General features: G+C 49.0%; 7 protein-coding genes and 1 long non-coding RNA gene across 18 annotated transcripts in view; 5 read left to right on the forward strand and 3 right to left on the reverse strand.

Moving 5' to 3' along the window:
- Positions 1-15,128: 15,128 nt before the first annotated feature.
- On the forward strand, positions 15,129-23,220 carry ERCC1 (ERCC excision repair 1, endonuclease non-catalytic subunit). Of its 4 annotated transcripts, none has more exons than XM_020980119.2 (11): positions 15,130-15,267; positions 16,381-16,476; positions 17,784-17,878; positions 19,075-19,329; positions 19,408-19,511; positions 20,438-20,537; positions 22,110-22,186; positions 22,279-22,378; positions 22,482-22,553; positions 22,764-22,832; positions 23,113-23,220. In XM_020980119.2, exons 3-11 carry the CDS (start codon positions 17,798-17,800, stop codon positions 23,161-23,163), a joined length of 909 nt encoding a protein of 302 aa, XP_020835778.1. In that variant the 5' UTR covers positions 15,130-15,267; positions 16,381-16,476; positions 17,784-17,797; the 3' UTR covers positions 23,164-23,220. The 4 variants fall into 4 exon arrangements, with proteins under 4 accessions (XP_020835781.1, XP_020835778.1, XP_020835779.1 ...); XM_020980120.2 differs by lacking the exon at positions 15,130-15,267 and adding an exon at positions 15,281-15,369; XM_020980122.2 differs by lacking the exon at positions 16,381-16,476 and having other exon boundaries at positions 15,129-15,267.
- On the reverse strand, positions 23,060-26,165 carry POLR1G (RNA polymerase I subunit G). The gene is made up of 4 exons (XM_020980123.2): positions 26,074-26,165; positions 25,783-25,927; positions 24,343-24,931; positions 23,060-23,835 (listed from the first exon to the last, which is right to left on the reverse strand). Exons 1-4 carry the CDS (start codon positions 26,081-26,083, stop codon positions 23,350-23,352), a joined length of 1,230 nt encoding a protein of 409 aa, XP_020835782.1. The 5' UTR covers positions 26,084-26,165; the 3' UTR covers positions 23,060-23,349.
- Positions 26,166-26,415: 250 nt separating this feature from the next.
- On the forward strand, positions 26,416-40,990 carry PPP1R13L (protein phosphatase 1 regulatory subunit 13 like). Of its 6 annotated transcripts, none has more exons than XM_020980118.2 (14): positions 26,416-26,707; positions 27,543-27,669; positions 32,490-32,571; positions 32,663-32,811; positions 34,470-34,980; positions 35,160-35,261; positions 35,352-35,449; positions 35,665-36,115; positions 36,639-37,129; positions 38,889-39,020; positions 39,124-39,257; positions 39,526-39,692; positions 40,023-40,222; positions 40,481-40,990. In XM_020980118.2, the coding sequence occupies exons 3-14, from the start codon at positions 32,514-32,516 to the stop codon at positions 40,517-40,519; spliced, it is 2,532 nt and encodes an 843-aa protein (XP_020835777.1). In that variant the 5' UTR covers positions 26,416-26,707; positions 27,543-27,669; positions 32,490-32,513; the 3' UTR covers positions 40,520-40,990. The 6 variants fall into 6 exon arrangements, with proteins under 6 accessions (XP_020835777.1, XP_020835775.1, XP_078001996.1 ...); XM_020980117.2 differs by lacking the exons at positions 26,416-26,707; positions 27,543-27,669 and adding exons at positions 27,977-28,037; positions 31,177-31,398; XM_020980116.2 differs by lacking the exon at positions 27,543-27,669.
- A 1,708-nt stretch (positions 40,991-42,698) lies between these two features.
- ERCC2 (ERCC excision repair 2, TFIIH core complex helicase subunit) lies at positions 42,699-53,953 on the forward strand. 2 transcript variants are annotated; one of them, XM_020980134.2, is made up of 23 exons: positions 42,699-42,794; positions 44,186-44,285; positions 44,695-44,772; positions 44,903-44,965; positions 45,191-45,304; positions 45,844-45,960; positions 46,045-46,161; positions 46,482-46,605; positions 46,691-46,787; positions 47,526-47,659; positions 48,057-48,225; positions 48,593-48,711; positions 49,208-49,277; positions 49,372-49,441; positions 50,864-50,965; positions 51,240-51,303; positions 51,634-51,755; positions 51,870-51,962; positions 52,175-52,247; positions 52,508-52,578; positions 53,007-53,150; positions 53,247-53,390; positions 53,786-53,953. In XM_020980134.2, exons 1-23 carry the CDS (start codon positions 42,790-42,792, stop codon positions 53,876-53,878), a joined length of 2,283 nt encoding a protein of 760 aa, XP_020835793.1. In that variant the 5' UTR covers positions 42,699-42,789; the 3' UTR covers positions 53,879-53,953. The 2 variants fall into 2 exon arrangements, with proteins under 2 accessions (XP_020835793.1, XP_020835794.1); XM_020980135.2 differs by lacking the exon at positions 42,699-42,794 and adding an exon at positions 42,934-43,303.
- Positions 53,954-54,607: 654 nt separating this feature from the next.
- Positions 54,608-74,904, reverse strand: KLC3 (kinesin light chain 3). Its single transcript, XM_020980139.2, has 13 exons — positions 74,676-74,904; positions 65,406-65,674; positions 64,239-64,487; positions 63,326-63,386; positions 62,746-62,965; positions 62,344-62,431; positions 61,818-61,919; positions 61,068-61,241; positions 60,759-60,849; positions 60,633-60,673; positions 60,255-60,352; positions 56,059-56,122; positions 54,608-55,656 (listed from the first exon to the last, which is right to left on the reverse strand). Exons 2-13 carry the CDS (start codon positions 65,664-65,666, stop codon positions 55,576-55,578), a joined length of 1,530 nt encoding a protein of 509 aa, XP_020835798.1. The 5' UTR covers positions 65,667-65,674; positions 74,676-74,904; the 3' UTR covers positions 54,608-55,575.
- A 100-nt stretch (positions 74,905-75,004) lies between these two features.
- Positions 75,005-79,024, forward strand: LOC110203625 (uncharacterized). The gene is made up of 3 exons (XR_002323016.1): positions 75,005-75,286; positions 77,196-77,289; positions 78,837-79,024. It is a non-coding gene; the product is annotated as an uncharacterized LOC110203625 (long non-coding RNA).
- A 16,079-nt stretch (positions 79,025-95,103) lies between these two features.
- Positions 95,104-108,925, forward strand: CKM (creatine kinase, M-type). 2 transcript variants are annotated; one of them, XM_020980136.1, is made up of 8 exons: positions 95,104-95,206; positions 96,932-97,143; positions 101,995-102,149; positions 102,474-102,606; positions 102,850-103,021; positions 104,619-104,742; positions 107,478-107,667; positions 108,459-108,925. In XM_020980136.1, the coding sequence occupies exons 2-8, from the start codon at positions 96,951-96,953 to the stop codon at positions 108,635-108,637; spliced, it is 1,146 nt and encodes a 381-aa protein (XP_020835795.1). In that variant the 5' UTR covers positions 95,104-95,206; positions 96,932-96,950; the 3' UTR covers positions 108,638-108,925. The 2 variants fall into 2 exon arrangements, with proteins under 2 accessions (XP_020835795.1, XP_020835797.1); XM_020980138.2 differs by lacking the exon at positions 96,932-97,143 and having other exon boundaries at positions 95,150-95,206.
- Positions 108,926-132,094: 23,169 nt separating this feature from the next.
- The window catches only part of MARK4 (microtubule affinity regulating kinase 4), a 22,842-nt gene continuing 16,214 nt past the window's right edge, over positions 132,095-138,722 (reverse strand). The window contains 6 exon segments of the mRNA XM_020980130.2: positions 132,095-133,518; positions 133,520-133,709; positions 134,085-134,129; positions 136,316-136,588; positions 137,104-137,207; positions 137,771-137,988. Of these exon segments, the coding sequence (XP_020835789.1) occupies positions 133,372-133,518; positions 133,520-133,709; positions 134,085-134,129; positions 136,316-136,588; positions 137,104-137,207; positions 137,771-137,988 (977 nt within the window). The 3' untranslated portion in view covers positions 132,095-133,371.

Consider the following 138,722-nt stretch of genomic DNA (forward strand, 5'->3'; position numbering starts at 1 on the left):
TGACTTGCATTCTTATAAATTTGACTTAATTCTCTATATATGTTAGAAATGAGGGGCAGCTAGGTGGCACAGTGGATAGAGCACTGGCCCTGAAGTCAGGAGGCCCTAAGTTCAAATCCAGCCTCAGACCTAACACTAGCTGAGTGACCCTGGGCAAGTCACTTAACCCCAATTGCCTTACAAAAAAAAAAAAGATCTTATCAGAGACACTGCTTGTAAAAATTCTTTCCCAATTTTCTACTTGTCTTCTAATCTTGGTTTTTCAAATCTTGGAATTCAAATTTCTTTGAATTCTTTCTGTTGGCCATCCTTGAACTGGTCTGTGTCCCCTTGGTAAAACAATATGAAATCATGCAAAACCAGTGACAAAATTTGAGCTGGAGATTCCATTCTTGGGTTTATACCTAAAGATGTTATGAATAACTTTTGTCTTTTTATACTCCCAGAGTTTAATTCAGTGGGTGGCATATGGGCATTGACTAAATGCTGATTAAGCTGTAAAAAATATTTGTAAGAGTGAACTCCCAGCCTTTTCACAATTTGTTGGCTGAATTACCATATGGAAAGGCCAGGAATGTGACTAGGCTGGCAGAAAACAGCCCTCTGGGCTTAGCTTTGTCTTTGTTCCTTCCTTCCTCCCTCCAGAGAGAGTGAAAGGGAACCAGAATTGAGATATGGGAGCACCCTGGAAATCCAGAGCATTTTGGCAATAGATGAATAACCCTTAGATAGATGGTGTAAGCCCGGCCTTTGGAGATTAAGATGTGAAGGTATATGGAATGGTTACCATGAACTAGAGTGGAGTATTCCATGGAGGCCAAAGCCCAGTGACCTGAAGATCAGTTGAAAAAAAAAACACTTGGGCACCTAGGTAGCCTTGGATAGAGCACTGGCCTTGGAGTGAGGAGGACCTGAGTTCAAATGTGACCTCAGACACTTACTAGCTGTGTGACCCTGGGCAAGTCATTTAGCTCCAGTTGCCTCCAAAAAACACAGAAAAAAAATAGATGAAACTGGCCATGCTACCTACTTAAGTCAAAAGTATTTCAGTTCTTAAAAGCGGTTGGCATCTGGGGCAAAGTATCAATCAATTGAGAACATGCTGACGGATGTTTAATAACTGCCTCTCTGGACATACTTTTCATTTTAACCTGCATTGTTAACATGACAAATTATTATTCATCTGTGTCATGTGTAATCTGCTTCATGTAAAATAATATTAAACATCATTATTAACTATTAATATTATTTAATAATTATTTTTATTCTGGCTTCTTTTCCTTTCCTAAAAGTGTTAGTCATGCTTGAATTGGGTTTTGGCCCAGAGATCCCATTACTGGGTTTATACTAAGTGATTCTTATTGCTACTCTGAAAAAGCCCATGTTCATTTCTAGTGCTTTAAAAAGTACTTTGTTGTCCTTAAAGGCAGCTAGGTGGCACAGTGGACAGCGTACTGGGCGTGGGAGTTAGGAAGACTCATCTTTCTGAGTTCAAATCTGGCCTCAGACACTCACTAGCCATGTGACCCTGGGTGAGCCACTTTACCCTGTTTGCCTCAGTTTCCTCATCTGCAAAATGAGCTGGAGAAGGAAATGGCAAATCATGCCAGTATCTTTGCCAAGAAAACCCCAAATGGGATCACTAAGAGTCAGACACAAGTGATAATGACTGAACAATAAGGCTGTAATTATTAATAATTTTTCATCAGCATTATTTCTATATGCTTTATTAATCTCCATTGTTATTTCCTCTATCACTTTCTTTGGCCTAGACAATGAACAAAACAATGAGGCAAGGCCTGATTTGTAGCATTGTTAATGAGCTGGCTCCTGCACAGTCCTGCATCCTAACTAGTGCTTGAATGAGCACCTACTGTGTGCCAGGCATTGCACTAGGCATTGAAGATACAAATATAAGAGCTTACATTCTGAGGGGAAGAAATCAAGTATGTATATAAATATATGCAGAATACATATGTGCCAAATAAATATGCGAAGGGAAGTAGTGAGCCCGTGAGAGCCCAGTCCTTAGAATGTAAGCCATATGCTCTCCGCCTGCTGCCGGTCTATGCAGCGGCTTAGTGAGCCTGCATCTGGAAACAGGAGACAGTGGGGTCTTTTCTCTCCTTGATTTGCAGCACTTCTTAGACTGTGGGTCTCGACCCAAAAATCTAGCAACAGTAAAAGGTTGCTGACCATGCAATGACCAAAAATTAATTAAAAATCGAAACGAGTAATGAATCTGAGATGTTTCCGGCAGTGCTTGCCTGTGCTATAACTTGAAACTTCCCTGCAGCCTTGGTTCTGAACACAAAGCACGCACACTTTGCACCGCGCACACCTTCAGGCCACGCAATGCCAACTAACGCTGCTGATAATTCAAAAAGGTATCCAGAGTGGAAAAAGTTGAGAAGCCCTGATTTAGAGCTTATGTAGGTATCTTGATTATTTCTGACAAGGAAGAGCCTTTTCCTTGACTGCTAAACTGAAATTGAGCCCAAAAAGGGAAAACTGCTCTCTGGTACTTTTTTGAGGGAGAAGGAAGAAAAATTGCTGCAAGTAGCAGCAGCAGAACTGCCAATGGCCTGCTGCCTGCCAGAAAACTTAACTCTCCACCTGTCTGCCACATGGCTGTGAACGCATAGTATTTTGCATCTATTTCTGTTGGGTTTATTCTAGGTAAGTATCAGAGACAGAATGACACAAGGTTACAACTTTGTTGTCTTCTCAGTGTCTGAAGAATGGTGTAATGGGAGTATTGGCTAATGAGGGTCTGTTCCTTAGAACATACTTCGCATACTCTAAGGAGCAGGCCCCCATTGAAAATAGAAATATATTTTGTTGTTGTTCAGTTGTTTTCAGTCATGTCTGATTCTTTGTGACCCCATTTGGGGTTTTCTTGGCAGAATTACTGGAGTAGTTTGCCATTTCCTTCTCTAGCTCATTTTACAGATGAGGAAACTGAGGCAAATAGGGTGAAGTGACCTGCCCAGGGTCACATAGCTAGGCAGTGTCTGAGGCCAGATTTGAGCTCAAGTTTTCCTGACTCCAGGTCCGGTGCTCCATCAATTTCACCACCTAGCTGCCCTTGAGATATCTCTAGGACATCCAGTTTTAAGTGTCTGATTAGTGATATAGGACCAAAACTCAGGGGAGAGACTGGGGCTGGATACATCAACCTGTAAATAAACAGCCTAGAGATAATAATTAAACCCATGGGAGCTGATGAGGTCACCCACAGAGCATCGAAAGAGAAGGAGCAACTATGGCAAAGCCTTGGGGAGCACCCACAGTTAGGGGGCATGGTGTGGATAGGGAAGCTTGAAGAACCAGAGAGACAGGGACAAGGGCAATGTCACCAAAACCCAGAGAGGAGGCAGAATGCCGCAGGAGAGTGTGACCAACAGCAGAAAAGGCAGCAGAGGTCCAGAAGAATGAGCAATGGGAAAAGGACCATCAGCTCTGGCGATTCAGACATCATGGCGCCTTTGGAGACAACAGGTCTCGCTGAGTGATGCGCTTCGAAGCTAGATTTTGAGGAACTGAGGAATGAGAAGAGACAAAGTAGAGGCAATGAGAACAGAAAATGTTTTCAAGGAGTTTGGCTGAGAAAGAGAGGAGAGTTACAGGATTATAGCTTGAGGAGATGGGGGGCTTCTGGGTTTTTAAGGATGGTGGACACTTGGTATGTTTGAGGGCAGTAAGGAAGGAGCCATGTGGTAGGAGAGGCTAAGGATTCAAGAGGAAAGAGGGGATGATTGAGATTGCAATGCACTGGAAGAGACCCAAGGAGGTGGGCTTAAGTGCCACACAGGTAAAGGAGAAGGACCACCTCATTGTCAGAGAGTGGGGGAAGGAGAAGGGAGATTGGGAGGCTAATGTCTTCTTGGAGGTGAGAGGACTCTTGCTAAAGATTCTGAAGGGCAGAAAAGACTTGGTGGGGCAGTGTGAAAACCTCTATAAAATATCAAAGGCCCTGGTATGAGTTATGCCCCCATACACAGGCCTGGCCACAATGTCCCCTATATGCATCCACTCATCTCTCTCATAGTGTGTGTTTATGGAACAGTGCACTTAAGTTTTATTGATACTTTTCTTAATTTGCCATTCTTTGCTTTGAATTAACTGTACCTTTTGATCAACTTTTAAAAGTAAACTCACCCATGAGAGCTCATGGACTGTTTTGTGAGTAGATGAAGAACCTGAGCTTATACCTGAAAGTACCTGAAAACTGGGCTTGCCCACTCTAGCGCACCCACCTTGTGACTTGGAGGATTCCTTCTGTTGCTACAAGGAGGGGCTCATCCCAGGATCTCCATCTTGGATGCCTTAGGATTCCAAGATGAACTGAAGAAAAATGGGCATTTTTTCTTTTGTTTTCAGCTTGTTATTAGGTAGTTTTCTTAGGTGTTCCTTTAGAAGTCAGTTAGAACAGTTGCTGTAAGATAAATTGGCATGGTTGCGGGCTCACATACTTCTGTCTGTTGCGTTACCATTTCCATTCTGGGTATGGAAGCTGATGTAAGCAGCCTGAATCTTGAATCTGCACACTGATGGGCAGCAGTGAAATCTAGAGCCACTCAGAGGACTACTGGTTAACCAGTCAACAAACATTATTAAGGGCCTACTATGTGTCAGGCACTGAACAATAAGGATATTGAGAACATTCAAAGAGAGAATTTCTAAAGATGAATTGTAAGGATTGGCCCTGGAGGAAAAGACATCCATGTTGGGACAGGAGCAGCTAAAGGTGTAAATAAGCCTGTTCACTTCCTAATAAAATAAATTTCCCAAGCTAAGATACTCCTCATGTCTCCCTAAGGAAGAAACATCTGATATTTGGTGTGACTAAACAGTTGGTTTTTTTTTTTTGCAGTATTGGCAGGCAGCTAATACAGAAAAAAGTGTGGTGGGAGATGAGAGGGGTAGAGAGTTGTAGAGGGGCAACCTCTTATATGTGGATGGAATTCCAAGGCTAAGAATTCTAAAGTCACATGGTAGAAATGCTTGCAAATGCTGGAGAAGCTTGCAAATGTGGGAGAAGCATTTTGTGGAGGTAAGTCTGTGCACCCAATTTGTGCTAAGTTTTTCAGAGCCATCTGATGCAAAGGTGAGAAGCCTGCACGTTTCACATGTATGTGCAGTCTGCTATGGAGCCTGATGGTGAAAGGAGCGATAAAACCAGAGGAAGCAAGAGGATGTCAAGTGTATGAAGTTATGATATGTTATCAAGAATGGAGGTCATTTCCTCAATAGATAAGTGGTCAAATGAGGATATGAGCAAACAGTTCTCAAAAAAAAATGGCCATCTATTAACGGCCATTGGAAAGAACAATCCAAATCACTAATAATATGAGAAATTTAATTCAAAGTGACCTGGAGATTTCAACTCATTCCCAGGAAACTGACAAAGATGGGAACAGTCAATGTTGGAAGGCTCTAGGAAGATAGGAATGTATTGTTGCTGCCACTGAGTCATGTTTGACTCTTCATGACTCCATTGGGGGTTTTCTTGGCAAAGATACTGGTGTGGTTTGCCATTTCCTTCTCCAGCTCATTTTACAGATGAGGAAACTGAGGCAAACAGGGCTAAGTGACTTGCCCAGGGTCACACAACTAGTAAGTGTCTGAAGCCAGATCTGAACTCAGATCTTCCTGATTCTAGGTCTGGGACTCTATCCACTGGACCACCTAGCTGCCCTATTTGGTGGAGATGTGAATCAATAAAACTATTTTGGAGAACAATTTGGAATTATGCAAATAAAATGATTAAAATGTCTATGCCCTTCAACTCCGGGATTCCATTACTAGGTTTATCCCTCGAGCAGGTAAGTGACAAGAAGAAAATCCCCATATACAACAAAATATTTATAGCAGCACTTTTTGTGATAGCAAAGAACTGGAAACCAAGTCAATGCCCATTGATCCGGGAATAGCTAAACAAATTGTGGTACGTGAATGTAATGGAATATGACTGTGCTGTAAGAGATGATGTATGTGATGAATACAGAGAGGCATGGAAAGACTTACATGAAATAATGTAGAGCGAAGAAAACACTGTACCCACTGACTGCAACAATGGAAACGGAAAGAAGCAATACCACAGAACAACTGAAAGTGAATGTTGCCAAATGATCAAGAAGGAGCTTGTCCCCAGAGAAGAGATAGAGAAGACACCTCTTCCACTTCTTTGCAGACGTGGGAGGTTCATGGGTATGAAACGTTGAATGTGTTTTCAGACTTTTTCAATGAATTAATTGGGTTTGTGGATTTCCTCCCCTCTTCTTCACCTTTCTTCTTTAAGAAAATATCCTTTGTTTTATAGGCTAGCTTTCTGGGATGGGGGAGAGGGAGACATAAAGGAAGAAACTGAGGCAATATACAAATAAAATTGTAATATGATTTATTACATTTTTAAAAAAAGTACTAAGTCTATGTGCTATTGAATAACTAACTGGTATTGAGTAAGAACAGAAATCGCTAAATCATGAATGGTTGCTACAGAGAGTAAGTTCAAAAACAATTTCAGAGTGATCTGACTTGGGAAAATCCAACTATGGCTAGCTTCAGTACATCTTCTCACATGTACACCATAAGAGCAAATGACTGCCACTTGTCACCCAGTCTCAGAGGCAAGAGCTTATAGAAACTGTTGGAAATGGAATCACAGACAGAATCATTCCAACTGGAAAGAGAAAAGATCAGGGGATCAGAGGTCAGGGCAGGCTGATGCAAAGGGCACTACCAATAGAGTTAGCTTTGGCTCCAGAGGTAGACCAGATAGCCAGAATTATGTTGTCTTCATTTAAGAAGTGAATAGAAATTTGGTTCAATGAAAGCTGATGCTCTCAGAACTAACATTGGGAATCAGAATGGGGTCAGAGGCAGGAGGTTACCTCAGGTCCTAAAAATGCACAGGTTGTCTGTGGATCTTTTCCAACTGGCCTCATAGGACTTCATGCAGAAGGCAGTGACCACAAGTGGTCCTCAAAAATCCCCAATAGGTCTGAACTAGATCAAAATATAACCGGAAAATGTTTAACAAAATAAAATAAAAATACAATACAACATGGATAATGTTAATTTGTGATTTTCTAAGTCAAGATGCAGCATCAGGGATCCCATTTCTATTTGCAGAAATTTTACCAAAATTCTATTTGTATCCTCATCTGTAGAGTGTCCTGTTGTGCTGGACATTGGATGGCAAGGGGGTCCCAGTCATTCTGAGAGAGAGGTATTTAAGATAAAATAATAGAGAAATATAGAAAAATACCTTTCCAGCCTATGAAAGTGCTAATGCTCTGGTCTGAGTGATAAGCACTCTCTGTATTTGGGCTAAATCATAGTGAATCCATAGTTTGCTAAAGAAATTATTGGTGTCAGTAGTGAATGAATTAGTAAAGAAAAAAGCATCTATTAAGTGTTTGCTGTGTGCCAAGCACTGTGCTGTGTTCTGGACATACAAATACAGAAGTGAAAAAAGCCTCTGCCCTCAAGGAACTTATATTCTAATAGGCACAGACAATATGGACCATACAAATCAGAGAGTGATGAGCAGAGAGGACCATTTTAGACTGAAAAGTTACAGGGATGGTGAGTGAAGCTAGAGGGGAGTGGATCAGAACCCTCTTTCCAGAAACATACTTTGATTATGGTCCCTAAACTTCTTTGTGCAGGGCAGGGACAGGTAGTTCATTTGGGGTAGCAAGATATCTGGTGAGAAGATGGCTGGGAAGGAAAGTGAAGCATGCCCAGAGTAGGCTTAGATGCAGTGGGCCATGTGAGGCATTCGCCAATCAGGGCAACAGGGCCCCTGGAGAAGAGTTCTGGAGTTGAAAGGATTGCCTTCCAGGGTATGGGCTCTGGACCCTGCAAGTAAGGTATCGAGACTGTCGGTACTTTAGATCTGCTATGCCAGACTTGCAGAGTGTCTCTGCAGTTTTTGCAGCAAGTTTGCAGAATGCTGCAGGCAGTGAGCTTGGTTTTAATCCCTCACCAATCCTAACCATCCTTGTAGCCTGCAGAGAATCTTAAAGCAGGGGTCAGCAAAGACCATCACAGGAGCCTTAGTTCCTTCAGAACTCAGAAGGGGAACCAGACGACCTTGACTGTGGTAACTCTGCAATGCTTGGAGAATGGAAGGACCGGATGAGAGAGAAGGTCACAGGGAGGATAGGTCTACTATTCTTGTGAGTATAGGAAGTGCCCAAGGAGCAGCCCCCTCCCAAATCTACCTCACTGACTCCTGGCCTTTTTAGAAGTCCCAGAAGACTCCTCTACTTGTTGTAGAAGTCCAGAAAACATCTGAAAGGTTTAGCCAATGGTACCACCTAGTCCAGAAGTCCATTTGCAATGCTTATAGTGGTGGTACAGAAGAAGACTTGGGTAATCAGGTTACGGACAGACTATAAGACTTTGAACAAGAAAACTAAGGGGATCAGTGCCATGCCATAAACATGCTCTCAGCTGTTTTCTAGGCAACCCATGGTTTTCAATGGAAGCAGAGGAAGACAAAGAAATAATGGATTTCTTCTGCTCGGCTGGATTTTACCAGCATGATCACATGCCCTACAACATTTCAGGGATACCTCTGACACTCACACCCAGTCAATGGGAAGAGGCTGTTTCTGCCCATGTGGTAGGGACACATGGAATGTCATCTCCCAGAAGCAGATCTCTGCTGTTTCTCACATAGGTGCCTCCATCTTGAGTGATCTGGTCATGCACAGAACTCCGGTGTAGAAAACAATGGTATGTATTTGTAATGGGATATTTTTGTTCCATGAAAAATGATGGAGGCAGTTTCAGAGCACGTGGAGAACTCTTCGAGGTGATGCTGAGGGATGTGAACAGAAAAAGAACAATTTATAGCGTGACAATGTAGAGAAAAACCAGCTTTGAAAGACTTCTGAGGCTGATTGATAAGATGATAAATGGTGAGTGCAGAGGACTGAAGATGAAGCACCGCCCCCACCCCACCCCCTTGTTCTGCCATGCCCTGCCTGCCAGACAGGGGACAGACTTAAAACCCAGAATGAGACCTACAGTTCTGGATGTCGCTGACGCAGGGGTTAGTTTTACTGGAATGTGTGCGTTTGACACAAAGACTTTATTTTTATTTTATTGTTTATTGTTTAGTGGGTTTGGAGGGGAAGTGAGAGGCACAGATAAAAAATCAAGATTGGTAGAGGTAGATAGCTGGGCTAGAAGCAGGTTAGTTGAAAAAGAACCCGTTTTCCAGATACTCTGTCAAGTATGTGGGTCACATGGTATTTCAGCAAGGGGTAAACCCTGACCTGGAGAAGACAGCAGTGCCCACCAGCTGGCCAGGACCACCCAGGGAACCTTGGAAAAATTAAAGGTTTTCCATAGATTAGGGGGATGGTCAAATAAATTGTGGTAGCTGAATGTAATGGAACATTACTGGGCGTTAGGAAATGACAAAGCTTGGAAAGACTTATGTGAGGTCAATAGATCAAGGAAAACAGGATGACCAAGACTTCTTATTGTTCAGTCACGTCCGACTCTTCCATACCCCGTGGACCAAGCCTGTCAGTACTGACCATGGGGTTTTCTAGGCAGAGATACTGGAGGGGTTTGCCATTTCCTTCTCCAGTTCATTTTACAGATGAAGAAAGTGAGGCAAACAGGGTGAAGTGACTTCCCCAGGGTCACACAGCTAGTAAGTGTCTGAGGCTGGATTTGAACTCTATCCACTGAGCCACCTAGCTACTTCCACCCAATAACTACAGTCACGTAAACGGGAAGACCAAAGCACCACCACAAAGCACTCAAAACTGAATGTTGCATTTCCTTGCACCCCTCCCCCCACTGCTTTGCAGAGGTGGGGGGTCCGTAGGTGCAGAAGACTGTACGTATTTTTGGATTCCATTTTATGTATTGACTGGCTTTACTAGTTGCTTTGTCTCCAACTTTTTTCTTACTTTCTGTAAAAATAATTCTTTGTACCTGGGGCATGGGCAGCACATGCCAGTAGTCCTTGCCACGGAGGAAGGGAAGACGAAGGGACCTCTGGGCTAAAGTGGGCTGTCAATTTCATGTCCATGAGAAGTCTGGCTTCAATACCGTGAGCCACCAGCAGGGGGCGAAGGCAGGCAGGACTCAGCACGTGGCCTAAGAGAGAACTAGCCCAGATCAGACTCAGAGCTGATCAAGCCTCTGGTACTGACCCGAGGGGGAAAAGCTCTGGGATGCGCCCCTTCACCTCCAGGCTTGGCAATAGGGAGACCCAGTGAAAATAAAGGAGAAGAGAAAGGAAGTAAAGAGAAGAGAAAAGAACAATTTTTTTTTTTGTTATACTGAATGATTCTTTGGGAGGGGGAAAGGGAGGGGACCCACAAAATAGCAGATTGATGGCAAGCTATATTCAAAATAATGTATAGAGAAATGGTTCTGGGGGCAGCTAGACCACACAATAGATAGAGCACTGGCCCTGGAGTTAGGAGTACCTGTGTTCCAATCCAGCCTCAGATTCTTTCCAGCTGTGTGACCCTGGGCAAGTCACTTAACCCCAACAGACACACACACACACACACACACACACACACACACACACACACACACACACACACACACACACAGAGAGAGAGAGAGAGAGAGAGAGAGAGAGAGAGAAGAGAGAATTAGTTCTAGAATCAGGAAGACCTGAATTTAAATCCAGCCTCAGGCACTTAGTAGGTGTGTGACCTTACACAAGTTTCCTTAATCATAAGATGGAGAAGAGGATAAAATCAGTCGTTTCTTTTTCTTAAGGCAATTGGAGTTACATGACTTGCCCAGGGTCACACAGCTAGTAAGTGTCTAGTCTTTGGTATGGGGCTAGATTTGAACTCAGGTCCTCCTCACTTCAGGGCCTGTGCTCTATCCACTGGGCCACCTAGCTACCCCTAAAATCAGTTGTTTGTAAAGCACTAGATAAACATCAGTTATTATTAACTAGTAATAATGCGTGTGAATTGGAAATGTAGTAAGGAGCCAGGTTGGGAAGGACTTTAAAAGCTAAAGAGGATTTTCCATTTGATCCTGGAGGGACCAATGGAGTTTATTGCACAGGGGGATGAAATGGTCAGTGTCTAGAAAGTCACTTTGATAGCTAAGTCCAGGATGGTTTGGAGGGGGATAGCCTTGAAGCAGGCAGACCTGTCACTGGCTATTGCAATAGTCCAGGTGTAAGGGCATGAGGGATGCACCAGGGTGGGGGCAGGGTCAGAGGAGAGAAGGGGGCATATTCGAGAGATGCTGTAAAGGTGAAATCAGAAGATTTTGGCAACAGATTGGATATGAGGGGTGAGAGATAGTTAGGAGTTTAGGCTGCCAGCCTGGGAGACCAGAAGGATGGTGGTACCTGGACAGTAATAAGGAAGTTTAGAAATGAGGATCCGGAAGGCGGGGTGTGTGTGTGTGTGAGATATTGAGTTCAGTTTTGGACATGCTGAGTTTAAATTGCCTATAGGACATCTGTTTCAAGTTGGAAACTAGAGCCAGGAGATCAGCAGAGAGGTTAAGACTGGATAAGTAGATCTGAGAATCAGCATAGAGACAATAATCGAATCTATGGGAGCTGACAAGATCACTAAGTAAAGTGATACAGAGGGTGAAGAGCACGGGGTCCCACACAGGGTTTCCCCAGTGGATGTGGCCTGGATAAAGATCTGGCAAAAGACTCAGAGAGGTGGAAGGAGAACCAGGAGAGAGAGAGTGGTGTCCCCAAAATGTAGGAAGAAGAGAAGGTCAACATATGTACAAAAATATTCGTAGCAGCTCTTTTTGTGGTGGCAAAGAATTGGAAATTTAGGGGATGCCCATCAAGTGGGGAATAGCTGAACAAGTTGTGGTATATGTATGTAATGAAATACTATTGTGCTGTAAGAAATGAGCAGGCAGACTTCAGAAAAGCCTGGAAAGACTTGTATGGTCTGATGAAGTAAGCAGAACCAGGAGAACGTTGTACACAGTAACAGCCACATTGTGTGATGACTAATATTGATAGACTGAGCCCTTCTCAGCAATGCAAGGATCTAAGACCTCTCCAAAGGTCTCATGATGGAAAATGCTATCCACAAAGAAGAAAGAACTATGGAGTTTGAATGCAGATTGAAGCATACTATTTGCTATTTTTTTCCCTTCTGTTTTGTTCTGTTTTCTCTTTCTTGTGGTTCCTCCTATTGGTTCTAATTCTTCCTTGTGACATCACTAATGTGAAAATATGTATAATAGGAATGTATATGTATAGCCTACATCAGATTGTGCACTGTCTTGGGGAGGGATGCAGGGAGGGAGAGTGAGAAAAATTTAAAACTCAAATGCTTATGGAAGTGATTGTTGATAAATTAAATAAATTAATAAAAAAAAAGTCTAAAAAAAAAGATGAGGTCAAGGGGAAGAGAGTGATCCACAGTGTCAGAGGCTGCAGACAGGTCCAGAAGGAAGATGAGGGAGAAAAGGCCATTAGACCTGGTAGTTAAGAGATCATTGGTAACTGGGGGAAAACGGTTTCTTTTGAATGATGATGTTGGAAGCCATATTGCAGAGAATTAAGAAAAGAGTGAGACGGGAAGAAATGGAGGCATCTATTGTAGACAGCCTTCTCCAGGAGTTCAGCTACAAAAGGGGGAAGAAATAGGGGATGATTGCTAGGGGGAGGGATAGATTAAGGGAAGGTATTTTGAGGATGAGGAAGCCATGGGCAAGTTTGTGGGCAGCAAGGTAGCAGTTAGGAGACAGAGCGTGAGGGAAGGTAAGTGAGAGAGTGGGGATGATGGGGGCAGTCTTCTGGAGAAGCTGGGGTGGAACTGGACTGCTTGTGAGTGGAGAGGGGTTTGCTTCAGCCAGGGGAAGGGCCACTCCTCTAGGCGGGATGGGCGTGAAGGAGGAGATAGCAGGAGATGGGAGTTACAAATGTTCTTGTTCTTTGTGTTAGAAGAGTAGAATGTTGGGGCAAAGAATCTTCTGCTGGAGAAGGGTTGTTCATACTCATACCTGTTCAAGTTTGGTTTTTATCAAACGAATGTTTGTGGTTTTGTGCTCAGCATTTCCTTTGTGTATAGGAAACAAATATCTGTTGTTGTTGTTCCGTCATGCATGCCTCTCCGTGACCCCATTCGAGGCTTTCTTGGCAGAGATGCTGGAGGGGTTTGCCATTTCCTTCTCCAGTTCATTTTACAGATGAGAAAACAAAGCCAAACAGGGGTAAAGTGATTTGCCCAGGGTCACACAACTAGTAGGTGTCTGAGGCTGGATTTGAAGTCAGGTTTTCCTGACCCCAGGACCAGAATCCTATCCATTGCATCTCGCAGCTGCCCCAAATACTTGACAATACAATAAATAATTGACCCATACCTGATCACAGTATTCAGCCATTCCCTGAGTGATGGACATCAATCACCTTTGGTCCTAGGTGTTTACCACTACAGGAAATGATCAGTTAATATTATATGCCATTCCAAAGAATTAGAAACTATAGCCCAATGGCTGAGGAATGTCCAAAGAAGTTGTATTATATGAGTATATGTAAGAAACAGGATAGAAAGCCAGCCTCCAGGTCAGGAAGCCCTGAGTTCATGTCCTACCTGGGACAGGCAGGTACTGGCTATGTGACTGCACCAGTAACTTAACCTTAGTACCCTCAGCAAGCTTTTTTTTTTTTTTTTGGTGAGGCAGTAGGATTAATCGACTTGCCTAGGGTCACACAGCTGGTGTCAAATATCTGACGTCACAGTTGAACTCAGGTCCTCCTGACACCAAGGCTGGAGCTCTATCCACTGCGCCACCTAGCGGCCCACAGCAAACTTTCTAAATCTGTAAGTTGCAAAAATAATTGCAGAACTACATTAGTACAGTTTCCTCATCAGGAGTTCCAGCACTGATGAAACCACAGGTTTAGACCTTCCTTCCCCCCCCCCACATATATGTATATATGTGTGTGTATACACACACACACACACATCTATACTTACATCTTTCTATCTATCTATCTACATATACACATATACCCTAAGACATAGCCTAAGAAATGAAGAACATGAAGAATTAGGAGAAAGTGGATCATAGGATTTAGTTCGGGAAAAGCCCTTGAGGACCATCTAGTCTAATCCCCTTATTTTACAGTTGAGGACACTGAGACCCAGAAGGGAAACGTGATTTGCCCAAGGTCATACAGAATATAACTAACAGCTGGGATTCAAAGCCAGGTCTTGGTAGCAAGATCAGTTTTCTTTGTTCTATATCGCAGGCTCTTCTTTCTCCTTCCCATCACTGAAAAGCCATTTCCTCCAGGAAGCTTCCTCACTCCCCACCTTTTCCTCAAGCCTGGAAATTAATAATGATAATAATAATGATGATAGCTAACATTTATGTAGTAGTTACAATGTACCAGGCATTGTGCTCAGCGCTTTTACAATTATTATCTCACTTGTCCAGTGGCTTAAATAAATCAAGTATCCCACTTACACGAAAAGTAACCATTTAATATATTTCTAAGGAGGAAGAAGGACGGCATTCTTTGGGTTTCTCTCCATACCGATGTCACTGACCCCAGGTTTCCAGGGCTAGGGAACCGCATGGGAGATCTAGGTGGGGCGACTGGACTAGACTATATGGCTATTGAACTTCTGTGGTTCTGTATGGCGGGGAAAGCCTGGGTTGGGAGTGGGCGTCGGGGATACCTGGGTGCCTTCACCCCTCCCCATCCACTCACTGGCTTAAAAATGAAGAACAAGGAACAGTGAAACTTTGTTTTTTAAGTGAATGATGTGAGGTAATTACATTAACCCAATTGAGGAAGGAGGGGAAAAGGAGGCGGAAGAAGGAGAAAGAAGAGCTCATGGGAAGGAGGATGAAGACAGAGGGTGATCTGAGCAAGAAGGGACTTAGGAACCTGAGATGCCCATTTTACAGATGAGAAAACTGAGGTCCAGAGATGGGAAGACACTTGCCCACAGAGAACTCAGAACCCAGGTCTCCAAAACTCCAGCTCAGGAACAATGGGGAGAGTCAGAAGCAGAGGAAACACAAGAAGAAAGAGACAGAAACATTGGAGACACTCCCTCCCCCCAGTCCTCCAGGGCCATAGAGCGCTGGGCCAGAGTGTCACGTCTCGATGGTCTTTTTAGCAGGGGCAGAAAAGCCGGAAGTGCCGCTGCCAGAGGCCGACGAGGGCCTCTCTAGCCGAAGCTAGGCTCTCTTCTTATCCACCGCAGGCATTCCAAAGGATCCCGGCTGTCCCGGAGCCCGAGCTAGAATCAGAGGGTAAAGTCTAGGTGGTGGCAGTGGAGTACACCCGGTGCTAGGGGAGGGCGTCGTGCGTCAGGGATTGGCTGTCCCGCTGATCAATCACAGGGGTGCCGTGAGGTAGCAACGGGCGGGCAGGCATTTGAAGTCGGGGGCGGGGCCAAGCGAGGGGACGGGGCTTATGGAACACGGGGTGGGGGGGCGACGGCAACGAAAAGGGGCAGGGCACGGTGTAGCGTGTAGAGTCAGGGGCGGGGCCAGGAGAGGGGCGGAGCTTGTGAAGCACAGGATCAAGGGGGTGGGGCACGTGGCAATCAGGGGCGGGGCTTGTAGGGCTCTGGGGGCCAGTGGAAGGGGTGGGAAGCTTGGATTGTAGGGATGGATGCTCTAGTCCAGAAGGTATTATTGGGGGGCAGCAGGGACATGGGGGCAGGCCTACCTTCCCTCCTGCAAACGTGCTGCTAAAGGAAGGTGTCTCTGATTGGGTCCGCTATTTATGTTGCCTAACCTCAACTGGGCTCTCGCTACTGCTTGGCAATCCTACTGTACTTCCCTTATCACCTCTCTGTCCCACTGTCCGAAGTGCTTCTTCTACACCTTTTCATCCCTCCTCAAACTTCTCATGGCTTCCCCTCCCCCAACTTCTCGGCTGAAAACCCTGCCATATATATTTTAAAATATATTTTTATTTTCCCCCAATTACATGTTAAAACAATTTTCAACAATTTTTAAAAAGTTTTGAGTTCCAAATTCTATCCTTTCCTCCCTCCTTCCCCTCCCTGAGACGATATTTTACAGGGGGGGGGGAAATGAAGCCACTTATTGGGAGCTCCCTGATCTCTTCTCATCTCACATCATCCAGATTCCTCACCCCCTCCTCCTCCACCCCCATCTCGCACAAAGAGGTGGCCCTTCCTGCCCAGTCAAATCCCTCTCCATGCACAGATGATCCCATTCCATCCTGTCTCCTCCAACAGATTGCTCCCTCTGTCATGCCCACTCGTATCTTCAGTCTCTCCCTGTCTATCGACTCCTTCCCTACTGCCTATAAACATGTCCCATCCTCACAAACCCGTCACTTGTTCCATCCCTCCCCACTAGCTATCATCCCATGTCTCTTCTGCCCTTCAGAGCTAAGCGCCTGGAGAAGGCTGCTTCTGCTTCCTCTCCCTTCGCTCCCTGCGGTCTGGCTTCCAGTCTCATCAATCAACAGAGACTTCCATCCAGGTAACACATTCCCCAGGGCTATGTCCAGGGTCCTCTTTTCTTCTCCCTCTGCATTATTTCAGTTGGTGATTTCATCAGTTCTTATGGATTCAATTGTCATCTCTATACTGATGACTCTCAGATCTCCTTACCCAATCCTAACTTCTCTGCTGACTCCAGCATCTCATCTCCAACTACCAGATATCTTGAAGTGGAGGTCCTGTAGACATCTTACACTAGACTGGTCTGAAACTGACCTCGGTATCTTTCTCCCCCAGATCCTCCCCCTCTTCCTGACTTCCCTCTTACAGTAGAGGGCACCACCATCTTCCCAGTCCTTCAGTCTCACCCCCCCACACCTCACATCTAATCTGTCACTAAGGCTTGTCAATTTCACTGGAATAACATCTCTCTCCTAAACCCCCTCCTCTCCTCTGACACGGCTCCCACCCTGGTCCAGGCCCTCATTGCCTCACCCCTGGATCACTGCAGTAGCTGCTGGTGGGGGAGGGCTTTGCCTGCCTCCAGTCCATCCTCCATTCAGCCACCAACGTGATTTTCCTGAAGTGCAGATAGGACCCTGCCTCCACACCCACCCCCTTCACTCAGTGGCTCCTTATCACCTGCACAATCAAGTAGGAAGTTCTGTGGGGCGTTCAAAGCCCTTCCACCCCTACTTTTCCAATCTTCTTACACCTTGCACTCCCCCCCCCCAGCACTCTTTGATCAGTGACAGCAGCTGCCTTATGTTCCTCAAACCAGATCCTCCATCTCCTGATTCCAGGCATTTTCACTGGCCCTCCCCCACCCCAGGACTTTTCTCCCTCCTCATCTCTGCCTCCTGTTTCCTTCCATTCCCACTTAAAATCCCCCTTCCTACAGGAAGCCTTTCCTGAGCCCTCTGTAGTCTAGTGCCTTCTGTCTGGGATTATTCCTATTTGTCCCTCTAAAGCTTGTCTGTATAGAGTAAGTTTCATGTCCTCTCCCCCAATAGACTGGGAGCTCCTCAGGGGGAGGGCTTTTTGCCTCTCTTTTATCCCAAGTGCTTAGCACAGTGACTGACACATAGTAGGTACTTAATGTTTATTGGCTGACTGGGGTGGTGGTAGGGACATTGGGGTGCTGGGAATGTGGAACATTGTGGGGCACCAGGGACATTGGGGTGCTGGGTGCCTGGAGCTCTAGGAGGTGTGGGGAACATCTGAGAACTGGGAATGTGGAATGCTGAGAGGTGCCAGGGATGCCGTGGTGCTAGGTTCTCTGGCTAGCCCCAGGGATATTATCAGGGAATGCTTGGAATGCTAGCTACCATCCTCTGTCTGCTCCAGGCCAGGAACCAGAGATGGCCAGCAAGAAGGAGGCCACCCAGCCCCCTAAGAGAAAGAAGTTCACCATCCCCCTGGAGGAGGCTCCGCCTCTGGAGGTAGCTGGGGGAGGGGGAAGAAGAAAGGGAGAACCAAGCCTGGCCCTTGGGCTCCTCCTGAATGACGCCACTGAGGCACTGGGGGTCTGGCATGTGGGAGCAGCTGCAGAGTCTGGGAGTCTGGAAAGTGGGATCCCAGCCCCAGCTCTGTGTGTCTGACTCTCTGTGACCCCATTTGGGTTTATTTTGGCAGAGGTACTAGAGTGATGTGCCATTTCCTTCCACAGCTCATTTTATAGAGGAGGAAACTGAGGCAAACAGGATGAAGTGACTTGCCCAGAGTCAACACAGCTAGTAAGCCAGGGATGTCATGGTGCTGGGTTCCCTGGCCAGCCCCAGGGATATTATCAGGGAATGCTTGGAATGCTCCTTGTGGGCCCTGGGCCAGGCCCTTCCCCTCTCTGTGCCTTAATTTCTCCCTCTGTCAAATGAGGGATGTTTGTGATGCAGAAGAGGTACAGGAGATCCCTGCACCAGAGGGCTGTCACATGGCTCATTCTGGCTTGGACCAAGAGGACAGAATTGGGGGCATGGGGCAGGGAGGGGGCTACACAGACATGTCTGGACTGTGTAAGGGAAAACCTTTCCAAACAGCTGCCTCACATAAGTGAGCTCCCCCATCACTGGTGGTATTTGAGCAGAGGCTTTTCAGGGAGGCTGTGGAGGGGGCTTATGGGGTGCAGAAGGTGGATTCCAGGGTGAGCCTCTCCTCTTCCTCTGACACCATGAACTCTCAGGACCTGGGTTTTAATATCAGCTTTATAGTCAATCAGCCAGTCAACAAACATTTATTAAGCCCTCACTATGATAAGTGCCAGGGATACAAAGTCAGCTTGTTCTCAGCGAGCTTACATTTTTTTTGTCTAGGCAATGGGGTTAAATGACTTGCCCAGGGTCACAGAGCTAGTGTTACGTGTCTGAGGCCGTATCTGAAGTCAGGCCTGGTGCTCCATCCACTGCGCCACCTAGCGGCCCCCCCCCACCCCGTGAGCTTACATTCTAATGGGAACAACAACGTGTGGTTCTTTGTACATCCTGGGTACATAATCGGTGTTTAGTCAATTAGGTCGGGCCTCAGTTTCCTCTTCTGTAAAAGGAGGCTGGCCTCACTTTCATCTGCATCAGTCAGTACTCTCAGATGTATCTCCAAAGGAGAAACAGAAGTCTTCATGCCTTCCTCCTTCCCCTATCCTCAGGTAAAGTCCTTATTCAAATCCAGCCAGAGCTTTCCTTCACCTTCCACCTCTGTCCACGAGGCAGCTCCAACCTATGCTAAGTACGCAACAACCAGGCTCTGTCCTAGAGCAGTCCGGGCAGAAGCTGCTCCCCGGGGGACTGGGCCCGAAGCTGCTCCCAGCCTGGGACCCCCTGCAGGAGAGATCGACAACCAGGGCCCTCAGGGCCCCAAACCTCAGACCAAGAGCAGCACCATCACTGTGAGCCCCCGACAGGTGAGGTGGGGATAATCCCAGAACGCAGAGGGAATGGGGGAAACCAAAGTTCTCTTTTCACCTCCTGCTTCTTCCTAGAGGGGGAATCCTGTCCTGAAGTTTATAAGGAATGTGCCTTGGGAATTTGGAGAAATTGTCCCCGACTATGTTATGGGTCAGAGTACCTGTGCCCTCTTCCTCAGGTAAGCCCCCAACCCAGGTGTCTCCTGCCACCAACTTTTGGCCCTCCTCTCCTCTCAGAGGCCTCCCTGGATGAACTCTAACTCCAGGAAAAAAAATCACCTGGAGATATGGGATTTGAGATGGGATAAGGGAATGGAAAGTCAGAGCCCTGCTAGCTGGGGTGTGGGGATCCCAGGGAATCAGGAAAAAGGGTGGGGTAGAGAACTTAGGGAGGAGCCCTCATCTCTCCTCCTAGACAGCAAGGGATTGTTTTCCATTTCTTGGTGTTCTCATCACCTAGCTTAGTGCCTGACTTGTAGTAGGGGCGTAATAAACGCTCAAAGATTGATTAATCTCTCCACCTGTTGATAGCCCCTTCCTTCAAGGGCTGAGCCAGGTGCCAAGTTCTCCCTGCAGACTTCCCTGCCCCACCACCCACACACACCTAAAAGAGTGAGGGTCCTTGGGCTCCAGCCCACCCTTGGTAGGTGACTTCCTCCATGCCTCATATGAAGTAAGGCAGTGACCTTAGGGTCCCAAAGGCTGGGTCAGCAGAGCCCAAAGAGCTCTGACAGCTCCTGCCCAGCTGGAGAGGCCTGTAGTACTGGCCCAGGGATGGACTGTGTGATCATCATTCCAGGACCAAACTAATTAGCTTTGGACTGGGTCATGACCTGGTTGACTGCAAGGCAACCCATCCCGTGTTTTGGTCACAGGAATCTGTTTACTACATCACAGAGGGGTTGAGATCCATACTGGGGGATGGATGCATCTTAGAAATTACTTACCCTTGAAGTGTTAGGTGACATCCATTGTATCATGGGGGTTGGCATGGTGTGGAATGATGGGGTTGGAGACTTAGGATCTGGGATCAAGGGCAGCTAAGGGGCACCGGGCCTGGAGTTAGGAACTGGATGAACTGACTTTCCGTGGTTCTCTCTCTCAGCCTTCGCTACCACAACCTGCACCCCAATTACATCCATGAGCGTCTGCAAGGGCTGGGGAAGAACTACGCACTTCGAGTTCTCCTGCTACAAGTAGATGTGGTAAGAGGCCAGGAGCGGAGCCCTGCCCAGCACCTCCCCAGGGCCTCAGTTTCCCCTTGTGCCAAATAGACTGGATAGCTTCTGCGGGACAGGGCCCTTCCAGCTCTGATGGTCTCTGTTCTAAGCCCCTTCCCATGGGGAACATTTCCTGTTCTAAAGTCCCTTCTAGATATGACATTCCATGTTCTGCTGGCCCAGCTCTGATGATATATATATATATATATATATTTAAATCTGTTTTCAATTAACAGTTCTATTTTCTTCCACTTGCCACCCCATCAAAAAATAAAGATGCACAGTCAAGAAAAAAAACATTCCCCATTGGCTATATCCAAAAAGTATTTGTCTCATTCTGCACCCTGAATCCATCACTTCTGAAATCATGGTGGACCATTGAATTGACCAGAGTTCCCTAGTGTTCAAAAGTAGAATAGTCTTTGCGGTACTTTGTCATTCGTTCTGTTATTCATTGTTCTCCTGGTTCTGTTTAATTCACTCTGTATCAGCTCCTACAACTCTCCCCTGGGTTTCTCTGAAACCATCTCTCTCCATTTCTTACAATGCGATCAGATTCCAGTCTGTTCAACCATTCCCCAACTGATGGGGACCCCTTCAAGCTCCAGTTCTTTGCCCCCTCAGAAAGAGCTGCTATGCTTTTATATCTATGAATCCTTTCCCTCTTACTTTGATCTCTTTAGGGCATAGACCTCACAGTACCATCACTGGGCAAAGGGTATGTATGCACAACTTAATCACTTTCAGGGCCAGGTTCTAATCAACAATGGCCTTATCAGCTCACAGCTCCACCAACTTATTTACCAGCCCTTCTGGCATTTGCTGGTGTCCTTCTTCCATTAACTTTGGCAATCTGTACAGTCTGAGGTGGAACCACAGAGCTGCTTTACTTTGAATTTCTTGATGTTAGCCTTTTGGACCATCCCCCTCCCCCCCCAGTTCAATTTCTTCCCTAACTACTACTCGTGCATATCTTTTGACCATTTGCCAAGTAGGTGGTTTTTCTTCTTCTAAATTTGAATCAGTTCCTATCATAGCTTGGAAATAAGACCTTTATTGGAGAAACTTGCTGCAAAGATTGGAGTTGTCCCCCTGCCCAGTTCTCTACTTCCCTGTTAATCTGTTAATTTTAGCTGCCTTGGTTTTATTTGTGCAAAACTTTTTTTAGTTTTACGTAATAAAAACTGTCCACTTTTATCTTCTGTGACCCTTTTTTTCCTTTGGTCACGAATTATTCCTTTAGCCAAATACCTGAAAGGTAATTTCTTTTTCTTTATAAATTTATGTATGATCTGTCTCTCCATGTTCTAAAGTCACTTCAAGTCCTGACATTTCCTCTTCTAAGGGCCATCCCAGCCCTGACATTCCCTGTTCTGGGTCCCCTCCCAGCCCTGACATTCCCTGGGCTAGGTCCCCTCCCAGCCCTGACATTTCCTGTTCTAAGACCCCTCCCAGCTCTGACATCCCCTCTTCTCCTTTGACATTCTCCATTTGAAGTCCTCTACTCTTTGGTGGTCCACAGCTCTAACCCTCTCTCTCTAATGTGGGTTCAAACAGAAGGACCCTCAGCGTGCCCTGAAGGATCTGGCTAAGATGTGCATCCTGGCTGACTGCACACTGATTCTAGCCTGGAGGTGAGGTTTGGGGGAAAAGCAGTAGGGGAGTGATGGGGGGGCAGGGGGAAGGTAAAGGCCCGCCTCACTCCTTTCCCTCTGCCCTCCCCCAGCCCAGAAGAAGCCGGGCGGTACCTGGAGACCTACAAGTCCTATGAGCAGAAGCCTGCCGACTTGCTGAAGGAAAAGTTGGAGCAGGACTTTGTGTCAAGGGTGAGAGGTTTCTCTTTCCCTCCCCCCACTGCCCTGGCCTGCAGCCACCACACCTGTATACAGGGAGCTCATCTCCCAGCTAATGGAGCTCTTCCCCTCCTAGGTCACCGAGTGCCTGACCACAGTGAAGTCAGTGAACAAGACAGACAGCCAGACACTGCTGGCCACCTTTGGGGTGAGGCTCCTGCCGGATGCCCCAGTCCTGGGCTCTGGTCCTCCCGTGTCCCTCCATTCTTGGGAGGCCAGCATTCTCCCTTCTCTGCCTCTCAGGATCCCCCAGCCACACACCTGGGGGAGGGGGGTCGGTCACCCAGCATGGCTGTCATGGCCTCACTTTTTGGTTACCTCACGTGCCCCTTTTCATGTGCCCCCCCTCCCCTTGCAGTCTCTGGAGCAGCTCACAGCCGCCTCTCAGGACGACCTGTCCCTCTGCCCTGGCTTTGGGCCTCAGAAGGTGATAGGGGAGGGATGACGCTGGAGATTCTGAGACCCTGAGATGCCCAGAGCCCCCTTTCTAGTCCAGTCCCCTCAATTTCCGGGGGGGGTGGAGGGGATTAGTGGTGGAACCACGTCTGGATCCAGGACTCCCAGATAGGGGCTCCCCACCCCAGCCCACCCCACCTGCAATCTGGGAAGAGCCTGGCAGGAGATGGGAATGAAGACAAACAGCTGCACCCCAGATGGGCCAAGATCTCCTTTTAATGGCCGAGGCCAACTGTCTGCTTCTTCTGTAGGCCCGAAGGCTCTTTGAAGTCCTACACCAGCCCTTCCTGAAGGTGCCCTGAAAACCCAAGGCTGGGCAGGGAGGGTCCCGGATGGATGCCAATAAAGCATGCACACCAGCTGGCCTGTCTCCATCCATGCCAGGGCACAATGCGAGCCTCTCCAAGGTCAAGGGCCACCACTGTGGCTCCGTGGGGTCTCTTCCCCACTGGCCCCCAGACAGGGCGCTGATGGGGCTGGTTCATCCCTTAGGCTTCCGCTGGCCCTCCCTCCCCCAGATGCCGCCTCTTCTTCTTTCTCTTCTTCTCCTCCACCCCCTGGCCAAGGCTTGGGGTGCCTGACTCAGGGACCCCTGCCAGGGACTCCATCTCCTTGGGGGGCTCTGGGGCTGCCCCGTCCCCTTCCTCTGGCTTCCTCTTCTTCTCCTTCTTCTTCTTCTTGCTGTGCGGAGGCTTGGCCTCCCCGAGGGACTCGCTTATCTCTGCCTGCTTTTTCTCCAGTCCAACAGCCCGCTCAGGCACCAGCATCTCTTCTCCTGCCTCCTGTTTCTTCCTGCTCGAGGACAGGGCTTTCTCCTCTTGAAGGTTAATTTGGACCTCAGACTCTGATCGCCTCTCCCCTGGCTCCGGCACCTCTCCTTCCAGCTCACGTCTCTTCTTGCTCTTCTTTGCCTTAGTGGGTGAAAGAACAGCCTCCTGTTGCAGCTCCATCGCCCCACCGTCTGGCTCCGGCACCTCTCCTGCCGGCTTATGTCTCTTCTTGCTCTTCTTTGCCTTAGTGGGTGAAAGAACAGCCTCCTGTTGCAGCTCCATCGCCCCGCCCTCTGGCTCCGGCACCTCTCCTGCTGGCTCACGTCTCTTCTTGCTCTTCTTTGCCTTAGTGGGTGAAAGAACAGCCTCCTGTTGCAGCTCCATCGCCCCGCCCTCTGGCTCCGGCACCTCTCCTGCCGGCTCACGTCTCTTCTTGCTCTTCTTTGCCTTAGTGGGTGAAAGAACAGCCTCCTGTTGCAGCTCCATCGCCCGCCCTCTGGCTCCGGCACCTCTCCTGCCGGCTCACATCTCTTCTTGCTTCTTTGCCTTAGTGGGTGAAAGAACAGCCTCCTGTTGCAGCTCCATCGCCCCGCCCTCTGGCTCCGGCACCTCTCCTGCTGGCTCACGTCTCTTCTTGCTCTTCTTTGCCTTAGTGGGTGAAAGAACAGCCTCCTGTTGCAGCTCCATCGCCCCGCCCTCTGGCTCCGGCACCTCTCCTGCTGGCTCTGGCACCTCTCCTGCCAGCTCGCTCTTTTTCTTCTTCTTCTTGCCAGGTGATGGGGCTGTTGCTTCTTCCTCTGTTTTGACTGGCACTTGCTCTACAGGCTCCGGCATCCCCTGCCCTGGAGCAGAGTTCAGCTCTCCCACTCCATTCAGAATCTCCTGTGGACTGGGATTCAGAGACACCACTTCGGGCTTCTTCCTCTTCCGGGAAGACTTCACTTCCCCTGCCTCCCCTGCCACTGTCTGAGCCGGGGGCCCCAGCACAGGCTGCCAGCCCCCAAAGGCCTGGAATCGGGGCCGTAGGCCAGGTGGGATCTGTGGGGGTGGGCTGGTGGGGATGGCATGGAGGGACCGCCCGGAGGACTTGCTTCGGGGCACTTCTATGATGCTCAGGGCACCCTGCAGAGCTGGGGCTGGGGCCAGCTGGCCGTCTGCTGAAGATGAGGGTGCCAGCAGGGTCTCCGGGCTGCTTCTGCTGGTGTTGCTCAGGACGTGGTAGCGCTGGCGGATGCCAGTCTCATTCCGATGGCTCTTCAGGGTCTGGAAGCCAACAAGAGGCACCTTGCATCCATTGAGGCTGCGGAGAGAGGAAGATTGTATGGGGGGAGACCTGAGGGGTGCGAGACAGGTGGGACTACAGCAAGAACCCCAGTAACTAAGAGAGTCTGGGGTGAACACGGTAGAATTCTGGAATCCTCACTTCTGAGAACCAGGTGAGCACTGGATGGTAAGCTCCTTGAAGGCAGGACCTGTCTTTTGCCTTTTTGTATCCCAGCACTTGGCACTGTGCCTGGCACACTAAGTGGTGCTGGTCAGTCATTTCAGTCCTGTCTGACTCTCTGTGACCCCACTTGGGGTTTTCTTGGCAAAGATACTGGAGTGTTCTGCCATCTCCTTCTCCAGCTCATTTGCAGATGGGGAAACTGAGGCAAACTGGGTGAGGTGACTTGCCCAAGGTCACCCAGCTAGGAAGTGGCTGAGGCTGGAATCTGTACTCTGGAGGAAGAGTCTGACTCCAGACTGGGCACTCTATGCACTAAGGCGCCACTTAGGTGCATACCCGGCACCTAGTAGGTGCTTAATAAATGTTTACTGAATGAATGAATTCGAGAGATCTTAGGTTACAGAAGGGTAGCTAGGGGCTCAGGGAGTAGAGCTCCGGGACTGGAGTCGGTACGACCTGAGCTACGCAGAGTCGAACACTAGTGAAACGACTGAGCACCGGCCCGGGGCAGGGGGGTGCTCAGAACCTTCAACACCACCGGGTTCCTCCACCGGAACAGACCTCGGAGCCTGGCCCGGCAGGCGTCCTAACCTCCGCCCGAAGTTGCGTGTGCACGCGTGTGTGTGTGTGTGTGTGTGTGTGTGTGTGCGTGTGTGTGTGCGTGTGCGCGCGCGCGGCACGTGGCGGGCCGCGGCCCCTCTCACCTGGCCGGCCTGAAGTCCGCGGGGGTCCGGATGAGCCATAGCTCGGTGCCAGGCTTCCGCAGGGCGTCCAGGGCGAGGCTCGAGGGCGGCTCGGCGGGCAGCGTAGCCGGACAGAAGTCGTCTGGGCAGAGCGGGCTCCGGACCGCTGGCGGCAGGCGGGTGGGGGCAGACGGGGGATAAGCAGGGCGCTCTTGGTCCCCGCCTCCCCCCTCTCCCCACGTACTGCTCTCCCCACGTAGTGCTCCCCCCACCAAAGGCTTCCTCCCACCCCCTCGGCCCCGCCCTGCTCACCTTGAGCCATGGTCCCGCAGCTCAGACCACTCCGCTAAGTTCAGGCCGGATCCAGGAACGCGCGGCGAGCCCACGTGGGGCCGAGGGCGTGGCTGCCGGGGGCTAGGCGAGCCCATTTGCGCCGGAAGCGAGGGGTGTATGACAGAAGGAAAGGTACATTTCTGGCGTCCCGGTCTCCGCTCCATCGGCGTCCTCCCCTCTGTCTCGGACGCTCCTGGGCCATCCCGGCACAGCGGGAGCCGGCTGGGAGGTGCTCAGTCTGGAAGCTCCGGGCATTTAAAGGGGCAGGCGAGGGGGGGCGGAGTCGGGGCCAGAGCGCGGCTGGGGTTCCCGGCTCTGGGGGTCTGCTCTGGGCTGGGCGGGGAGTGGGAGAGAAACACAGTCCGTACTTCTCGGAATTCCCTCAGTCTGGAATCCCAGGCGCTTCAGACCACTCCAGGAAGGAACCCAGGCGTCGGGGTTCCCAGCCCAGGGCAGCTGGGGGTCCCAGGACGCCAGGTTGGGGGCACAGGCAGGGGGCATTGGGGACACCGTGTTCTAGGGTCCCAGGAGTTAGAGCCTTAGAAGTCGTCTCGGCCAACTCCTCATCTTACAGGCTTGGAAACTGAGGCCCACAGAGAGGGGAAGGGACTCGGTAAGTGTCTAGAAGGCGGGATTCGAATTCACAGCATAGAATGCCTGGGCTGCGTGGGACCCACTACGTGATGCCCTTTTTTTTCTCTGTAAAATAGGGGTTAGGCATGGCTTGGGTTTGTGCATCTCAAAGCGACATTACAGCTCGCACGTAGATTCTAGGGTCAGCGAGAGAAGCTGCAGGTCAGGGAAGGGGCGGGCGGACGGAGAGCAGCCTCGGAGAAGGAGTTGGGAAGTTGGGGTGAACGGAGAGACCCAGGAAAGGCGGGGCGGGAAGGCCAGGAGGGGTGTTCCCTTGGAGGTGGGGGAGCGGAGCCGAGGGGGCGGGGCCCAGACCGAGAGTTAAGATCTCAGGTTTGGGGAGTGGCGGGATGGGCCACAGAGGGAAGAAACGTTGCCTTCTCCCCACCTTCTCTCGCCCACGGGGTTTCTTTCTCGGGCCTCGAGAGGTGGACACATCGACGGGTCGGGCGACGGGGCCGCATTCCTGGGCGGTGCGTCAGCCTCCGGTTTCCCCGACTCCCTGTGTGACCGGGGGATGGCCACCTCCCGTCTCCGGACCTATATTTCTAACGTACCCGTGCCTCCTCCGCATGCCCCAGCGGGTGGCCCCGACGGGGCGGCTTCCCCACCCCTTTCCCATATCCGAGAGTTCTAAAATTCCTGGGCTCCTGGGCCGGCTTACCTCGAACTCAACTACAACCCCCAGGATACCCCAAGCCAGGGCGCCAGCGCGGGGGATCCCGGCCTTTGTAGTCGTGGCGATGCCAGTAATTCTGGGCCACTCCCCAAAGTTTCGTGCTTGGAGATCTAGTCCAAAACCCCTCCTTTTTTAGCCACGGAAGTCGTAGCCCAAGGGAGTCTTCCTTCTCAAGTCCCTTGCCAAATCAGTAGAAGATTCAGACACTGCCCCTGTCTAATTCAGGGCTTCGGGGACCCTTCCTCAGAGAGGCGGCCCAGCTGGTAATGAATTCAAGGATCCCGTCCTCAGCCAAGACTCCTGGGTCCTTGGGGTTCTAACTCCGATCACTCCAGAGGGCAGAGGGAAAAGTAGGGAAAGTGCTGTGGGCTCCGGGATGGAAGCTTAGAATTTGGGGGGGCGCGAGACTGGACCCCGCTAGGGGACTACAAGTCCCAAGATGCTGCGCGGCGGTCCCCTCCACATCTCCGCCCCCTCAAACTTCTCCCCTCCTCCGCCCGCCTTCTCTCCCTCCTTCTCCCTCCAACCTGTGTCACACTGTACTGTAAAACCTGTTCCCCGGCGCCAGGAAGCCCCGGGACCTGCCCGGATCCGCCCGGGAGTCTCAGAGGCAGCCCCGGTTGAAGGCGCAGTGAGTCGGCCGGGTCGGACGCCTGGCACCCCTCCGCGGGATCTCCAGTGAGGGGTGGGCGGGGAGGGGAGCGGTGAAAGTAGCCTGGGACACCTGGTGGAGATGTGGGGGGGGGGGGGAAGGATGAGATCACTCCCCAGATTGCACGGGGCCCTGGGGAGGGAGGGGGCTGGGGGGTTCAGGAAGGGGAGGACAGACCCTCCTGATAAAGTCAGCCCTCTCGTCCTCCCCCACCTTTCCAAGGGCCCCCTGTGGGTACGAAATGACCGTGCCTTGCCAGAAGGAGGATTTGGGGGAAGAACCCCGGTGGGGGAAGGGAGAGGAGGGAGCTCCGGGTGCCCCTGACTGCTAGGCTTTCCCCACCCCGGCCTCAGAGAAGGCTCTTAGTTTTTCCCCAGTCCGCCCTTTTCCCCATTGGGAGGCGAGGGGAGGGGAAAATCATAGAAACCAGAGCATGGCAGAGCTAAGGATAAGGAGATTTAGGGCTGGAAGGAAGCTTGGAGGTTGCCTAACCCTAAGCCTCATTTTACAGGTTAGGAAACTGAGACCCAGAAGAGGATAAAGAGCTTTTAAAAAAAAGTTGTTTGTACAGTAAAGAAATAGGGGTTATCAGGCTGGGACACAGACCTGCAGAACCTGGAATGATAGAGATAGGATAATACAAACTTATTATTTTACAGAGGGGGAAACTGAGGCTCACAGAGGGGATGGGATTTGCCCAAGGACCCATGGCTCTTGGCTTCCAGTACATACTTCCTATTACCTTTCGTGGAGGCAGGAACATGGGGTACTGAGGGGTGGGTAGCCAGTTCTAGGTCCTGGGGTCCCGTAGGCTTAGCTGATCTTGGAGACACACCTCACATGCCCAGAATTTCAGAACTCTCTCTCACCCCCCACCCCCAGCCTCTAAGTCAGCACCAGAGAAAAAGAGAAGAGGTCAGAATCTAATTTTGGAAGCATTCTGGAAGGCTCTGTGCTTGCTGAGCTATGTAGGATTGGGGCCTCCCACCTCTGCTGCTTGTGGCAGTCCAGTGGGGACCAGTGGTGGACCCTGTAGCGGCTCTAGGATGGAGCCAGTTGGGGTTACTGGCTTCCTTTAAATGGAAACTTTTCTGAATTATGGGAGTTGGAGCACCTAAGCCAAGTGGGGAGCTTTGGGCCTCTTGGCTGGGTTGGGAGAAAACTGATATGACCCCAGAGTCTTCCTTCTCATGCTCTAATCTCTCTCCTCCCCACCCCCCAGCCTGGGTAGGTGTGAGCTCAGATCTAGAGATGGGGGCTAGGGGAGGCAAGATGGTGTCTGTTTCTCAAACTGAGGGTTCTTCAAGAATAAGGCCATCTCTTCTAGTCTTTCCCCTTTCCCTAGTCCCCTCCCAACCCCATGAGACCAAAGCAGTTTGATTTGAATATAGTTCATCTGGCTCCCCACTGGGTTGTGTGGCTCTCCCCCTACCCTGAGCCACTGAGCAACTTGGTTCTAGCCACCCCCTTTCTACCCAGCCTTTCCTTCTGGGGGAGGGGGTAAAAGAACTGAGGTCTAGGGAAAGGACCAATCCAGAGGACATTAAAAAAAAGAAGCCAAAATATCAGAACTGGAAGGAACCACCAAAAATGGAATGTTAGAACTGGGGAGCCATTAGAATAAGAGTAAGCTAGCAGGCAGCTTAGAACATAGGATATTAGAATATTTCTCATCTGGAAGGGAGCTTAGAACATCATATGTTAGAACACGTCCCAGCTGGAAAGGAGTGAGAATACATCCCATCAGGAAGTTTAAGTCACAGGATGTTAGAATGTGTTCAAGCTGGAAAGAACCTTTGAGCTTAGAACATGTCCCAGATGGAAGGAACCCTAGAACATAGGATGTTAGAACATGTCCCAGCTGGAAGGAAACTTAGAACACGAGATATTAAAACATGTCTCAGCTGGAAGGAAGCTTAGAGCTTAGGGTGTTAGAACATGTCCTAGCTGTAAAGGAGTTAGAACATGCCCCAGCAGGAAGGGAGTTTAGAACACAAGATAATAGAACATGTCTTAGTTGGAAGGGTGTTGGAACATGTCCCAGTTGAGAATTAGAACACAGGATGTTAGAACATGCTCCAGCTGGAAGGAAGCTTAGAACACTGGATATTAGACCGTGTCCCAGCTGGAAGGAAGTTTACAACACAAGATATGGGAACATGTCCCAGCTGGAAGAGACTTTAGAATACAAGATATTAGAACATGTCCTGGCTGGAAAGGAGTTAGAACATGTCCCAGCTGGGAGTTTTGAACACAGGAAGGTAGATCGTGTCCCAAATGAAAGGGAGATCAAAACATAGGATGTGAGAACATGTTCCAGCTGGAAGGAGCTGTGAATCCAGAATGGTAACACATAAAATCTTAGAGCTAGGAGACAACTTAAAACAGACTGTCAGTACTGGAACGACCTTCAAGACCACCAGGTCAGACCTCCTTTACCAAGGAGGAACTCAGACTTATGGAGGGAAAGGGTCTCTCAAGGTCATACAGTGAGTTTGGGGTAGAGCCAGGGCTAAAATGGAGGTTCCCTGCCCCCTGGTCCAAGGCTTTGTAGATTGGGGTGGGGAAAGGAGGATGTTTGTCTGCCTTACAAAGGACAGCACAAAATGGAGCCCCTCCCTTCCAATAGAAAGGGAGTTAGCTTGGATGCACCCCCGTGCCCCCTTGGTCATCTGGAGCAAGGAGACCACTCACTGGGACTCTGGGGGTACGGTTAGGGAGTGAGTTGTGTCCGATCTGGCAGGGAAGGTGTTAGGGTGCAATCCTGGGAGGACAGGACCTGGCTGGGTGCCTCCCCCGACTCACCTGCTTTTCCCTGGGGGAGGAAGAGGACTTGCTGTGACTGGCCTGATACATACCAGAGGCCTGAGCTCACTGGCTGGGCGGGTGGGAGGCTGGCTGTATCCCATTCCCCTCCAAGGCCACAGTGCCTCCCTCCTCCCTTAGCCGGGACACTTAAGTGTGTGTGTAGGAGGAGAGGGCTATTCTCCCCTTCCCTAGCCCCCAAACACTGTTGGAAAAAGGTGCGAAGCTGGAGCTGGCAACTTCTGAGTCTCCTAAGCCAGCTGCGGCCAGATGGTAGAGTTCCGGGGCTGTCTTCTCCCTCCTCCCTTTACAGGCTGCCCCTCAAACAGTCTTGGGGCTGAAATGAGAATCCTAGAATCTTGGAATTGGAATCTGTAAAACTTATAATCAAATCTGGAAGAGCTCCGATTCTTCGAACCTAGATGGCAGAATGCCAAAGGTAGAAGGGATCAGAGGACTCCCCTGCCCCATTTAGCTGAAGAGGAAAGTCCGGGCTCAGAGAAGAAGATGACTTGCCCACGGTCACACACGGCGAGTACGGGGAAGATGGCTCTTTCCCCACACCTCCCAGCCTCTTTTCTCACGCTCACACCAGTCTGCCAGTTGGATCGGGACAGGTTGACCGCATGCCTAGAGCCCCGTCCCTCCCTCCCGCGTTCGGGGTGGGGCCCCCTCCGCCCCGGCCGGGGTTCCTGTGGTGCTGGGGTGGTGGCTCCGCCCCGAGGCGGCTGCGGGGGCTGAAGGAAAACACCTCCTGTCCCGGCCCTTCTCCCACCCTGGAGGGAGGGCGGGGCCGGCTGGCCGTAGGGGTTGTGTTGGCCCAACCGGTTCCCTTCTCTCAGCAATCTAATTTCCAGCCGTGGCGCCCTTGCCTTCGCCCAGCATTCTCCGGGACACCTCTCCGTCGCCCGCCCCTTCCCTGCACTCTTAATCTCAGTACCCCTAAATCCTACATTCTCGCTGAAGGCCCTCCAGAGTCTTACTCCCTAACTCTTGAGAACCACGCCAGGTTCCTCCCTCTTAGCACTTAGAATTCCACCTTACTGCTGAGAATGCTGGCCCACCAGACTCGGATTTCTGCTCTGCAGAGCCCGGCTTCCTTGAGGTCCGAGCTGTGAGTTCTTAAGGAGCCAGCCTCCTCGCCCTCTCCTCACCTCCAGCTCAACGCCTAGAGATTTGGGGTGTACCGGAAAGAGCGCTAGACCAGCAGTCAGGAGATGCCTGGGTTCAAATGCTGTCTCTGACACAAGCCTTGTGGCCTTGGGCGACTCACCCTCCCTGGGCTTCGGGTTCCTTTGCAAAATGAGAGGTTGGGTCAGGTGGCCTCCGAGGCCCCTTCCGACCCTACGTCTGTGACCCTAAGGAACACAGGTGTGGGACGGCTGGCAAGTCACGGAGCCTCTCCGAGACTCGACTTCCTCCTCGATAAAATGAGGCTAATAATAACGCGAACCTCGCAGGGTGATGCTGGGGATGATGTACTTGGACGTCCCCTATCATTATCTTGCCTCCTCAGCGTGCTGTAAGACTTCGCCCCTGTGCGCTTGGAGATCCTGCTTCCAAGCACTTCAGGACCCTCCTCCTGGTGGGGCAGCCGAGGCTTAGCGGACTTTCTCCTTCCCGCAGGCGCGCCTCCCCAGCCTGGGCACCATGGACAGCGAGGCCTTCGAGAGCGCTGCGCGGGACCTTCTGGACTTGAACTTCCAATGTGAGGGAGGGGCCCTCTGGGGGCGGGGCTGCTCCGGATGGGGGCGGGGCTCCCTGGAGCCTCACTCCTTCCCTCACCTCCCTCCCCACAGCTTTGGCCATGAAGCACATTGACCTGAAACAGATGGAGTTGGACACTGCCGCGGCCAAGGTGGACGAGTTGACCAAGCAGCTGGAGTCGCTGTGGTCGGACTCGCCGGCCCCCTCCACCCCTCCACCGCAGGCCAGCGCTCCGACCAGGGTGAGTTCCTTGGGCCCCTCCTCCCTGAGACCCTCCCCCCCCCCCGCCTCATTTCACGGAGGGATCTGGGGAGCCGGCTTAGTTAACCCAGACCTAACCCTGCTCTGCCCATCCTCCAGCCTCTGCCCAAAGACCCCCAAAGACAGGGAGCTCACTACTCCCCAGGCAGCCCATTGTTCTTGGGGCCAGATCTCAGTGTGAGGAAGTTTTCCCTGAGCTCAAGCCTAGATTGGCCTGTTGGCAGTGGCTCCCCATTGGTCTCAGCTGGGGCTTCTCAAATACTTGAACACAACTCTTCTGTCTCCCAAGCCCACCCTGCAGCTTCTCTTTTCCAGGCTAAATATCTCCAGTTGCCTGTACCATGATCTTGTCACCCTTCAATATACTGGTTGTCCTCCGTGGGACCCTTCAGTTTATCCCCGTTCTTCATAAAATCCAACAGCCCAAACTGAACGGAGTACTCTAGATGGGGTCCAGTCAGGACTTTGTTGTCAAGTTGTTTCAGTCACGTCCAGCTCTTCATGAGCCCATTTGGGGTTTTCTTGGCAAAGCTACTGGAGTAGTTTGTAGTTTCCTCCTCCAGCTCATTTTACAGATGAGAAAACGGAGGCAAAGAGGGCTAAGTGACCTGCCCAGGATCACACCGCTAGGAGGTGTCTGAGGCTGGATTTGAACTCAGGTCTTCCTGACTCCAGGTCTGGTGCCACCAGTCAGGACGGAGTTCAGCAATATCAGCTCACCAGCCTTAAAGATCATATACCTCCCTTGCTGTAGTCTTAGCTTTGAAGGTTGCCACAGGACACAGCTGACCTCTATTAAGCTTGAAGTCCATTAAAATCTGGCACTAGTAAGCACTTAATAAATGCTCACTCCCTCTCTCTGCCTGTTTATCCATTTCTCCATTGTTCTAGTTCAAGATACTTGCTGACCACACCTCCCTCATCTTGTACTTGTCATATTTTTCTTTTCCCAAGTGTCCAGAGTTTACATTTATCCAGATCCTTATTAGATTTGGCCCGTTGCTGGAGCCAGACAAGAGGTTTTTGCATCTCCACTCTGCCATATGACATATTAGCTAGGGCTTCCAACTTTTTGTCATCTGTAAATTTGACAAAAGATGGTAATCTTTGCCCTTCTTCAAGTCAATGACATGTGAAACAAGTTGGGGCACTCCACTGAAAAGCTCCTTCTTTCTGAGTTGTTGGCAATGACTCCTTTCAGAGGCTGACCAGTGAACTGGCTCCTCCCTCTACCCCAGCTTGGTGTGATTCTAGCCCTTATCATCTCTGTCTGTTCCACAGGAATGGCATGAGAGACTGTCAGATGCTAGGTCCATTTATATTTATAGTATTCTTCTCTCCACCTCCCAATCTACCAGTCTAGTAATCCTGTATTTAAAAAAAGCTTCATCTGGCATGACCTGTGCTTGATGAAGCCAGGCAGGCCTTTTTGATCACTGCTTCCTTTTCTGGATCTTCACTAAACATTCATTTAATAATATATTGTAGAATATATCCTTCCCATAGCCACTCAGTTTTTTTTTTCCTTGGGTCTCTTCTCCTTGAGCCCTTGGGTCTCTTTCCCTGGGTCCCTTCCCCCTGAGCCCCCTCATACTCCCTCCCACTAACTGGGCATCTCTCCTCCTTCCTTCTCTCCAGCTGACCAGATACAGTTCCAGTCCCACTCCTGACCATTTTAGCCGTACCTCTTCACCCCGGAAGGTGGCAGACGGTGGGGATGCCGCCTATACCCGCTCAGAGAACTCCCCTGCCTTGCTCCCGTACAGTCCCCTGTCACCCAAAGGGCGTCCATCCTCTCCCCGAACTCCTCTCTACCTGTCTTCTGAGTCATACTCATCGCTGGAACGGGCCCCCTCCCCACGACCCAAAACTATGACCTATGAGGCTGTGGTTGGCTCACTGGGCCGGGCCCCATCCCCTAGGCCTGGCTCTGGCTCCCTCCGCCCCACAGGTCCCCCCCCACAATATGACTTCCTAGTGGGTGGACGGGCTGGCTCTCCCCGGGGTGATGGCCCTCAGGCTTTCTTCCCTGACCACCGAGGACCTTCGCCCCGTTTGGGCCTTCCTGCCACTTATGAGGGCTCTGCTGTCTTTGGGAGTCCACCCCCAGGTGCCGGGGGCAGTGCCTTTGCGCCACTTAGGGCACAAGGTAAGAGAGTGGAAGAAGCAGATCGAGGTATATACAGTTGGGAGGGGGCTGCGGAGGTGGGTGCAGGTGCCTTGGAATGGTTATGGCTCCAGAGAAGTGGGAGACGGGGGGTGGATCCCTGCAGAAGAAGGTACATGACCTTGTGGGACATGGATCAAACTCTCCCTGCCCCCCTGTAGATGACCTGACACTCCGCCGGCGTCCCCCTAAGAGCTGGAATGAGTCAGACTTGGATGTGGCCTATGAGAAGAAGTCATCGTCCCAGCCTTCCAGCTATGATCGTGAGCTGACCGGGGGGGGGGGGGCGGGGCTGGTAGAGGTGGTGGCTCCCCCCTCTCTTCGGTTCCTAATCCCCATTCCTCCTCCCTCAGGTCTGGATGTTTTCGGGGGCCTTCGCCCATCCTCCCCATCCTTGCAGCTGTTACCCTGGCGGGAGAGCAGTTTGGATGGCCTGGGCGGTCCAGGCAAGGTGAGGGGCCGTCTGGGTGGCAGGGTTTCTAGGCCAAGGCTTCCTATACATAAAGAACACAGGTCCCAGGCATGCTGGAGCTAGAAGGGTCTGCAGAGATCTTGAGGCTCAGCCCTCATCATTGTACAAATGAGGAAACTGAGGCCCAGAGAGGAGAATTGAGAGTGAGCAGCAGAACATCATCACCTTGTCTCTGCCTCCCTCCCCCTTTCCAGGATGGCCTCACCAGCTCCACTCTGCCCCGGAATTACAAAGTCTCTCCACTGGCCAGTGACCGGCGGACAGAGGCTTCAGGGTATCGTCGCTCCTTGGGCCCAGGGGTCCCTGGCACCCTTCCTCGAAGCTGGCAGCCGGCTAGTCGCATCGCCATGCCACCAACAAGCCCCCAGGCCCGGGGGACCCCCCGCCAGCGCCCCATCCCCCTCTCCATGATATTCAAGTTGCAGAATGCTTTCTGGGAGTATGGGGCAGCCAAGGCAGGGCCTCCGGGCTCACCCATTATCACACGGGCTCCCCTACCCAAGTTGAGTCCCCAGGTCCCAGCCCCAGGCCCAGCCCTTCAGAGCCCAGTCCCAGCCCCTCAGAGCCCGGTCCCAGCCCCACAGAGCCCAGCCCAGCCTCCAGCCACTCAGCTTGCACCACCTGCCCGACCTACAGGAGGCGAAGGTGAGTACAGAATTGGGCTCCTCCGAGGGTGGGGAGGGAAAGACATTGAACCGGCCTTGTACTCTGGTTTAAAGCTCTGGCTGGAGGAGGTCGTCATCTCTGCCAAGTGTCTGAGCCAGAGTTACCTCCTCCCCCTGTTTCATGGGAAATGAAATGTGCCCCATTTCGCCCTCCCTTTGGGTCACCCTCATCATCATCAGGAAGCTTTTCTGTGTCCTCCGTAGTCCCCGTTTCTCAAGCTTCAAATTCAGCGGTGCCTTCCAGAGCAGAGGAGGTGGGGTGGGTACTGAGGGGTCTCTGGTTAGGGCACAGACTCCAAGATTTCAGGGCAGGTTGGTCTCAGCATTAGGACAGGGGACAGGGGAGGAAGGACAGAAGAGACTAGTAGAATGACAGGCCTATGGCATGTTACCTTTATCAAGTCAGGATTGTTGAACATTCGAACTGGGGATGAACCGGGGAATGGGAGACTTGGAGGAGGGAGTCCCTATGTCATGCTTGGTGGCTTCTGCCCTCTTCCTAGGTCCCCCCAAGCCCCCTGAAGAGCCGGAGCCAGAGCCAGAGCTGGAGGGGCTGCTGGCCCCAACGCTGGAGGTCGTGGAGACCGAGGAAGGCGCTGTGCCTCGGCCCCTGAGCCCCACGCGGCTACAGCCGGCGCTACCCCCAGAAGCCCAGACGGTGCCCGAGCTGGAGGAGGTGGCCCGGGTACTGGCAGAAATACCACGGCCCCTGAAGCGCCGAGGCTCGATGGAGCAGAGCCCTGGCCCAGCCCTACCCCCGACACACAAGAAGCAGTACCAGCAAATCATCAACCGCCTGTTCCATCGGCATGGGGGCAGTGGTGGTGGTGGTGGCAGCCCTCCCCGTGATGGTGGCACTGGACCTGGTGGGCCTGAACCTGAGCTTCCCCCCATTACTGAGGGCTCTGATGCAAGGGCAGGACCCCCTGCCCCAGCCCCTCCAGCTCCTGCCCTAGCCCCCAGCCTGCCTGACCCCCCACCACCTCAGAGCACAGTGAGTAATATAGGCTATCTGCCCCCCTTCTTTCCTCCTTCTCCCAGATCCATCCTCTGCTCTTGGGGCTCTCCTTCTAATTGAACCATAGTCTTACAACCGTCACGGAACCAAAAACCACAGAATCTTAGAGCCAGCACAGAATACAAGAACCACAGAACCACAGGACTTCCATAGCATCTAGAACCAGGCTGTTAGAACCACAAAACACACTTAGAATCATGATAGGATTTTAGAACTCCCATGGAATCTAGAACCACAGAATTCTAAATCCAGTAGATTCTTAGAGCCATAATAGAATTTTTAAAGAATGCTAGAATCTAGAACCATAGACTCTTAGAGCCTTCAGGATGCTTAGAATCATCATTGAATCTTAGTGCTACCAAAACAGCAGAATATAGAACCAGTGAATCGTAAGGCCATCATAGACTCTTAGAACTACCCTAGAACCTTAGCATTACCATAGTGTCTAGAACCACAGAATCTTAAACCATAGATTCTGAAAGCTAACATGTTCTTAGAATAATAGCAGAATATTAGAACTAACACAAAGTCTAAAACCATCAAATTGTAGAGCCATCAAAGATGCTTTTTAGACTCATCACAGAATCTAGAACCACAGACCCCAGATCCAATAGATTCTAGAACCGTCAGATCTTAGAGTTAGCATAGAATATAAGAACTATAAAACCATAGTTCCCAGAACTGAAGAATCTCAGAGCCATGAGACACTCTCAGAATCTTGATAGAATCTCAGAACTGTCATAGAACCTAGAACCCATAGACCCCCAACACCAGTAACTTGTTAGAATGAGAACAGATTTTTAATCACACAACCTTAAAGCCATCAAAGATTCTTAGGATCATCATAGAATCTTAGCACTACTATAGCATCTAGAGCATTAGAATCTAGAACCAGTGAATGTTAGAGCTGTCATGGACTCAGAACTATCATGGTGTCTAGAACGTAGAACATAAAATCTTAGAACTAACATAGTTTCTAGAACCAGATAATCCTGAACCATAGATTCTTCAAGCCAACGTAGACTTTTAGAACCCTCATAGAATCTTAGAATTACATTGTCTTAGAATTAGCCTCAAATGTTGGAATCAGGGTAGACTTTGGGAACCATAATAGAACCTTAGACACATCTGAGACTTTTGGAAACATAGCATCTTGATAGTGTGTAATCTTAGTACCGTCATTGAATCTAGGAGTCATGGAATCTTAAAATCATCATAGAATGTTGATACCCTAGCTCTTTACGGCCATGGATTCTTGAAATCATCTAAGGCTCTCAGGACTAGTCTAGAATCTTGGAATCCTAGAACTTTGCACCATTATACAATTGGAGGATATTGCAACCACTACTGAACCTTACAACTATAGACTCCTTAGGTTCTTAGGTTCTCAGAGCTAGCAGGGCCCTAAGAAACGGCCTGGTTGTCTTTCCCCTCTCATTTTACAGGTGAGGAAACTCTGTCCCAGAGAGGGGTAAATCACACAGTGAATGTGTCAAGGGGCAGAACTAGGGTTAAAATCCAGGCCTCTATTTCTAGGCCACTACACTCTTGCTCCTAACCCCTAGGTAGGCCTTCTCCAATACTTTTTGTCCTCTTGTTGAGGCTCTGCCTATCCTGTATCTGTCCGTTGTCCTGTCTACTCTCTGAAGGGGGTGGGGGAGGGGATTTGTCCCAGAGGACAGAGAAGAGGGGACAACCAGCTCCTTTTTGATGCAACCTTCTTCTCCCACCCTAGGAAATGCGCTCAGTGCTTCGGAAGGGGGGGTCACCCCGCAAGGCCCGGCGGGCCCGCCTTAACCCCCTGGTATTACTGCTGGACGCGGCACTCACTGGAGAACTAGATGTGGTGCAGCAGGCAGTGAAGGAGGTGAGAGGAAGGGCGCTGGAAGGGAGGAGAAAGTGGTTGCTCTGTCCCCTTCATCTTCTCCTCAAGGCTGACTGGACTCTGTCTCTCCCACCTTACCCTTCAGATAAATGACCCCAGCCAGCCCAATGAGGAGGGCATCACAGCCCTGCACAATGCCATCTGTGGTGCTAACTATGCCATTGTGGACTTCCTCATTGGTACTGGTGCCAATGTTAACTCCCCGGACAGCCATGGCTGGTGAGACAGGGTAGGAGGGTTGGCCAAGGGATCTCTAAACCCCAGCTCCATTCACTTCGCTCCCAGTCATCTGCCCATAACTTCTCTTCCTCACCACTCCTAGGGGACCACAGAGCACTGAGGGGTATTTACCCTGGCCCCCAATCCATTGGGATGGGTTTTATATAAGAGGCAGTGTAGGACGACATGGTGGCCAGCCCTCAGCTGATGGGCTCAGGGGTGCCGGGGAAGCGATTTTCAGTCTCATAACCTCTCTATCTTGCCCCAGGACACCCTTACACTGTGCGGCCTCTTGCAATGACACAGCCATCTGTACGGCCCTGGTGCAGCATGGAGCAGCCATCTTTGCCACAACCCTGAGTGACGGGGCCATGGCCATCGAGAAGTGTGATCCTTACCGGGAGGGCTATGCAGACTGTGCCACCTACCTGGCAGGTGAGGCGTGGGAGATGACCAGGGGGAGGGGCAGGGGCAGTTGTGGTGGAACAGGGCCTGGGGATCACGCTAACACCCATGTGTGATAGCCCATGTCCTCGGCGTGGACTGACATCAGCCAGTAAATAAGCAGTTATTAAGGTCAGGTTATGTGCAGACCCTGGGGCAGTGAGAAGCGTGCTACATTTGGTGCCAGAAGACCTAGGTTCAAATCCTGGCCCCAACACTGAATATTTCTGTGACTCTGGGCCTCAGCTTCCTGCTCTGTAAAGTGGTAGGGAAGATCACTGAGGTTCCTTCCAGGCCCGACTCTGTGGTCTTGTGTCTCAGAGGCCGAGCAGAGCATGGGCCATTTGCATGGAGGGGCAGTCTACGCACTGTGGGACTACAGCGCCGAGTTCGGGGACGAGCTGTCCTTCCGTGAGGGTGAACCTGTGACTGTCCTGCGTCGGGACGGCCCTGAGGAGACTGACTGGTGGTGGGCAGCCCTGCGGGGCCAGGAAGGATATGTGCCCAGAAACTACTTTGGGGTGAGCACCCAACTGGGGGTGTCAGTGGGCATGAGCGGTTCTATTACATTGGGGGGGGATGAGTGGTTTCACTGGGGGGGGGTCATTGTTGGGTGGAGGAATGGGGGGGTGCCATTACACTGGGGAGGAGAAAAGGGGAGCTGCCCCTTGGAGGGGTCATTATGCAGGTGGGGGTAGAGAATGGGAAGCTGTATTACCATCTGGCAGGTAGGATAAGGAGGCACCACCCCAGACTCACAATGACCTTTGTCTTCCTAGCTGTTTCCCAGAGTGAAACCTCAGCGTGGCAAGGTGTAGGATCCCGGACCGGGTGCCAGAGGAGCCAATGCCAACATGAGGCACTAGGGGGAATTTCTGCCCATCGCTCCTGCCGATGGCCCTGGGGACGGGGGGATGAGTGTGGATCCTGTGTTTGGGAGGGGAAGGGGAGCCCTGAATTCAGTCTCCAGCTACATGTCCAGAGCACCAACACCAGAATGGAGTGGACAGGGTTGAGCCAGATCAATCAGCTCTACCCCCCCCAAAAGAACCAACCCCAGCCAGCCCCCCATGATCCCAGAAGATATAAGTTTCCCTTAGCCAATGCAGACAGCACCAGCCTCAGATGAACTCTGACCCATGCTGTCCTCTACTCTCCTTCCCACCAGCAGCCTTGGGGGTTGGGGGCATAGTAACCTCCCCACTTCTCCCCCCAAACCAAGTGCCTCAAGTCTTGTCTGGTCTCTGTTTGTAATTAAATAGGAAAAATAAAAATACTTTCTAATTAAAGGTACTTTGTGCAGCTATCTTTCAGCCCTGGTTACTACTGACCATCTCCCATGATCTCCCTCCAGAAATCCCTCCTCCTGGCCCACCCAGATCTTCTTCCATCCATCCCAGCAGCGAGAATGCCCAAAGGAAAGGGGGCTAGGAGTGGATAGTGAAGGATTTCTCAGGAGCCAGAGGAGGTGTGTAGCAAAGGAAAAGCTAGAAGGAGCCAGGGCTGGCAGGTTCCTCCTGGGACCAGGGAAAGGGAAGCCCAGAGATGACTTTCCTCGAATCCAGCCAAGCAGCATTTAGTACAGGCTTCCTCTGTGCCTGCAAACACCGTGAGCTCCGAGGAGCTCACGGTTCAGTGAGAGAGACAGGCAGCAAGATGTAGGAACGTCCGCCCCCTGGCCAGCAGGGCAGAGCCGGGGCTCAAAGCTGGCTGGCTGGGTTGTGAAGTCTTTCCCTCCTCATTCCGGCGTTTTATGCGCTAAGGTTACTCTGAGCCTGAAAAGTTTGTGTTCTAATGTTCCGAACTAGAGAGGGAAGAGGCCATCTGGTCTAACTCCTTTTACAGACGAGAAAACTGAGACCTGGAGACATTAAGTGGCTTGCCCCAAATCACACATCTGAGATCAGAAGTCCCAAGCTCCACAGCCAGTGTTCTTTGCACTGTGCTGGCCTCAGAGCCAGGAAGACCTGGGTTCAAGTCCCAGCTGACACAGGCTTGCTCTGCCCTTCTCCTCCTCAGAAATGCCTTTCTTCGCAGCTAGGTGGCACAGTGGATAGAACACTGACCCTGGAGTCAGGAGGACCTGAGTTCAAATCTAACCTCAGACACATAACACTCACTAGCTGCGTGACCCTGGGCAAGTCACTTACCCCCAATTGCCCTCATCAAAGGAAAAAAAAATTCCTTTCTTGCCTTCCTTCCATCCCAGGGGACCCTCACTGCCTTTTCCTTTTATCTTTTCTCACTCTTTCCTCCAGTTCTGGACCATGAACAAGGATCAAATGAGCTCTGCCATTGTTCATGGATGCAATGTATCAATCTACTCTCCATTTCCCATCCTCGTGCCTTTCTGGGCCAAGGTGTCCCGTCCCCCCCAGGCTACCACTCCTCTTTGGGTGTTGGCTTCTCCATTAGAATGTAAGCATCTTGAGGGCAGGGACTGTCTTTGCTTTTTTTGTATTTGTATCCCTAGCACTTGGCACATAGTAAGTATTTAATAAATGCAATTTCATTGATTGATTGATACTACAAATTGCAGAGAAGGTACCTGCACTGTACTAATTGAGGAAGGTCGCTGGGAGCTTCTGACACTAATGAATTCACAGATCCAGTCCATATTCCTAATGTGCTTGACATTTCTTGACATTCCCTGTTCTAAGGCCCCTCCCAGCTCTCACATTCCCTGTTCTAAGAGCTCTCCTAACTTCACGTTCTAGGTTCTGACTTTCTCTCTTCTAAGGTTTCTTCCCACCCCCACCCAGCTCAGACATTCCAGGATCCTTGAAGGTCTAGGGCTCTTACCTATTGCAAGAATGAATGGCGATCGATTCACTCGGCCTTCTCCATTCCCGTCGCGCCTACGCTGCAGTCAGGGAGCGATTAAGGATGACTGTCCTTGCTCCAAACTAGTCCCTTCTCGCCTCCCTAACCCACCCTCGTGCGCACGCGCGCTCTTTGCTCCTCCCCCGTCGGAGTAGTGCGCTTAGCCAATGAGAGGAGAGAGCCCCCGAAGGTTCTTGGGCTTAGTTCCTCTCTGCATATTCATGAGGGGGCGGGGCCGCGCCTTCGGACCTCTGAGGATCGCGCCATGAAGTAGGAGGGGGAGGCGCGCGTGGGGGCTCAGTGGAGGGTGCTGGCTGTGGGGGGGCTGGAGGGATAAGAAGCAGGGCGGATGGGGGGCGCCTGGGTGGGGCACCCCGGGGGCGCGGAGGGCAGGCGGGGCGCTGGACTTGCAGCCAGGAAGACCTGGGTTCGAATGGGACCTCAGAAACGTAGGAGCCGGCTGACCCTGAGCGAGTCATTCGCCTCTGTTGGCCTCAGTTTCCTCATCCGCAAAATGGGGGCATCGGTCTCCAGTGGCTCTGCGGCTTCTTCCAGCTGGAGATCCGGGGGGCGGGGTGGAGAGTCGCCGGCGTAAACTCATGTGGGACGACTGGGGCACTGGAGGCATAACTGCTGGCAGTCAGTGAGCATTTATGCAGCGCCCGCTGTGTGCCGGGCACCGTGCTAGGCGCTGGGGATACAAAGAGAGGCCCCGCCCCCGAGGAATGCCCTGTAATGGGGGAAACCCAAGCAGAGGGTGCACAGCTCCTCTAGACGGGGTCAGTGATTACGGGGGGGGGGAGGCTTCCTGTAGGGGTGCGGGGCTGTTTGGGACCTGGAGGACGCCGGGGAGGAGGAAGGGCACCCCAGCCAGCCGACCTGGGCCTTGTCTAGGTCTCAGTTTCCCCGTTTGTAACCCAGGGTCTGTGACCTTGCTTTTCTAAAGGTGGGAGGGGGCTGGGGCAGGAGGGCACTGAATGCCAAGCAGAGCACTTTGCATCTCCTCGTGGAGGCCATGGGGAGTCGGTGGAGCTTACTGAGTGGGGGAGGGGCCGACAAGCCCAGACTGGGCTTTAGGGAAATCCTTTTGGTGGCCGAATGAGGATGCAGGGAGTGAGGGGAGACCCGGGGCGGCAGACCCCCCCCCCCAGCAGTCCAAGTGGGGGGGCAGCGTGGCAGCAGAGTTGTGGCAAAGGTCACATCAAGGCGCTGGTGACCCCTTAGACGAGCCTGGGGTCCAGGGTGACCCCTAAGCTGGGAGCCTGAGTCAGGGTCTTGGCGGTGCCCTCTACAGTAATGGGGGGTAGGGGGGAGATGGCGCGTCCAGTCCGGGCGTGTTGGGTTTAAGAGTCTGCTGGACCCCCAGTTCATGGCAAGTGCCAGCGTGGAGGCGAGCAGAGTGTGGGGCAGGGAAGGGGGATGTGAGTGACCGGTAGACTTATACAGAGAGAGGAGAAGAGGGCCCAGGACAGCTCCGGGGACCCCTAGGGTCAGAGGGCGTGATCTGGAGGAGGAGCGGTCAAAGAGGCAAGAGGAGAGTGGGGACAGGGGATGTCCAGAAAGCCAAGACAGGAAGGGGGGAGGTGGGGGGGAGGACCCACAGTGTGCTGCAGAGGGGTCCCAGGCCCCGGGTCACTGATGCTCACCTTCCCTCGCCCCAGGCTGAATGTCGATGGGCTCCTGGTCCACTTCCCCTATGACTACATCTACCCCGAACAATTCTCTTACATGTTGGAGCTCAAGCGGACCCTGGATGCCAAGGTACCGGCCCCCTGCAGAACCCAGCTCCCAATCCTTCTTGCGGTCAAGCACATTGCTCTAAGGAGGGGTCAGCAGACTCCCTCAGCTTCCCCGGGTGGTCCAGGCACGAACAGGAGTAAGGACCCCTGGGCCAGAAGCTGTCTGAGGGCGCAGTGATTAGAGTCAGAAAGACCCGAGTTCAAAGCCAGCCTCAGACACTTACTGGCAGTGTGACCAGGCAAGTCACTTAGCCAGCCTCAGTACATGTAGAAGGTGCTTAATAAATGCATTTTTCCTCCTAAGGGCCTTTCCAGCTGTAACTTTCTGTAATTCTGAGGTTTTGATTCTTAAACTTGTAATATTTCATCGTGCTCAGATTCAAACACTATGTTTAGAAGATGATTATGTTTCTTGGGGTGGGCACACACAGGGTCACGGGGTCCTCGAGATGCCCTCGGGCACTGGCAAGACCATCTCCCTCCTGGCCTTGATTGTTGCATACCAGCGGGTGAGGCAGTACTTGGGCCTGAGGCGGGGGAAAAACTGGGGGTGGGAATTGGGGTGGCAGGTCTGAGCTGGAGAGCGGGCTGATCCCTACCTGGGGCTCTCCCTTACCCTGCTCCCCAATTCGTGGGCAGGTTCACCCCCTGGAAGTAACCAAGCTCATCTACTGCTCAAGGACTGTCCCTGAGATTGAGAAGGTGGGTCTCTGGCGAAGTCAGGGGCAGCTTTAGTCTGGGCCACCAGGAAGCCATTCCCGTGACCGTTTGCAGTTTCCTGGGCCTGGGGAGTGGGGATGGTGTGGTGCAGCCCATCTCTGCTGCTGGGAGGCAGGCTGGCCCCCTGGGCTGGGCAGTGGAGACAGAGATGACTGGGAAGGGGGGGCTTCAGCTGCCCTCTCCTCCCCTCCTCCTTCCCTGAGCCAGGTGATTGAGGAGCTCAGGAAGCTGATGGACTCCTATGAGAAGCAGGAGGGAGAGAAGGTGCCATTCCTGGGCCTGGCCTTGAGCTCTCGGAAGAATCTGTGCATTCACCCGGAGGTGAGGGACCCTGAGCCCTGGGGTGGGAAGGGGAGGAGGGGCCAAGGGGCAGGGATTCCACTTCTACTGTGGCACTTTGTGGTCTCGGGTAAGCTGGCTTCCCCACACTGGGCCTCAGCTACCCCATCTGTAAAATCGAGAGAACTAGACAATTTCTGAGGACTCCTCTAAGTCTGACCTGTTCAACTGGAGCATTCCTTGTTCCAAGGACCCTCCCAGCTGTGACATTCTGTGTTCTAGGATCGCTCCCAGCTCTAGCCTCCTCTGTTCTAAGGGGCTTCCCAGTTCTTATATTCTAAGGTCTGAGAGCCCTTTCTTCTCTCTCTTTCTCCTCTTCCCTTTGTCTCTCTCCTCATCCCGTGGTCGCTGGAAGTCCAGGAAGGTCCCTGAGTAGGGGAGGGATAAGGTTCTGAGTCAGAATGTAGGAATGTGAATCTGGAGGCCAGACTCCCTAGGGGTGGAACAAACAAAAGGCCTTCAAGTCTAGAAGTGGGGTGAGCCCTGAGCTCTCAGGGCTCTCTGCGTGGGTCCCTTTGCAGGTGACCCCCTTGCGGTTTGGAAAGGACGTGGATGGGAAGTGTCACAGCCTGACGGCCTCTTATGTGCGGGCCCAGCACCAGCAGGACGCCAGCACCCCTCACTGCCGCTTCTATGAGGTGCCTGGGGTTGGAGGGTGGGAGCGGCCCCATTCGGGGGGGATGTCCAGCTCTGTGCTCAAGGAGACCTTTCCCTGCCCCCAGGAGTTTGATGCCCAAGGCCGCCAAGTGCCCATCCCCTGGGGCATCTACAACCTGGACGACCTGAAGGCCTTTGGACTACAGAAAGGCTGGTGCCCGTACTTCCTTGCCCGGTACTCGGTAAGGGTGTGTGTGTGTGTGTGTGTGTGTGTGAGTGATGGAGGTAGGTGGGGTAGGGTTGATGTATGAAGTACTTGAATGTCAGGTAGGAGGGAGCCTAGTACATGAAATGTCAGGTGGCGTGGGTCTTATAATATGGAATGTTAGAGGTGGAAGGAGCCTCAGAACATAGAACATCAGTGCTGGGAAGGGCTTTAGAACAGGGAGTGCCAGAGGTGGGAGGGGCCTCAGAACACAGAACTTCAGTGCTGGGGATGCCGGAGGTGGGAGGGCCTGGCATCCGCTGACTCTCCCCCACATTCCTCCGTCCCCTCCCCCAGATCCTTCATGCCAACGTGATCGTCTACAGCTACCACTACCTTCTGGACCCGAAGATCGCTGACCTCGTTTCCAAAGAGCTGGCTCGGAAGGCTGTTGTGGTCTTTGATGAGGCCCACAACATTGGTGAGCGGGATGGCCGGGGACGCCCCCCTTTCCCACCCTGACCCACTCCGGGCTGGTGACCCCAGCTGTGCCTTTTGTCCTTCAGACAACGTGTGCATCGACTCTATGAGTGTGAACCTGACCCGCCGGACCCTGGACCGCTGTCAGAACAACTTGGAGACGTTGCAGCGCACGGTTCACAAGTATGGAGGGGCCCCGGGAGCTCTGGTGACCCTGCCTCCACACCCCCTAACTGACCCTGAGCCCCAACCCAGAGCCAACCCAGGCCCCGGGGCTGGCCTCCCTCTGCCTCTGGCTCTGGCCAGGCACCGGATGTCCCACAATCCTGCCTGGTGGCTGAGATCCGAGGGTCCCCTCTATTCAAGGAATGAAGATGGTCAGAGTGGCAGGAAGAGCCTTTGGAGTCAGAGGCCCTGCGTTCAAGTCCCACCTCAGCTCTTTACTGACTTGATGACCGTGACAAATCCCTTAACTTCTATGGGCCTCAGTTTCCTCATCTGTAAAATGAAGGGGTCACATTAGAAGTGGGAGAGATAGAACCCAGAGTGTTGGAGGTGGGAGGGGCCTTAGAGGCCATCAGCCTTCTTCACCCTTCCATTTTACTGAGGGCGTACTGAGATACCAACAAGGGAATTGGGGTGTGCAGAGGGATAAATTGGGGTGCCAACAGAGGAAAATCAGGGCATTGAGAGAGAAATAGGGGGAACAAGGGAGATAAATTGAGGTGCCAAGATGGTGACATTGGTATACCCAAAGACTTGTCTGAGGTCTGACCAGAGCCTGCTGCCTGGAGAATTCCCTAAGACAGCAGGAAGCTCACCCCAAACTGCTGGGTCCAAGGGCAGAGACCAGGCATCAGCTCCTGCCCCCAGATCTTTGCCCCACCCCCCCAATTCCTGTGGGCTCCCCCATCCCCCCAGGATCAAGGAGACAGATGAAAAACGTCTGCGGGAGGAATACCGCCGCCTGGTGGAGGGGCTTCGAGAGGCCAGCTTAGCCCGTGAGACTGACGCCCACCTGGCCAACCCGGTCCTTCCCGACGAGGTGTTGCAGGGTGAGGAGAGGTCCTGGGCGCCCTGCTGTCCCCATCCTGGACTCGGCTGAGATGAGGAGAGGCGGGGCAGGGGGCAGGAGGGAGGCCTGGCTTCCTCCCCTCGTATACTGTGGGATGTTCCCTTGGGCCTGCCGAGTGAGGTGGTTAACCTGGATGTCTCTAACGTTCTTTGGGCTCCGAGATTCTGTTTCCCTGCCCCCAGATGGTTCCTAGTCCAGCTGGCGTGCAGTGATTAATCCGCCCGTGGTGGACCGTGGTTCCCCATGTAGAGAGGGGTTGGGTCTGCAAGGTCCATGCGGCCCTCCAGCTGTGGTCAGGAGCTGGCCTGACCTGGGTCTGGCGCCTGCGGTGATGGGGACGGGCTGTCTCATATCTCCCTCTCGCCCCCCACCTGTAGAGGCAGTGCCTGGCTCCATCCGGACGGCGGAGCACTTCCTGGGCTTCCTGCGGCGCCTGCTGGAATATGTCAAGTGGCGCCTCCGGACGCAGCACGTGGTCCAGGAGAGCCCGCCAGCCTTCCTGGGGGGCCTGGCCCACCGTGTCTGTATCCAGCGCAAGCCCTTGCGGTGAGCCCCAGCCCCCTCGCTGACCCCCCGGCCCTTGGGCCTCCTTGTGGAGGTGCCCAGATCCCTTCCCTGATCATTTCCCTTCTCAGGTGTCTGTCTCTTTCTCTGGGCAATGAGGGAGTTGGGCTGGCTGGCCTCTGACCTGTGGCCCCAAGGTCCAGCTTTCCCTTTCTCTGGCCCTCTGCCTACTCGTCACCTCCACCTTCAGGACAGTTTTACTGTCCTGACCCCAATGGACGCCCCCCGCCTCTCTGAGCCCGGCCTTTCCCTCTCCTGTCTCCCCCCAAGTCTGATGCATCTGATGTGGCCTGGGCCTGGGCCCGGGCCTGACCTCCCCCTGCCCTCGCCTCCCTCCCTCGCCCCTTAGGTTCTGTGCAGAGCGACTGAGGTCTCTGCTCCACACGCTCGAGATCGCGGATCTGGCCGACTTCTCCCCCCTCACCCTCCTCTCCAACTTTGCCACGCTGGTCAGCACCTACTCCCGAGGTGAGCCCCACTCTGCTGGCTCCGGCCTTCCCCTCTTCCCTTCTCAGGGGCCTCAGTTTCCCTCCTACAGAATGGGGCTAGCCTTGATTGTCTCCCAGTGCCTTCCCAGCTCTGACATTTGGGGGTGCCTCTGTCACACTCGTAGTTGGGGTGCTTAGCAGCCCGGCTGTTCTGAATCAGCAGGAGGGTGGCAGAGATTGGGGGGGGTGACATGTCCCCCTTCCACAGTCTGGCTTCTGCTTGTCCATCCCCTCCTCCCCCACACCTCCAGGACATGGCTCTATGTGGCCCATCTGTTCTCACTAATTCCTGGAGATTAACCCCAGGGAATCAGGGCAGGGCCTTGACAGCATGGAAGGAGGGAGGGAGGGAGGGAGGGATGGACGGATGGATGAGTGCTGCCTTGTGCTCCACTCCCCCTCAGCTGGGTTCACCTCGATTTGGGGTTGGGTGGGGCCCCAGGCACACTGGGCCTCACCCTCCCTCCCTGGCCCAGGCTTCACCATTATCATTGAGCCCTTTGATGAGAGGACCCCAACCATCTCCAACCCGGTGCTGCATTTCAGGTGAGGCCCCTCACTCCCCCTCCCCTTTCCCCTTCCCCTCTACCCTGCCCTCTGGACAGCCGCCCTGACCTCTCTCTCCCGCATCCCTCGGCAGCTGCATGGATGCCTCCCTGGCCATCAAGCCGGTGTTTGAGCGCTTTCAGTCTGTGATCATCACCTCAGGGGTAAGACCCCTGTCCCCCTCCCACAGGCTCCTCATCTCCTCACGTTCTCCTGCCACCCTCACTTCTGAGTGACAGCATCAGGACCTTTCTGGACCTCAGTGTCCTCATCTGTAAAATGGGGTTGATAAGAGCACCATGTCACCAGCTGGTCGTGAAGGTCGAAGGAGATAATAGATTCTACCAACCGGGAAGCGCCCCATAAGCGCCAGCTCTCATTAGTATTCTCGTTCTTCCTGACTCTGGTCCCCTCCCTCCGTTCTGTGCTTGGCCGCTCAGTCCCCTAGCCCTGTAGCTCGCCTCGGTTTACCCCGTCTGAGCCTCCATGTCTGCCTCTGCTGTTCTGTCCTCTGCTCACCCTCCAGTAGTTCCCCAGTGCCCTCAAGTCCTTCCTTTGGGCCTTACTTTTCTGTTCTTCCCTGGGACCTCCAAGGCTCCTCTCTGGTCCCGTGGGTCCCTGCAGCCCCCAGTTCTGCCCTGTTTCTCAGCCGTCCCCATTACACAAGCCTCCAAGACCCCTGAGCCTCCATCAGCCTCTAGGGCAGTGTTCTGTCCCACCCAGGCCTTTCCTGACATCCCCTCATTACCCCCAAGACCTGTGAGGGAGTGAATAGTTCTGGTGACCTCATGTCACCTTGGTCAAGCCAAGTAAACGAGCATTTATTAGGGGGGCCCACAGTGTGCCAGGCACTATGCCAAGCTCTGGGGATACAAGAAAGGCAGAAGTTGTCCCTGCCTCCCCCAGGAGCCCCATCCTCCTGGTCCTCAGTGTCACCACAGGCTCCCAAACCCTCTGCCCCGGCCTCTGACTCTCTCCCCTGCTCCCTTCTCTCCCTGGGCCTGTGTCTCCATCTCACAAGCCCAGTACCCCCAAGCTTGTCCCCCGGACAGTTCTCCCCGCTGCTGAATGTGCCCCACCACCCCAGAGCCTCTGGGAGGAAATAGCCCTGCTCAGCCCGTCTGCCCGAACCCTGTAGTCCAGGGGTATTGCAGCAGCCCCCGGCCCCAGGCTCTCCTGCAGATCCCAGTGACGTTCCTGAAGGGCAGGTCTGACCACGTCTCTGCTTGCTGTCCGTACTGGGCTCAGACCATCCAGTGTTAGTGCAGGCGGCCCATTTGCAGTGGTCATCCCCCACGCCTGCAACACCCTCGCTCCCTTCCGTCACATCTGCAGATATCCAGACTGGACTCTAGCCCCTCAGTGTCTCTGCCAGAAGCATTCATTCGGATTCCCATGGCCCCCAGGCTCTCCCTATCTCCCTTCCACAGGGGCCCAGACCCCCCCCCGTGTTCTTTCACTGTCTTCCTTAGTGGTCTCCTGGGTCTTCTCATCTTCCTCAGTCCCTTGGCCTCCCCAGAGCCCCCAAGGCCCCTCCACCTGTGCATCTCTGAGCCTCCATCTCCTTCTGTCTCCTCTCAACCCAGACCCTGTCCCCTTTGGATATCTACCCCAAAATATTGGACTTCCACCCTGTGACCATGGCAACCTTCACCATGACCCTAGCCCGGGTCTGCCTCTGCCCCATGGTGAGTGTGGGGGTCCGGAGGTCCCTGAGGGTCCCCCCACCCCAGGTCTGTTCTCTTTGGGAAGCCGGGGGCTGCGGGATGGGGAGACACAGCTTCCTCCTCCTTCCCTTCACTTCCAGCCCAGGCTCACGGCTCATAGCAAGCAGACGGTCTCCAGGCCTAGCCCTGACCCAGAGTGAGCCCTGCCTGCCCACTGGTCAGAGGGGCAGGAAGACCTGTCCTAGCTGGCCTCCATCTACGGTCCCATAATGCTTCCCTCTCTCGGTCTTTCCAGATCGTTGGCCGAGGCAATGATCAAGTGGCCATCAGCTCCAAGTTTGAGACCCGAGAGGATATCGGTGAGTCGCCATTGAGAAGCCTGGGAATGGGGGTGGGGAGCTCACTGGACGTCTTGGGCGGGGGCGGGGAGCAGGCCCAGCTCTGACCCTCACTGGTGGCTGCAGGAAGGACAGTCAGCCAGACTGAGAGAGGGTCTGGCCTCTAGGGGGTTGGGGGCTGGGAGAGGGGCTCCCCGGCTCTCTGGGTGGGAGGGGGGCCAGGCAGGCCCCTCAGGATGGGAGAGAGCCTGTCGCTGAGCCTCGGGGTCAGGAGGGGGGCTGTCCACAGGGCCAGGGTGTGGGGGGAGGGAGGTGGTCCATTTCTGACTGGAGTGGGCTGGCTCTCCACAGCTGTAATCCGGAATTACGGGAACTTGCTCCTGGAGATGTCCGCTGTGGTCCCTGACGGCATTGTTGCCTTTTTCACCAGCTATCAGTACATGGAGAGTACCGTGGCTGCCTGGTATGAGCAGGTGAGCCCCCGACCTTGGCCTTAGGGTCCCTCCTTCTTCCCCAAGGCCCAGCTGGCCGGCTCTTAGGCCTTGTGCCTCCAGCTCTTCCCCTTACTGTCTCCTCCCAATGCCCAGGGCATCCTGGAGAACATTCAGCGGAACAAGCTTCTTTTCATTGAGACCCAGGATGGAGCAGAGACGAGTGTGGCCTTGGAGAAGTACCAGGAGGTAAGAGATGCTAGGCTGTGCCCTGGCCCTGGGCAGCAGGGAGGGGGTGACCTTGGATAAGTCACTTCTCCCAGGACCTCGGTCTGTAAGAGAAGGGGGTTGGCCACGATGACCTCTGAGGTCACTCCAGCTTGAAAGCCAGCAGTCGAGGTCCATCCTTGCCCCATCTCCCAAAGCTGCTGGGGGGAGTCTGACGCCTCTGTCCCCTGCAGGCGTGTGAGAATGGCCGAGGGGCCATCCTGCTGTCCGTGGCCAGAGGCAAGGTGTCCGAGGGCATCGACTTTGGTGAGTGTGCTGTCCCCCCAGCCCCTAGGGTCAGGGCGGGGCCTGGGAACAAGGAATGATGTGCCTCACCCACCCCACCCTCCTTGGGCACAGACAGAGGGCAGGACCGGGGAGAGCCGCACACAGTGTCTCCTTCTCTGCTCTGCCCGAGTCATCCCATTTGGCTGGGCAAGGCTGGGCCCAGGGCCCAGTTTCTCTACCTCGCCCCACCCTCCAACCACAAATACTCTTCTCTCCCTCGGCCCGTCACCCCTCAACAGTCCACCACTATGGCCGGGCCGTCATCATGTTTGGTGTCCCCTATGTCTACACCCAAAGCCGAATTCTCAAGGTGAGTAGGAGGCTGGAGGGAGGGGAAGGAATTTGAATGTTAAACCACAGAATGTCTGAGCACATAGCAGAAATTGAGTGTTAGGAAGATCCTTAGAATGTGGAATGTCAGAGCAGGGAGGGCCCTTAGAACAGGGAATGTTTGAGACCTCAGAACATAATATCTCAGAGTAGAGAGTCCTTAGAGACCATCTGGGTTAGCCCTCTTACTTCACAGATGGGGACACTGAGGCCCTAAGTGGTGAGGGGACTTGTCCAGAGCTCTGGGCTGAGCCCCCTGGACCCAGGCCTCCTGATCCTGCGGCCATGGTCCAGCTCAACTGAGGGCAGGGGGTGTGGGGCCCAGGCCTGCGAGGTGGTCATTTGTGGGAGGTGCCCTGCCAGGGGGGTAGTTCCTGACCAGGCAGCCCCCTGCCTCCTCCCACACAGGCCCGCCTGGAGTTCCTGCGTGATCAGTTCCAGATCCGAGAGAATGACTTCCTGACCTTTGATGCCATGCGACACGCAGCCCAGTGTGTGGGCCGCGCCATCCGGGGCAAGACTGACTATGGGCTCATGATCTTTGCTGACAAGGTGGGCAGCCGGCTGGGTCGAGCTGGGCGGGGGCCGGGGTCCCAGGGGTGCTCCCTGCGAGGCAGGCCATGAGCCTGAGCCCCCTCCTCACCCTAGCGCTTCGCCCGGGCCGATAAGCGCGGGAAGCTCCCTCGCTGGATTCAGGAGCACCTGACAGACGCCAACCTCAACCTGACGGTGGACGAGGGCGTGCAGGTGGCCAAGTACTTCCTGAGGCAGATGGCCCAGCCCTTCCACAGGGTGAGCTGCCCTGGTTCTCCCCCCAGCACCTCACCCCCAGCCTGGGATCCCCTTCTTCCTTCTCCAGACTCTGCCTGGAGCCTTTGCTCTGCTTCTCCCTCACCTCCTCCAGGGCCCGTGCTCTTCCACCACTATTCTCAGTCCCCATGGCATCAGGCCCGTAGCTGGGGGCTCAGGCTCTGGGGTGACAAGGGTGAGGGAGGCCCCGCTTTTCCACTAGGGCATAGGAGTGTTCTGGGCCTATTGTAGAAGGCGGCAGCTGGCCGTGCTGTACAGATGGGTAAACTGAGTCCAGAGAGGGGCAGATCCACAGATGATCCGAGGGAACCTAGGTCCCCGGGGTGCTGCATCACCCGTGGGAGTCTGACAGATGCCCCCTCAAATCCGCTCCCCAGGAGGACCAGCTGGGACTGTCTTTGCTGAGCCTGGAGCAGCTTCAGTCCGAGGACACTCTCCGCCGGATAGAGCAGATCGCCCAGCAGCTGTGAAGGGGCTGGCCCCAGACATGAGGGAGTGGGGCAGCCTTGGGGCAGGGATAATAAAGTTTTTGGGTTTTTTTTAAAGGCTCGCCTCTCTTTTCTGGGAGGGACTATTGGCCTGGACCCCTGGGTGCTGTAATAGCCCAGTGAGGAATCAGGAAGACCTGAATTTGAATGCTGCCCTGGACACTTAACTAGCTGTGTGACCCTGGGCAAGTCCCTTCTCTTGGCCTCATTTTCTTCATCTGTAAAATGGGGATAATAATAGCAACACTCTCCCCACCCCCTCCCTGATCAAAATGAGGTGCTATTTCTCAAATGCTTTGCATACCATAAAGCTTTATGTAAAGGCTCCTATTATTAGAACCTCAGCAGAAGGAATGTGACCTTTCTACGGGTCAGAAAATTTGAGCAGGCCAAGGGACACCCTCACCTTGCTGCAGAGTGGCCAAAGTGATTTCCTCTCAGAGGCGGTGCTTTGAATGGATTGGAACAAAAACTTCATTCAGAACAAGCGAGGAGAAAGACAAGAACATTACCCTGAACAGGATGCTCTCGCGATATCCGGTCACTTCAGCTTAGGGGCCCACAGAAAGGACGAGGTTTTTAACCCTGTCCTGCACAGATCACAGGGCAGAGATCTGGAGGGAGCCGGCCGCAAGGGCCTCCCTCTGGTCCAGTCCTTGACCGGCCCCCACCAGGAATTATCTGTGACCATTGAGAGGGTTTGAGACACAGTTTCTGGGTAATTTAATCATTTTATTAATAAAGCCAGCAGGTTACTAACAAAAGGATGGTCCTCTGGCCTTGCTCTTAGGCCAAAGACCCCTCACGGCAGTGGGCTCCGAGCTCATACGCCCTTGGAAGAGCCAGTGTGCGAGGGTGGCATCTACTGTGATTGGCTAACGCAATGGCAGGTGGGCTATGTTACAGTGAGGGTCATGGGGTCCCCCGAATCATGGTTGGAGCGACATCAATTCCCACCTCCCCTGTCTGACCAAAGGAAGGAGTCACATTTTCCCAGACCTGTCTGAGCAAACGCACCCATTAACCTGAAAGTAGGATTTCTTTTACTGTCTGATTAGATCTTGGCCTGGGTAGCTGGTTGGTTTCTGGATGAATTAGGAAAAGGGAAAAGCCTTAGTCCTGATTCAGTAATTAGTTATTAAATAGAAATCATTCATTTTTCACACATCCAAGGCAGGGTTTGAACCCAGGTCCTCTTGCCATACAAAGTATGGCAGAGCAGGGATTCCATTTACAGCCCCAAGTGCTCTATGCTTTCTGGATGAGTTCCAGAATCTCTTCCTGCTCTAGACTTTGAGGTCCTAAAACCCTTCTATTGACAAATGCAGTCATAGGGCCATTACGGAGGACTCCAGATGTAGAAGTAAAGGGACCCTTCACTGTACAGATGGGGAAATGCAGGCCCCAGGGAGGGGTGGTGATTTCTCCAAAGGTGTATGTGTTGGGGGAGGGGAGGCTTTTGCTGCCTCCCAAGAATGTGCGAACAGCCAGGGAAGGGTAGGCCAGGTAGTTTTATCTCCAGTGCTTCAGCCCTGGGGTGAGGACGCCTCTAGGTAGGTATAAATACAATAAATATAGCCAGAGGGAACTGGGGGGGGGGGGTAGGAGGGGAGGGGATGCCCCTGATGCCTCATCTCACAGCCGAGTTCCTGAGAAGCTTCTGCGGCCCCGCCTGGCTGCTAGCGGTGGTCCAGGGGGTGGCCGAGGTCCTGGGTGCTGGTGCTCAGTGGTCTCATTTGGCTCAGCTGGCTGACTGACATCTGGAGGCAGGACAGCCCTCAGATAGTGACATTCCCGGTCATGCCCTCCACCCACCTCCACGCCACCCTCGAGGACCGTCCTCAGCTTAGAGCACAAAGATAGGTAACAGATCTAGGGCTGAAAGAGTCCTTCGGCATCACCGAGGCCAAGCTTCTCACACTGGCAGATGAGGAAACAGGCCCAGAGAGGCGAACCCCTTCTTGGGCCAAATCCTTCATCCCCCTCCTCCCCCTGCCAGCCCTCTGACCTCCCCCTACCAGGCAGGGACAGTCATCTCCAGAGCTTCCCTCTGCCCTCAGGGCCCAGCCCACCCCTGCCCCTCCAGTGCTTTGTCCTAACAAGCTGGGCCTTCTGTCTTAGCCATCCCCTTCTCCCCAGAGACCCCTACTCACTCCCCTTACCTCCATGTTTCTGGCCCTGGAGTCCTCGGTATTGAGCACGCTGAGGGACATAGCCCGCTTCATCCTGGAGGGAGAGGTCAGACATTCAGGGATAGGGGGGAGGATGGTGTGTGTGTATGTCTCTCCTCTCTCTCTCCTTCCTCTTCTCTCTCTCTCTCTCTCTCTCTCTCTCTCTCTCTCTCTCTCCTCTCTCTCTCTCTCTCTCTCTCTCTCTCTCTCTCTCTCTCTCCTCTCTCCTGTTTCTCTCTCATTCTCTCTCCCTCTTCCTCCCTCTCTCTCTCTGTCTCTCCTCTCTCTCTCTCTCTGTCTCATCTCTCCCTTCATCTCTCTCCCTTTCTCCTCTCTCTGTTTCTGTCTCCAGGATGGCTTCATCCTAATCCATCACTCCTATACCACCACCAGGGCTCCTGAAGGCAGAGGTGATCTGTGTACCAATTCCCGCTGCTCCAGAGACCTCAGTTGCCCTAAATGACAGGCTCATAGCTGGAGGGAGGTTCAGAAGGGCTGCACCAGAGGGGCCGTTAGTGCTCATGGCCTGCCTGACCCACAAATGCCAGCTACAATATCACAGACACCCGGTTGTTTGCATGCTATTTCCCCATTAGACTGTGAGCCCCTTGAGGGCAGGCACTGCCTTCACCTTCCTTTGTACCCTCAGTGTTTAGCCTGGCACACAGTAGGCACTTAATAAATATTTCCTGATTGACAGATGAGATGAAGGTGAGTCAAGTGCTTGACAAACTTTAGGTGCTACTGAAATGGGGGCTGTTATCTTCAAATGTCCATCCCAGCTCTGCTTGAAAACTGCAAGAGACGGAGAGCTCACTGCCTGCCAGGCGATGTCTTAGCTCCCTGTGACTTTCTCTCCCAGCACAGAGTGTAAATCAAATCCTTCAATCCTCTTCAAAGAGCCTGGGGCCCCTTCAGCCACCCAAGCCCAGCCTCAGGACCCCCTTCTCTCTCCCACCAACGCCCTGAGGAGCTAGCAAAAGGGGAGGGGAAGCATCCCTCCGCCAATGATCACCCCGTCCTTCTTTGCCTGGGGGTCCCAGCATCTCTCTGCCTAGATCCGACTTTCCTAAAGGTTCAGAGGCATAGCACAAAAGTAGAGGGTCCTGAGGCAGTGGGTCTGGGTTCAAATTCCACCTTGGAGCCTTATGCACTGACTTGTGTCACCTTGAACGCATCCCTTCGCCTGGGCTTCAGTTTCTTCATCTAGAATCATCAGCATCTTCTATGATTTGTGAGCCTAAGGACCTTGACCAGGTCATTTAATCTTCTTCGGCCTTGGTCTCCCCCTTCGTAAAGTGAGGGAATTGGACCAGAAGGGCTCTGAGATCCTTTCCTCATCCCAGGGAGAGAAGTGTCTCCTTTTCTACTACCCTAATCCTTTCCTTCCCTCATTTCAGGTCCCCCCCTCCTTTTCCATCGAAGGACCCCAACCCAGTGCTGTCCAGGCTAAGCACCCCCTCCCATCTTACCCTCTCTTCTCAGATGTGGCAGCCTGTCTCAGGGTCCCATTCACTGCCCCCCCATGTGGTATGCAAGGATTATCTGCCCCTTTCTGAGCTTGGGGGGTCCTCAGTGCTTCCCACTCAGCCGGGCCTGGGGGTGCCTTAGGAGAGTTCTTCACTTAAATCCAAACTTCAAGGCTGAGCCAGTTCCTTTCATAGAGGACCCCGCCCCAGAGCCCCCAGTCTCAGCTCTCTCGGCTTCCCAGGAACCAAGGAGGCTCCAACCCCTCTGGTCAGGGCAGGACTTCCCCAGTGTGGCCCCCGAGCCTCCTCACAGACGCCACTTAGATGACCCAGAGCTCATTCTTCCTCAGGGAGGCCTCTTGCCCCATGGGACCTTCCCGAGGGCTGCCATCCTAAATGCTCTCTGGGCCAGGCCAGTCCTTCCATCCTGATGAAGCCCTTCAGAGGGGCAGCTAGGTGGTGCAGTAGATAGAGCTCCAACCCTGGAGTCAGGAGGACCTGAGTTCAAATCCAGCCTCAGACACTTGACACTCGCTAGCTATCACTTAACAAGTCACTTAACCCCAATTGCCAGAGAGAGAGAGAGAGAGAGAGAGAGAGAGAGAGAGAGAGAGAGAGAGAGAGAGAGAGAGAGAGAGAAAGAAAGAAAGAAAGAAAGAAAGAAAGAAGAAAGAAAGAAAGAAAGAAAGAAAGAAAGAAAGAAAGAAAGAAAGAAAGAAAGAAAAGACAAAGCTCTTCAGGTATTGGAAGTGGACTCTCCTGCCTCCCCATCCCCATGCCATCCCTTTCGCCAATACCTTCACCCAGCCTTTGCCTTCCCTGTAAGGACTTCCAGTGTGCACACACTTCTCATCCTCCAAAGTGTCCTATCAACGTCCAGGGCACCGGCGTCCTTCCACTCACCCTGGCTCAAAACCTCAGGGTCACCCCTCATATTCAGTCTGAGTCTTGTCCAGACCCCCTTCTACAGTGCCTGGTCCATGGCAGGCACTCAATAGATGCTCAATGACTGATTCCACTCACACACCTGCCACTATGGTGCATTGCCTCATTCTCGGACGGCTGCAGTCGCCACCAAACAGGTGTCCCTGGCACAAGGCTCTCCCAGCACCAGCCCATCCTCTGCCCAGACGCCAAAGTGATTCCCCTAAAGCGCAGGCCTGATCGCATCACCCCTCAGCCCCAGAGCAAGATGACATGAGACCTTGCGGCTTCCTATAGCCTCTAGAATCCCATGTAAATTCCTAAAGCTCTTTCCTTCCCAATGCATTATTAGGCCTTACCACCCTGTTTCATGCACTCCACAGTCCTGACAAACTAGCTTCTGTTCCTCGCGCTCAATACATCATCTCCAGCCTCCAAGCCTTTGCTTCTGCTGTCCCTCACGCATGGAATGCACTCCCTCCTTGCCTTCAGTTCTTAGAATGCTAGTTTTCTTCAAGAGCAAACTCAGCCTTGGACAGGAAGCCTTCCTCCATCACTGGTCCCCCTCCACTCCACACAGTCGCGGTTGCCTCTCCCCTCTCCCCACCCCCATTACTTTGTATTAATGCTGTCTGTATCTATCTATGTAATACTGTCCACCCACAGAGAATACAAGCCCCTTGAGGGCAGACACCATTGCATCCAGCCTGATGCACAGTCGGTGTTTACAGTTGCTCGTTGACTGGTTGACTCTCCAGATTATCAATCTTTCCTGAAGCATGGAGCCCAGAACAGAACCCTGGGCGGGGGTCTGTCTGACCAGAACGGAAGACAGGGGGACGGCTGGCTACCTTTGCTGCCTGAGATCTCAGCGCTGTTTCTGACAACCCTGGCCCCCTCACAGCTCTGTGGGGAGCATCACACAACGGAGGGCCGGCCCGACACCTTCCTTTTACATATGAGGAAGATGAGGCCCACAGAGTCCCAAAGGAGTAAGTGGTAGAGACTAGATCTGAAGCCAGGCCTTCTGGCCTCAAAGTCAGTCTCTTTCCACTGTGGGACGTTGCAAGATAATAATGCACGTTTTTTAAACCTGAAAGTGATTATCTTGATTCATCACTGCTGCCTTTTAGAGTCTCAGAGGCTGGCCAGCTAGTCCAGCCTGTAGCTGGACAAGGATCGCTCCAAACAGGCTGCCAGCCAGCCATCTCTTGAATGCCTCCAGGGATGAGGAGCTCCCTCCCTCCTGGGGCAGCCCCTTCTCCCAGCCTCAGGGAAATCCCATTCTGGTCGGGGAGGCAGGGCTCCTCTCAGGATGTGACCCACTTCCTCTGTCCCCTCCATTCTCTGACCATGACCACGGATAGGGTCCAGTGAAGGGGCCCAAAGGGTCAGGGGAGGGAGGCTCAGGTTCGGTAGAGATACCAAGTAAGCTAAATAAGGCGCTTTGGGGGCTGGGTCTGTAGAGAAGAGGGATCCCTGATCTGGGCTGTGACGTAGGAAGGACCCAGAGGGTAGAAAGTCCCCGAGGGAAGAATGGTGGGGTGGGGAGGAGAGTAGTCAAGGAGGACTTCCTGTAGGAGGGTCTGGCAGAAACAGTAACCCAACCTGGGTTCTGAGTCCACCGGTCTTGGAGACAGGGGTAGAAGGTGTTCTAGGACATGAAAGGCAGGAAAGGGAGGCTGGGGGGCAGGATGGCAGAGGCCTTGAATGCTAGGCCAGGGCCCTGTTGGTGGTTGGGGCGGGTCACTAAATAGGGGAAGCACAGGGTCCAGGTCTGGCATCAGGACTCACCCAGTGGCTCCCTCGCCCCTCAGGCGGGATACCAGCTTCTCACTCCCCCTTCGGATGGACTCTCGGAGCTTGGAAAAGGAGGTACTCCGTCGCAGGATCTACACACAGGGCAGGGAATGACCTTCACGGCTCAAGCTCCCCAGCCCCAGATCCCATAGACACTAAAACTGACAAGGGCTTTGGAGACCATATCTAGTCTGTTCCTGCCATTTTACAGACTGGGAAACTGAGGCTCAGAGACAGTAAATGACTTGCCCAGGATCACACAGATCATCAAGATTAGATTCCGGATTTGAACCCAGCTCCTCTGACTCCTGATGTATGGGTGTGACCACTGTACCACACAGCCTCCTGTCCGTCCCCAAGGGCTCTTCTTACCTGGTGTTCCTTGTCCCCTGAAGCTCCCATGCCAGGGTTCCCTGGGGAAATAAAGAGGAGGCTCAGAAGGGAGCTGGAGGGGTGCAGACCCAAAGCTTGGGGTCGACAGAGGGTTGGAAGGCTCACCCAGGGGGGCCGGGAGGTCCTGCCTGCTGAGAATCTCCTTGTACAGCTCTTCAGCCTGTTTGTATTTGTTCTGTTTCAGGTAAGCTGAGGCCTGAGGAGGAGGGAGGTGTGGGTCAGGCCCAGCCCCCAAGGGCTCCCAGCACCCGGCTTGTCTGGGGCCCCAGGAGTCAGAGAGCACCTGGAATGTCTGTTCTAAGAGAGGGCCATTAGAACATGGGATGTCAGAGTTGGGAGGGGACCTAGAACAGGGAGCTTCAGAGCTGCACGGACGGGGCTCTGCAGACCCTGAGCCTCCGGCCAGGCCCTCACCAGGTTGTTCTTGGTCTTGGCCACATTGGGGTCGTCAGGGCCCCCCAGGGCTTCGTAGATGGCCAGCGCCCGGCCGTAATGCTTCTCCACCTCTTCAAACTTGCCCTGGTTCTGACACAGCAAGGCCAGGTTGTTCAGCTGTTTGGCCACGTCCGGGTGGTCAGCACCCAGCACCTGTGAAGGGATCGGGGAACAAGGCATCAGAGCGAGAGGCCGACCGGAGGCCTGTCAGACCAGGGCGGGAAGGTCCTGAGGAGTCAGGAGTCGGGGGGTCAGAGGTCACAGTAATAGCAGGGGTCCCGAGGAGGTGGAGGTGATGGGGTCAGAACAAAGCAGTCTCCAGCAGTCACAGGGTCAGAAGGGAAGCTCCTCAGGGTCAGAACAAGGAGTCCCTGGGGGTTCTGGGTAACAAGGACTGAAAACAGCTGCTGGGGGGTGGGGGGATCCAGAGATCTAGAATCTCAGGGTCCAAACAAGGGATTGGAGGTCACAGGCAATAGTGAGGTGTTTAGGGGTTACAGGGGGGTCCTGAAGCGTCAGGTGTCATTGTGAGTCTGTGGGCGAGGAGATGCCCCAGAGAGTCTGAGCCGGAGGTCCCTGGGGGTCCCATTGTGTGAGTGAGAGGTTCCCACAGAGCAAGGGTGAGGGGATCAGAGGAAGGGACCGCAAGGGGACAGAGTCAGGAGGCAATGCCAGAGCGACTGTGGGGTTCAAGGTGGATCCCAGGGCAGGGCTGGGCACAAGACCCACCTTCTCACGGATCTCCAGAGCCCTCTGGCAGAGGGGCTCTGCCTCCCGATAGCGGCCCCGTTTCCCATACAACACAGCCAGGTTGTTCAGGGTGGCTGCCACCTGTGGGGAAGGAGGGAAGGGAAGGCTTCAGCAAAGTTTGGAGCTGGAAGGACCCCAACTTTCTTATTTTACATCTGGGGAAACTGAGGCCCAGAGAGTGGCAGAGAATTGGCCAGGCCCAGGGATGGCAAGCGGTAAGGCTGGGATTCGAATGCAGGTCCTCAAGGGAACGTGATACAGTGGAGACACACTGGCCTGGGAGTCAGAGGACATGGGTTCTAATGCTGGCTACGCTCATTGGCCACATGACTAAGGACATGTTATCGGACCTCTCTGAGCCTCGGTTTCCTCATCTGTAAAATGAAGGGATCTGACTGGATGGTGTCTTGAGGTCCTCAGCTCACGCTCTAGCCTTCTATTTTGCACATCCAGAAGGGGAAGGGGCTAGAGTCAGGGGTCCTAGCCCAGCCCAGCCCCTACTCACTGCTGGGTGCTCGGACCCCAGTGTGTGTTCCCGGATCTGCAGGGCGTCTTGGAGAAGTTCTGTGGCCTCCTTGTATTTGTTCTGGTCCCTGGGAGGTCATGGGGAAGAATAGGGGGGCAGGGGAGAGCCTCAGTGGGGATAGCTCGGGGGAGGGAAGGGGCAGCATGTGAGGGGGCAGGGGGGCCTGAGACAGAAGGGGTCAGGCCCAGGGGGACCGAAGGTGTCGGGGATGTCCAGGGTGGGGGCTGACGGCACCTGGTTGGGGGGAGGACAGGGCCAGGGATGAGATAGGAGGAGGTGAGAACACGTGGGGATGCTGTGAGATCACTGGGGGTCACATGGAGATGCCATGCCATGATTGGCTGGGTGAGGCAGGAAAGCGAGGGGGGGAGGGCCCCTCACCGGTACACCAGGGCCAGGATGTTCAGCATGGTGGCCACGTCGGGATGGCAGTGACCAGATGTGTGCTCCAGGTCCTCCAAGGCCTGGCGGCACAAGGGTACGGCCACCTCATAACGTCCCTGCCCTGCATACTGGATGACAAGGTTGTGCAGGGTCTTCAGGCGGGCCGGGATCTCATAGCCACCTTGCTGGGCAGCTGCTGCACCAAATGCCTCGGGACCTGGGGTGGGGGAGCGAGGCAGCCTCTTGTCACCCCACCTTCCCCCCCCACTGACCTGAGGCCTCGTCCCCTCCCCAGGCTTTGGCCTGGCCTCCTCCTAGCTGCCCCTGCCTGATTCTCCATAGGTGAAGAGCCAGAAGGGACTCCAGAAGTCTTCGGGCCAATAGAAGAGGACACTGAGGCCAAGAGGCTAAGTGATTTATCTGAGGTCACCCAGTCAGCTGACTCCAAATCCCACTCCCTTCCCATAGCACTGCTCCTAAGACCCCTTTCTGCCCTACACAGGAAACCTCTGTTTCCCTCCCCAAGATCCAGGCCCCCACCCTATTCCCTGGACCGGTCCGGGGCCCACACACTGACTTTTCTTGTCCTCGCTGGGGAACAGAGAGGCCAGGTTGTCTCCACGTTCCTTGGTCTTTGCCTGGCAGGGAGAGAGAATGATGGGGACATGAGTGACCTCGAATGACCTTGCCAGGACTGCTTCTTCTCTGAGGATCTGAAGGCCATGTGAGGGTTGGGGTTGGGGGCCAGGGAGGGTTAGGCGCTGAGAGTATGATTCCAGAATTGCAGATTCAGAGCTAGAAGGGCCCTCAGAGGTCACTGAGCCCAAGGCGTTCATTTTACAGAAGAGACTGAGGCCTGAGGGATGAAGCAATTTGTTCAGCTTATTAAGGGCCCTCTGAGGCAGGATTTGAATCCAGTTCCTCCTGTTTCTGAGTCTCAAGTTCCATCCATTATACCACACTGTCTCTAAATGAAGGTCTGGGGGGAAGGGAAGATGCATAGGAGAACCTCAGGGCAAAGGTGGAATTAGGTAGCCTGGTATCTAGGGGAAATCTGGGAGCAGGAGAAAGAATGTCCACCCCAATGAGATATGGTTGAATAGGCAAAAGGGTAGCCTGTCCCCTAGAGATGCTGAACTAAACCCACCCTGGAAGCAATCAGAGCAGAGGTGATGGCAGGCAGGGGACACAGCAGAGAGCTGCCTAACAGTAGATGACGAAGGCATGAGGATGTCAGACTGGAGGAACCTCTGTGGTGAAGAAACATGCCCTGGGCTCTCGTACTCTCAGGGCCCTGGGACAATGCCCCAGTCTCCCTGCCCTCATTACAGTTCAGCCAAAGGGTGAGGTTATATGAGTGTGCTGCAAGTCTGGGAATTGTAAATGAAGTCTGAGGGACTCTAGAGGAATATGAGAATGATGGGGGAGAGATCTGAGGGTCCGGCAGATCCTGGAGGAGGCTCTCGGGCAACACCTGGGCAAGGAGGTACCTTGGCTGCATCCTGGCGGCCCTCATCCTCCAAGGTGTCATAGCGCCTCAGCTGGCCCAAGAAGTCCAGGTGACTCTTCTCCTCCTCAAGCTGGGCCACAGTCTCCTCGCTGGCCTGCAGCCTCTTCCTTGTCTCCTCCAGCTCTTCCTGAAGCCACGCATTCTCCTGGGCCAGGCGCCGAGCTTGGGCTCCCAGCCGCTGCTTCTCAGCCTCCAGAGCCCCCATGTGTGTGGACAGTGCTAGCAACACCTGCCAGAGCACAGGCCAGGATGTGGAGAGTGGACTGTCAGCCTGGATTCCAGGGATCCTTGTACGTGCACATGTGTGCACACACCTACACACACACACACACACACGTATCCTCACTTGCATAGTGCTCTTCCTCTTTCCTGTCTCTCTCCTCTTTGTCTCTCTCTCTCTCTCTCTCTTTCTCTCTCTCTCATTCTCTTTCTTAGTACTCTCTTAAAGCTCTTTATAACTCAAACTCCTCCGCATCTGTGGTCCCACAACCACCCTTTACATTCCCTATCCCCTCATATCCCTCAGTGCCTTTCACACCTCTGATGACCCTCCCACACCCAACAAACTTTCCCTGCCCCTCAGAGGCCCCCACATTTCTTCTTCGGCCCTTAGTACTCTCCCGTGATTGTCTCACCTTCCCTGGTCACTCCTCCATGTCATCACCCATTGAATATTCTTTGACCTTCCCTGATCCACTAGCAAGCCCCATGGGCCACAGCAATTCCTTTCACATCCCCTGTGATCCCTCTGCATTTCCCATATATCTCCTGTCTTCCCTCACCCTCCCAAGTCCCTTAGAGATTCCCAGACCCCTGAAAGATGCCCCCTTTCCTCTACCTTCCCCAATACTCCCACATCTTTCAGGGTCCCTTCAAGGGGTTCCTCACAACCATCCCACATCCCCCAGACTCTTCAGAGCTTTCAAAGCATCCACCAGGGTCCATGGAGACCCCACACCTCCCAGCAATCTCCTCATACATACTCCAGGGCCCTGACTGCCATGTCCCCCACATTCTTCTAACATCTTGCTGATCTTCACAGACCCAGTGACCACCATGGCCCAGAACAATGTCTCTGACATAGTTCTCCCCATGCCCTTCAGTGAACCCCACAGCCCACAGTGACACTGAACACCTCTGATCATACCTGGGCCTCTCCCAGCCCTAGCTCAATGGCCTCCAGGGACTGGCTCAGAGCACGGTGTTTCTCCCTCAGCAGATCCAGACCTGGGAAGGTCTCTCCTTCTGAGTCGGCCCCAGCCTCCGTCAGGGCTTCCTGTAGTCGCCCAGCCAAGCCACGATGCTCAGCTCTCAAAGCTTCCAGACCTTGGACCACTTGTCGTGTCTGGCTTACCAGCTCCTCAGGACTCATCCATGCTGACCCCAAGGGATCTACAGGTAGTGACATGGCTGCACCTGCAAGGAGCGGGGAAGGGAAGAGGGGTTGGGATCAAGGGAGGATGCTCCCGCCATTTCTCTTAAAGTGTTGGGGTCCCATTCATGTGTCACTGGAGCAGAATGCAAGCTAGTGATGATGGCAGACAGACTTCACTTATCCAGACAGCTGCTGGAGCTTGCCATTTCTGTTTCTGTCTCTGTCTCTCTCTCCTTCCCTTTCTTCCTCTCTCCTCTCTCTGTCCCTTTCTCCTCCTCCTCCTTCCTTTCTTCTTCCTTTTCTCCCTCCCTCTCTTCTCCTCTCTTCTCTCTCTCTTCCTCTCTCTCCCTCTCCTCTCCTCTTCTTCCTTCTTTCATCTTTTCTCTTTCTCCTTTCTCTCTTTCTCTTGGTCTGTGCTTTTCTTTATATCTCTGTCTCTCTTTGTCTCTAGCAAAAACAGAGCAGCTGATAACTTCTCAACTTGACCTGATGCTTGGGGTTGTGAGCATTTTTGTGGCTGCAGACCCTTTGTCAGACAGTCAGGCTGGGGAAGCCCAGGGACCCCTTCTCAGAATCATGTTTTAAAATACATAAAATTAAAAAAGAGAACGTCAAAATAATTAAATCATATTAATATATTATCATAATTATAAAATAATTATTTTGAAATATAGTTATCAAGATAATGTTTAAAAATTCATAGATCCCAGGTCAAGAATCTCAGCATTAGTGATCATTTCAACCACTCAAAAAAATAGAAGACCCAAGACAGTCTCTTCTGGATCTAATTCTCATCAATATAAGAAATTGTCAGCATAGTACCTGATATCAAACAGGAGAGAAGGGAGGGCGAAAGCATTTGTTAAGTACCTACTATGTGCCAGGCACTCCGCTAAGCACTTTAGAAATATTATCTCTCTTGATTCTCACATCAACCCTGTAAGGTAGATGCTATTTTTACGCCCATTTTACAGATGAGGAAACTGAGGCAGACAGTAGTTACGTGATTAAGGGTCACGTAGCTATTAAGTGTCTGAGGTTGGATTTGAAGTTGGGTCTTCCTGATTCTAAGCCTGGTGCTCTAGCCCCAATAATGACTTGCTTTCTTGACCAGTTGACCACTGCGGTGGAAATAATAAGAACTTTAGGGGGAAGTGGCCCCTTTCTCTTAAGAGTTTGTGAAAGGGAAGGAGAAGAAATTGGGGCATAGTCTGACATGTTCCCTAGATTTGAGAAGGGTAGATTTCAAAGGCTTCAGGGAAAGGATAGGATCCCAAGAATTAAAATTCTACAGGGGATGTCAGAGTAGGAGGGACAGGTAGCTCTTATGAATGAAAGTCTGAAGATACAAAGGGAAACAATTCTGAATGAGGAAAAATGGGAACTCCCTGTGACAGAGGCAACTCATCATAATAAAAAGAATAAAAAGACATGGACAGAAGAGGGAAACAAGGGAAGGTAGCAGGCTGTCTACAACAGCATAATGCAGGCTAGTTTGAGGACCACCATGGCTCAGAAAAAGCCAACAAGCGAAAGACCTTAAGGGATGCTTGGGTTGGGTTTAGCCACATTGGAGAAGAGAGATCAAAGATGGATGGCACCGTGCTGGGGGAGATGAGATGCTGATAACAGAGAGAAGCCTCAGTTGCTCAAATCTTGCTTTCCTTGTTTTCTCTGCTGGGGAAATGAGCCTTTGGACTGGGAAGGACAGAGCTGAAAGGGCTCATAGGGAGCTGATACCCAGGATAAATGAGGAGATAGTGAGAAAATACCTCACTGTCCTCCATGAATTCAAGCCACCTGGCCCAGATTAACTACATTCTCAAGCTCTTGAAAACCCAACAGATGCGATAGTGAGCTGTTAGCAATTCTCTTTGAAAGATGGCAGAGAACAAGAGAGGGTCTGCAGGGCTAGAGAAGAGCAAATGACCTCATTTTTCCAAAAAAGGGAAGAGAGTAGCATCTGCCTACTATAGGCCAATGGACTTGACTTCCATTCCTGGGAAAATTCTAGAACACGCTATTAAAGAAATGTTAATTTGCCGCTCTGGGCGGCAAAAGAATGCTTGACCTGGAGTCAAGTTCAAACCCAGCCTCAGACACTTACTGGCTTTGTGACCCTGGGCAAATCATTGGACTTGCCTCAGTTTCTTCATCTGTAAAATGGGTCTAAAAATAGGCTGACCATGTCATCCCCCTATTCAAGAAACTCCCTATCACCTCCAGGATCAAATATAAATAGTTCCCCGAGTTATTGTGAGGATTAAATGAGGTAATGATTAAATGAGCACTTTGCAAATCTTAAAGTACTTTACAAATGTTATCGATATCACCATCAACACCAGTATCTAGGAAAGAAAACAATTATCCCAAAGTATCAAGAATGGTTCATCACTGATGCCAACTTATCTCCTTTCTCTCCACAGGTGCAAAGCTGCTCAATCAGGGGAATGTGATAGCCAGGAGCTACCTAGATTTGAGCAAAGCTTTCACTAAAAAATCTCATGCTATTTCTCATGGAAAAGACAGAGAAATGTCAGCTAGAGCAAAGCATAATTTGGCTGGATTTGAAATTGGTTCAAGGACCAGACTCAAAGAAAAGTCATTAGCAGCTTGATGTCAACTTGGAAAGAGGTCCCCAGTGGAGTGGCCCAGGGCTCACTGCTTGGTTCTGTACAGCTTAACATTTTTATCTGTGATTTGGATAAAGGCATAGATGAAGGGCTGGTGAAATTTGCAGATGGAACAAAGCTTGGAGGAATAGCTTGAATGAACTACTTAACCAGCTCTAGGGCAGCTAGGTGGCGCCATAGTGCACAGAGCATATCAGGAAGAACTGTTCCTGAGTTCAAGTCAGACCTCAGACACTTACTAGTTGTGTGACCCTAGGTAAGTCACTTAACCCTGTTTGCCTCAGTTTCCTATCTGTAAAATAAGCTGGAAAAAGAAATGGAAAACCACGCCAGTACCTTTGCAGAGAAAATGGGGTCGCAACTGAACACCTCGAATCCAGCTCTAACCTCTCTCTTAACCTCCAGGCTCACATCTCTGCAACTCAACAGTATCCAAAGCCAAACTTTTATCTTTCCCTCCAAGTCCTCTCCCATTTTGGACTTCCTTATTACTGTGGAGGGCACCATCATTCTCCCAAGTCAGACAGCCAGTCAATAAATATTTTTTAAGCACCTGCTATGTGCCAAACACTGTACTGAGTTCTAGAGGTATAAAGAAAGGCAAAAGACAGTTCCAACTTTCAGGGACCTGTGCTTTAGGAAGGTCGCCTTGAGAGCTGACCTTCCTAAGGCAACTTAGAATTATCTTTGGCTCCCCACTCTTACCCACCCCCTCATCTGATCTTCTACCAAGTCCTGCCAGTTCTTCCTTCTTTTCATCTCCTGTATATGCCCCCTTCTCTCCTCTGAAGCTGTCACCTGCACCTTGGTGCATATCCTCATCACCTCACACCCAAGACTATTGTAATAGCTCCTGGTGGCTCTGCCTGCCTCCCGTCTCTCCCTACTCTGATCCAACCTCCACTCAGCCACCAAAGTGACCACCAGATCTGACCATGTCACCCCCCTTCCTATTCAAGAAACTCAGTGGCTCCCTATCACCTTCAGGATCAAATAGAAAATCCTCTGTTTGGCATTCAAAGCCCCTCATACCTGCCCACTAACACACCTTTCAAGTGTTCTTACACCCCACCCACACCCACACTCTTTATTTTTCCATCCAGTGACGTTGGCCTCCTGGTTGTTCTTTGAACAAGATATTCCACTTTCTATACCTGGAACACTCTCTCTCCTCATTTCCACCTCCTGGCTGCCTTCAAGTCCCAACTAAAACCCCACCTTATATAGGAAGCTTTCTCCAATACCTCTTAATTCTAGTGCCTTCCCTCTCATTTACTTCCAATTTATCCAATATAGAGAGCTTATTTGTGCAGAGTTGTTTGCCTATTGTCCCCTCCATTAGACTGTAAGCTCCTGGAGAGCAAAGACTGGTCTTTTGACTTTATTTGTATCCCCAGTGTGCCAGGCACATAGTAGGTACTTAATAAATGCTTCCTGACTGACTAAATTGGATGACATAGCCAGTATAAAAAAAATCTTAGGCTAGAGTTTTGATTGGGCTGAATGTAGAGATAAATGTAAAAGTCTTCCACTGGGGTACAAAAAATCAGTCTCACAAATATGGGATGGAGGAGTCCCTGGTTAGATAACAGTTGTTCTGAGAAAAGGTCTGAGGCTTTTAGAGGCTTGCATACTCAATATGAGTCAGTGGTGTGATGTGGTAGCCACAAAAAAAGGATTTCAGGATGCCTTTAGACAGGAGGCATGGCTTTTAGGCCTTTGTTGGACGACACTTATAATATTGGGTTCAGTACCAGGCATCACATTTCACAAAGGAGTGTCCAGAGGAGGGTAACCAGCACAGTGAATGGTCCCAAGTGTCCGTGTCACATAAGGATCAGTTGAAGAAACATTTAGCCCAGGGAGGAGAAGGCTGAGGAAAGATATCTCAGTTGGCTTCAAGCATCTGAAGGTCTGCCATGTGAAGGAGGGGTTCGATTTGTTACTTTTGGCCCCAGAGGAGAGATCTTGGAGGAAAGAATGAGGATTGCAAGAGAGACTAATTTAGGCTGGATGTCAGGAGGAAAAAACTCAATTTGCTAATAATTGTAAGAGCTATTCAAAATTGGAATGGTCGCTTCCTCCTTCTCCTCTGAGGTCTTCAAGTAAAGGCTAGTGGGGATTCTTATTCCCCTGGGGGGTTGGATTGAATGGCCTCTGAGGCACCCTCCATCTCTGAGATCTGGGATTCTCTGATTCTGTCCAAGGGGGTGAAAGTCATCCCTTCTTACCCCTTCACCTCTGATGGGGGCTCATCAAAGTCAACACCGTTGTGTCTTACCCTCAGATGAGGGACTTCCAGAAAAGCCTGCATCCCCTTCTCCCATTGTCTTTCCCTGCTACTCAGACAATGGAGAGATGCATTGGAAACCAAAGGAGAATGGCTAGCCACCCTGGTTTATATTACCCTTTTTGGTTAGCCACAGTCTCCTGAAGCTTCAGATCCCGAGACCCAGAATCTCAGAGCTCAACTTCAGCTCCCCTTCAAGAGTCAACAAATATTTATTTATTTATTTATTTTCCCTAGACAAGTTATTAATGGAGCTACAAAACATCAGATGGGCTCAAGCCCAAAAGGTTGACTATGGCACAAATATTTCAACAAGCATTTATTAAGCACTTATTATATGCTGGGCACTGGGCTAAGCACTGGAGGTACAAAGAAAGGCAGCCTGATTTTCCTCTACAATCTTCCTGTCAAGTCCTTGTTCACAGATCTCTGGGGCTGGGAACTCACTACCTAGCCCAGTCTGTTCTTCTCTTGGAAGACTTTTATTGTGAAGTTTTTCCTTACAAAAACCTCATATGTGTTTCTTCTCTGGGACTCCTCTACCCTGTCCCCACAATAAGGTCAGGAAATATCCAAGACACATGAACATCAAATGTGAAGAAAGGAAATTCAGGCTCAAATCCAGGTCCTGACTACTTCCCCAAACTATGGACCAAATCAAGGGTGAGAGGTGGGGTCTGTAGCATGGCCTAGGGTTAATCTCTCTCTCTCCCCTCTCTCTCTCTCTCTCTCTCTCTCTCTTCTCTCTCTCTCTCTCTCTCTCTCTCCTCTCTCTCTCTCTCTCTCTCTCTCTCCCTCTCCCTCTCTCTCTCCCTCTCCCTCTCCCTCTCTTCTCCCTCTCTCTCTCCCTCTCCTCTCTCTCCTCTCTCTCTCTCTCCTCTCTCTCCTCCCTCTCCTCTCTCTCCCTCTCCTTCCTCCTCTCCCTCTCCCTCTCCCTCTCCCTCTCCCTCTCCCTCCCTCTCTCCCTCTCTCACCCCTCTCCCTCTCCTCTCTCTCCCCTCTCTCTCCTCTCCCTCTCCCTCTCCCTCTCCCTCTCCCTCCCTCTCTCTCTCTCTCCCTCTCTCTCTCTCTCTCTCTCTCTCTCTCTCCCTTTCCCTCTCCCTCTCCCTCTCCCTCCTCTCCCTCTCCTCTCCCTCTCCCTCTCCCTCTCCCTCTCCCTCTCCTCTCCCTCTCCCTCTCCCTCTCCCTCTCCCTCTCACTCTCCTTCTCCCTCTCCCTCTCCCTCTCTCTCTCTCTCTCTCTCTCTCTCTCTCTCTCTCTCTCCTCTCTCCTTTCCCTCTCCCTCTCCCTCTCCCTCTCCCTCCTCCCTCTCCCTCTCCCTCTCCCTCTCCCTCTCTCTCTCTCTCTCTCTCTCCCTCTCTCTCTCTCTCTCTCTCTCTCTCTCTCTCTCTCTCTCTCTCTCTCTCTCTTCTCTCTCTCTCCCTCTCCCTCTCTCTCTCCCTCTCTCCCTCTCTCTCTTCTCTCTCTCTCTCTCTCTCTCTCTCTCTCTCTCTCTCTCTCTCTCCCTCCATATATATATATATATATATATATATATATATATATATATGCTCAAGTCATAGAACAGAGAATATCAGAGTGGGGAGGGAATATGAACAGAAGAAACTCCCCGGTATAAATCACAGAACCTGGAGTCAGAAAGACTTAGGTTTGAATACTTCCTTAGATAACTTGCTAGCTGCAGGACTCTGGATCAGTTACTCTATTACTCTCAGCTTCTACTTCCCCTCCCTAAATGGGGACGCTTAGGGCACCCATCTCCCAAGGGTTCAATGAGATAGACCACATAAAGTGCTTAAAACAATATACAAATGCCAGTCTTTGTTAATAGAGAATAAAAACAAAACCAAAAAAAAGAATAAAAAAGAATAAAAATACCATAAACTTCAGGACTGGAAGAGATCTTGGGGACCATACAGCTCCATTTCCACAAAGGAGAAAAACTGATGCTGGGAGAGGGAAGTGACATGTGTAAGTTAACACACTGAGTCAGTGGGACTAGACCTCCAGATCATTTTGTATCTTTCCATCACCAGGGTTTAACACAGTGTCCTTGTATACAGGAGGTACTATATAAATGCTTGTTTTTCTTTTCCTTCCCCTCCTAGGGTGCTTAATAGATGCTTGATGAACTAGCTCTGCATTGTTGCTACTGGAGAGAGGGTTGCTTGGGTGTGTGTGTGTGTGTGTTGGGGTGGGGTGGGGGGTGTATGTCTGGTGAAGCTTCTTCCCCATGACCTCATCCCTGCCGCCTTCTTGTGCTGGGAACCAGTCTGACAGCTGCCTAGGCAAGGGTGGGGAAGACTAGAGCAGAGAGATCTGTGGTGCCTGGTGGGAGTATGAGAGAAACTTGAAGAAACCCACTTCATCACTTAGGGGTCATCCCAGTGGTCTAGGGGAAGGAGGACAAGATTGCCCCCAGGGAGACAGCTGTCCTCATGTCTCTTCCCCACCACTCCCCAGCCAGGACATGGTTAGACACCAGCCAGCTTCTCAGACAGGCCAGGCTGGATAGCTCAGGGCATGCAGAGACAGATACATGGATGTCCACATCCGGCATGGTCCCTGTATGTTGGATGAGTACACAGGTGGTCGGACCCCTCAGCAAACTGTGGCTGAGTTCATGTGCATCCCAGCACACAGATTACATGGGCTCTAGGGCCAGTCCTAACTAAACCATCAAATAATCTTGTGCAAGGCCCTACTGTATGGTTCCTGGTTTCCTTATCTGTAAAATTAGAGGGTTGAACTTGGCTGGCCTCTAGATCGACTCCCATAGACCGTAGACTGCCAACTTTGGAAAGGGCCATAGAACATAGGATGTCATTGCTAAAGGAGACCTTAAAAACACAGAATGCCAGAAGTGGGAGGGCCCTTAGAAAACTAGATTCAGAACTTGGAGGGACCTTAGAATATGGGCTAAGAACGAAAGACCTTAGACTGGATGTCATAGAAGGGAAAGGCCGTAGGACCAAGTGAATTCCTGGCTGGGAGGGACCACAACAAACGACGTCTGAGTTTTGCCTTTGGAGAACATTTAATCTCAAGGGGACACGCTGCCTCTCTGCGGAGCTCCCCTCGCCAACGCAGACCCTGCCTGCCTGCGCCCTCTCCCACACAGCTCTATAAACACTCTTCCACACTCATCCAGCTATGAATGGCCCTGCTCCTAGCCCCTGACTCTGTCTGACGCACCACTGGATAGAATCTAGGATTTCGGGACTGGTGGGGACTTTCAGCCATGCACCAACATTTTCCCCCCAGCCCCGCCCCCGACTTTCTTTTTTCTTTTTTTTCTTTTTTTTACACCAGATGAAAGAAGCAAAGAGAGGGGATAGGACAGGTTCAGGAGCACGTAGGTCAGTGAGTCGGGCCAGGAGGGGCACCAGGTTCTGAGGACTCCCCGGTCAGACCCACTTTGGTGTCTGTCACCCAGATCATCCCTCCTCCGGGTGGGCCGCAATCACAGCTACACACACAAAGAGGCTCATCGTCCCCAGCCTGCATCCCCTTCAACTCCCACCAGTTGCTTGGTCAACTCACTCGGGGGCCTCCTTCCTATCCCACCTGCAAGCACAGGCCCCGCCTCGCCCCGCCCTGGCTTCTGTTTACCTATGTCAAGGGGGAGGGACTCTGAGTGGTGTATGTGGGGGGGGGTCTGAGTTTGGAGTTCTGGAGGAAGGGGGAAGGGCGGGACTAGGGGAGCCGGGACACCCTTGTGGTGAAGGCAGCAGGATTGGGGGGGAGGGAGATAAACAGAGAATGGGATGGAGTACGGGGCCAGTGAAGGTGATGGAGGGAGGAGGACGGAGGAAGAGAAAGAGGGGGATAGAGGGAAGGAAAGGGGAGGGGTCATGGAGGGAGGGGGGAGAGAGGAGGCAATGAGGAAGAGGAAGACAGAGGGAGGGAAAGAGGGGGAAAGGGCAATAGAGGGAGGGGGACAGAGAGATGGAAAAGGGAAGAGGGGGATACAGGGAAGGAAAGAGGGGCGATGGAGGGAGAGGGACAGAGGGAGACAAGGAGGGTGGAGGGGACCCTGGAGGGAGGGGGACGAAGGGAGGTGGGGGGGGCCGGAGCCTGGGGCGCCCTGGCCTCCCACCCGCTGGCCCGCTTCGCTACCTGTCTGCCGTCCGCTCCCCCCGGGGCTCCGGCTCCCACCCCCGCTGCAGTCCGTGCTGTCGCTGTCGCTGTCGCTCGGACTCCGGCTCGCTCTCCAGCCACCGCCACAGCCGCCTCCCCTGTCTTCTCGGGGGAGCCTCCAAGAGGGCTCGGAGGAGGCTCCCGGCGGAGGCGGGGCTGAAGCCAGGATTAGGGCGGGGAGGGAACGCCCTGCCCCCAGCAGGTGAGGTTCAGCCCTAGGTGCTGTGCCGGCCCGGTGGGGGTGGGGAACCCTGAGCAGGGGCCTGTGACGTCAGAGGCGCTTAAAGCTCTTACTTCACAGTCGCTAAGCTGCAAACCGCACATGGGTCTGGGGCGTCCTCCTGGGGCAGCCTGAGTGGGGCAGGCCCGGAGGCAGCGCACTCCCCAGTTGGACAGTTCTCATTGTTAAAAAATAAAATTTAATTTAAAAAAAAGGCTTTCCTGACGTCTGTTTACTTCTGCCCCTCCGCAAGCAAGAGGCAGGCTTGTCCCAAGCTTCCCGCCAATGACAGCAGTCCCCTAGGGGAGTGGGCTGCCCCTACTTCGGGGGGATCTTCAAGCCGAAGGTGGAGGACCCCCTCTCCAGGACGGTATGTAAGAGTTCCTTTTGGATGGTGGCTGGAGCCTCTTCCTTCTCTCAAGTTTTGTGATTCTGTGAACTCTCCCCCAGCCCCTGCTCCTTATTCTGCCCCCATGGTACCAAGCCTTGGCCATAGGACAGCCCTTTAGATTCTTCGGGAAGGTGACCCCCTAGTCTCCTCTTCCCCAGTTCCTTTGACCCCTCCTCATATGGCATGAACTCAAGAGCCTCCTCTACTCTCGTTACCCTTTCCCGTGGATGATAATGTTCAGTCGTGCCCAACTCTTCATGACTTCATTTGGGATTTTCTTGGCAAAGATACTGGAGTGGTTTGCCATTTCCTTCTCCAGCTTATTTGACAGATGAGGAAACTGAAGTGGCCAAGGTTAAGTGATGAGTCTTCCTGATTCCATGCCTGGCACTCACCCACTGCACCACCTAATTGCCCTCTTCCTCTGGATACTCTATTTGATCAATACCCTTCCTAAAATGTAGTACCCAGAACTGAACACAACGTTCCAGGTGTGGATCTGACTATAGTTACCTCCCTAATCCTGCATATTTTTAAAAAATTTACCTTTTAAAAATCTCATTTGTGAAAGAACCTCCTAGACCTGGAATTCTTTCTCTGTTGGTAAAACTGTACATTAACAACTGTTCTGCAATTTCTAATTCTGGAGAGTCATCTAGGGCACTAAGAGGGCACTTGGCTTGCACAGGGTCATAACAGTCCATATACGTCAGAGGCAAGACTTGAACCCAGGTCTTCCTGGCTGGGGTTGGCTCTCTAAGAAATGAAACTTCCTCTGTAGCTCACGAATAGCAAGTCCAACATACACTATGCTTATCTTAAAGGAACCCCAAAATGTATCAGCTTTCTTTGCTGCTATTTCACTTTGTTTAGAGTTCTTACAGTCCTCTAAACCCCCAGCTCTTTTTCAGAACAGCTATCTAGACACACCTCTCCCATCTTGTACTTGGGAAGCTGATTTTTTAAAACCCAAGTGTTGACTTTTATTTTTTTTATGCCTACCAAATTTCCCTTTACAAAATCCCCAGCCTTTAGAACTTTCAGAGTTACAGATTCTTAACTGAACTCATCAAACAATAATTTTAAAATGCCTGCTATGTGAAAAGTGCTAGGGACACTAGGTGCTGGGGTTATAAACATAAAAATAAACAGACCCTGCCTTCAAAGAACTCACATTCTACTGGGGGATTAACAACAGCAAATAATAATAATAATAACAACAACAACAACAACAACAATATTTACACAGCATCTTATATACAATATCTCATTTGAGTCTCACAGAGCCCTGTAAGGTAAACAAATACAAGAAGAATTAATACTTGCCCTCCCCCTTTGTTTATCTTATTATGGATATAGAAGCTGAGACTTAGTTAAGAGGGTAAGAGACTTTTTCATAGAGACAGGATGTGAACTCAGATCTTCTTGACTCCAAGTTGAGCACCATATTTGCTAGACTATCCTAGCATACTTACCTGGAAACAGATAAGTAAATGCACGGTCCCTGGGAGGATGGGGGGGGGGGAGAGAGAGAGGGGGGGAGGGAGGAGGGGGGGAGAGAATACTAACAAAGGAATATCGGGAAAGGCTTTGAGTAGAGGATGGCATCTGAGGTATATGGTGAGGAGGGAGTTCATTTCAGGTAATCAAAATGGCCTCATGCAAAGTGGAGGTGGGAAATGGAGCACCAAGTTCAGAAAACAGCAATTAGGCCAATTTGACTAGAAATCCAAATGCATGAAGGGATATAAAATGAAAAAAGTCTGGAAAGGTAAGCAGATCCAGACTGCAAAGGACTTTAAGGGCCAGGCAGAGGAAATTGTATTTTATTCTGGAAGAGATAGAGAACCCTGAGCAGGGGGATGATATGGTTGGGCTTCTGTTGTAGGAATCTCAGTTTGGCAGCTGTGTGGAGCATAACTTCAAAGAGGAGAGACTACAAGCAATGAAACCAAGAAGGCCATTGTTGGAATCCATGAGAGGTGATGAGAACTCAAACCTGGGTGGGTGGTTATGGGACTGAAGAGAATGGGATGGATGTGAGAGGTGTTGTCAAGAGAGAAATGGCAAAACTTGGTAATCGACAGATCAATCAATTAACATTTATTGAATGCCTACTATGTGCCACCACTGTGCTAAGTGCTGGGGATACAAAAAGAGGCAAAAGACACTTTCTGCCCTCAAGGAGCTTGCAATATAGATTAAATATAGGGGGATGAGGGAAAGGAAAGCATCAAAGATGACATTTTTCTTACATCATTCCCTGTGTGATGGTATTCAAGAATGTTTGATTTCTCATGTTCTGGGAGATTTTTTTGATCCTTATCTCTATGCAGCTTATCTTCAAAGTCAGTCTTTTTGGTTTGAGTATAGTTCATGTGTTCTTTAATATTATTGCCTTTTGCTTTTTTTTCCCCCACTGTGGAATTTCCCTCCACTTAATATATTATTTTTGTGTTCCAAATTCTTATTCTTTATTATGTATTCAATTTTCCTCCTCTATGTGTTTTTTTAGTTCTGCATCAGGAGCTTTGATTTCTGTCATTCATAATTTCCTCTTTTAAAAGTTGTATTTTTCTTTTGAACCATTCTGGAGTTTTTTGCTATTATCTCATGATTTCTGAAAAGACTCTCTTTCATTGGGTAACATTGGTCCAGTTGCCTTCATAAATATATTTGTTCTAAGAACTTTGGTTTCTTTTTGAGGTTTTACTCATTCTTCCTTCTATACTTATAATCTTCTCTTGTAGTTTATCTGCTTGTGGACTAGGTTTTTATTCAGTCTTTCTCAGTTGCCGTTTGGGTCTTTCCTATATCTTCTTTTCCACTTGCCTTTGGGAATCTAAATCACTTTACTTCTCACCCTTGCATAGATAGACCTCCCAAGGTAGCCCCAGTAGTTCTTTGAGGTGGGAGATGTGGGAGTCAGCAGGGCCAGGCTCCCTGCCTTGAGTGAAGTCTAGGAGAAGAAGACTGGTCCTGCCTGGGTTTCTGTTCCTCTCAAAGGGCTATTCCCCTCCAGTCTGTGACTCTGGTCCTCGTGGCTTGATGTCTGCCTTGATTGTGTTTTATGTTCCATCAACTCTTCTCCTTCAAGTGGCTGGGTGGAATCTACTACTACTTCTTTTTTGGCCAGTGGGATTTGGATAAGGTTATGTAAGGTTCCTTTAACAGGACCCTGAATCACAAGTCTGAGACCTTGCTTGTACCTTCTTTGGTAGGTACATGGAGTTAGATGTGGTTAGGAACAGGAAATGAAAGCTCTGTGTTAACTCTCTATTAATTCATGACATTTTTACCTTACTTGTGGATGTTCTGTTTGCTTATCTTATGGACTAAGCTGCATTTACTCATTCCTTTCTTTTGAGCTTCTCAGGTTGGAAAAGTTTGTAAACGTAATTTGCTGGTCCCGCTCTGAACCTGTTAGCTGGAAAGGGTGGTGCTTTTCCCACAGAAATAAGGATGTTGAGGAGTGGGCTTCAGGGGGGAAATAATGAATTTGGGGGTACATTCTGTTTTTGACATATAGGTGGGGATGTCCAGAAGAAAGCTGGTGACGTGCAACTGATATTCAGGGGGAAGATGAAGTCTGAATATAGAGACTTGGAAGCCATCTCCATTAGGAATTTCCAACATTTTTTACCCTCCAGACCCCCTGGCTTTCAGTAAACCTTGTATACCCTAACTCCATATGAAAGGAAATAAATTCTGGAGTTTATATATGCACATATATATTTTAAAAGTATTAATTGATTCTTATTTTTTTATAAAAGCAGCCATATTCTCCCCACCTGGAGGCTTATAGCTATTATCTTCCCTGGCTTGCCACTAGGGGAGACATGAGAACTCATGAAATCACAACCAAGAGAGAGATGTACAGAGAAAAGAGTGCCCAAGACAGATCCCTGGTGTCCACCCACAGCCAGGGGCAGGACATGAATGATGGCCTGGAACAATGAGGCTAAGGACTTGTCTGACAGGTGGGAGGAGGAGAAGCAGGAGAGAGCTGTGTCACAGAAGTGGAGGGGAAGAGAGAGCATCTAGGAGACTGGGGGGATCAACAGTGTCAAAACGCCACAGGGAGATCCAGAGAGCTGAGCACAGAGGAGAGGGAGACTAGACTCAGTAATGACGAGATGGCTGGGACCTTGGAGAAAGCCGATGCAGTGAGAAACCAGATTGCCAAGGATTGAGAGTTGAGTGGGAGGTGAGGAAGCAGAGTAGCTTGTCTGTGAAAGGGAGGAGAGATGTAAGGCGATAGGAAGGATCGGGTGAAGGCTTTTTAAGGACAGAGTTCACCTCAGCATGTTTGCAGGTGTGCAGAATTGGTAGATGAGGGGAGAAAAAACACCCATTGTGGAGCCTAGAGCCTTGGGTTCAAATCTAACCAATACCATTTCCCTGAGCTCAAACCTTTCATATTTAAATGAGGGAGTTGGATTGAAAGGCTTCTGGGAGCTCTTCTGGTAGGATCTATGATCCCAAAATCCCAGTTGCCACTTTTTGGGCTATATTCTTTCGAGTGAGAGGCAGCATTTGGTACTAAATAGAAAGCATGCCTTGGGGTCTAGGTTTAAGCTTCACCTCTAACATCTCAGCTGTGACCCTAGGCAACTCACTTAATGCTGGTGCCTTCCCTCTATTGACTGTGTCTAATTTATTCCCTCAAAAGCTTGTTGGCTACAATACTTGTCTCCCGTTAGAGTGTGAGTTCCTGGGAGAAGAAACTCTCTTGCTTTTATCTGTACCTTCTATTCTTACTTATCTTTCAAAATTAATTAATTAATTTTTAGTTTTCAACACTCACTTCCATAAGCTTTTTTTTTTAAAGGCAATTGGGGTTGAGTGACTTGCCCAAGGTCACATAAGCTTTTGAGTTTTAAATTTTCTCCCCCTCCCTCCCCAAGGTGGCATGCAGTCTGCTATAGGCTCTGCATATATATATTCCTATTAAACATGTTTTCACAGTAGTCACGTTGTAAAGAAGAATTAGAGCCAATAGGAGGAACCACAAGAAAGAAGAAACAAAACAGAAAGTATGCTTCGATCTGCATTCAGACTCCATGGCTCTTTCTTTGGATGTGGGTGGCATTTGCCATCATGAGACTTTTGGAGAGGTCTTAGATCCTTGCATTGCTGAGAAGGGCTAAGTCTGTCAATGTTAGTCATCACACAACGTGGCTGTTACTGTGGATAGGCACAGCTCTTAGTGCAGTGCCCCAAACACAGTAGGTGCTTGATAAATGCTTATTGATTGACCCACTTAACCTCTTGGAGCCACAAACCACAAGGAACACGTGCAGCAGGTTTGAGGAAGGAAGGGAAGGTCGCATCCACAGGTACCCAGGCCAGAGTCCATCCTCCTGCTGATGGCCATGGTTTCCCTAAGGAGCTCTTGTCCTCCTTCAGTCCACAGAGGCCCCATCTGGGTTGTGGAGAGAAGTATTCAATTGCCACCTTGTACTCCGAGCTTGGACACTAGGGTTCAAGAATGACATCAATAAGCTGGAGAGTGACCAGAGGAGGACAACCAAGATGATGAAGGGCTCTTGAGTCCACATCATATGAGCACCAGTTGAAAGAATTGGAGATATTTAGCTGGAAGAAGACTCAGGACAAGAGGGAAGGGGAGGGAAAGGAGGAGGGATTCATACGGAGGAGGGATTAGACTGATTTTTGCCTGACCCCAAAGGACAAAACTGGAAGCAATAGAAGAAAGTTGGAAAGAGGCTGATCTATGCTTTGTATTGGGAAAAATCTCCACAGGATTAAGGAGGTGCAAAAAGGGACTGACCTGCCCCATGAGAGTGGTGAGTTCTCTCTCCTTGAGGGCTTTAGGAAAGTGCTAGATGACCATTTGTTGGGTAAATAGGACTCTTTTTGTGTATGGATTGGGCTGGATGCCCTCTTGAGTTAGTCTTTTCCAACTCTCACATTCTGTGATTCTATGTACCTATTTGTCCACTCAGGAGAGACAGCATGGTTGGGTAGGTAGCGAACCTGCCTGGAAGTCAGAAGGATCTGGGTTCAAGTCTTACCTCTGACAAATGCTGCCTCTGTGGCCCTGGAGAAGTCATTCAATCTCTTCCTGATGCCAAGCAACCATGAAGATTGGGGGCATAGGTATAAGCCATCTGCATTAGGGCATTGAGTTCCTTACCTGGAGTTCCCTAAACTGATGAAATCATACGCCTGGCTAAAAAATGCAAAAAAAAAAGTCTTGGGACATTCCTTTATCTCCTTGGCCTCAATTTCTTTATCTTAAAAAAAAAAGGCTTCAGCCTCTTTGGGGGCCCTCTACTAGTGCTATTCTTACAGCGACTGCCTTTACTTCTAACCCCAATACCCCTTTACCCTCAAGTATTCATTCACATCTAGCATAGTCACTCAGGGTACTCGTCCATGTTCTAGCAGGCTTTGCCTGAGCACCCTGATTAGGGCCTGCTTGAAATAAAGTGTCTTCTGTTTCCATCTTGGCAGCCCATTTCTGAGATGTTCTGGAGCCAAATGATTATTTGTTTCGCCTCTCTGTCTCTCTCTGTTTCTCTGTCTCTCTGTCTCTCTGCCTCTCTGTCTGTCTCTCTGTCTCTCTGTCTCTCTCTGTCTCTCTCTCTCTGTCTCTGTCTCTGTGTCTGTGTCTCTGTGTCTGTGTCTGTGTCTGTGTCTGTGTCTGTGTCTGTGTCTCTGTCTCTGTCTCTCTCTCTGTCTCTGTCTCTGTCTCTCTCTCTGTCTCTCTGTCTCTCTCTCTCTCTCTCTCTCTCATTTCTTTACCGGGCATATCATCTCTGAGGAGCACACAGCCTGCCCTCATTGTTCCATCACTGACAGGTACCTCTATATGCTTCCATCAAATACTGACCCTTTGGTCACTGAAAAGGACCATAGCTATCCATCCTGTCCTCCTTTTAACAGTGCAGAAAGGCCACCAGTCTGTCCTCCTTGACTAAATATTGCCTGGGGGGTCACTGGTTGTCTACACCAGGTCACTCCCTCTTGAGGTTGGCATTGTCACTGAGTTGTGAGCTGCTTGTGATAGCTCTCATTCTCCATCAACCTTTCTCTTATCCAGGAGGGCTCTGAATTCTCTCACCATGTCTTAGTCAGTAAGAGGCAGTTGAATCACTAGCTCCCAAACAGCTCCCCCAAGGTATCACACCATGGTGTCAATCCTTTGTCATGTCACCATTAACATCACAGTTAACAAGTTGGTACTTGAGAAAGATCAAGACCTATTCCTATGCCCTAGTTCTCCAAAGTAGTAGCAACTACTCAGCTTAGCACTCAAGAATACAATGTACTCAAACAATTCAACAATGTCACTTCAGCAATAAATGACAAGAATTTCAATGATGCTTCAACACAAAAGAGTTAACCAATCACTTAAATCACCTGGCTTGCCAAGTAGGAGTTTCACTGAAAAATATTGCTGTCAAATTACAGCTGGAAAGAATTTAAAAAAAAAATCAGAAGAGAAAAATCTTTAATAGGTCCAATCCTTGTGATGCTGGAGCAAGTAACAGGCTTAATCAATCAAATAATAATATTAGTAAAATTTAAATGAGCCCTTACTAACGTAGTACCCTATCACCATCACCATATTGTATCTCTCTGAGCTAGACCCAGATTCACGGTCCTCTTGGATCTTTGGATTTAAATTCAAAGCTTCCTAGAAATGATGACTACGAGGAATTTAGAGACATACAAGAAGATTTATGTAAACTGATGCAGAAAAAAATAAGCAGAACCTAGAGAACAGTATGTGCGATGACCAAATTAATATGGACAAAAAGAACAAATATAATTAAATTCTGAATAATTTTACGAGCCACACTTGGTCCCAGAGAAGGGGCATTGAAGCACTTCCTTCAGTAGAGAGCTGGGGAACAACAGGTTGAATTAATTACTTTTTTTTTTTGTGAGGCAACTGGGGTTAAGCGACTTGCCCAGAGTCACACAGCTAGTGAGTATTATGTGTCTGAGGTCAGATTCGAATTCAGGTCCTCCCGACTCCAAGGCTGGAGCTGTATCCACTGCATCATCTAACTGCCCTGGAACAACAGGTTGAGAATGGTACATACATGTTCAGACAGGAGTCATTGTATAATATGATTTTACTTCACTGTTTTTTTGTTTTTGTTTTTGTTTTTTTACAAAAAAGGGTTCATTTGGTGGTGGTGGTGGTAGTGAGTACATCTGGGAATAACTATGCTTTAAAAACAAAAAGCATTAATAAAAATTTTTTGAAAAAAAGCTATATTGAATGACTCTGTACTCAAAAAGGTGATTAATGAAATCAGAGCAAAATGCCTTTAATTAAACAAATTAGGAATTGGATCAGCTGTTAAACATAGTCAACACCAGTTTGCAAATAGTCACTACCATCCAGTGTCTCTCTGGAGTGCTCATGGATAATTTCAATTAATGACTCTGTCTCACCAGCACAGCAGGAGAGACACATTAGTTCATTTACAGAGGGGTATTAGAGACTAGCACACATGATCACATCTCTTCCTATCTTGGCATAGCAGTATTCTTGAGAGTGCTGGCTTCTCATCAAGGCTACTAAACAAGCATGGAAATATGGGACTAAACCAATCTGAATGCTATACACTTAATTTAATGAAAGAGATAAAAATAACATTATTTGGATAAACAAAAGGTTCAGAAATCTTAAGGGAAATAATGATAAACAGTAGGAATAAAGAGGATTTAGCATTACCAGATCTCCAACTATAAGACTTTAATCATTGAAACCATTTCAGTACTTGGTTAAAAGTCTTTTAGTCCTTTGGAATGTGGTTAAAAATAGAAAATTAAATCAGAATAACAGATAGGTGAGCAATACCCACAAACAAATAAACGTGGAATCTCAATGTTTAATAAATGCAAGAAAACAAACTGCTCAGGGAAGGCCTCCGAGATAGTTTTGTAAAAAATAGGTTTCGACTAGCATCATATACTATGTGTAAGAAGTTCTAAAAAAAAAAAGTGACCTAAATGTGAAAGAATGCATCACCAAAAAATTTAGAGGAGAATGGAAGGAAATATGTTTAAAATCTATAATTAGGGGGAGAATTTACAACTAAACAAAAGATAGAGGAGACCATAGAAGACAAAAGAGGGAACTTTGACTGCATGTAATGTAAAAGCTTTTGCAAAACAAAATCAATGCAACTAGAATAAAAAAGAAACTGTCAAGTGGGAAAATTATTTACATTAACTGTCTCTGGCAAAAGTTTGCCATCCGAGGTATGTGAGGGATTGATATACATAGTAAGACCAAGAGTCATTCCCTGACATAGGTAAGTGGCCAAAACACATCAACAGTTCTCAAAAGAAGAATCAGATACAATCAACAACTATGGGGGAAAATGTACAAAATAAGGAATAAATGAAGTAAAAATGGAAAGAACTCAAAAGTTTCACCTCACTCCCATCAAATTGGTGAAGATGATAAAAGATGGCGATAGTTAATAGTAGAGGTCTGTGGGGAGATAGTTACACTAATACTCTGTTGGTGTATTGGTACACTCATACATTGTTGCTATAGTTAGTTGCAGGTTGGTCCAACTGTTTGGAAAACAATTTGGAATTATGTTCCCCAAGTCCCTCACTATAAGCTGACACAATGACCCCACTACTGGTCATATACCCCAAGAAGGTCAAAGATAGAAAGAGAGGTCACATAAATACCAAAATATGTGTAGCAACACTTTTTGTAGTTATAATAGAACTGGAAAAAATGTCTGCTGATTAGGGAATAAGTGGTACAAATTGTGGTCATAAGAATCAGCAAATGTTAGGAATTCAGGGGATCATGGAAAGACTTGTATGAACTGATGCAAAGCAAAGAAATCACCAGAAGGAGACCAATAGACACAATGTCTACAGTAATGTCAACACAAAGAACACTAAGGGCAGTTCATATTTTCTGGGGTTGAAGTGAAGGCTGTCCTATAACCATCATCGTGAGGTGGGTGCTGTTAGGGAACTGGGGCCCTTTTGCCTCCATCTCTGGACATCTAGACAAGTTGTAATCTGAGAGTCAAGCAGACAACTTGAACCAGAGAGTTGTGATTTGGGTGTAGCCTCAGAGATTGAATCTGATCAGCCTAAATTCAGTGGTTAGGGTGTGATTATGCCTGACCAGTCTCTAACTCACACTGCCCTCTGCTGGATGAAGAGTCTCTGAGTCCAAGGGCAAGTCTGGGATGGGATGAAGAGGAGAAAGAAAAGAGGCAAGGCAAAGCCCAGAGGAGGAGATGGGGGAATGATGGAAGAGGAGTTTGAGATGTGGAGTAGAGAAGAAAGGGAATTCTCAAGGAATGGTCTCTATTTCCTCAGTAAAATAGGAGCTGAGGTCCTCTGCTGAGAGGGAGGGGAGAGGTTAGGAGAAGGTTTGGAATAGTCGCGTTTGAGAATGTGATAGTTAATTAAGGATGAATAAGAGGATTTCTGAGCAGTAGTGAGTACCCACCGAGACTAGAGAAGAGAAATCCGTAATGGGCTCAGCTGACCCAGTTACATTCTCTAAGTGCTTTCAATAGCACCTGAGTAGGAATGGAGACCATGGATGATGGGAGAATCCTTAGGTTGGGATTTGGGAAGATGTCACTGGCAAGAGCACAGGTGGCAAAGGGTTCAAGGGGAGCTAATGCCATATGATTGGACCAGTCAATTACAGGATCAAGACTGAGAAGAGTCATCAGTTGCCTTTCAATGAGCACTCACCCTGTACTAGCCACCTTGCTAAGTGCTAAAGATACAAAGAAAGGCAAAAACAGGCTCTACCCTCGAGGAGCTGAAAGTCTAATGGTGAAGAGTGCATGACCATTGATAGGTAGGGTCCGTGGCAGGTGTATACTAGATACAAGGTAACCTCAGAGGGAAAATAATAGCAGTAGAGGGGACCAGGAAAACCCTCCTGTAGAAAGTGAGATTTGAGGTGTGTGAGGAAGCCAAGGAAGAGGCAGAGATGAGAAGGAAGAGCATTAGAGATGTGAGGGGTGGCCGGGGGAAAGGCACAGAGTAGAGAGATGGAGCACCATGTGTGAGGAACTGCAAGGAGGTCAGTGTCACCGTATCATAGAGGACATGAAGAACAAAATGGAAAAAGACTTGAAAGGTAGGAAGTGGTCAAGGTTATGAAGTGCCTTAAAAGCCAAACAGAGGATTTTTTCTTTGATCCTAGGGGTGATAGGGTGCCAATGGAGTAGATTGAGTAGGGAGGTGTTGTGGTTAAACCTGATCTTTAGGACATGGGGGAATGGTGAAAGAGGAGTTTGAGATGTGGAGTAGAGGAGAAAGGGAATTCTCAAGGAATGGTCTCTAGGATCTTTAGTGACTGATGGAGGATGGGTTTGAGTGAGGACAGGCTTGAGGCAGGCAGACCCACTAGTGGGGTATTGTAACCTGGAGGTGGTGAGGGACACACCGGGGTGGGGGCAGTGTCAGAGGAGAGGAGGGGGTGTATTGGAGAGATGGTGCACAGGTGAAATCGACACGCCTTGGGACCATATTGAATACTGGGGATGAGAGATAGTAAGGAGTTGAGGATGACACCCAGGTTGTGAACCAAGAGACTGTTAGGACGGGGGTGCCCTGGAAAGTAATAGGGAAAGAGGCAGCTAAGTGGTGCAATGGATAGCACACTGGCCCTGGAGTCAGGAACACCTGAGTTCAAAGCTAGCCTCAGACACTTGACACTAGCTGTGTGACCTTGGGCAAGTCATTTAAACCCTGATTGCCTCCCAAAAAAAAGTAATGGGGAAGTTAGGAAGAAGGGAGAGTTTGTGGGAAAAGATAATGAGTTCTGTTTGGATGTGCTCAGTTTGAGATGTATATGGGTCTTACCGACATATCCAATGGGTGGGAGAAAGTTTAGGGCTGAATGAATAGATCTTAAAACTATCTGCTTAGAGATGAAGACAGAGTCCATGGGAACTGATGAGCCCTCCAACCAAGATAGTATAGAGAGGAAAGAGACGAGGGCTCAAGACAGAGCCTTGGGGGACACCTGTGGTTAATGACCATGACCCGGGGATGAGGATCCAGCAAAAGAGATGGCGCAAGAGTGATCCGCCAGGTAGGGGAAGAATCAGGAGAGAGCGGCGGCCCAGAAACCTAGAGAAAGAAGAGAATAATCACTGCTGTCAAAGTCTTCACAGAGATCCAGAGAAAAGGTCGTTTGATTTGGCAATTAAGAGACCACTGGTCACTTGGGAGAGGGCAGTGTCCATCAAACGATGACTCTCTAAGGCAGACTGCAGGGTTCAATGATTGTAGCTCAAGTTCAGCCACAGAGAAGAGAAGAGGTTAGGAAGACAGCCAGTGTAGGGTGAGGAACTCAGGGAAAGGGAAGGGATGGAGGAACTGGATGGCACAGTGAAGAAGAATTGACTTCAAAAAGGTCAGAAGAGGCAGATTTGGAAGGAGAGAAAGGTGGAGTTGGAAAGAGGTGCTGTGCCTGCCCTCCTCCTTCCACCCCCCCCCCGAGGCCAAGTATCCTTCTTAGCCACCAGGAGGGACCTTTGGGAGGCCTCCCTCATCTGCTGAGAGCTGCTGAGACAGAACAGGAGGAAACTGAGGAGGACTTGAGTTCAAATCCCTCAGACGCTTGTTAGCTGCATGATCATGGGCAAGTCACTTAACTCCAATTGCCTCCAAAAAAGCTAACTAAATGAAAATCAAAATTAAAAAGAGGAGACAGTTTTCAGCTAGGCTTTTATGTACCCCTCCTCTTGACATCATGAAATAAAACCGCTATGAGCCATGGGGAGAGATGGAGAGTGCTGTCTCCTAAGGTGATGGCAATCTCACCCCCAGGGCTTCTGGGGCAGAGGGACTTAACCAGATGACCCTGCACTTTGTCTCCCTCCTTGTGTTTCCTCTCCTGTAGCAGGTCTGCAGCTGGGGGCTGAGGGATGGGTAGGCAGGGGCTATCTGACAACAAGAGCTGGTGGTTACTGTAACAGAGGCACATTTGGAGTTTCTACTGCCAAGGACAGTCTTGGCATTGGACGAAGGCCACTGACAAAGACCGAGCCGTGCTGCTCCATCAGGACAATGTCCATTACCGAGGTGAAATGTAAAGTAGCTAATTAGCAGCCTTGTTTTCTGTCCCCAAACCAGGCTCGAATATTGGCTTCCCGGATGTCTGTATGCCAATTCACTCTCCACTCAGCTGCCAAAGTGGTTTTTCTAAAGCGCAGGTGGAACTGCATCAGTTCTCCACCTCTCACCTACTCAGTAAACTCCATGGGCTTCCTGTTACCTCCAGGATCAAATATAAAATCCTTTGTTTGGCTTTTAAAGCTCTTCTGGACCCTTTCCAGGCTTCCTACACTTTACCCCCCTCCAAGTACCTTGTGATCCGGCTTCACTCACTTCCCTGCTGTCACTTAACACAAAGCTCAGTTGCCATCTCTTGGCCTCTCAACTTTTGTTTCCCATACCCAGAATGCTCTCCTCTCTTCACTTCTGCCTCTTGGTTTCACAGGCTTCTTCAAGACTTATTGCAAATCCTACCTTCTGCTTAAGAGCTCTTTCCAAGCTTCCTTTTCTAACCCCTTACCATGACTTCCTTCCCTCTGATATTATTTTTCTTTTTAAAAAGTGGTTTTTAAATTTTTTTCTTTTTTTAAAATGTGTTTGTTTGGTTTTTTTTTGCTAGGCAATGGGGTTAAGTGACTTGCCCAGGGTCACACAGCTAGTAAGTGTTAAGTGTCTGAGGCCAGATTTGAACTCAGGTCCTCCTGACTCCAGGGTCCATGCTCTCTCCACTAAAAATTTTTTCAAGGAAGGAAGGAAAGAAATATTTATTAAAGCATTTGCTGTAAATGGAATACTATCATGATATAAGAAATGATGAGCAGGCAGACTTCAGAAAAACCTGGAAAGACTTACATAACCGATGCAAAGTGAGGTGAGCAGAACCAGGAGAATATTGTACACAGTAATAGCCACATTGTGAGCTGACTGACTTTGATAGACTTGGCTCTTCTCAGCAACACAAGGGCCTAAGACATCTCCAAAAGACTCACGATGGAAAATGCTATCCACATCCAAAGAAAGAACTATGGAGTCTGAATGTAGATCAAGGCATACTAATTGCCCTTTTTTGGTTGTTTTTTGTTTTTTCTTTCTTGTATTTTTTTCCCTTTTGTTCTGATTCTTCTTTCACAACATGATGAATATGGAAGTATGTTTAATATGATTGTACATGTATAATCCATGTTGCCTTGGGGAGTGGGGAGAGAAAGCAGGGAGGGAAAAAATTTGGAACTTAAAATCTTACCAAAATGATTGTTGAAAATTATCTTTACATGTAATTGAAAAAAATACTACTAAGCAAAAAATAAAAATAAATAAAGCACCTACTACGTTTCAAGCATTGTGCTGAATGCTTTACAAATGTTATTTCATTTGAAGCTCTCAACAACTCTACAAGAAAGGTGCTATTATTATCCCCATTTCCAGTTAAGGAAACTGAGGCAGAGTATAAGTGATTTGTCCAGAATCACGCAATCCACTGCACCGCCTAGCAACAAGTATTTTAAAAATTAACTTATCCCTTCCACTACCTCTCCAACATAGCAAATTAAAGAAACAAAACAAAATGAAACACATCCTCCAATACATAGCTGCAGAGTTCAGCAAAACAAATACCTATATGAACCATGTGGGTCTTAAAATATGTGTCTTTTCCTTCATTTTAAGTTCATTGATTCTCTGCCAGGATGTCAGAGGAGTGTTTCATTTTTATTGTCTTATTACATTGATCAGAGTTCTAAAGTCTTGCAAAGTCAGTTTTTTCCCCCCTCTATGCTGTCATCATATACATTATTTTCCTAGTTCCGCTCACCTCTTTCTGCATTGGTCCAAAAAGTCCATTTTGCTCTGAAATTGTACAAGTCATCATTTCTTCAGGCACAATAATACCCCATTACATTTATACACCACAATTTCTCCAACAGGAGCACCCTGTCCTTCCTTTCTAATTTCCAGCTACTCTGAAAGGAGCTACTCTAAATATTTTCTGCACATATAGATCCTTTTCCTATGATGTCACTGGAGTATAGATCTAGTAGTGGCGTGGCTGTTTCAAGGGTCATACACAAGTCAGTGAATTTGTGAGGCATAGTTCCGAATTGCTCTCCAGAGTGGCTTGACCAACCCCTCTTAATTCGAGTGCCTTCCCTCTGCCAATTACTTCCAACTGATCCTGTATATCACTTGTTTATACATACTTATTGCACCCCTCCCCTATTAGACTGTAAGCTCCTTAAGGGTAGGGACTATTTTTTGCCTCTTTGTATCTCCCCAAAGTTTAACACGGTGGGTGGTACATAATAGTGTTTATCGATTGATCAATAGCACCACCAACAGCATATGCAGCCCCTTCAACGTTTGCTCCTGTTCGGTCATCTTTGTCAGCCCAACTGTGAGACAGAACCTCAAAGTTGCTTTAATTTGCATTTCTCTAATTATTAGTAGTCAGTCTGCTTCAAGACTCTCCCTCCTCCAGTCCCTGGTCCACTGAGCTGGCAAATTGATCTTCTTAAAGTGCAGATCTGACCATGTCACCCACCTACTCAATAATGGCTTCCTACTACTAACTGCAGCATGCAGAATAAAATCCTCCATTTGGCACTCAGAGCCCTTCACAAATCTGGCCCACTCCATACTTCCCAGTCTTCTTAGACTTTACTCAGCCTACTGTCACCTACTTTACAGTTCAGTGACATTGACCTTTTTGCCATTCCTCAAAAATGGCACTCCATCTCCTGACTGTGGGCATTAGCACTGGCTGTCCTCCATGCCTGGAGCTAGATCTGTCTCTCTATTTCCAACTCCTGGCTTCCTTCAAGTACTACCTTGTACAAAAAGCCCTTCCTAGTCCTCCCTAACCTTAGTGCCTTCCCTCTGAGAAGATATCCAATTTACCCTCTATGTATCTTGTTTGTAACATAATTGTTTGCATTTTGTCTCCCCTGTTAGTCTGGGAGCTCCTTGAAAGTGAGGATTTTCTTTTGCCTTTCTTTGTATTCTCAGACTTAGCACAGTGCCTAGCACATAGTAGGTACTTAATACCTTTTTTAAAAAATTAGAACACTTTTTCATGATTGTTGATAGCTTAGACTTCTTCCTTTGAAAACTGCCTATTCATCCCTTTTGGGCATTTATTTATTGGGAATGACTTAGTCATAAGTTTCAATCATTTCCTAGTTCTTCTCATCTCTTTCTTGCATCAGTTCATAAAAGTCTTCCCATAGAAAATGAAACCTTTATTAGAGAACCTTGTTGCAAAGGTCCCCCCACCCCAGTTACCTGTTTCCCTTCTAATTTTTGCCCCATTCAATTTGTTTGTGCAAAAACGTTTAAATTTTATATAAACTCTATCCCTTGCCTAGTCTTGAACTCTTCCCCTCTTCATAGATGTGAAACAGTAACTTCTTAATTAAGATCAGAAAGGTAATTTCTTCTCACTTGTTTATGATGTGACCCATCTAGGAGCTTCTCTTGGTGTATGCTGGAAGGTGTTGGTCTAAATCTAATTTCTGTCAGATGGTTGTCCAGTTTTCCGAGCAGTTTTTGTAAATGGTGAGTCCTTCCTCCAGCCACTGGGGTCTTCTGGTTTATCTAACATAGGCTATTGTGTTTGCTTTTGAACGTTGGTTATCTAATCTGTTCTACTGATCAGCCTCTTTCTTTTTTTAACCCATATCAAATGGCTTAATGACTATTATTTTGCAGTATCATTTGCGATCTGGTACTGATAGACCCTGGGCTTGTTTTCCAACTACTCTGTATATGTCCCTTTTTAAAAAAATAATTTTATTGATATCTTTTGTTTTTACATTACCTAAAATTTCCCCTGTACCCTTCCTCTTCCCCTCACAGAGAGCCATCCCATATAACAAAGAAATTTTTTTAAAAGAAAAAGATCTAGAAGAGAAAAAAATCATAAAAAGCAATCAACACATGGAGGAAAAAATCTGAAAATGGATGCAATATTCCACACCTGTGGACCTCCTACCTTTGCAAAGGAATGGAGGAAGGTATGTTCTCACATCTCTACTTTGGGGCCAAATTTGTTTTTTGTAATTTTGCAGCATTCATTTTTAATTGTTTTCTGGTTGTTGATTCCATTTTACATTGTTGTAGTCATTCTGCATATGGGTTTTCTGGCTATTCTAACTTCATCTTGCATCAGTTGATGTAAATCTTTTCGGGCTTCTCCATAGTCATCATATTTGACATTTCTTACAGCGCAGTAATATTCCACTGCTTTCTCTGTATATGTTCATCATTTTTACATGTTGTCTCCCTGTTAGAATGGAGGCTCCTTGAAAGCAAGAACTGTTTTCTGCCCCTCTCTGTATCTTGTGTTTAACACAGGGCCTGACACAGGGTAAGTGTTTAATAAATGCTTGTTGATTAATTTATTGCACTTACTGTATCGATAGTGATAAGTCAGCCACTGAATTCTGTTCTGGTCATTCAGTAATGCACACTACAATTCTTTTGTGCTTATCATGGTTTTCATGGGTAGGGGCAGATTGCCTGCTCCGTACCCAACTCATATTTGTGCATCGAATACCTGTTGTACTTTCTTTCCTTGGGGGTGGGGTGTTGGGTGAGGGAACCTTAGAGAAGAGCCAGAAGCAGAACTGCCCATGGAGTATCAGGAATAGGGGTGATGAGTCAATTAATGGGAGCATGGGGAAGTCTCCTTCCCCTAATTTATATGCTAAGATGATTTTCATTTTCAACATTCTCTCTTCTGACAATGGCCCCCATCCCCCACCCCAGCTCTGACATTCTAGGATTTTCTCCTAGTTGAATGAATCTCCGAATCACATGCCGTTGTCTCTAGCCCCAGCAGGTCCCTGCTCCTGCCTGCAGATGGCGCTGTGGAACCACACCCGGAGTGAGCAACTGCTTTTGAGGGCAGCTGCCTGCTGAGTCTCAGGGAATGGTCCTTGAAAGGGGGTGGGGGTGATGAGAGAAGGGCTTTTACATCTCTCCTTTGCCCTTCCCCCCCCCAGCTTTCTTTCTTTCCCTGTGATATATGAGGTGCCTCCTCCTCGGGGCAGAAGCAGACCCTATAAGGCCAGTCCTGGGGGACAGGGAAGGGAGGGCGGGCCAGAACATGGTGGGGTGGGGTGGGGGGTGGAGCACAGAGGGGGACAACCAGGGTCTATTCAGAGGGCAGGGGAGGAGCAAACCCACCTGTCTCCTGGAAGAGACAACATTAATCTGGAGGGTGGGAGAGGTCTCGAGCAAAATAGGGATTGGGACTGAATACCACCCCCACACTCACATCTACAACCAGGCACCCCACTCTCAATAGCGTATCCCTGGGATTTTCCACTGGAGGCATTATAAGACTAGGGAGGGGGGTGATGCAATCAGGGATCCTTGGGAGGAGGGACTGGGGGGTATAGAGCAGGTGGCCCAGGATTGGAAGGGAGGTGGGGTGCTATGCCTCAGATGAGGCTTGGGGATGGCTGGATAAGTGCGTGTGGGCAGGAGAGGTGCTATGGAAATTCTGGAGAAGAAGAGTCCTAACTCTCATCCCTGTGTCTGCCTGCAAGCCTGGGGGCTCCCTACAAGCAGAGCCCCCCAGAGAAGAGTCAGCTATTGGGCGGGGGCATTCAGACCAAAGGAACAGGCTGCTGTCCTTGTAAGGCCCCGGCAGCAGCTGGTTATAATTAGACCCCCACGTGCCTGGGCTCCCCCTCCTTCCCCCAGCCACACCTGCCTCTGGAACCCACCCAGCCTCCCCTCTACCCCCCACCCCCGCTGAGGTCCTGGCCTCCCTGTCCCCATAGGAGGAGAGCTGAGAAAGCCTCCGGGCACCTCTAAAAATACTCTTCCCATGCTGGGGGCTGTGATGCCTGGGCCTCCGTCCACCACCCCAGAATGGCCTGTCCTCATTCAGGGCAGGAATCTTTGAGGAAGAACTATATATCTCATTATTAAGAGAGCTTGGGTGTGAAGAGGAATCTCTTACTACTGAGAGAGACAGGGAGGGGGTCCAGGAGGGTGGCACCACCCCCTCCTAGTTCTGAGTTCAAATCCCTTGCTCCTACCATCTTACCTCATTTTCCCATCTGGGCCCCTAATACACAATCTTTAGGTTGGGGGGAAGTGAGAGAGAGTTAGGGGCCAAGAAATGGAGCAGGGGGGCAGAGGCTGAGGGTGGGGGGCAGAGGGCGAGGATGAGGTCAGAGCCTAAGGTGTAGCTTCAGAGGCCAAAGAAAAGGCTCATTGGTCAAGAGTGGAGATGAAAATTTACAGGTGTAATTCTAAAGCTAAGGACCGGGGAAGCGTTAAAGGTAAGGCTTAGGGTCTGAGGGTGTGGGAGGCCAAGGTTCTGAGGAGGATGTGAAAGGCTAAGTTGAGAGAGGAGGGATAAAAGATTGAGGGATGTGGGGCCCTGGGCTGTCTAGGACTAAGGAGTTGGACCCTGGCCCAAAGAGGGGGAAGGGCCCGGGCCAGGAACCAGGGACGTGTCCTCCGCTTCTTCCCCAATGTCCCCAGCCTGGAGCCAGCTGTTCCTTCCAGTGCAACTCAGCACTTGTTGTTGGGGGGGGCAAGCTTGGCTCCCCTCAGCCGCCCATACAAGGTATCTTGCGGGGCTCAGGCCACAAGGCTGTCCTGGAGCCCGGGGCCCAGCTGGGGGGGAGCCTAGGGCCAACCATGCTCCCTTGCCCGGGCACAATGCCCAGTGGGCAGCTCAGCTTCCCTCCCACCCTCCAGGGGGCTGGCCTGGCCCCCGCAAATGACAGCCCCTCTGGCTCCCCTATATAAGCCAGGGGTTACCCTGCCAGATCCCTGGGTCACCCGTCAGTTGTAGGGGACACAGAGAGAATCCAGTCTAGCCCAGCTCAGGTATGGAGGAAGGGTGGTTGGAAAGGGAAGGGGGAGGCTGGGAGCAATTAAAGAGGGAAGGGGCTGAACTTGTCTCCCCACCTTCTCCTACATAGGGTGGGCTTTTATCCAAGTACAACCTTACAACTATGTCCAGGTGGGAATGACCCTGGATCTCCTTGTAGGTGTGTTCGGTCTGGCTGGCTGGCTCTGTGTTCTGTATGTGACTGTGTGACCACATATGTGTGGTACTGGCTCTCTCTGGATTTGTGTGTGACTGTCTCCCCATACCTGTGCATCATTGTGTGTCTACGTGACTGTGCGTGTATGTGTGTGTGTGCACAACTGTAGGTTTCCCTGTGTCCGCTTAAGATAGATTGCTTCTCCATATATCTGACTATGATTCCTCATCTTGACAAGCAACCTGAATGGTCCTTTCTGACCCTTTGATTCTGTGACCTTGCCTGTGCCTGAGTCTCTGATTGGGTCTATGTTTGTTGGCCCCCCATGTTAGTGCATGATGACTTTCTGGACGTCTCTGGGTGGGGGGGATGCCCCGATGACTGTGTGTGTTCATGTGACAGCTTTTGTCCGTGTGGGGGCTGGATCCTCCTTATGATGGTGTGCCCGCTTGTGTGTGTGTGTCTATGTGTGTCCCTGGGTGCGTGTGGCCATGTGCGCCCCACATGTGAGCGAGGGGGGGGACAGATGCTCCTCTTGTGTTAGGTCTCAGGGGGCCCTGAGGCCAACTGGTTTTGTCTAGCCGTTAGGGCAGGGCTCGTGTCCTCTGCTGTTGTCCTCTCCCACCTCCCCCTGGCTCCAGAGCCGCTGATTCGGTGCAAACAGAGCCCCCGGAATGTGGGGGGGGGGGGGAGAATGGCCACAGCTGTGGGGGGTGGAGTCCATAGGCTAAAAATATCCCCCCAGGGATGGCAGCTCCAACTGCCCCCCCCAGATCCTGCAATTCCCCACCTTCTCTGCCCCTTGTCTTCCCCCCTCCCCCTAGTCTTCCCTAATTTAGGAGCATAGTAGCATTTAGAGCTGGAAGGGACCTTAGAGATAATTTAGTCCAACCCTGCCATTTTACAGATGGGGAAGCTGAGATCAGGTTCCCAAGCTTTCCCCAACCCTATTGTTTTTCCCCTTTCCTAAGACTGTCCACAATTCCACTCAACTCCTAAAATTCTCCTTCCCATCCCTCTGATTCTGTTCCTACCTCCTTCGTCCCCTCAACTGAGAATCAGGAGCCTCAGGTTCTAGTTTGACAGAATGCTGTGGCATTCCTCCTTTCTCTGGCCTCAGTTTCCCCACCTATACATTGAGAAAGTTGAATTAGATCCATAAATCTGAAGTCCATCCAGACCCTACAATTCCAAGAGTCAAAAGTTCTAAGAGGTTAAGATTCTATTGGGTCAAAGAGTATAAGGATCTACAGAGACTAATATTCTGTTGAAAGTGTTCTAAGGTTCTTCTGAGTCTAAGATTCTATTGTGTCTGAGGTTCTAAAGTTCTAGCTCATCTAAGATTCTTTGGGGTCCGAGGTTCTAAAATTCTTCCAAGTCTAAGATTCTTTGGGGTCCAAGGTTCTAAGGTTCTTCCAAGTCCAGGATTCTTTGGGGTCCAGGTTAGCTTGATCTTGCTGCAGCAAGCAGAGCTTAAGAAGCCTTCCTTAAACAACCCTTCTGTGAGATGTGGAGTCCTCCTGCAGCCAAGCCCCGGCTTGTGAGCCCTGCTCCTGCCCCACAGGCCCTGCCCAGCCGCCACCATGCCTTTCGGAAACACCCACAACAAATACAAGCTCAACTACAAGCCGGAGGAGGAGTACCCCGACCTGAGCAAACACAACAACCACATGGCCAAAGCACTCACTCCAGACCTGTACAAGAAGCTCCGGGACAAGGAGACACCCTCTGGCTTCACCCTGGATGATGTCATCCAGACTGGGGTGGACAACCCAGGTGAGAGACCCGATGCTGAGCAAAGGCGAGGGGGAGTGAGGCTCACCCTCCGGCCCCCAGAGACACTCCCAGAGCCACCCTAGACACCCCCAGGACCCAGAGATGGCCATAAACACCCCCAGCATCTCCACACACTTGTAGAACCACCCCAGACATGCCAAGAATCTAATTCAGATACCCTGAGACCTTATAGACACCCCAGGACTCCAGCGGACACCGTCCAGGACCCTAGAAATAGCCACAAATATGCCTTAGCATTTCCATAACCTCCCCAAACCACCACCTATCCCCAGGACCCCACAGACACACCTGGGACCTAACTCAGGTTCTTACTCAGATACTCTGAGAGTCTTATAGACACCTCTGGGGTCTCAATGGACAACCCTGGGACACTCAGAAATGACTACAGACATTTCACAGCATCCTATACAATTCCTGATCTACCACAGATATCCCCAGGATCCCAGAGACACACCCAAAATCCACTATAAGCACCCAGAGGCCCCTGTAGATACCCCAGGACCCCAGTGGACAACCCTAGGGTACCCAGAAATGTTCCAAACACTCCCAGAACCACCACAGATGTCCCCAAGACCCTACAGACACACTTAGAGCCTACTTTAAACATTATGACTCCAACAGACACCCCTGGGAAGGCAGAGTAGAGCAATGGAAAGTAGGCTGATTTGGAGTCAGAAGATGTGAGTTCAAATCCCAGGTTTGTATCTTACTATGTGTGTAGCCTGGGGTCTATTGCTTCACTTGCAAAATGAAGGGGTTGCATTAGTTGGCCACTGAGGGCCCTTCTTGCTCTAGGTCTAAGCTATAATTCATCCCACTTTTGTGAGATCAGGCATAGAATTTGGAGTCAGGAAGACCTGGGTTCTTATCTGGGTCAGATAGTTACTGTGTGACCGTGTACACATCACTTAATCTCTTTGGCCCCAGGTTCCTTAGCTATAAAATGGGAGGTTAGACCCTACAGCCTCCCTAGTCCCTTGTGGTTCTGATTCCACAATCCCACAGACATCTTCAAGACCCCTACAGATATACCCTAAACCTATCACAGACTCCACAATATCCCTATAGAAAACGTAGGACCCAAATGGACACCGCAAGACCTTCATGAACACCCCTGAAATCTCATAGATACTCCCAGGACACTCAGAAACTCTCTTAGAAATATAGCACCTTTGGCAGCTAGGTGGCGCAGTGGATAGAGCACTGGCCTTGAAGTCAGGAGGACCTGAGTTCAAATCCAGCCTCAGACCAAACACTTGACCCTCACTAGCTGTGTGACCCTGGGCAAGTCACCTAACCCCAATTGCCTAAAAAAACAAACAAAAAAAGAAAAAAGAAAGAAATCTAGCACCTTCCTTGAACACCCTGGAGCTCCTTGTAGACACCCTCAGGACTCCTGTAGACAAACCCAGGACCCCATAGATATCTCTAGAGTCCCCCTAGGATCCAGAATAGATCCCCTAAGACCTCCACTGATGCCTCTGGGATCCCCCCATGGACACCCCTGAGAAACTCAGAGTGCCCCCAAGAGCCCCCAAAGATATACCTGGGACCTCCTGGATACATTTAAGACCTTTTCTGGACATCCTAGCCCCTCCCCCATCCACATTTCCCCAGTACTCTTGGATCTATCAAGGATAACTCCAAGACTTTCAGGGATACCCCATACTTCTGTAGACACAATCAGGATACCCATAGATGGCCTTAAACATTCTCAAGACTCACAGAGACATATCTGGGACCCTCACAGACATCCCAGGGAAACTCAGAATCTCCTGTAACCCTCACAGATATCCCAGGACCTTCATAGGTAAGCATAGATCCCATGCACCTGGCAGGTCTCCCTGAGACTGTCATAGACATAGCCAGACCCCCATAAATACATTCAGGGGCCCACTCTGGGATCCTCCTGTGAACTCCTAGGGACATCATGGGACTATAATGAACAACCTCAGAATCCCCATAGACACACCAAGGACCTCTCGGACAGCCTTGCAGTCCCCTCCCTCCAAGTATGGAACAGTAGAAATGGAAGTCTCTGGAGTCACTTCCAAGGTTCACTCCCTGTATGACCTTGGACAAACCACCTCACTTCCCCGGACCTCAGTTTCCCCATCTGTAAAGTGAGGGGGTGGAACCAGATGACCTGTAAGGTTCCTTCCAGATCTAATGTTATCATTCCATAATCCCCATAGACTCTCTCAGGTCCTCCAATGGACACTCCCAAGTATCCCATATATTGTTGTTTGTCCTTTGTTCTTGGAGAGGACCATGACATCAGGGAGGTGATGCCATGACTTGCGAGTGAATGATTCAAGTGATGGAGGGCTGTGCAAAGTCACCAGCCTCACTCTCTCTCTCTCCTCCAGAGCCATCTGGGTCCTGTGGCCAGATACAGATCAGGACAACTAGAGATGGCCGTGGATGCAGGATCCCATAAATATCCCATAGATATGTCTGGGATTTCCATAGGTGGGGACAATGGAAGACTCATAGATATGAGTTTATAAAACTCATAGGTAATCTCAGAATCACTTAGAAACCCCTGCAGGAGCCCTGCTCACCGTCACCCCCTCCAGACAAACTCTTCAAATAGACCCACAGGTAGCCCTAAACTGGGAGATAGGGGACCTCATCTATACCAATGAATGGCTCTCTGACTTTAGACAAGCCCCATTCCCTCTCAGGCCCCTGGTTTCCTCCCCAGCAACAACTCTGAATTTGAATAAATGCTCTCAAAAGCCTCTACCATACTTGTGCTTGAGACTGGCTAAGATTACATCCAGCTCTGCCCCCTTGCCTCCGTGCCCTCTATCTGCCCAGCTGGGTGGCTCACACTTTGTCTTTCCTAAACTCTGTTCTGTGGAAGTCTGGAGTGCTGTGGAGAAATCCCAATGCTCCCTCTACTTCCCCCTAAAATGTTTTTTTTTGGGGGGAGGCAATTGGGGTTGTGACTTGCCCAGGGTCACCCAGCTAGTAAGCATCTGAGGCCAGATTTGAACTCGTGTCTTCCTGTCTCCAGGGCTGGTATTCTACCCACTGCACCACCTAGCTGCCTTTCCCAAATATTAAATATAGCATTAGGAATCAGGTATCAGACAAACAAATTGTGTGGTATGGTTTCTTTGATGTAAAAATGATACTTCTATTTTGTTTCTAATGTCTTTGCGAGCTCTTTCCTGCCATGGCGTGAATCTCCCAGCCCACTCTCCTTGCCATCACCCCACCCCCACCCCCATCCCCTTGGGCTCTCAGGTCAGCATTTCACAGAATCCCAGGATTTCCAGATTGGAAGGACCTTCACAGACATGTGTTCCAATCCACGTACGAACAAGGACCCCTGCTCTCATCCTATGAGGCATCGTGGTGGTATGGTGTTGGATTGGGGATCACCGGACCTGGGTTCAGATACTGTCTCTGCTATTTAATACCTGCATGATCATGGGCATGGCCCCCGTCTTAGTCTCAGTGTCCTCATCTTTAAAATTAAGTTGTGATAATAAAAATTATAATACTTTAAGGTTTTCAAAGTGCTTTACAAATACTATTTCATTTTATCCTCACAACCACCTCGGGAGATGGGCTCTATTGTCATACCCATTTTACAGATGAGGAAACTGAGGCCAGCAGGTTAAGTGACTTGCCCAGGGCCACACAGCTAATAAGTATCTGAGGCTGGATTTGAATTCAGGTCTTCCTGACTTCAGGCCCAGTGATCTATCCATTAATTGCCTTTATTGGATTTCTTCTGATCTCCATTCCTTCCAGGCTCAATATAGGATTCTGTGATCCCATTGCCCACAAGGGTCCATCCAACTTTGATTGATGCTTGAAGACCTAGGATGAAGGGGAATTGCTACCTCTCAGCAACAGGAAGTGTAGTCTTTCCTCAAGGCTAAATTTTTCGCTTAGAAACTTCTTCCTGATGCTTAGTTTCACCCTCCGGGGCCAAATAGGAACGATAAAAGCCCTCTCTCACATCCCAAACTTTCATGTCTTTACCGACAGCCATCACGTCACCCCCAAGTCTTCCCCAGGTTAAATATTCCCGATTCCTTCAATGGATCCATCCGATAGGGCTCTAGGTCCTGCACCTTCCTGGTCAGGGTTAGGATTAGGATTCCACCAGACAGTCTTTGGATTATCAATGATCTAGCACCCTTATCCTTGGAAGGCACATGTCTCTTATCACAGCCCAAGAGCCTCTGTATCGCACATAGTCATACATAGTGAAGAGCCTGCCTCCTCCTAAAACTCCCAGCTCGTTTCCAAACTCACATAACCATGTGTGTCTCATCTCGCATTTGTGAAATTGATTTTTTGAGTCTAGGTGTCAGACTTTACATTTGTCTCTGTTTACTTTTGTCATCTTACCTTGATTTCTATCAATGGATTTCAAGCCCCACAACGTCCTATTTGTGAGATACGGAACCAGGCAGTTTCCAAGTCCTCTTTCAGCTTTGACATTCCATTGGCCTACAGTTTTTCCGAGCCCTGACATTCTCTGTTCTCCAGTCCTTTCTGCTGCTAACATTCTATGTCTTAAGGTCCCTGACAGCTCTGACATCCCATGTTCTAAGGCCACTCCTGGCTATGACATCCAATGTTCTAAGAGCCCTCTCAGCTCTAACACTCTCTCTTCTAAGGTCCTCTCCACTGCTAACATTCTATGCCTTCAGATCCCTCCCCAATCTGACATTCCATGTTCTAAGCTTTCTTCTATCTTGAACATCCCATGTTCTTAGGGCCCTCCCAGCTCTGACATTCTGTGTTTGTGTTAAGCTTCTGTGACTCTATGACCTCTGACTCCCTTCTCATCCCTACACACAGGCCATCCCTTCATCATGACTGTGGGCTGTGTGGCTGGTGATGAGGAGTCCTATGACGTCTTCAAGGACCTGTTTGACCCCATCATTCAGGATCGGCATGGGGGCTACAAGCCCACAGACAAGCATAAGACCGACCTCAACCATGAGAACCTCAAGGTGGAACCACTGGGGAAACTTTTGGTGGGGGGGAAGAGAAGGAAAGGGTAAGAGGTCAAGGGATGGAGGCAGTGGGGAGAGTGGAGAAGACCAGCACTAATGGAGAGAAATTAGGGGAGACTGAGTGAGATGGGGATTGATGGAGGGGGGTGGGCATTGAAGGGGAGAGATGAGGGCTATGAGAGGATGGGGAAGGGGAAGTGAGAGTTAGAAGAGGCTCGCAGGGCAGGGTTGAGCTAGAATACCCTGTGTCCAGGGGTGCCTTCTGGGGGGAGGCATCGATCCTTCCCTAAGCCAGCCTCCCTTGCCATGCTTGTCCCCTAGGGTGGCGACGACCTGGACCCCAACTACGTGCTGAGTAGCCGTGTCCGGACGGGCCGAAGCATCAAAGGTTATACCTTGCCTCCTCACTGCTCCCGGGGCGAGCGGCGTGCTGTGGAAGCCCTGAGTGTCAAAGGTGAGGGGCCCCCTTTGCCTCCACAAACTTCCCTGTCCGCATTCCCAGCCCAGGAAAGATCTTGTCTGTTTGTCCTTCATGAAGAAACTTTTCTCCTTACCCCTCTAAAATCTCCCCTTTAGAGACCCCATCAATGCACATGGATCTCCTGTTTGGGTTCCACCCACAGCCACCCTCCATGAGGTCTGGGTGCTCACTCTATGCTGTCTTCTCTCTCCCCTCCCACCTCCCCCCAATCCCCAGCCCTCAACAGTCTGACTGGAGAGTTCAAGGGCAAATATTACCCTCTGAAGAGCATGACGGAGCAGGAACAGCAGCAGCTGATTGATGACCACTTCCTCTTTGACAAGCCTGTCTCCCCCTTGCTGCTGGCCTCTGGCATGGCCCGGGACTGGCCCGATGCCCGTGGCATCTGGTGAGGAACCCCCTTCCACTGAGCTCCCCACTACCAGAATGTGCCCTGGGCTCTGCATCCACCCTCCTATGTGACCTGGAGAAGGTCCTTTCCCCCCCTCTCTCAGCCTCCATTTCCTCATCTATACACAAGATGTAGATAGATATGGAGGATTCTCTAACTGCAGAGATACAGCTCATGGATGGCATAGACAGGTGGGATCTGGGATCTGGCTAGTTTTGCTGGCACTGTGCTGATGGCAGTAGGCTTAGCTGTTGAGGCCAGGGAGGACAGGACCATCGAGGCCAGGAGATCTCTCCTGTAGTCTTACTCTAGACTGACATCTCTATCCACCATCTCTCATCTAGCTCTAGTCTCAGGTCTGGGTCTGGGTTCAGGATGAAAGCTATTTCCCTAATCCCTCTCAGTGAGGAACATACTGACAGCCCCACAAAAGGTCATCTTGAATAGCTACTTTGATCCTCTATCAAAAAGAACCACAAACAGAAATAGGAGGTAGAGATTAGAATACACCAAAGAAAATGCAAGAATAAATGAGCTCTTCAGCTGGGTGCAAGATCGGACCTCAGCTCAAAACAAGAGAACAATCTTACCACTCTTAGAGGTCTCTGAGGCTGCAAGTGCTGAAAGACAAGAGACACAATGGGGCTTGGCTCCTCTACATGGCTGTGGCCCCAGGGCTCCAGCCAATCTAAAGCCCACTCCTTTCCTCTCTCTTGAGGGGTTTCCCTTAAGGTTCTCTCTCCAAGGATGGCTCCAACAAGTATGCCCGTCCTTCAATTACAAAGTGTCCTGGCTCAGCTTTCTCTCAGCCAATTAGGAGTCATGTCTCCTTAAAAACATGCAGGTTCAGAGTATCCACCCCACACTGAGGGAAATACGATGAGGGAGTGGAGTTGGACAGTCTCTGTAAGGGCTAAGAGCCTAGAATTCTTGGGACTCTAGAATTCGGAAATCCTAAGATTCCAAGTTTCAGAAAATTCAAATTCCAGCATGGTGGCACTTGGAAGTGTTTTCTATTTGGGATCAGAGTCCTTGACTTCAAATTCTGCCTCCACCCTGTGTGAACTATGTTTCCTTGAACAAATCCCTTCCGTCTCTGGGTCCAGATTTCCTCATTCACAAAATGAGGCACTTGGGCAATACAGCTTCCATGGCTCCTTCCAACTCTAAGGCCAAAATCATAACATTTCAAAATTTGGGGGTGACCAGATCTGGGATCCTCGTGATTCCAAGAATCTAGGGCATGAGAACCGCCTCCTTCTAGGATGCTGAGATTCCAGTCTTCTGAGAATCTAGAAGTTTAGGGCTCTTCAGGACTCAGAGCAGGTGAGGGAAGGGTGACGGGCAAACTCTGAGATTCGAGGAGCTCACCATTCTATGACCTGAGCATGCTATGATTCTTCCCAGCAACAATTCTGCCCCTGCTGTTTACAGGGGCACTACTCAGACCCTTTCCTCTACACCCTCTCCCTGCTGACTCCTCCTCTAAGTCTACAGTCCCTCCCCACACTGGGTAGCCCATTCAGGGAGGAGGAGAGGGTAGGGGACTTGGGGAGCCCAATGATCCTCTGATCCCCTTTCTTTCTTCCCTCAGGCACAATGACAGCAAGAGCTTCTTGGTGTGGGTGAATGAGGAAGACCATCTGAGGGTCATCTCTATGGAGAAGGGGGGCAACATGAAGGAGGTCTTCCGTCGCTTCTGCGTGGGGCTGCAGAAGGTGGGCTGGGACCCCTGACCCCTGGTCCCTGACACCACCCTCCTATGGAATGAAGACAGCCCAGGGAATAGGAGTCAGGAAACCTGGGTTCAGATCCTGGTTCCAATACAGCTCTAGTCCCTGTTACCTTAGGAACCTGGCCCTCTGAGCCTCAGTTTCTCCATCTGTAGCAGGAAAGGTTTGGGCTAGCTGGTGTCTAAGGTCCTTCAAGTGCTGAATCTATGATACTAAGATTGTATTTTAGGTCCATTATCGCATTTGTAAAATGAGGGGTTTGGATTTAGATCGGGGGTTCTAGATTAACCCCAAGGGATTTGTGGATACGTTTCAGGGGGGTCTATAAATTTGGGTGGGAAAAAATAGCACCACTAACCTTGGCTTTCCTTTGTAAACCTATGTATTTTATTTTGTGTTTTAAAAATATTATTTTGGGAAGAGTTCCATGCCACAATAAAGGTTAAGAACTCATGGACTAGATCAGGGATAAGGAACCCACCGTCTCCAGGCCACATGTGGTCTAGGTCCTTGGGTTCTGCTTTTTGACTGAGTCCAAGTTTTACAGAACAAATCCTTTTATGAAGGGGATTTGTTCTGTGAAGCTTGGATTCAGTCAAATGGCTGCACTTCAGGACCTAGAGGGCCACATGTGGCCTTGAGGCCTCAGCTTCCCCACCCCTGGACTAGATGGTCCCTAGGGGCCCTTCCAAATCTAAAATCCTATGATCTCAACTCACCTCCTGTGTGACCATGGGCCAGTTCCCTCAGTTTCCCCCCTTTGCTAAATACAGATAATAATACTTTCACTACCTACCTCACAGGGATATTTTGGGGAAAGTGCTTGGCAAATGTTAAAGCACCATAGAAATGCATGTCAAGTCTCAGGTACAACTGCCCTGGTGATTTTGGTGCCTTGGGCAATTAATCAACAAACATTTATGTGCCAAGCCTGGAGACACAAAGACAAGAGACAGTCCAGGACCTCAAGGAGCTAACATTTTATTTGGGGAGACAACATGCACCTATGTAATATGTGTGTACACAAGTGTGTATATGTACACATATGAATAGTCTATACACATATTAAATACACATAATGTATATATGCATGTGTTATGTATCCATAAAATGTATATGCACTAAGCATACATACATACTACTTGCATGTATATACACATAATATATATACTATATACTATGTCTGCACAATACTATGTGTGCGTATATACATACACTCATATATTCTATACTATGTCCACATGGTACATATATGTGTATGGATATGCACATATATGATATACTGTGTCTGCATGATACACATGTGTGTACACATATACACCATACACTGTCTGTGTGGTACATACATGTGTGTATGTGTGTGTATATATATTGTATGTTATGTCTGCATGGTACAGATTTCTGTATATGATGTCTCCATGAGCATGTATACACATATGTACATATACAGCCACATCCCCATTAGACCCCCCCTGTTTACTGAGAACAGAGGCTAATTTTGCCTTTCTTTGAATCTGCAGCATTTAACACAGTGCCTGGCACACAGTGAGTGCTTAATATATGCTGATTGCCTTGTTGATATAAATAGGTAGAAAATCAATAGAAGACAATGGGTGGGGGGAAGATACTCAAGAGTGCCCTCCAATCAAGCATGGGGTTGGGTGTATTAGAGCCCAGTTCGAGCCCCATTGGGACGCACTCAGGGCACCAGCTTGCAGGGGCATGGGGGGAAAGGTTACAAGGGACACCCAGACCAAAGGACACAGTGAGGGTGCCACTTGGCAGAGCCAGGAGGACCTCGCTGGGTGTGAGGCCTCAGGGGAGAAGCAGGAGCCATGTGGCATCCTCCTAGCCTAACTGAATATTCCTGGTACCTCCTTTGTAGGCCCCAAAGGACACACGTCAGCATGGAAGTGGGCAGAGGGCCACAGATTTAGAGCAGGGAGGAACGTCAGGGACCTTCTTGTCTAACTCTCTCACTTTACAGATGAGAAAACTGAGGCCCAGAGAGGGTTCTCTCTGACTTGATCTCTTGGGGCACCAGCCCTTGAATTCTGACCTGATTTCTTTAATCAGAACCCCCTGGAAGTGGGAATGATAGAGTAGTCATGGGCTTGGAGTCAGAAACCCTGGATTCCAATCCTAGCTTGGGTATTTATTTCCTAGCTGGAGGACCCTTCATCTCTCTGAGCTTCCATTTTTGGCAGGTGTTTTTGTCCAGGCTTGGGGTCTCTCTGCTATGTGGAAATCCTTAGTGGGGACACTCCCTCTCTCAGGACAGATGGGCAGCTTATCTGAAATTTCGTCTGTGAGACCTCCCTGACTTGCCCAGAGTCACAGTGGGTGGCAGAGACAAGTCTTGAACCCGGGTCTTTCTGACTCCAAGGCTGGCTCTGTCTCCTAGCTCCCACTGCCTTCCATGTTTTCCATTTATCTGTTTATGAAACAAGAATTATCATCCTCACACCACTAATCACACAGGGATGCTTTGAGATGTACTAAATCTATAGGAGTTTTTGTGATTAACAGGAAAAAGCAGCCAGGATGTGAGTAGAAAACTGGCCTTGGAACCAGGAAGAACTGGATTCAAATCTAGGCTCAGACATAGACTTTGTGTGTGTCCTCATACTGAGGAAATCATAGGTACTGTCCCTCTCCCCTTATGATGACTATTTCCCCTATCACAGTGACTCATCCTTTCTCCTCCCTCCCCTCCCCAGATTGAAGAGATCTTCAAGAAGGCTGGCCACCCTTTCATGTGGAATGAACATCTTGGTTATGTCCTCACCTGCCCTTCCAACCTCGGTACTGGCCTGCGTGGGGGTGTGCACGTTAAACTGGCACACCTCAGCAAGCACCCCAAGTTTGAAGAGATCCTCACCCGCCTGCGTCTGCAGAAGCGGGGCACAGGTGGGTACTCACTTATCCAGCTATCCTGAGTGAATGTGGCATGGCTCATCCCTGGTACTAGATATTGTCCTGGCCAATTATTGAGTGTCTCCATGAGGACTGGACTGGGGACCTCTATTAGCATTCAGTATTTCCATGGGTTGATGCCGGGTGCCTGTGGGTATTGGCCAACCCGATAAAATTGGATGTCTCTATGGGTACTGGATATGTTCACGGGCGTTATATAGCCCCATGGGTGCTGGCTCTTACTATGGATATTGGGTGTCTCATACAACTCCATGAATGTTGGCTATCTTCATGGGTGTTAGGTATCGCCATAGGTGCTGGGTTCCTCCATAAGCACTGTGTATCTCCATGGATATTGCATATAGATATTATATATTAGGACAGCTAGGTGGTACAGTGGATAGAGGGCTTGGGAATGGAGTCAGGAAGACCTGAATTCAAATCCAGCCTCAGATTTAGTAGCTATGTGATCTTGGGTAGTCACCTAACTTCTGTTTGCCTCAGTTTCCTTAACTGTAAAACAGGATGGTAACAGAACTTCCTTCCTAGGGTTGTTGTAAGGATCAAATGGCATGGTATTTGGGAAGTGCTTAGCATAGTGCCTGCCACACAGAAGCCATTCTATAAATGCTAGATGACAATGATATTGCGATGTCTGCTATCTAGATGTGCAGCCCCACGGGCATCTATCTCTCACGTTCCTGGTCCCTGCCCCTTTACTCCAAACACATTAGGATCTGGCTTTGAGCCATTCCCCCCTCTTCTCCCTTCTACCTCCCCTCCAGGTGGTGTGGACACAGCAGCCGTGGGCTCAGTGTTTGATGTGTCAAACGCAGACCGACTGGGCTCCTCCGAGGTGGAGCAGGTGCAGTTGGTAGTGGATGGTGTGAAGCTCATGGTGGAGATGGAGAAGAAGCTGGAGAAGGGCCAGTCCATTGATGATATGATCCCTGCTCAGAAATAAGGGCCTCCACCTTACTGGCCCCCAACACATACACACCACCTGGAGCCCCACCCCTCCCTTTCTTATCCCCAGAGCTCCAACTACTGTGTAGAATTCCAGCCAATGGCGTTTGGTAATGAACTCCACTCACCAGGTGTCCTGCCTGGAGTTCCAGCCAATAGAAGACTACCACCTGTATTTGGGGATCTAACCACTTCCTGGAGCTCTGCACCATGGGGCCTCTTGCTCCCCTTGGGAGCTCTCCCCTCTTCCTTCCACTCCCAACAATAAAATCATGGTGGCCCCAGAGTTTAGTGTCTTGTGGTTCTTGGGAAGGGGGAAGACGGGGATATTGTAGAGCATCAGAATTAATGGATGGGGGAAGAGTGAAAAGAACAGACACCCTCTGTCCCAAGGAAGAAGTAAGTTGGGATTTACTTCAAGTTACCCTTTACCCATTCCAATAATAATGACAGAGCTTGGAACCTAAGAATTAGATGGCATCTCAGAACCCATCTAGTCCCACATACCCTTAACCAATAAACCCTCAATGACACTGGAACTGGCTGTCCAGTGGCTGTCCAGTCTCTGCTAAGGAGAACTTGAGTCAAGAGAAACACCCAGCCGGAGCCATGACTAGGAAGTGTTGCATCACAGGCAATCACTGCAAATAGAATACTGACCAATGGACGTCTAAGGCACCATCAATTAAGGAGAGTTATAGACATTACCCAGAGGTGGAAAACAGAGACCCTGGAACATCATCTTCTATGAGGTCACACCAGGATATGGCTTCTAGGGGGGCTACTCACCATTATCCCCTTTCACCTCTCTGGAAGGGGCCCATAGATAGTTTCCTTTTCTTTAGAATGGATTTTTATTGATAACCTTTGTTATCACATCACCTAAATTTCCCCCTTCCTCCCAGAGAGTAATCCTTTATAAGAAAGAACTTTTTTTTTTTTAAGAAAAAGGGGAAGAGGAAAAAATTCTGTAAAACTAATCCATACCTAAAACAATTCTGCCCTGATACACACTGTTCCACATCTCTGAGCACCCCTTCTCTCTACAAAATGCTTGGGGGAAATATCTTTTCATATCTCTTCCTTTGGGGCCACACTTGTTCTTTGTCATACTTTATGACTTGTTTTTTTGTTGTTGTGTTACTCTTTCCATTTATATGGTGGCAGTCATTGTGTCCATGATATTCCTGTCTCTAGTCACATTGTAGTATTCATGTAAATATTCTCATGCTTCTCAGTATCTATCAAAGTCATCATTTCTTATAGCACTCTCACATGAATTTTATTAACATACCACAATTTGTTTAGTCATTCCCTTATCTACTTTGTTTCCAATTCTTTGTTATCACAAAAACACCACTATAAAAATTATAATGTAGATTTTCCTTTTATCAATGATCTCTTAGAGATATAAGCTTAGTAATGGAATCTCTGGGTCAAAGACTATGGACATTTTATTTTACTTTATTTGCATAATTCCAAATGATTGTACTGCTCCAAAGCTCCACCAATAATGCACCAGTGTATGCTGATCTTCCCACAACCCCTCCAATGTTGACTATTCCCATCTTCGTCAATTTTCTGGGTGTGAGATGAAACTATTGGGTTGTTTTGATTTGAATTTCTCTTATTATTAGTGATTTGGAGTATCCTTTTATATGTTTATCAATGATCTTCAATTCTTTTAAGAACTGTTTGTTCACATCTTTTGACCACTTATCTTTTGAGGAATAGCTAGCTTTTGATTTTATATACACACATATATGTATGTATATACATATATACACACAAATTTATGTTACCTATCTATATAAAACATTGTGATACACACACAACAAACTTTTATCAGAGAAATTTGATTCAAAGATTTTTTCCTCCTCATTCAATGCTTTTTTTCTTATGCTGAGTATATAAATTTTGTTTGAGAAGCTTTTCGATTTTATGTAGTCAAAGTTATTTTATCATATATAAATGTGTATGTATACATATAACATATACACACATGCACACAAATATATTTGCTCATTGTCTTTTTTTGTTTGTTTGTTTTGGCTAGGCAATGGAATTAAGTGACTTGCCCAGGGTCACATAGCTAGTGTTACATATCTGAGGCTGCGATTTGAACTCAGGTCTTCCTGAATCCAGGTTTTGTGCTCTATCCACTGCACCACCTAGCTGCCCTCTGCTCATTGTCAATGAAAAATTTGTTTTGCTTGACTGTACATGTATGTAACTGGTAAGGTTTTTCCCCTCATTTTGCAATGAGGAAGAAGTTTGGGATGGGAGGAAAAGGAGGATTTTTGCTGATTGAAATACATATAAGTAATTTTTAAAAAACAATACATTTTCTAGTCAGTCGGTAAGCTTTTATTAAACACCTACTATGTGCCAAGCACTGTGTTGAACTCTAGGGATACAAAGAAAGGTGAAAACCAGTCCCTTTCCACAAGGAGCTTGCACTCTAATGGAAGAAACAACATGCGAACAACTATGTACAAATAAGTTATGTGTGGGATAAACTGGAAATAATCAATAGAGGGAAGGCACTAAAATTAAGGAGGATCAGGAAAGGTGAGATTTTAGCTGACATTCCAAGGAAGACAGGGAAGGCAGGAGACAGCTATGAGGAGAGAGAAAATTCCAGGCATGGAGAACCAGTAAAAATGCCAAAGGCAAGATATGGAGTACCTTGTTTAAAGAACAACAAGAAAGCCAGCATCAGGGCAGCTAGGTGGTGCAGTGGATAAGAGCTCTGGCCTTGGAGTCAGGAGGACCCAAGTTTAAATCTGACCTGAAACATATAACACTTACTAGCTGTGTGAGCCTGGACAAGTCACTCAACCCCCAATGCCTCACCTAAAAAAAAAATAGCTGGCATCATGGGATCACAGAGTCCGTGTTGGCTGGGGGCGGGGGGCGGAGGAAGGTAAGGTGTAAGAAGACTGGAAAGGTAGAAGAAGGTCAAGTTATGAAGGGTTTTAAATACCAAAGAGAAAATTTTATATTTGCTCATAGAGATGATGGGGAACCACCGGAGTTCATTGAATAGAGGGGTGACATGGCCAGACCTGTTTTTTAGGAAAATCACTTTGACAGATGAATAGGACTGGAGTGGAGAGGCAGGGAGACCAATCATCAATCTATTGCAATAATCTAAGAGTAACCAAGTGAGTGAGGTGATGAAGACCTGTACCAGACGGTAAAGGATATAAGGGAGTATATGACAGAGATGGTACAAGGGCAAAATCAACAGGACTTGGCACCACATCGGATATGGGGTATGAGAGAGAGTGAGGAGCCTAGGATGACACTGGGGTTATGAGTCTGAGGGACTGGGAAGATGGTGCTATCTTTGACAGTAATAGGGAATTTGGGGAGGAGGAAGGTTTGGTGAAAAGATAATGAGTTCAGTTTTGGATATGGTTACATTTAAGATAGCTACTGGTTGTCCAGCTCCAAGTGCCCAGTAAGCAGTCAGGGATATGACACTGGAAGCCAGCGGAGAAGTAGGATCTAGATAAGTCGATCTGAGAACCAAACTGCCCAAGCAATAAACTCTCTGAAAATTATAATGGACCAAACAGTAACTAATAGTTCTACGAGACAACAAGATATATTTAAAAAAATTTGAGGGGCAGCTAGGTGGTGCAGTGGATAGAGCACCGGCCCTGAAGTCAGGAGGACCTGAGTTCAAATCTGGCCTTAGACACAAAACACTCATTAGCTGTATGACTCTAGGCAAGTTACTTAACCCCAATGGCCTCATCAAAAAAAAAAAGTGAAAAGGCTGAAAAAAATAGAAGAAAATATAATGTATCTCTCAGCAAAAACAACTGACCTGGAAAACAGATCAAAGAGATATGATTTGAGAATCATTGGACTAAAAGGATATGAACAGGCAGTTTTCAGAAGAAGAAATCAAAATTCTCTATAGTCATGTGAAAAAATGCTCTAAATCACTATTGATTACTGAAATGCAAATTAAAACAACTCTGAGGTACAGTCTCACACTTATCAGATTGGCTAATGTGACAAAAAAGGAAAATGATAAATGTTGGAGAAGACGCAGAAAATTGGAACACTAATGCATTGCTGGTGGAGTTGTGAACTGATCCAACCATTCTGGAGAGCAATTTGGAACTATGCCCAAAGGGCTATAAAAATGTGCATACCCTTTGACTCAGCAATAGCACTTCTAGGGCTGTATCCCAAAGAGATCATAAAAAAGGGGAAGGGACTCACATGTACAAAAATACCTATAGCAGCTCTTTTTGTGGTGGCAAAGAATTGGAAACTGAAGGGATGCCCATCAACTGGGGAATGGCTGAACAAGTTGTGATATATGATTGTAATGGAATACTATTGTGCTATAAGAAATGATGAGCAGGTGGAAAAACCTTGAAAGACTTGTATGGTCCAATGCTGAGTGAAGTGAGCAGAACCAGGAGAACATTGCACACAGTAACACCAACACTGTGCAATGACCAACACTGATAGACCTAGCTTTTCTCAGCAATGCAAGGATCTAAGACATCTCCAAAGGTCTCATAGTGTAAAATGCTATCCACATCCAGAGAAAGAACTTGGGAGTCTGAATGCAGATTGAAGCATACTATTTGCTCTTTTTTTTTCCTTTCTCCTGGTTTTCCTCTTTTGTTCTGATTCTTCTTTCTCAACATGACTAATGTGAAAATATGTTTAATATAATTTTACATGTATAACCTATAACAGATTACTTGCCATCTTGGGAAGGAAGGGAGGGAGGGAGAAAAAAATTTGAAACTCAAAATCCTATAAAAGTGAATGTTAAAAATTATCTTTACATGTGATTGGAAAAAATAAAATATTATTAAGTGGAAGGAAAAAAAAGAATCATTGGACTACCTGAAAGCCCCAACCAAAAAAAAAAAAAAGGCCTAGACATCATATTTCAAGAAATCATAAAAGAAAATTACCCAGATTTCTTAGAACCAGAGGGCAAAGTAGAAATAGAAAGAATCTACTGGTTACCTCCTGAAAGAAATCCCCAAATGAAACTCCAAAGAACATAACCCAAATCCAGAGCTTCCAGATCAAAAAAAAAATATTGCAGAAAGAAAGAAATCAAATACTGAGAACAACAGTTAGGATTAGTAGCCACTACTTAAAAGAAACAGAGAGCTTGGAATACAATTTTCCAGGAGGCAAAGAACATAGACTTAGAACCAAGAATAACCTACCCAGCAAAACTGAGAATAATCTTACAAAGGGTGGGGAAATGCACCTTTAATGAAATTGAGAACTTCTAAGAATTCCTGATGAAAAGACCAGAACTGCATAGAAACTTTGAGGTACAAACACAGAGTCAAGAGAAACATAAAAAATAGATAAAAAATATAAATAGAAAATCACAATTTTTTAGTAAAAGATGAACTGCTTATATTTTAATATGGAGAGGTGAGCCATGTGCCCTTCCTCTCAACCCCATCATCATCAGCAGTCATGGAGGGAGTTTAATTAGACAGAGAACCTAAGATGGATTCTGTTATGTCTTAAGGATCTTAAAAGAGGAATGGAGAAGGAGGAGAAGATGAATGTGCTGGAGTGGGGGGAGAGAGAAGAAGTTAGGAGGAAAATATTAAGGATAATAAATGGGGGTATGCAGGTAGAAGTCTATTTAAACAAGGAGGAAGGGACAGGAAGAGTGATGGACACTTGAACCTCACTGTCATCTGAACTGGTCAAAGGAGGGAAGGCTATACACACACACACACACACACACACACACACACACAGAGTGTTTGGTACAGAAATATATTTTACTAAACAGGAAAACAGGAAGGGAGATGGGGAATTGGGGAATAGAGGGAGAGTTAAGGGAAGGCAGTTAGGTGGTGCAGTGCTGGGCTTACAGTCAGGAAGACTCCTCTTCCTGAGTTCAAATCTGGCTCCAGACATTTACTAGTTGTGTGACCTTGAGCAAGTTACTTCAGCCTGTTTGCCTCAGTTTCCTCATCAGCAAAATGAGCTGGAAGGGGCAGCTAGATGGTATAGTGGATAGAGCTCTGGCCTTGGAGTCAGGAGGATTGGAGTTCAAATCCAGCCTCAGACATTTGACATTTACTAGCTGTGCGACCCCGGGCAAGTCACTTAACCCCATTGCCTAGCCAAAAAAGGAAAAAAAAAACACGAGCTAGAGAAGGAAATGGTATATCTTTGCCAAGAAAGCCCCAAATGGGGTCACAAAGAGTAGAATATGACTGAAAAAATGACTGAGAAAGATTAAGGGAAGAATGAGTTCTAAGTGAAATAAACTCTAAGGTAATACAAAAAGACTGATAGCAGCTTTTTTTCAGTGACAGAGAATTAGAAGATGAGGTTTACCCATCAATTGGGGAATGGCTGAACAAGTACACAAATGTGATGGGCATACTATTGTGCTATAAGAAACGATGAAAGGGATTGTCTTAGAAAAACTGAGAAGGTTTATATGGACTGATGCATGTTGAAGTGAACAGAGCCAGAACAGGTTATATAGTGACAATAATTTGGTAAAGACAAACAATGTTTTTTCCTACAAAATTTTTAACAGTTTATTTACAAGTTCTGTTGTTCTGTCTGTCTGTCTGTCTGTCTGTCTCTCTCTCTCTCTCCCTCTCTGTCTCTCTCTTTCCCTCTCTTTCTGTGTTTCTCCCTCTCTACTTTTCTCTGCCTCTCTGTCTCCCCTCCCCATTGTATCTCTATCCCTCCCTCCTTCTCTCTCTGCCTCTATCTCTCTGAAAAGGCAAACATCTTTAAAAGAATTAGCAATTCTGATCGGCCTAATTATCGATCATAATCTGGAGGACACATGATGAAATAGGCCATTTATTTCCTGATAGAGAGATGAAGGACTCAGAGTGCAAAAAGAGACATTTTGGGGGGTGTGGCTAATGCAGAAATTTGTTTTGCTTAAATACATACATACATATACACACATACATGTTTGTTTATATTTCTTTTTCTTTCTCAATTGGGGGTGGGTAGGAAAGACAGGTGGATTTTTTGCTGATAAAAAAGGTTGATAACTAAAAATAAACAAATTAATGGACCAAAAAAAAATCCTTCCTACAAAAAAAAGGGAAAAAATGAAAAAATGAATAAATGAAACCCAAAAAACATTCCAAACCTTAGGAAGGGTAATAGGCTTGAATAGCTGAATTATATGTGAACGGGGCAGCAAAGACAATGAACTTGCTTCTAGAGCATTAGGTGCATTCCTACCTTTGTCCCCAGCTACTTATCTGCACAAGACCCCAAAAGGAATCTGAGAAGTGTAACTGACTGAATCAAGACTGATTACCAAAGGCAAGGTAGAGTACCTCAGGAAGGATTATCGAAGAGGGGAGGCCAGGCTCCCTTTATCTCTGACTTTGGAGTTCTAAGCTACAAGTCCCTTTCCTTGCTAAAAAAGCACGGTATCACTCTATCTAAAAAGAGCACTGTAACATTCTATCGAGGGGAGTGCAGCAGCACCCAGCCAAACGAGTGGCTGAAGGTATTAAAAGACTGAAGCTCCCCATCACAGAGTGGGTCCAGGGAATCCAGCGGAGATGCTGCATACTGAGAAGAGTCTAGAAACACAATGGCTCACCCAGCCCAATCCAGCAGCAGCAGCTGCCAAATGGACCAATGACCTCCCTGGCCCAATCTGATAGAAGCCCAGAGGCAAAGTGACCTATCTGGTCTGGCCCAGCAGCAATTGAGCCTGGGGAGGAGGGAGGATTCAGTAATGAAGTGACCTTCAGGATCCAGCCCAGCTGAGCAGGGGATCAGCCTGCCCATCACTAATGCCACAATCCAAAGCAAATTTTTTGAGAATCCCTCAGGGAAAAAAAGCAAAAGACATCAAGACCCTACACTTTCAGAGTTGTGAGTTGCCTTGGTGACGTGTGCCCCTCCACATGTGTCTTAGTATCGTTATACTTCAAATTCATGTTCACCCTTTTCATCAGGGAAGAGAAGAGAATAAGAATTTTTTCCCCCCTTCTATTTTCCTGTAGGGCAGGACAGACTTCTGTACCCCATTTCCTGTGTTTCTTATTTCCCAGTAGCATGTGAAAACATTTTTTTAAAACATATGTTTTTAAAACTTTAGGTTTCAAATTTTCTCCCTTCCTCCCTCCCCACCCACCCTCATTGAAAAGGCAAGCAACTCAATATAAGTTATACACCTGCAGTTATGCAAAACACTTCCATAGTAGACATGTGAAAAACTAACTCTATTTCCCTTAATCCTATCCTGCCCTCCCATTTATTCTATTCTTTCTTTTGACCCTGTCCCTCTTCAGAAGTATTTGCTTCTGATTACCTGCTTTCCCAATCTGCCTTCCTCTCTATCATCCCCCTGGTCTCTTGTCCCCTTCTCCCCCTAATTTCCCATAGGGTAAGACAGATTTCCTTACCCAATTGAATGTGTATGTTATTCCCTCCTTAAGCCAAATCCTATGAGAATAAGATTCACTCATTCCCTCTCACCGTCCCCCATTTCCCCTCCACTATAAGAGCATTTTCTTTTGTTTTTTTTTGTGAGATAATTTACCCCATTCTACCTCTCCCTTTCTTTTTCTCCAAATATAATCCTCTCTCATCCCTTAATTTTATTCTCCGGATATGACCCCTTAATCCTCAACTCACCCTGTGCCCTCTATCTATCTATCTATCTATCTATCTATCTATCTATCTATCTATCCATCTATCTATGTATCTATCTATCTATCTACCTATACATACATATAATTTTTTCCCTCCAACTACCCTAATACTGACAAAGGTCTCATGAGGTATAAATATCATCTTTCCATGCAGGAATGTAAACAGTTCAACTTAATAAGTCTCTTATGATTTCTCTTTCTGTTTACCTCTTCATGTTCCACTTGAGTCTTGTATTTGAAAGTCAAATTTTCTATTCAGCTCTGGTCTTTTCATCAAGAATGCTTGAAAGTCCTCTATTTCACTGAATGACCATTTTTTCCCCCTGAAGGATTATACTCAGTTTTGCTGGGTAGGTGATTCTTGGTTGTAATCCTATCTCCTTTGCCCTTTGGAATATTATATTCCATGCCCTGCGGTCCTTTAATGTAGAAGCTGCTAAATCTTGTGTTATCCTGATTGTGTTTCCACAGTACTTGAATGGTTTCTTTCTGGCAGCTTTCTGTAATATTTTCTCCTTGACCTGGGGACTCTGGAATTTGGCTATAATATTTCTAGGAGTTTTCCTTTGGGGATCTCTTTCAGGAGGAGATCTGTGGATTCCTTCAATTTCTATTTTGCCCTCTGGTTCTACTAAATCAGGGCAGTTTTCCGTGATAATTTCTTGAAAGATGATGTCTAGGTCCTTTTTTTTGATCATGGCTTTCAGATAGTCCAATAATTTTTAAGTTCTCTCTCCTGGATCTATTTTCCAGGTCAGTTGTTTTTCCAATGAGATATTTCACATTGTTTTCTAATTTTTCATTCTTTTGGATTTGTTTTACAGTGTCTTGATTTCTCATAAAGTCACTAGCCTCCAATTGCTCTATTCTAATTTTTTTTAATGAGAGAAAACAATTTATTGATCATGGTCACTATGTATTCTTTTGGCATGAACAGAGCCTTCCTCTATCCAAGCTCAAGACTTGACTTTTTTATGTAAGCTTTCAGGGTTGAAAGTTAAAAGTAACATAAAGGCCCAGCAGTTGTTTTTTTTTTCTTTTTTGGACTTTGAAATATAAATTTATTTATTTTTAGTTTTCAACATTCATTTCCACAAGTTTTTGAGTTCCAAATTTTCACCCCATCTCACCCTTCCCCCCACCCCAAGATGGCATGCATTCTGAATATCCCTTCCCCTAGTCTGTCCTCTTTTCTTTCTCTCCCCACTTCTCTTATTCCCTTCCCCTTCTATTTTCCTGTAGGGCAGGATAGACTTCTGTACCCCATTTCCTGTATTTCTTATTTCCCGGTTGCATGTGAAAATATTTTTTTTAGACATACGTTTTTAAAACTTTAGATTTCAAATTTTCTCTCTTCCTCCCTTCCCACCTACCCTCATTGAAAAGGCAAGCAACTCAATATAGGTTGTACATGTGCAGTTATGTAAAACACTTCCATAGTAGATATGTTGTGAAAAACTAACTCTATTTCCCTTAATCCTATCTGCCCTCCCATTTATTCTATTCTTTCTTTTGACCCTGTCCCTCCTCAGAAGTATTTACTTCTGATTACACCCCTTTTCCAATCTGCCCTCCTCTCTATCATCTCCCTGCTCTCTTGTCCCGTTCTCCCCCTATTTTGTTGTAAGGTAAGACAAATTTCCATACCCAATTGAATGTGTATATTATTCCATCCTTAAGCCAAATCCTGTGAGAATAAGATTCACTCATTCCCTTTCACCTTCCCCCGTTTCCCTTCCACTGTAAGAGACTTTTCTTTTCTGTTTTTTTTTTGTGAGATAATTTACCCCATTCTACCTCTCCCTTTCTTCTTCTCTGAGTACAATCCTCCCTCATCCCTTAATGTTATTCTCCAGATATGACCCCTTAATCTTCAACTCACCCTGTGCCATATATATATATATATACACACACATATAATTTTTTCCCTCCAACTACCCTAATACTGACAAAGGTCTCATGAGGTATAAATATCATCTTTCCATGCAGGAATATAAACAGTTCAATCGTAATAGGTCTCTTATGATTTCTCTTTTCTGTTTACCTCTTCATGGTCCACTTGAGTACTGTATTTGAAGTCAAATTTTCTATTCAGCTCTGGTCTTTTCATCAAGAATGCTTGAAAGTCCTCTATTTCACTGAATGACCATTTTTTCCCCTGAAGGATTATACTCAATTTTGCTGGGTAGGTGATTCTTGGTTGTAATCCTATCTCCTTTGCCCTCCGGAATATTATATTCCATGCCCTGCGGTCCTTTAATGTAGAAGCTGCTAAATCTTGTGTTATCCTGATTGTGTTTCCACAGTACTTGAATGGTTTCCTTCTGGCAGCTTGTAATATTTTCTCCTTGACCTGGGAACTCTGGAATTTGGCTACAATATTTCTAGGAGTTTTCCTTTGGGGATCTCTTTCAGGGGGAGATCTGTGGATTCTTTCAAATTCTATTTTGCCCTCTGGTTCTACTATATCAGGGCAGTTTTCCTTGATAATTTCTTGAAAGATGATGTCTAGGCTCTTTTTTTGATCATGGCTTTCAGATAGTCCAATAATTTTTAAGTTCTCTCTCCTGGATCTATTTTCCAGGTCAGTTGTTTTTCCAATGAGATATTTCACATTGTTTTCTAATTTTTCATTCTTTTGGATTTGTTTTACAGTGTCTTGATTTCTCATAAAGTCACTAGCCTCCAATTGCTCTATTCTAATTTTTTTTAATGAGAGAAAACAATTTATTGATCATGGTCACTATGTATTCTTTTGGCATGAACAGAGCCTTCCTCTATCCAAGCTCAAGACTTGACTTTTTTATGTAAGCTTTCAGGGTTGAAAGTTAAAAGTAACATAAAGGCCCAGCAGTTGTTTTTTTTTCTTTTTTGGACTTTGAATATAAATTTATTTATTTTTAGTTTTCAACATTCATTTCCACAAGTTTTTGAGTTCCAAATTTTCACCCCATCTCACCCTCCCCCACCCCAAGATGGCATGCATTCTGAATATCCCTTCCCCTAGTCTGTCCTCTTTTCTTCTCTCCCCCTTCTCTTATCCCTTCCCCTTCTATTTTCCTGTAGGGCAGGATAGACTTCTGTACCCCATTTCCTGTATTTCTTATTTCCCAGTAGCATGTGAAAATTTTTTTTAACATATGTTTTTAAAACTTTAGGTTTCAAATTTTCTCTCTTCCTCCCTCCCACCCACCCTCATTGAAAAGGCAAGCAACTCAATATAGGTTGTACATGTGCAGTTATGCAAAACACTTCCATAGTAGACATGTTGTGAAAAACTAACTCTATTTCCCTTAATCCTATCTGCCCTCCCATTTATTCTATTCTTTCTTTTGACCCTGTCCCTCCTCAGAAGTATTTACTTCTGATTACCCCTTTCCAATCTGCCCTCCTCTCTATCATCCCCTGCTCTCTTGTCCCCTTCTCCCCCTATTTTGTAGGGTAAGACAGATTTCCATACCCAATTGAATGTGTATGTTATTCCCTCCTTAAGCCAAATCCTATGAGAATAAGATTCACTCATTCCCCTTCACCTTCCCCCGTTTCCCCTCCACTGTAAGAGACTTTTCTTTTCTGTTTTTTTTTGTGAGATAATTTACCCCATTCTACCTCTCCCTTTCTTCTTCTCTGAGTATAATCCTCCTCATCCCTTAATTTTATTCTCCAGATATGACCCCTTAATCTTCAACTCACCCTGTGCCCTATATATATATATATATACATACACATATAATTTTTTTCCTCCAACTACCCTAATACTGACAAAGGTCTCATGAGTTATAAATATCATCTTTCCATGCAGGAATGTAAACAGTTCAATCTTAATAAGTCTCTTATGATTTCTCTTTCCTGTTTACCTCTTCATGTTCCACTTGAGTCTGTATTTGAAAGTCAAATTTTCTATTCAGCTCTGGTCTTTTCATCAAGAATGCTTGAAAGTCCTCTATTTCACTGAATGACCATTTTTTCCCCTGAAGGATTATACTCAGTTTTGCTGGGTAGGTGATTCTTGGTTGTAATCCTATCTCCTTTGCCCTCCGGAATATTATATTTCATGCCCTGGTCCTTTAATGTAGAAGCTGCTAAATCTTGTGTTATCCTGATTGTGTTTCCACAGTACTTGAATTGTTTCCTTCTGGCAGCTTGTAATATTTTCTCCTTGACCTGGGAACTCTGGAATTTGGCTACAATATTCCTAGGAGTTTTCCTTTGGGGATCTCTTTCAGGAGGAGATCTGTGGATTCTTTCAATTTCTATTTTGCCCTCTGGTTCTACTATATCAGGGCAGTTTTCCTTGATAATTTCTTGAAAGATGATGTCTAGGCTCTTTTTTTGATCATGGCTTTCAGATAGTCCAATAATTTTTAAATTCTCTCTCCTGGATCTATTTTCCAGGTCAGTTGTTTTTCCAATGAGATATTTCACATTGTTTTCTAATTTTTCATTCTTTTGGATTTGTTTTACAGTGTCTTGATTTCTCATAAAGTCACTAGCTTCCAATTGCTCTATTCTAATTTTTAAGGAAGTATTTTCTTCAGTAATCTTTTGGACTTCCTTTTCCATTTGGCCAATTTTTCTTTTTAGGGCATTTTCTCCTCATTGGCTTTTTGGACCTCTTTTGCCATTTGGGTTAGGTATTTTTTAAAGTGTTATTTCTTCAGTATTTTTGGGTCTCCTTTAGCAAGCTGTTGACTTGTTTTTCATGATTTTCTTGCATCACTCTCATTTCTCTTCCAGTTTTTCCTCTACTTCCTTACTTGCTTCTCAAAATCCCTTTTGAGCTCTTCCAAGGCCTGCGACTGATTCATATTTTTCTTGGAGGCTTTGGATGTAGGAGCTCTGACTTTGTTGTCTTCTTCTGGTTGTATATTTTGATCTTCTTTGTCACCAAAGTAAGATAATATAGTCTGACTCTTTTTGCGCTGCTTGCTCATGATCCCAGCCAATTACTTGAGTTTTAAACTCTTTGTTAAGGTAAGAGTCTGCTTCCAATGTGGAGAATGTACTGTCCCAAGCTTTGGGGGTTTATATAGCTGTTTTCAGAGATACTTGTAGGGACCCGTAAATTTTCAGTTCTTGCAAGGTGGTATGATAAGGGGCGAGTGTTTACTCCTTTCCTGGCCTGTGCTGTGGTCTATTAGTGACCACAAGCAGTCCTTTCTGCCCTGGAACTGTGAGGAAGGTTTCCTGTCCACAGCCACTACAAGCTCCACTGTGCCAGTGCTCCTCTTCACCCCAGGACCCCCGTCCAGAACTGTGACCCAGATCCAAGCACGGGCAAAGCAAGAGATTCTTGCCTCAGCACCAGCAGAGAGATCCCTGCAATCCCCTCTGATCAGCTACTCAATTCCACCTCAGTCTGTGGGCCGAAAGCTCGGGAAGCAGCTGCCCACTTCAGGGCCACACTCTTGGGGAATGGAGCTGAGACCCCACCTTCCTGTCTCAGCATCGCAGAAGCAGACTTTTCCCACTGACCTTCTAAGTTGTCTTTTGCATTCATGGATTGAGGAGTCTGGAAACCGCCACAGCTGCCCTCAATTCAGTCCTCTAAGGCCGGATACAGGTTTGCTGCGGTCTGTGCACCCACGCCCCGCTGTGCTCCAGTACCAGCCTGGAGAGATATACCTTTCTGATCAATTATCCAGGTTGTCTTCGGCTGGAAATTTATTTCACTCTGTCTTTTTGTGGGTTAAGCTGCCTTAGGATTTGTTTAGAGCCATTTTATAGGTATTTGGAGGGGTTTGGGGGAGAGCTCAAGCAAGTTGCTGCTTTCACTTTGCCGTCTTGGCTCCACCCCCGAGAATAAGCATTTATTAAGCACCAACTACATGCCAGACACTGTGGTAAGTGCTTTACAAATATCATCTCATTTTATTCTCACAATAATCCTGAAAGGAAGGTGCTTTTGTGATCCCCGCTTTACAATTAGGGAAACTGAGGCAGATAGCGGGGGAGTGACTTGCCCAGGGTCACATAGCTAGTAAATGTCTGAGTTTGGATATGAACCCAAGTCTTCCTGACTCCAGTGATCTATCCACTGCACCCTCTAGCAGTCTACTTAGTCTGTATATATTTGTGGGTGAGTGTGCCCCTGATTTGGGGGAATTGCTACTCTTGCTATGTCAGTAGAGTAAATGCCTTTGAAGAAAGAAAAAGAGGAAAGAAAGAAAGAAAGAAAGAAAGAAAGAAAGAGAGAGAGAGAGAGAGAGAGAGAAAGAAAGAAAGAAAGAAAGAAAGAAAGAAAGAAAGAAAGAAAGAATGAAAGAAAGAAAGAAAGAAAGAAAGAAAGAAAGGGAGGGAGGGAGGGAGGGAGGGAGGGAGGGAGGAGGAAGGAAAGGAGGAAGGAAGGAAGGAAGGAAGGAAGGAAGGAAGAAAAAAAGAAGGAAAGAAGGAAAGAAAAGGAAAGGAAAGATAAATTGGACCTAGCTCTTTTGATCTCATGTCTCATGACTAAGGAAAAATAGCTGAGTGGGGTGTGTGTGTGTGTGCAGCAGGTGCATTATGGTCTCAAGCTCACCTGCCACCTTTCCAAGAGGGACCTGATATGCCCCCTCTGTCATGTTGAGGGATTGTTGCTGTTCACCCTTCATTTTCTAAGAGGACCAGTGACATCAAGGGTGATTCTTGACTTGTGAATGAACTGAATTTGAGTGAGGCAGAGCTTCATAAAATAGTCAGCCTCACTCTCTCTTCCAGAGGCAGTGAAGTCCAGTGACAGGACAAAAGTCAAGATGACTGGTGATGGCCAGGATGCAACGGATGACCTAGCTGGTTTCGATGTCTGACCAAACTCCAAACACTTAATACACCTGCTTCTGCCACCTCCGTGGCCATTGGAACAAATAATTCATATTAGCCTATTCTGCAGGAGAAAAGTCTTCACATGCTTGGTGTAGACACCTCCATCCCCTAACCCACCAACAGGTTTGTGACCCATTGGTTGCCCTCAGACTGGTTTAGCCCATCTGCCAAGATAGTTTACTGAGGTGTGGCTGCTACACATGCTACAGCTTCTTGGAGCCACAGATGAGAGTTTAATATCAGGTGGACACCAAAGGTGGATGAGTAGCCCTGAAAAGGGCTTGGCAAGGCCACACCAGAGGTGCTAGTCCTCCCTGAACACCCCATAACTGGGAGTTGACTAGCATTCCCAGGAAACATCTGGAGGTAACGTCAGTTAGGGAATGGGTGTTGATACTCCTTAATATCTGATCTAATTCTTTGCTGTTTAGCTTTTCTATTCTGTATGGTTTTTTTAAGTACCTTTTGCCCTGATTGCATAAATCATTTAGTTTGGACTAACTCAGAATCAATGGATGGGGGCTTAGAGCTATGAATTTGAATAAGCAATACCTCAAATGGGACCACGAACCTGGTTGTAGCAGACAGTGGTGGTCATTGCTATATTCTAGAAGTACTGGTGATTAGTATTCATCATGTGTAGCTATGGGCTGGCTACCTCTCTGTAAGCCATTGTGCTGACCTCATTGTTTTATGCCTGTGAAATCTGGACAGTGTATCAGCACCATGCCAGGAAACGGAATCACTTCCATTTGAATTGTCTTAGGAAGATTCTGAAGATCGCCTGGCAGGATAAGATACCAGACACTGAGGTCCTTTCTCGAACTAAACTGCCAAGCATTCAAACTCTCCTTCAGAGAGTGCAACTCCGATGGGCTGGCCACGCTGTTCGAATGCCAAACACATGCTTGCCTAAAAGACTATTTTATGGAGAGCTCACAAAAAGCAAGTGCTCATATGGTGATGAGAAAAATCAATACAAAGACACTTTCAAGGTCTGTCTGAAGAACTTCGGAATTGATTACATGACATGAGATCCTGGCACAGGACCAGCCAGCATGGTGTGCCCGCATCAAAGAAGGTGCTGTGTTTCATGAGCAAAGCAGAATTGAAGTAGCTCGAAATTAGAGAATGCACCCCAAATATTCACATGGAATATTTGTGCCTGACTTGTAGTAGAACATTCTGAGCTTGTACTGGTCTGATCAGCCAGTCCAGTCGGACACAATGTAACTCGACTCTAATACAGTGATGTCATTTTGTTCCTCTTTGAGAACGAAGGCCCATAGCCAACCAGCCAACCGACCTCTCTGCGTTTGTCTTGGGTTTCTGCTCCCTGCTAATCATTTTTGTTTGATCGTTTGGGGCATAAAGAACGTTTTCCTTGAAAGAGAAAACCGAAGTAAACATGATTTGGGCAATTTAGTTCATCAGTTGAGATAGTGTTATTAAAGTGTTTAGTGCAATTGCCTGGCACTCAGTAGGTGCTTAACACATACTTATTCCCTCCCTTCTCCCCTTTCCCTCTCTCCCTCCCTTCCTTTTTCCTTTCTTCATCTTTGCCACATCCACCCCAAGAAACAATCCTGTCCCTTCTTTGATTCTCCTCTTGGTCCCAACAGTAAAAACAACACCCCCCCAAAAAAAAACTTTTTTGGTTGCCTTTAGCAATCACTCTCAGGCTCAGTGCATTCTGGAACTGAGCACTCCTGACACAGTCCATAAAGGACCAAACCACTACTCTTGTGCCTTTATCTTCAGTTAACTGTCCTTACTCTCATCTTCTGTGCACGTCTTTTAAAAATCTGAGTTGGCTGGTGAGTTCTTCCCCCGGGCATCCATGACAATCTTTCTAGGCGGTTACCCCTTTTTTCCTACTCATAGTCATTCCTACTTAAGTCTTCAGTTAAGAGCTTCCCATCCCTTTTGGTCTGAGTTCATCTTGAAAATATTGGGCACTGAATCATACTTGTCTGAAGGGCGACTCAGAGCCTGGGAAGCTTGTAGTCGTATACACAATAAAGGCAGGAATTTGGCAGAAGGGATCTAGGTGGAGGCCGGTGTCTAATGCTGCTCCACCTGGCTGATTTTTGTTCACCTTCAGCCTTCCCTTTTGTGTTGTCTTTCTTGGACTATTCCACCAGATGGCACCACCTTCCAGGAGAGATAACGTGGCATAGAGAATTGAGTGCAAGCCTTGGAATCAGAAAGATGGGGAATTCAATCCTCACTAGCTGTGTGACCTTGGGCAAGTCACTTAACATATTTCATTTCAGTTTCTTCATCAGTAAATGAGGGATAATAACAGTACCTACCTTGCGGGATTGTTGTGAAGATCAAATGAGATAATATTTGTTCAGCACTTAGCACAGTGCCTGGCCCATAGTAGGTGCTATATCAATGCTCATTCCCTTCCTTTTCCTCCCCCTTTGAGACCCTAGGAAGAACTTGCTCTTCTAGAGGTGGTCCTGTTTCCCCCTCTGCAGGTGCCTCTCTCCTATGACAGAACACAGAGCTTGCTGTATTCATCAACCATTCTTTCTTCTCCATCTCCCCTTCTTCCCAGTTCCTGGCAAAGCCTTTCTTCTTCTTTATATTCCTTTTCAAATTCATTTCACTTTTCTAGCTCTCCTGCCATACTTTCAAGGAACACTGCATTCCCCCTGATAACCTAGGGAATGCAATTATGTTCCTTTCACTTTCTCCTCCAGGACAGGATTAACCTGTACACTGTACATGCATAGGTGTTACACGGTTCTGGAAGAAACACAAACATAACACTCTCTTTGAGTCATTGCAAAATTGCCCTTGTCCTTCCTCTTGAAGCAAGATTCATAGAAATTTGTCTTCTTTTTTGGCATTTTTTTTCACTTGGCTTATCCCTGTCAATCCTAACTCCTTTGTCAAACAACTCATTTGAGAACCTCTCACTTCATGTCCCTTGGCTGCTGATTTCTAGATCTTTACCTTTTCTGAGTGCTAGGCTCCTCTGCCCCAGTTTGGGGGGGACATTGATTTAACAGACAGAAATCAAGAATACAAAAACACACAAGACAAAAGTAGGAAAAATTGAGTTCCAGTTCTGAGTCAGCTGGGTGACCCTGGGCAAATCACTTATGCGCTCTGTGCCTCAATTTCCTCACCTGTAAAATGGAGGTAATAATGGCACCTCCCTCTTAGGACTGTTGTAAGGATCAAAAGTAATATGTGTGATGTGCTTTGCAAACCTTAGAGCTCTGTGTAAATGCTAGCTATTATTAATAATTAATATTTTTAATAATAATAATAATAATAATATCTACCCAAATTGTTTCATGTCACCACTGGGTCTTTGGATATTTTCCTTCACATCCTTGGCTGGCAGGCTTTCTGTCTAAGGAGAATTTCCTCCCTTCCTCTACCTCCCACTTCACCTTGACAACTCCCTGGGTCTCAGAGGTTTCTTAAGGGTATCTAGTCCAAGCCAGCCCCTCTACATTATCCCTTTCAGCCTCCACGAAGACTTCCAGTGCTAGAGAGTCTGCTAACCTCCTGGGCTTTCCCCTTTTTGACAACTAATATTAGGAACTCCTTCATTATTCGAACTTGAAATCTGCCTCTCTAGATTGCCCCTTCCTCCTTCCTCATTGTTGCTCATTCTGCCTTCTGGGGCCAAGCAGAGCAGGTCTATGCCTGCTTCTCTTCAGGCATTGGAAGACAGGGATCATGTGTGTCCCTACTAAGTTTTACCAGTTCCTGTGATGGATTCTCCTACAGCATGACTTTTTCCCTCCTTCTCATCCTGTTCATCCATCTCTAGACCTTTCCAGTTCGTCAATGACCTTCCTAAAATGTGGTACCTAACCCTGGGCACAATTCACTGTTAGGATCTGATAGGGTGAAGGACCCCCCCCCTTCCCCAATGAGATGGCTAGATGGCTATTAACACTGCTTAAGAGCACTTAAAACCATTGACTGAGAATCGGAAGGGTCCTCAGAGGTGATCTACTCCAACATTCCTCACTTTACAGATGAGGAAACTTAGACAAACAGGGGTTAAGTGATTTGCCCAGGGTCATATAACTAGATTGTGTCAAATTTGAACTCAGGTAGGTCTTCCTGACTCCAAGCCCAGCACTCTAACCACTTCAACACCCGGCTACCCCCACACATAGCAGGTGCTTACTTGACTTCTTAACCAATTGGTTGGTTTCTCTAGTATGTTGTATTCATCAGCAAAATGTAAGGCCCTTGAGGGTAGGGGATAGTTCTTTTTTTTTCTTTGCATTCTCAGAATCTAGCACCATAGTATAAAGTTGGTACCTAATTAATGCTTGTTGATTGATGGATGGATTGATCTATTTGTTTTTTCTTGTACTAATGGTTAAGGTCGCTCTCTTTTGATCATAGAATCTTTTTTTAACATGTAAAGTCATGCTAATACGGTAATGTTTTGCATGACTGAACACGTATAACCTATATAAAATTGCATAATGTCTCAGGGAAGAGGGAGATAGAAAATTTAGAACACAAAGTTTTTTTAAGTGAATGTTAAAAAGTGTCTTTACATATAACTGGGAGGAAAATAAAATGTTATTTACGAAAACATGTGAAGTCATGTAAAACATATTTCTATATTAGCCATGTTGAAAAAAAAAGTCAAGAAAAAGAAAATGAAAAAATGATGCTTCACTCTACACTCAGACTCCATCAGTTCTCTCTCGGGAGGTGGATTGCATTTTTCATCACAAGTCCTTCAGAACTGGCTTGGATCATTCATTGTATTGTTGATTATAGACTCTTGAGGGAACTGTGGTTGAGAAGTGAAAACCGCCCAAAGCCACAGAAATATGAAGTGGCTGGAATTCAAACATAGATGAACAAGGTCAGCTTAAAAGAGGAGTGGTTGGAGGGCCCCACTCTCTATAGGGGATTCCACTTTTATTTGTACTCTGAGCTGGAAACCCTCTACAATGGTGACCGGGGGATGCTGGAGCCAGCTTCTACCTGCTAGAAAGCTGATTGCTAAATTTTCAGTGTGAGAATTTATACCTCAGAAGTTGGCAAATACTACAAATCAGGCTTGTTTGGTTGATTGTCTAGACTTAGAAAAGTGATGGAGAAAATGTCATTTACACAGATTAAGCTTAAAAGTGAAGTTGAACATATCCATCACCTCCTATCCCCAACCCCACAGCCGGTTGTTAAACATTTATCAGAATACCCGTGGTGGTGAACAACACTTTGGGGCAACACACGCTTTCCTACTTGTACCTTGATTTCTACAGTCAGGAGATTGTATGTGTATGTGTGTGTGTGTGGTGGGTTGTTGTTTGTTTGTTTATTTTAGGCAATGGGGTTAAGTGACTTACTCTGGGCCACACAGCTAGTAAATGTTGAGGTCAAATTTGAACTCAGGTCCTCCTGATTCTGGGGCCAGTGATCTATCCACTAACTGCCTGAGTCGCCTAGCTGCCCCCCGGAAGACTGTTGAACAAAGCTAAATCGAAAGTCACATTTATCAAAGAATCTCATATTATCTTAACATTTTCTGGGTGACTTCTTAACTGGGTCCTCCTTGGGTAGCACTGTCTGCCAACAGGATCATCCTCCAAGACATTAAAGGTTGGTAGAACTTGGTAGAACCTGCCACGGCTGCTGACTTTGGAGAAGCTAGACTCTCTGGGACAATCTTTACATTTAGCTATATTCAGCTGCATCTCATTAGACACAGCCCTTTGCTCCAGTCCATTGAGACCTTTTCATTCAGTCATTTCAGTCGTGTCCAATTCATGATCCCATTTGAGGTCTTCTCGGCGAAGATACCACAGTGGTTTGCCATTTCCTTCTTCAGTTGAGACCTTTACAGATCTTCGTTTCCTTGTCTGATGGGTGAGCTATCCCTCTGAGATTTTGGGCACTCACAGATAAATGCAGACTTTATGCTCTGGCTGACTCTGCGTCCAGTTAACAGATAACTTCTGGTTTACTTCTCTTTGGTGAGCAGATGATGAGATGGAGTGTCAGTGAGGAGGGCAGGGGCTCAGGGAGGGAACTGTATGTCAGGGAGGATATAAGTGCTCAGTGAGGAGTCTGGAGGCTAGTTGAGGGGGATTGGGTTTCATGAGAGGGACTGGGAGCTCAAGATATGGATAGGAGTTTTTTGAGGTAGGAAATGGAGGGAATTCTGTCAACAGGAGAATGAGATTGTCAGTGAAGAGGGGTAGAGTCCTCAATGAGGGCCCTGGCTAGTGACTGAAGGTGAAACTTGGTGAGGGAGAAGGGGGTCTGATGGAATGAGAGCTGTATCGGGATTGAAAACTCCATGTGAGTGTATAGGGGTTTAAAAGAAGATAGGATCCCCAGTGGAGGTTGAATAAAGGAGGAGTGAGGATTGGAGACAACAGATCAGTGATGGGGATAGAGACCCACTGTGCATAGAGGTATACCAAAGATGGATACAATAGACATAGGGGTTCACTGAGGTTCAGTGAAGGAGATGGAGTTATAAGTGAGGGGGATGGCAGGTGAATGGAAATGGGGCTCAGTGAGATAACTGGAAGTTAATTGAAGGAATGGAGCTTAATGAGAATGGAAGTTTGGTGCACAGACTGAGGTTCACTGAAGGGAAAGAGGGGCCCCAATGGGGGGGATGAGATCTCACTTAAGGGAAAGGGCTAAATGAAGGCAATGAGGTTCTCATGCTCCCTGAGGAAATGGGGGCAAACCTGCCCATTATTCCAGCCCTCAGCCAAGAAAGTGACCAAACTGGTCCAAATGGGAAGTGAGACCTCTGAAACCTGGATGGAAGTTACCTGCCTCCAAGATAGAAGAAACTGGATGGGGTTGGGACGGTAGTAAAGGGGTGCCAGGACTCCAGGAATGGAAGTAGTGTTGGCCCTAGGATTCAAGGGCTTCTTGGGAAACCAGGCAAGATTAGTATTACCCTCACTTTAAAAAAAATCCTACAATCCTCAACTGTCAAACCTGAAAGGATGGGGGCCCCTAAAAGACCAGGATTCACTCCCCTCATTTTACAGATGGGAAAAAAACAAGGTCCAGGGAGTGGCAGGGACTTGTCTGAAGTCACACAGTGGCTGAACAGGGAACTCAACCCGGAAATGAAAAGGACCTCGAGAACCAAAACCTGGCTAGGACAGGCAGGAATCCCCTCTGTAGGCAGCCTGCTGGATAATCTTCCAAGCTTCCACCTCAAGACCCCCAGTGAAGGGGAGGGCAAACTCACTACTTCACAGGCAGCCCATTCCATGCAGGGCTAGAAAACACGGCTCAGCAGCTTTCCCAGACAAGCCTGACCTCTTTCCCCCATGACAGCCATATCGAATTCTCAGCTGCCATCTGTCCTACAGGCCAGCCTCCTTTAGCACGGCTTCCCTTCACCTCACCAGCCTGGCCAGACTTCTCTGCACTCAGAAAAGTCCTTCCAAAAGGTATCACTCCAGAAATGGATGGGATGCAAAAGAGGAGGGGCTAGTCTCTTACTGCATGGGCGTCTAGTGTGGCCCACTAAGACCCTCCATCTCTCTCTCTCTCTCTCCTCTCTCTCTCTCTCTCTCTCACACACACACACACACACACACACACTGCAATCCACCTTACTGCTCCTACTCCTCTGCTTCTGCAATTGCCTTTATTTTTTTCATCTAAGTGTAAGATTTTAGATTTCCTCTTCTTCCATACAGCCTCTGACCAAAGTTATAGCCTAGGTTTGGTTTTTGTCTATTTGTTGCTTCATGCCCCCCTTCTCCCAGGCCATGGATGCTGTCCAGCATCTCAATGGACCTACCACTAGTAGAAGGTTCACAGGACTCACGCTTGGAGACAACTGAGTCCAGCAACCTCATTTTACAGATGAGGACACTGAGTGATTTGGTCACAAAGCAGGAAGCAGAGTGGGAAAAGGTCCTTTCATCCTCTGAGTGTCCTCTAAGAGTGTCTTAAGGTCATGGTGGGGTTAGTGTTGGGAAAAGGATACAGCTAGGCAAGGGGAATCTCCTAATTTTATTGGTAACAGGCGGCAGGGGTCAGGGCTGGACTAGGGGGACCAGGGGCATAATAACTTAAAAACTGGAGGCAGCTCCCTTGGCGGACAGGATATGGGGAGGTTGGGAGGCAGAAGGGAGGATATATTTACAAGGATTTGTACAAAGTGCCAGGGAAAAGAGGAAGGGAGAAGGTATCTGACTGGTGGATGGAAGTAGGGGGAGGGAGAACAGAAGGAGAGGAGGCCCCCAGTCCTCCCAGCTCCCCTCTTCAGTCTTCCCTCTCCCCAAACCTGTCACACCAGGTAACAGAAGGGGGAGAATTTGAGAACTTCGCCCCATAGAGAGTCCAATCCAAATCAGTTTTGGGCACCTGAGGTGGTTTTTAGAGGGAAAGAAAGAGAAGGGAAAGCCCTCCAGCTGGGGGTGGGTGGGGGGCCTTCTCCTATAGCCAAGCTCCTCCTGGGATGCCGTACCTGGCTTTCACAGCCAATTTGCCACCCAGTCCAAAGTTCAGGCTCATGGTAGGTCTTCTTGGAGAATGGGGCAGCAGGCAGGGGACGACAGGAGTCCTGTCCCTCTTTCTACCTGCCCCCCTGCCTCACCCTGCAAAGTCTCTGGCAACCCATCCTAGAAAAAGTAGGGAATCTAGGTTCTACAAAGTTTGCTCCAGCTACCTCCCCCCAAAAAAATTGGGGTTAGAGCTAGGAGATACCCTAGAGACCAAGCTAGTCTAACTCCCTCCTTTGTCAGAAGAGGGAAACTGAGGCCTACAGTGATTTGTCCAAGGTCAAAAGAGTGAGAATCGGGAAGGATAACCTAGGGCTCCTGCCTCCCAGCCCATTGTGCTGGACAGGTGCCTGATTTCCCCCCGAGGACCTGTCTGACTGACCCCACCTCTGCTTCAATGCCTCATTCCATGGAAATGGAAGGGTTGGGTGGGGCAGGAGTGGTCTGGGCTTTGGTGCAGGAGAATGAACAGGGAGGTAGGAAAGCTGGCTTCTAAGGCTCCCCAACTAGCTGACCTTGGGCAAGTCTCTTCCCCTTGGTGAAACTCAGTTTCCCCCTCTGTAAAATAGGAAGGGTGGGACTTGGTGGTCTCTAAAGCTTCTTCCAGCTCGAAAAGACTAGAGTAACTATGGTGGCCATGCCCTCTCCATTCCCAGCATGAGTGGAGTGGAAGGAGGACAAGGGGGAGCTGAGCTCTTCAGTGGGGCACGGGGGCTCCCCTTCCCCCACCCCCTCAAAGTCTCTGGTAGAGGGGGGTACTGCCAGTCTTAGAGCTCCAGGTCATTGGAGATGCGGGTGACCAGCGTGCGGAAGGCCAGGGCAGTGCCTGCCACCCGGCGAAAGAGGACACCCCGGAGGCCTGGCCGAGGCAGCTGACACACCTCCACCTCGAAGTGGGACAGGGGCTCGGGCCCCGCCAGCCCCACCGTGCAGACAGGCCAGCAGGAAGGGCTGGGGCTGGCGGCAGCGGCATCGGGCAGCGGCCGTAGCCTGGCGAAGGGCTGCCATGAGGGCCTCTGGTGGGCGGGAGCTGGTCAGCTTCACACTCCAGGGGAATCGGAGCAGCCGGGGGGTGGCTTCCTCTTGATCCCAAGGTAGATGGCGACTACAGGAGACCAAGCAGAGAAGGAGGGAGTGAGGGGAAGGTGGAAGGAGAGAGGTCATGGGAGGAGAGAGTGAGGGGAAGGTGGGAGAAATGGAAAGTCATAGGAGGAGAGAGTGAGGGGAAAGGAGAAGTGGGCATACAGAGGAGAAAGTGAAATGAAGGGCAAAAGTAAGATGGTAAATGAAAAAACAGAGTCTCAGTGTAGGACAGAGAAGAAGGCTGAAGCCCAGGACAGAGGCACTTAGAACCATCTCCTGCAGGGGGAGAGCTGTGTGCTGATTTTAGGGTCTGGGAGACTGGCCAGGGGCCACCTAGGGAGCCTCTAGAAGAGGCAGGGAAGGGGAGTGAGAGGGGTGGGGAAGGAGAGACACTTACCCTGTGACCTCAGGTCCCCCGATTCTCTCAGGTTGGTCTGCGACCCTGATGGAGGTGAGGGGAGCAAGGGGTCACATATAGAATCTCCAACCAGCCTTAGACTTCTGCCCCCACCTCTAATCTCTCCCTCCCCCCAAGGGATCCAAGTGTCCCCAGCCTCTTTCTAGACCCCTTCCTGGTGAGGGGACAGGAAGAAGAGAGGGGATCTTAGATCCTGGCCAGCTTAGCTCCCAGGATGAGAGCTGGGGTTGAGTCCCCTCTACCTGGTCCTCCCCTCCCCTGTGTTAGCTGTTAGTTCAATTTACAGGAGAGAACAGAGACTGATGATTGTGAGGGAGAGACAAGGGAAGGGGGGAGAGGAAGAGACAGGAGTAGAGGAAGGAGAAACACCTGCAGCCTGGCAAACAATAGGAAATCCAACGTTCACTGAATTCAAAGACAAACGAGATACAATCAACACCAAGAGGAGAGGGGCAAGTAAAAGTCACTGCCAGAGACATGCAGAAGTGAGAGATAGCGAGAGACAGAGCAACAAGTGTGGGGAGACAATGGTGTAGGAAGGGGCAGCAGAGGTGACCTGGTGCAGCTCTGTGTAACTTCCCTGACAAATGGTCATTAAGCCCCTGCCTTGAGCCCTCAGGTCAAGGGTGAGGCCACCACCCCACATGGTTGTTGTTGTTCAATTGTTTCCAACTGTGTCTGACTCTCTGCAACCCCGTTTGGGGTTTTCCCGGCAGAGATACTGGAGGGGTTTTGCCATTTCCTTCTCCAGGTCTTTTTACAGATGAAGAAACTGAGGCAAACAGAGTTAAGTGACTTGCCCAGGGTCATGTAGCTAGTGAGTGTCTGAGGCTGGATTTGAACTCAGATCTTCCTGTCTTCAGGTCCGGAGTTCTATCCACTGCTGCCACCTCTCAGGATGGCCCATTCCATTCTGGGACAGCCCTAAGGACCGGCAAGGTTTACCTAAACTTGAGTCCCGCAATTTCCCCCCCAGGTTCTGGCCTGTGCAGCCCAGCAGACCAAGGCTGGCCCCTCTTCCAAACGACAGCCGTTCAAATACTTGGAGACAGCTCCCATTCCCCACCCCCACCCTAGCAGGCTTCTTCTTTTCACACCAAACAGCTTACGTTCCTTTAATGGATGCTGGTGTCATGGAGCAGCTATGTGGGGCAGTGGAGACATTGTTGAGCCTGGAATCTGGAAGACCTGAGTTCAAATCTAGCCTCAGATATTTACTAACTGTGTGGCTTTGGGCAAGTCACTGAACTGCTGTCTGCTTCAGTTTCCTCAACTGTAAAATGGGGATAAAAATAGCACCTCCCTTCTGGGATTGTTGTGATGGTCAATTGAGGGAAAACACTTTGCAAATCTTAAAGGAGCTCAGTATCAGCCATTTTTAAGGACCCTCATTATCCTAGTGCTGTCCTTGTATGTGGGGAGTGGGGGGAGGCAAGGAGGGAAGGGAGAAAGACAAAGAGAGAGGGGAGGGGAGGAGACAGGAGGAGAGGAAGACAGAGGGATCCCGAGAGAGAGAGATACAAATATAGAGACAGAAAGATCCCTGGAGAAAGCAATGGAGAGAGAGACAGAGACAGAGAGAGGCTGAGAGAGAATGGGGGAAGGGAGGGGGTAGAGAGATGAATCTCAAAAGAGAAAGGCAGAGACATAGAAACCCACAGGAGACAGAAGAGAAAGCAGAGAGAGGGCTACATATGCGCGCACGCGCACGCGCGCACACACACACACACACACACACACACACACACACCACACACACACATTCTCCACCAGCCAGACAAGGACAGATAGCCAGCAGATAAAGAGGGGCCAGACAGAAGGAACAAAGACAGCACAGCCACTGAGACAGGCAGGCTGGAGAGAGGGGTGAGCTGGAAGGAAGAGGGAGTCAGGCTGGACAGGCAGGCAGGCAGGGTCACAGAGACAGTGAAAGAGAAGGGGGCGGGCCCCGACTTACTGATCTTGGATCCCTGGGGCAGAGATGCCCCAGACACACAGCGGTTAGAGTTCTGCCGTTTAGAGGGGTCGAGGGTGACCCTGCAGCGGGATCGAGCAAGTAGCAAACGGAGAGAGGAGAAAGAAGAGCAGGGAGAAATAGTTGTTTTGGTTGGAGGAAGAGGAGAGAGGAGGAGGTTAGCAGCCCGGGCTCCAGATCATCTTCCCAGCTCCCCATCCCCCAATGACCCCCTCCTCAGGCCCAGTGGCCATACCTGCGGGTCAGTTTGGAGGTGAGCTTGCTGAAGAGGTTGGCCGTGGGTCGAGGACGCCCAGTGGGCAGAGGTGTGGCCTCATGGGCCAGGGTGGGTGAGGCAGGTGGTCCGTTCTGGACCCCACTTCCCCCCCCTGCCCTCCGGTCCCGCACCTGCCCACCATGGAAGGTACTTCGGATGGTGGAGCCCCGGGCCAGGCGGCTTCTCTCACCCCCTGGGGGTGCCAAGCTGTGGCTCGAGGGGGAAGCTGGGGGAACTCGAGGAGGGCCCGAGCTGGAGGAAACAGAGACAGAGACGGCCATCAGAGCTCTGCATCAAGCCCTCCCCAGAACTGATGGGGTCTTTGGAAGGTCACTGTTACCCTGAAGGGCTGGATCAGATGAGCCAGGGCCCACTGGGGCTGAAAGCTATAGGCACTGGACCTCTGGGAAGTAAGGACTGGGGCCCCCTAAGCTCTCATCTTCCCACCTTCAAAATGTGTGTGTGTGAGTGTGTGTGTGTGTGTGTGTGTGTGTGTGTGTGTGCTGGACTTAATGGTCTTTAAGGCACCTCCCTGGTATTATGCATTCTAAGGTCCCTCCCACCTCTGATAACTGACATTCTACCATATATTTGCTGAAACTGGAGATGGGGCAGAGATGACCCCCTAGCAGAATCCCTGGTGGCAGAGGATGATTAGAACAGTTGAAAGATTTCCCTGGGATCCCCTGGTGCCATTGCTGGGCAAAGTCCCAGTGACTGGCTGAGCTTTGGCCTGTGCCGGCCCCCCAGTGCCCTGGCCCTTGTACCTGTTCTCCTTCCCATTAGGCAGCAGGGAAGGGCGCTCAGCCCCAGGGCGCTCCGTACATACGTATGTGTTCCGGCGTGTCATCACACTTGGGGGGAGGTTATTCTAGTGAAGAGATTGGGGAGGGGGAAAAGGATTGAGACAGGAGAGGAAAAAATTCCTGGCCTGGGCCCTCCCGCTCAGCCAGCCTCCAACATCCAGGAAAGCACAGTCAGTTCTGAATTCTGACTCAGCTACTCAATTGCTGTGTGACTCTGGGCAAGTCATTTACCCTTTCTGAGCCTGAGTTTCATCATCAGCAAAATAAAAGGACTAGAGAAGATTTATCATCCCTCTTTAACAAAGAAGAAAACTGAGGCTAAGAGAGGGAAAGTCACTTGCTCACAGTCACATAGCTAGGAAGCGACATAAAAAGTGGTTCACCTTTATTACTCACTTGATCTTCAGAGTGAGGTAAGTCCTGTGAGTTAGTATCAGCCCCATTTTACAGATGGGGAAAACTGAGGCTCAGAAAGGCAAAGAAGTTTGTTTGCTTGAGGTTAAGTGCCAGAGCCAAGATTCCAACCCAAGCCTTCCACTTTCCGCTCTGGTGCTAAGGGGAGAGACCAAGACAGATGGGAAAGACCAGCCCCGCCCCTTGCCCTGAGCATCCCCTGGCCTCCACTCACAGGTGTGCCTGAACTGTCTTTGCGCCGCTCTGGGATCTCAGCCTTATTGGGGTTGTGGGCACTGCTGACCATGGGGCTGGCCGGGGGCAGGCCTCTACTCCCACCCCCGGCCGTGCTGCAGCTCGTCTTGCGGCTTGGTAGCCGCTCTTCCTTCAGCTCCGTCTCTCCTGTACTCGTGGGACTACGTTTGGGGTGCAGGGGTGCTGGGGAGGGGCCACCTGGGGAAGAAGAGAAGAAACAATGAGCCTCCAATCCGGGCTCTTCAGAATTCCAGCCTGGGGAGTCCAAGGACACACTACAAAAACACGAGAAGTACCTTTTACTACTCTGGCTATGGGGAGAATTCCTTTTTTTTTTAATCAGATTTTATTTCCAGATCCTCATTCTCTCCCTCCCTTCCCAGCTGAGAAAGTGAGAAAAACAAACGCCAGTAACAAACATGTATAGTCAAGCAAAAGAAATTCCCACACTGGCCATGTCCCAAAAAACATGTCTCAAACTGTACTAGGCATCCGGCACTTCTCTGTCTGGAGGTGGGGAGCATGTTTTATCTGTAGTCCTCTGGATTTATGGGTCATTGTGCTGCTCAGAGTTCTCAAGTCTTTTATGGTTGTTTGCATTCATAATACTGCTGCTATTGTTCTGGATTTGCTCACTTCATTTTGCATCAATTCATATAATTCTTTGCAGGTTTTTCCGAAACCACCTCCTTTATTATTCCTTACATCGCAATATTACTCCGTACCATCACTGGTTCAGTAATTCCAATTCATGAGCATCCCTTCAGTTTCCATTTCTTTCCCACCACAAAAAAGAGCTGCTATGAACAGGTTTGTGCAAAGAAGTCCTTTTCCCTTTTCTTTGATCTCTTTGGGATATGGATCTAACGATGGTATCACTGGAGCAAAGGGTATGTACAATTTGGGCCTTTCACTTTCGCAATATCTTCTGA

The sequence above is a fragment of the Phascolarctos cinereus genome, unplaced genomic scaffold, assembly GCF_003287225.1.
Source record: "Phascolarctos cinereus isolate Bilbo 61053 unplaced genomic scaffold, phaCin_HiC Scaffold_726;HRSCAF=1367, whole genome shotgun sequence".
NCBI classification, from domain to species: Eukaryota; Metazoa; Chordata; class Mammalia; order Diprotodontia; family Phascolarctidae; genus Phascolarctos; species Phascolarctos cinereus.

What these genes read in the sequence shown, in the direction of transcription:
- ERCC1 (XM_020980122.2), top strand. Translation starts at nt 17,798, where the DNA reads ATGGCCAGCAAGAAGGAGGCCACCCAGCCCCCTAAGAGAAAGAAGTTC. An exon ending in TCCTGCTACAAGTAGATGTG is followed by an intron (nt 20,538 to 22,109) that starts GTAAGAGGCCAG and finishes GGGTTCAAACAG; the next exon opens with AAGGACCCTCAGCGTGCCCT. An exon ending in CTGGCTTTGGGCCTCAGAAG is followed by an intron (nt 22,833 to 23,112) that starts GTGATAGGGGAG and finishes CTTCTTCTGTAG; the next exon opens with GCCCGAAGGCTCTTTGAAGT.
- CKM (XM_020980136.1), top strand. Translation starts at nt 96,951, where the DNA reads ATGCCTTTCGGAAACACCCACAACAAATACAAGCTCAACTACAAGCCG. An exon ending in GGAAGCCCTGAGTGTCAAAG is followed by an intron (nt 102,607 to 102,849) that starts GTGAGGGGCCCC and finishes CCCAATCCCCAG; the next exon opens with CCCTCAACAGTCTGACTGGA. An exon ending in TCTGCAGAAGCGGGGCACAG is followed by an intron (nt 107,668 to 108,458) that starts GTGGGTACTCAC and finishes CCTCCCCTCCAG; the next exon opens with GTGGTGTGGACACAGCAGCC.
- KLC3 (XM_020980139.2), bottom strand. Translation starts at nt 65,666, where the DNA reads ATGTCACTACCTGTAGATCCCTTGGGGTCAGCATGGATGAGTCCTGAG. An exon ending in CCCCAGCGAGGACAAGAAAA is followed by an intron (nt 62,966 to 63,325) that starts GTCAGTGTGTGG and finishes CCCCCACCCCAG; the next exon opens with GTCCCGAGGCATTTGGTGCA. An exon ending in CAGGGGACAAGGAACACCAG is followed by an intron (nt 60,353 to 60,632) that starts GTAAGAAGAGCC and finishes CCCTGTGTGTAG; the next exon opens with ATCCTGCGACGGAGTACCTC.
- POLR1G (XM_020980123.2), bottom strand. An exon ending in GCGGACTTCAGGCCGGCCAG is followed by an intron (nt 24,932 to 25,782) that starts GTGAGAGGGGCC and finishes CTCTCTCCGCAG; the next exon opens with CCTCAATGGATGCAAGGTGC. An exon ending in TGCCAGAGCCAGCAGGAGAG is followed by an intron (nt 23,836 to 24,342) that starts GTGCCGGAGCCA and finishes CCGGCAGGAGAG; the next exon opens with GTGCCGGAGCCAGACGGTGG.
- PPP1R13L (XM_020980118.2), top strand. Translation starts at nt 32,514, where the DNA reads ATGGACAGCGAGGCCTTCGAGAGCGCTGCGCGGGACCTTCTGGACTTG. An exon ending in TGCGCCACTTAGGGCACAAG is followed by an intron (nt 34,981 to 35,159) that starts GTAAGAGAGTGG and finishes GCCCCCCTGTAG; the next exon opens with ATGACCTGACACTCCGCCGG. An exon ending in CCCCACCACCTCAGAGCACA is followed by an intron (nt 37,130 to 38,888) that starts GTGAGTAATATA and finishes CTCCCACCCTAG; the next exon opens with GAAATGCGCTCAGTGCTTCG.
- ERCC2 (XM_020980134.2), top strand. An exon ending in GGTCAGCACCTACTCCCGAG is followed by an intron (nt 48,712 to 49,207) that starts GTGAGCCCCACT and finishes TCCCTGGCCCAG; the next exon opens with GCTTCACCATTATCATTGAG. An exon ending in TGAGACCCGAGAGGATATCG is followed by an intron (nt 51,304 to 51,633) that starts GTGAGTCGCCAT and finishes GGCTCTCCACAG; the next exon opens with CTGTAATCCGGAATTACGGG.